The 144,179-nt window shown below is 35.6% G+C and overlaps 6 protein-coding genes and 1 long non-coding RNA gene across 15 annotated transcripts in view; 2 read left to right on the top strand and 5 right to left on the bottom strand.

Annotated features, from left to right (window-relative positions):
• The window catches only part of jing (AE binding protein 2 jing), a 94,211-nt gene extending 19,142 nt beyond the window's left edge, over window positions 1-75,069 (bottom strand). Inside the window, exon 1 of the mRNA XM_011052879.2 lies at window positions 73,485-75,069. Within this exon, the coding sequence (XP_011051181.2) occupies window positions 73,485-74,695 (1,211 nt within the window). The 5' untranslated portion in view covers window positions 74,696-75,069. The remainder of the gene's footprint in view (window positions 1-73,484) is intronic.
• Window positions 75,070-81,138: 6,069 nt separating this feature from the next.
• On the bottom strand, window positions 81,139-90,278 carry LOC105144158 (bestrophin-4). Of its 5 annotated transcripts, none has more exons than XM_087413120.1 (11): window positions 89,597-90,278; window positions 86,884-88,104; window positions 85,968-86,434; window positions 85,721-85,862; window positions 84,780-85,113; window positions 84,340-84,561; window positions 83,966-84,264; window positions 83,845-83,877; window positions 83,375-83,592; window positions 82,886-83,159; window positions 81,139-82,643 (listed from the first exon to the last, which is right to left on the bottom strand). In XM_087413120.1, exons 4-11 carry the CDS (start codon window positions 85,840-85,842, stop codon window positions 82,328-82,330), a joined length of 1,818 nt encoding a protein of 605 aa, XP_087269246.1. In that variant the 5' UTR covers window positions 85,843-85,862; window positions 85,968-86,434; window positions 86,884-88,104; window positions 89,597-90,278; the 3' UTR covers window positions 81,139-82,327. The 5 variants fall into 5 exon arrangements, with proteins under 5 accessions (XP_087269246.1, XP_011051184.1, XP_011051182.1 ...); XM_011052882.2 differs by having other exon boundaries at window positions 85,968-86,041; XM_011052880.2 differs by having other exon boundaries at window positions 85,721-86,041.
• Window positions 90,279-90,391: 113 nt separating this feature from the next.
• Window positions 90,392-116,158, bottom strand: LOC105144159 (phospholipid-transporting ATPase VD). 5 transcript variants are annotated; one of them, XM_087413044.1, is made up of 19 exons: window positions 116,023-116,138; window positions 115,699-115,919; window positions 108,262-108,906; window positions 107,335-107,514; window positions 106,496-106,756; window positions 98,105-98,380; window positions 97,694-97,862; window positions 96,787-97,140; window positions 96,125-96,420; window positions 95,772-95,930; window positions 95,429-95,708; window positions 94,903-95,335; window positions 94,162-94,556; window positions 93,408-93,695; window positions 93,031-93,282; window positions 92,620-92,724; window positions 92,342-92,529; window positions 91,810-91,983; window positions 90,392-91,703 (listed from the first exon to the last, which is right to left on the bottom strand). In XM_087413044.1, exons 3-19 carry the CDS (start codon window positions 108,894-108,896, stop codon window positions 91,652-91,654), a joined length of 4,497 nt encoding a protein of 1,498 aa, XP_087269170.1. In that variant the 5' UTR covers window positions 108,897-108,906; window positions 115,699-115,919; window positions 116,023-116,138; the 3' UTR covers window positions 90,392-91,651. The 5 variants fall into 5 exon arrangements, with proteins under 5 accessions (XP_087269170.1, XP_087269182.1, XP_011051186.2 ...); XM_087413056.1 differs by having other exon boundaries at window positions 90,392-91,729; window positions 115,699-116,158; XM_011052884.2 differs by having other exon boundaries at window positions 115,699-116,158.
• Window positions 116,159-117,769: 1,611 nt separating this feature from the next.
• On the top strand, window positions 117,770-126,305 carry Gdi (GDP dissociation inhibitor). The gene is made up of 5 exons (XM_011052887.2): window positions 117,770-118,370; window positions 122,988-123,401; window positions 123,561-123,774; window positions 123,846-124,028; window positions 124,248-126,305. The coding sequence occupies exons 1-5, from the start codon at window positions 118,210-118,212 to the stop codon at window positions 124,602-124,604; spliced, it is 1,329 nt and encodes a 442-aa protein (XP_011051189.1). The 5' UTR covers window positions 117,770-118,209; the 3' UTR covers window positions 124,605-126,305.
• On the top strand, window positions 118,378-122,175 carry LOC147911095 (uncharacterized). The gene is made up of 2 exons (XR_015547396.1): window positions 118,378-119,480; window positions 119,573-122,175. It is a non-coding gene; the product is annotated as an uncharacterized LOC147911095 (long non-coding RNA).
• Window positions 126,306-126,376: 71 nt separating the features above from the next.
• Window positions 126,377-130,635, bottom strand: Aasdh (Aminoadipate-semialdehyde dehydrogenase). The gene is made up of 10 exons (XM_011052886.2): window positions 130,449-130,635; window positions 130,026-130,281; window positions 129,489-129,941; window positions 129,024-129,397; window positions 128,848-128,933; window positions 127,752-128,656; window positions 127,485-127,630; window positions 127,252-127,415; window positions 126,850-127,113; window positions 126,377-126,793 (listed from the first exon to the last, which is right to left on the bottom strand). The coding sequence occupies exons 1-10, from the start codon at window positions 130,459-130,461 to the stop codon at window positions 126,404-126,406; spliced, it is 3,051 nt and encodes a 1,016-aa protein (XP_011051188.2). The 5' UTR covers window positions 130,462-130,635; the 3' UTR covers window positions 126,377-126,403.
• Window positions 130,636-131,394: 759 nt separating this feature from the next.
• Window positions 131,395-133,829, bottom strand: SkpA (S-phase kinase associated protein 1 SKP1-related A). The gene is made up of 2 exons (XM_087403968.1): window positions 131,928-133,829; window positions 131,395-131,846 (listed from the first exon to the last, which is right to left on the bottom strand). Exons 1-2 carry the CDS (start codon window positions 132,087-132,089, stop codon window positions 131,595-131,597), a joined length of 414 nt encoding a protein of 137 aa, XP_087260094.1. The 5' UTR covers window positions 132,090-133,829; the 3' UTR covers window positions 131,395-131,594.
• Between the last annotated feature and the right edge of the window lie 10,350 nt (window positions 133,830-144,179).

Raw genomic sequence — 144,179 nt, 5'->3', positions numbered from 1 at the left:
GTACATAGTTTTCAGAATTTTCCATAATACGAAAGCGAACTTTTTTATCGGCGACATTAAAAACACGGTGAAAGCGTAAATTCGAAATAAAAGTGGAGGACTCGACATAAAAGCGACGATATCGACAATAGAAAACGTGTTCTGAAAGATTCTAAATATTGTACATTTCTAAATATGTATTTATATGTACAAAGTACACGAGTATAGCTCTTGTATTTCTTTCAAATACTAGCAATTCAGAATGTTCTTTCTCTATATTTCTTTCGGATATATCACTAACATATTGACGATTCATTTCATTATTTGTTATACGAAATCTCTTCATTTTGTGATATATAATATCCGAAACGAATCACGAACAATCGGTGAATACGAAAAATAATCGGTAAATTCTCATGCGACACGCTTGAGGAGAGTCGTGGAGGCGTCAGTGGTGGAAGAAAGGACAGTAACTCGGAAGACACAAGAGACTCACTTTCGACGAATAACCGTTATGTCGATCTCATACCACTTCGCATGTAACACGCATATACGTGTGAACACCCACGCTTATACGTATCCCGTACAAAAGAAGTGGACGTACAAGCTAAAATAGTCATACGCTTTCCTTAAATTAGAAATAGAACGTTATCAAAGCGCCGATTGCTTTACAATCAAGCATCAAAGAAATATATTGAGCAAAAAAAATTATTTAATCAAATCTTATGCTTGATTAATTTTAGATTTACTTCACGAAGATTTTATTCTTGCTTTTTTGTTACACATGTTTTTTTTTCGTCGGTGTTATCGTTCGTCGTTATCATTTAATTCGTAATGCATATGATATAGAAATTCGATTACCGCTACTAATCGTATAGTATTTAAGTTGCAGGTAGATCAACGCAGGATGTGCAACGTAAACGAGGAAAGAGAGAAGGAAAAAAAGAGAGAAGGAGGAGAGAGGCGCGAGAATGCACCTTCAAAGCATTGGCGAATATATTCACCAATGCTTTGGATCATCCGAGGTCGCTATATATAGTACATCGTGAGAGGCTCATGGACTTTCAAAATACGAGAATCTATAACCAGTTATAACGGATGGAGACACGTTTTTTAGGAGAGGTCTACGTACCCACGCGATTTCGCGTCTTCTCTCACGAGTGTCTCTCTCTACGAATGCACGAAGACTCGAGTCGAGGTATTAAATCTGCGACCTGCTTATAGAATACGCTACGGTTTAATTTCCATCTGATTCGAAAAGGCGATTTAAACGATTCCGCTTCGAACCTTAATTAAACAAGATCTCAATTCGCGGCTTAATTTGTCGCTAATCAAATCTGAATCGCTGCAATTTCAAGGAATTTTATTCAGGTCGCCACGTCATGAAGCGATAGAGCGTAAAGTTGCAGACGCCCTGGGGGAATTACAAATGCATCGTTGCACTTTTGGGACTTCCTGTTCTCTCTGCGACTACATCCGCACGTCGCTTCCAATTTCCATCGCGGAATTCGGATTCGCATGGCAATCGCGACTATTTCGCGAAGCCTCGTGTCGGAATTCGCGTGGGTGGAGTTTCCGTAGTTTCGCGAGAGACCATCGCGTGATCGGACGTCGTTAAGATCCGATTTGAATATCCTTGGAAAGGATGAGAGAGAGAGAGAGAGAGAGAGAGAGAGAGAGAGAGAGATGGGCGGGGGTGACGAAATGACCTCGAGAACCTTCTCATTTAAATCGTTTAATCGCCGTGCCTATTATCGATTCCTCTTTTTCCCTCTTTTATCCTTTTTATTGATTCCTTTCTGCCGCCTCTTATCTTCGTCTCAGAAAGCATCGATATTTAGGTATTTCTTTCCCGTCGTTTTTCTGCAGGAATCAGATCTGCGAATTGGCTAAGCTTTCGCGGAACAAATTTTCCAGTCATTTATCAGATTGATTACTTTCATAGAGAGTTATTAATCAATTCCACTCGCGCATTTTTATCCGCGTGCTATTCATAAAGAACCGAATGGCAATCCGAAGAGAAATTACGGCCATCGGTGTAAAGTTTATATTAAGAGAGAATGTTTTATGTGTTATGAAAGTACTGGATATTGCACAAGATCTTTTATAAAAGAATTTTCGCAGCAAACTACACGGATGTATTAGATACGTAATTGCGTAATATATTATTTATCATATACATCATGAAATGTCTGAGATTTGGCCTCCTTACGTTCGCACGAATAATAAGCTGCTTGGACTTAAAAAATATAGATTGCATTTTCATCGAAGCGTTGCATGTGTCGCACTTGACGATCGTCGTATTTACACGAAGCTCAATCAAGCAAGCGTAACGAATCTTCATGGCAAATGTTATGCTTGTCGCGATGTGATAGTCGTGCTAAAGTGAAGTTGTCGAGCTAAAGTGAGAAGTTTTGCAGAGACACAATTTAGCGAGGGATGATCCTACGATAGCCAATTATCGTGCGCAAATTATCGTGCCATATCGCGCGAACAATTACTACTCCATAAAACGCTATCTCGATATTTTAGAAACGTAAGTCGTAAATATTTCAGAAACGCCGGACGCGCGCGAGCGAGGTATGGCACCGAAGGGGAAAAAGATTGCCGGTATTAACTCGCACGCACGTACTATGTGTGTATAAAGTAATAATAACGAAAAGGCCGAGAAAGTTGTACAATCGTTGTGTGGACGTGTGAAAATGCATGCGAGAGCCATGCAAACACGGTAGCTTCGGGACGGGGAGAAATACGAAAAAAAAAAGTGAACGAATACAAGATGGTGCAAGGAAGAATAAAAATTCTTCCTTGAAAGAAGAAATTTAAATGAATTTTCTGAAATAATTCGATTTGTTGATCGTAATTGAATATTACATATCGTGATTTCTTGTTACGTTAATACTTATATATATAAATTGTTATATTTCGACAGGACTCTCTGATCGCTGATTAATTATTATATTTATTAGAAACATGTGTATATATTTATCATGAATAATAAGTGCTAATCAGATGTTTGTCACATGTTGATTAATGATAGAAACGAGCAAAGATAAGCAACGCGATATTGACTATAAATACTACAAACTATAAATATTTATATCGTACTACATGAATCTTTATCATATTGATATTCTAAATATATCGCAAGCTGGATGCGATAGGCGTTCGCGATTTGCACACTCGATTTCGTGCATAAAAGCAACACGTGCGACAAAGACTATTTTCAGAATATATGTGTATATGCACCATGATTAAGTATTCATCGCGTTAATTATACTTCGACTATTATATATTAACGTTATTCATAAACTAGCTGTATTTTTTTCGCGCCATCCGATTTTTCACGTATATAGAAAGAGGGAAGAAAAAAATATGCAGGTGCAACGTGTCGAGAGAGAAACGAAAGAAATCTACCCCTTTCGTCGAGGTTGAGGTAGAAGTTATTCTCGCTGCTTCCCTCGGGGAAAAGAAGAATAACTTCGTTCGCTTGGAAATTGACCTCGCTGTCTCGCAAGTTCCCTCGGGCCTTCGTGAAACATACTGTCCATAATTAATGCCACGCGAACGCGTAATGCAGTAGTGCGTTTACTGAAGTGAAGTTACCCCTGTTGTTGCACGTACGGTAAAAATTTGCGGTTTAGAAAAGCATCCCTTTACTTCGATCGATATGCAATATCGTGGGAGGTCTGTCTAAATATGAAGGCAATCGAAAAAAAATAAGATTTCTTTTTGTATCTAAAATTAGTTCGAAATTGTAGAGAATTGTTTCAGTTTCGCTCACACAGCTTCATTAGTTTTACTAAAAAGTAAATATACATTCGGTGGACGTTGAATGAAGTAACGCATCACCGGCTAGACAGACGGTTATCGGATTCCGGAATCAATCCAGCATTGAAACGTGCCGATTGGTGAAAAATCGAGCTGCAGGGCCAATTTCGAGAATACAATCCTCCTTCGTGAGGCGTTTGTCGTTTCGTGCTGCACGTTCGTTTATTTTTATCCCGTTCGTTTATCTTTATCTCTTTTTCTTCCGCCATCCCTTTGGTCGCCACCCTCATGGCCTGCCAAATCCCACAGTGCACTCGAGTACGACACACTAACCTTGTCTCGAACTCGACACACTGGTGCGCGAAGAAACGAAAAGACAAGGGGAGAAGCAGAAGAACAGAATATGGGAGGATAGGGTCTCTCTTTTTCCCTCTCGGTTTCGTTACTGAGATGCTCGGACTTCTCCGACTCCCTTGGAACCTCTCGTTCTTGTCGAAGCTTCGAAACTTTCGCGCAAGTTCATTATCGAAAAGAAACCTTGCCGTCGGCTCGAACTTGTCTACTTTACTATGGTCAGGTGAGAAACTAAGATAAAAGGTATACTAAAAGTATAAGCTAAGGATGATTTTTAGAAAAAACTTGTGTGCGTGTATATTTTATAATTCAGATTCCTCGCGTTAAAAACATTTTCGTTAAAAAAATTTTTTATTGAGCAATTTGTTAAATAATTTGCAAAATGCGATGGATTATCCTTATACATATATCTACACTGAGAAAAAAAAATTGTTAACTTGACTAAATGCGTTTAGTTAGTAATGATTTAGTTCAAACATTTATACATATATTTAGATTAACAAAATATTGTTGTAATATAAAATATGTTATTTGAATTAGCAAATATTTGGTTGAATTAACACATATTTGCTCGACACCTCGTGATCGCTACATTTAGTTGAATCAATTAATATTTTTTTGAAACAGCAACTTTTTTTTCTCAGTATAAATATCTGCTTGTAAAAATATAGTATAAACTCAACTTTATAAGTGCAATTATAAATGGATTTATAAGCAGGTTAAGATCAATATCTGTTCCGCCTGTAAAATCTAACTTTTCAAATTTGCATTTGAATGATATTATTACGATAGCATACATCCTTTCCGCAATAAACGCATAATTAAGTGGCAGATAATTAATCTACGATAAAATAAAGATAAATATAAAAGAATAATTAATTCAGGATGCGGGCATATTATAGTAATTGCAATATCGATTTTATATAATTATATGGTAGGGACACTTGTGTACTTAGATATTTTTCAAAATTTGTGCAAATGCAGCTGTTCAGAATGCCGCTGTTTCATGCGGGATTCACGAAAAAAAATTCTAACTGGAGACTGTTTGATGTGTAATTTCGTTAACAATTTTAGAAAAGATAAAACGCGACCGCCGTTGGTGCACGTCGTCCTCCGCGGCTTGTACGCATTTCAAATTCGAAATTACACTGAGGTCGAGACCCAGAAGATCGTAGATATTAGTCCCCGAGAGATTCTCAAATATCCTAAATGCCGAACGACAATCTCGCCTGGCTGCTCCAGAAAATAGAATTCGAAGTTGGGTACACGTTTTCTCATCGCAAGAAACGGTATTATTTTTCACATGAAAAAAAGGAAGAACAAGAAAGGAAAAAAAATCAAATTAGTAAGAATGTAATCCGTCGCGTTAGGTCTTAAACTGATAACTTCGCAATAAAATGATAAATCATGATAAAGTTTCTCTGCCGAGTAATTTTTATGATCTCCGACTTGGGAATATTTCGCTCGACACGCTATTTACCTAGCGGCTATACTGAGAATTTCGTGTAAATAACTTCTAGTTCTGTTTCTCTAATTTACAAACACTTATCTAAATGTACTCTAAAGTAGAGCAAAATTTATTGCACGTGTGGTATTCGATTGACTTTCATAAGATTTCAATTTCAAGTTCAATTATTGAAACATTCAACGTTGAGATAAAAATATACTTTTTTCTTATAATAAACATAATGTGTTATAAAATCTTTATTATTACTACGATGATGGTAGTTAGTACAAGCTCGTCAGACTATGGTTAATGATTGACTTTTGATTGGAATTTGGCCAATCAAAGTGAACTTTAGTTTACCGTAAATTTGATATTGGTTTTCTCTCTATCTTTTGATTAATTAAATTCCAATCCAATCTCAATTCTAAGCTGTAGTCTATTCATTTAAAGGTTCGCTTCACAATTTTTCACAATACAATTTGGTGATTCCCAATGAAACGCGAATGTTGACGCATTTTCTTCGGTAATACGATGAAGTTCGGAAGAAGCTACTGGAAAAAAAGGCTGAAATCTTTGTTGAAGCTAATGCTGGTAGAAGCAGAAAATGGTCGGGCCAGGCAGAAACAGCTGCACTCTCTTAAGACCGAACAGAAAGAGGGGGTGGCTTTTATTGGTTTAGGGTAGCTGGAAAAGCCGCGGCCATGGCAGTATTTCGATTCTTCACCGGTTCAAGCAGCGTAGTATAAAATTATAAACCGGTAGGTAGACAAGACGGTAACTCGTCGACTATTATGATCAACACGACGACAAACGAGTGATTTTACTGCGCCAAAATAACAATAACCCAAATTTTTCGTCAACTTTCTATTCCTATAGGTTGAATTTATTTATTATTTATATTAGTAATCGCTTTTATCCTCGCTTTTCCTTTTATTTTTGCAGTAGAATTATTTAATTATTAATACACAGGCAAATACGACGAATCAATATCCTGGCGTAAATATTTTACGATTTTAAAGAAAATATTTAAATTTTACATAGTTTTCCTAAAAATATTTCTATCTGTAGAGTCGATATTTTAATAGAAATTAAATTAATAAAGTTTCATCACGCGTATGCTATAAATAAATATTACAGTTGATCACACTGAATACCGGTAAAGGAATGCTTTTCAAAATGTCAATCGCTCCTGCAAGCCAAATAAAATAAAAAACCGCTTACTTTTGCACCATGCCACAGACGGCTCGAAGGAGACGAGTTCTTCGGCTTTGTACACCCTTTATGGCGTGCAATCGATCGAGGAAATAGCTTGCGACGACCTTTCGAAACGGCTCACCCTTCTCGGAAACAGCTGGCTCTCATCATCCATCAATGCAGGGTGGAAAACGCGAAAAAGTTCACGGGAAAACGATATTCGAGCACCTCGGAATTTCACGAACGTCACAAACGACAGTCGCGGGCTTCCAAATCGAAAGCTGCTCGAAACCCTAAATATCTGTCTCGACATCAAGCGAGTCATTCCAGAAACTTTAACACTGTACATTCGGGGGTCTTTCGCCACTGATTTTAATTGTCAATAGCGAATCTCTCGCGAGAGCACTTTCGAAAATCACAAGTTTCCGGTGCAATTCAATCGCACAATCACGGATTGGACGGGCATCAACCAGGAAGCAATCACGTTGAAATTAGTTTACAGCGACAGTTGTTGTGCGTTACTACGGTGCGTTACTACTAAGAGCATAGAATATAACTTCCTATGTTGTACTATACAACTATACACTCACGCATAGGATAACTTCCAAGGAAACTTTGCACGACGCATGTACAATAATATAAAATATACTTTATCAGGCTGTAGTTCGCCTATGTATGATCGAAGCGTGTTTGAACGCTATAGAACGAGGGCCGGGTGGCCGTAAAGAGGGAGAGAAAGAGAGCTCGTAGACTCGAGCATGATGCTATATCTATCCCATGGCCCGGCACGGAGAAGACTGGAATGAAAACCGAATTGTAGGGGTCTCTATACGATGCATATACGTGTAGGGTGAGAGAGAGAGAGAGAGAGAGAGAGAGAGAGAAAACGAAAGAGAGAAAGCGGAAGGTTTAGGCTCGAGGGAGGCGGAGAAAAGGGAGTTACTCGACAGGGATGGCGATGACCGGAGGGTCGGTTTATCCTGCCGGAGATCCCATAGGATGGAATGGCTCCCTTCTCCCTTCTGCCACTTGGTCGCGTCACATCACCGACCGACAGTCTGGTTCACGTTGAGTCACTGTGTATGCATGCGCACAGCTCAGGTAGAGTATGCGCCCATACGCGTCCGACGGGCGAACGAACTCGTCTCTCCCAACCTCGGCCTCGTTGAAAATATGGGTTCGGGACTCGGGTGCAAGAATGCGCGACTTACACGTGGGTCGTTCACTTTATGCGAGAATGTTGTCGCGGTCATTGTTAATCTTCATGTTGACACACGATCCAAAGGGAATTAATTCCGCATTTCGCAAAGTTCTTTTTTTTCCAAGTTTATTAAAATATAAGAAACAACTGTTTATGCAGCCAGTTGTTTGTACAACGTTATAATCGTGTTTCTACATAATGCACAAAAGGATAAAATAAAAACTTATTATTAGACGTTCAAGAGAGCTACATGACAAGGAATAATTACTTGGAAATAAGTAAAATTTTCTTTATATGATTACACCAACTAATAATCAAAGTTGTATATTTCTTGAATGTTGAAAAAGAAGGAATCAGTTATTTACGGTAATTATTTTAAAAGTTGTTATACGAGTAATTGTTTAACAAGCAAGCAAATGAAAAAAGACAATTAAGTGAAAACAAGAAAGTGGTGTGGAAGAGGAGAGGTTTGCGATATGATGAAAAAGACAGGCAGAGAGAGAGAGAAGAAAAAGAAGAACAGACGAAAACAGATGGAAGCTGACAGAAAAATACGAAGAAGTAGACAGGAATGAATAAACGGATAAAGGAAAAAAGTGAGAGATTAATTTTCCTCAAATTTCCATAAAGATACGATTAAATAACTTGCTTGTTAGTACATAGATAAATGTATATGCGGATAAGGTGCATCAGGCGCGTTCAATTCGGAGTTAGCGCGATGTAGCACGCTTTCCGGAAGTACTCAGAGACGAAGTAGGTACACGGTATCGTTATACGTAGCTTGTAACAAGTGACATATTGCCGCACATACGTACACGACACGCACAGCGCACGCGTGCACGGATCGTCGGACGCGGCGTTCGTTTACGCTACGTGACGTAACGCAAGGGCGTTTCCGTCCTGTTACGGTCACTTCCGCTTTCAGACGGGCAGCTCGCCCTTTCCTCACCTTTTTTCCTATAATTATCGCTCGCGCTCACGTCCTTCGGAAATTACGATGCCAAGGTACGGGTCAATTAATGGCAGGGAGGCAAGGAAGAGAAAAAAAGGTAGAACACGTGATCGAGCAATGTAATTGCCGGACAAGATTTATGCTCGGTAAATATGAGCCTCCCGCTCAGGAATTTTTTTCACAATCGCAGGAATAGCACGGAAAATGCGAGTGTTCACATAGTTGGAAAGATCCTCGAGATAATCTAGCGAGCCTCAAACTTGTATTTGTCGAGCGTTAATTATTCTTCCTGACAAAACGCCGTCGTTAAAATAGCGACACTTAATTCCGCTAGCATGGTAATAAATTGACACGAGACTTTTTAACAAAATTTCAATATTTTATGGATTATTTTCTATTTATTATTAGTGTTTCTTATTATTATCATATTATCATTAATGTCTATTGGGTTAAAAAATTTCTAGCGCTATGAATTTCAAAATTCAAGCAGCTGTAACTTTGTCAAGAATAAACAAAATTTAAATTAAAAAAAAAAAAAGAGTTTTAATGCTTAAAATCTCTACTTTCGAAAGATCATTATGAGTTTCTGTGAATATGGCAATTTTTATATTAGATGTTGGAATTAATTCGTAGCGTTTTACAAGTGATGGGAAGTACTTTCATTAATGTATTTTTTAATGCTCATGTGAAATAAATAACATTCTTTCATTAAAAAACGCTACGAATTAATTCCAACACCTAATATTTTTTAATGCTCATGTGAAATAAATAACATTCTTTCATTAAAAACGCTACGAATTAATTCCAACACCTAATATATAAAAACTGGGCAAAATGGAAAATTTTCTTCTCACTTTGTGTGCCTGTCACGTGCCTAAAAAAAACTTGCGAAAATCTTCAACTTTCTAATGTGAAAGCTTAGTTTTCTCTATAAAATCGTTTTCTAAAAACATTCTCCAGATTTTTTGTCACTAAAATATCGCGGATTAAATAAAAGGAACATTTTGATTTTGATTGCTCATAACTCAGTTAAGAATCGTCGTACCGCAATTTAAAAAAATAGATTCTTAAAGCTGAAATTTTGCTCTATCGCGAATGGTATAATCGCCAAATTCTCTTTTTAAATGATGCAAATGAAGTTATGGATTTTTGCACCAATCCAATACTTTTCTTTGCGCGGTACATGACGATGATATGAGATAAGAGAGCGCTGAGAGCGATGTGTAAGGAGACAGGAAAAAGGAACGACGAGAACGTCTTGCGGGACAACAACAGAGAGGAATCGCACGGACGGACATAACGAGACAGGAAATCACACCGATGTAATAGGAGATGCCACGAAAGCGACATAAAGTGACACGCGAGACATGCGAAGTATCGCGAAGTGGCACAGCATTGATACTAAACAATGCGTGACGTGATGCGCGACGTAGGAATAACACAGGAGAAACGAGGCGATGCAGCAAGGATAGCGATGACACAAAATATCGCGATGCAGTAGTATGAGTGACACGAGAGCGACGCGAGATGATACAACGATGACACAAAGCGCGGCTTATTTTGCAGCGTGATAATTGTGTCATGGAGCAAATTAAAAAAAAAAAAAGAAATTTTGACACGGTTTCTTGTGCGTAATTATTAGAATTATTAAGGATTATATTGAGATTATATCTCAGAGCCACTGACTATTTCGAACTTTGAGTACTTACAGTAAGTAAATATTTCAATAAAAAAAAATGATTGTTGAATCAAATTAACATTTCTTGTATCAAATAAATAATATCTTTATATTTAATAAATATTTAGTTGGCAGTATTTTCAACGAAATATTTATTAAAATTAACAATATTTTTTTTCAGTGTACACAAACAAAAGTGCAAACGGACATTCGCAGGTAGATCGATGACACTTGCCGTCGAGCGATGACTGTGCGATCGATAATTACGACAGCGAGAAATGAAGTAAAGGAAGAATCCGGCAGCGGGCCGAGGAAGATACAGACACGCGTGTCTGTGAGCACGCATTAAGTCCACAGCGTCGATTTGCATACGCCACGTGTATTTGCATAGGCCGCTGGCAAAACGTAACATACAAGCAGATCGAACAATCGTACCGCTTGCATAATATTTGCATAGACGATCGCTCTTCGCGCCGTCCGTATATCCCCGATCGAGACTTGTCCATCTTTGCGCCGAAACGCGCGGCGCTTATCGTCAAATGTGCGTCTTAATAAGAGTGAGAGAGATCGATGCTACTAATTCACGCTAACGCTCGATTCTATCTTTGCCGCAGGAAGTTCGCAGGAAGTGCACGGGCATGTGTACTTGCTCTAACTCTCTGTAGGCCGCGACTCAGCAAGGAAACATCGCGTGTACGTAGATTGTGAGATTCGTAGATTCGTAGGCTTTGATACGCGTATCAAGGTCCGTAGGTTGCGGAATTCACGGATGCTTGCTGCGCTATGACTGTGTGTGTGTGTGTGTGTGTGTGTGTGTGATGTGTGGTGTGGAAAATTAATTGATTCGTGCTTCTATAAAATCGCTGTATTTATATCACGTGCAATAACGAGGTAATATTTTTTCAACTTTACTATTCGATTACTCGTATCATGCCATTTATAAACATTACGTTACACAAATAATTTTCCAGGCGTCGCACAATTAATATCTATGACGTATTTGATATATGCTAGAGAGATCAGAAAATATAATTGCCGACGAGTTTATCTTTAGCCCCACTCGTGAACCTAGATTAGATCAACGAGGCGCATCCGATTACCAGGATCGTTAACGACGCCTTTGTCGCGTCACAATAAAATATTTTGTCAGGGCGTTCCAATTTTCCGCGGTCCGCGAGACCGTTTGATTTACAAATCGAACGATAATTCGCTCGTCCTCTGGGCTTGTCCTGTCAGAGGAGGAGTACAAAGGGAGCTGAAAACCCGGGGTGCCATCCCCGTGTACCGCAACTCACCCGCCGGTAAATCCCTTTTGTACTCTCACATTGAACCGGGTTTGCCGGCTACGCGGGAAGCGATATCGACGGACTGTTTTAAACGCGCGGAATCCTTACTCTCCTCTCAACGTATACAAATGGATTGTAGATACTAATCGACCGAGGAAACTCGATGATATTGAAGGCGACGTCAACGACGTTTCTTCTCTTTACAAACACATATCGCCGACATTTTTAGTTATTTTCTACATACAGATATGTCGCTTAATATTTGCAAAAAAAAAATAGATGTTGTTAAACTCGCTCTTACCGCGAAAGTAAAATACGTGCAGAGATTAAAAATACATATTAATTATTATGTTTGCGCCACCTGTTGTGTGATTAATTATCAATAACGCGGATCATCCCGCAACATCGACAAAGATGTCGGTGAATTGATAAAAGACGCAAACAATAATATAAAACTTCCAGATTATTTACGGTGTATTGACGATCGATAATTACGGAATAAATATTTCCAAGGCATCCCACGGCTTGATAACTGCCAGCTCGTACGAGCTGATCGATCACGATTTGCCTATTGCAAAGTTAATCGGCTGCGCGTTTGATTTCTCTGGCATTAAAATTCTCGCGATCCAACACACACGTTTCCCTCAAGCCAAAGAGGAAACCACTCACCGTGGCGTGCAACTAGTTACATCCGGCTTGCGCGTGTATATGAAAAACGCGTAATGTACGCGAGAACTACCTCACGCGCGAATTGTCCCTTTGTTACAGAAACATCCCCTTATTTAATCTCTATTTAGGCAATCGATTTGTGAATAAGGACGGCCTCGCAAGAGATTAGCAAATGGAAATTATTTCGGTCACGAAAAGGGCTCGTGCGATCGAGAATATTCAGGAAATTGTGTTTTTTTGAAGAACGAGGAAGAAAAGAATTGCAGAAAAATGAAAAGCGGAATGTAGGTTGCAGAGATAAGAATTCTCTTCCTTTATCTAATCATCATATATTTTGCACATTTTCGAAAGTACAAATCAATAAATGAAAAAGTTATTTTAAAGAGAACTTCAATTCCGTCGACAGCTTGATCTAGAATTTACAACAATTACTATCTTTGTATATGTTTCATTTAATGCGTTTTCTATAAAATGACTTGGAATTATTATATTGCAATAATAAGTAGTTTATTTTCGCTTTTTATAATTCTAAATTTAATTACGTTCGTACTATTTTGAACGGATAATACATTAGCAATTTTTAAGCACCGTAGACTTAGTCTTTAGGGGGCTTAGATTCTCCTCTTGGTTTTATCGTCCCTATCAACCCTTTATCGTCGTTCTTATCGTCTTGGTGTGGTCTTTATCTCCGACCCTAGACGACGACGAATCGCGGAGAGAGAAGGCTTGTGATTAAAATTTCAGAGAAGCAAACCAAGAGAGAGAGAGAGAGAGAGAGAGAGAGAGAGAGAGAGAGACATTCGGTTGGAGGGCTAAGCTCCGAAAGAAGAAGGACCAAAAGGGTCAAAAGGGTCGGATGCTCGCACTAAGTAATTAAAGTCTCTACTGCAATTTTTGACTTTTTGAAGAAGAAAACTCGCTCTTGAGTCCCATTTGTTCCGAGGAAAAAGTTATGAAATCTAAATTTTACGCTTGACAGTTTATCTTAAAAATAATGAGCTGTTTGCAGAAATTCTTATTATCTTATAGTGTTTGGAACCAGCAGGATATTTGACCTGAGTTCACAATAGTAACCTCAAACAATGTTACGGGATAATATAAAGAAGAGAAACTAGCACAATAATAGTACCACGGCGACTTTTATCTATCCAACACACAACAAACCATAACAATCCCTCAGCAAAAGTCATTCATTATCGGAATACTTTTGTGAGTATGCGTAAATAAAATAAATTTTAAAGTGCATCTCCATGTGCATTTAACTCCAAAATATAGGAAATTGTGGCGATACACAGTGACCGGCTAAATGAAATGTTGGAGTATTTAATTTAACTTATTTCAAATTACTTTCTTCATTAGCAATGCTGCCGAGCGGAGCGAACGAAAACCTTGCTCGAATAAAAACTCGAAACTGTAAATCACAGCAATGGACGTTCTTACGGGATAACGATGCAAAACAGGAGTTGGAGAAACACGAGTAAAAGGGCTGCGAAGGGTTGAGAAAGAGTCGCCGATAAGTGCCTTTCTCCTTCTCGAGAGTTGGAACGTCTCACTCACCGCTCATTCGTTCGGCCAGGATAACGAAGAGGAAGATTCAGACTAGCTCGTATAGGTATATAGATATATCGGGAAATGCCGTGTTCTCGAGAGAAGACCGGGTCGACGCCCACAACATAGAAACTACGTGCATCTCGCCCACACTATCACGCTCTTTAGGCACGAGTGAGAAACTAACGGAGACAATGAATCTCGAAGTTATGCCCTAAGATCTTTCATGCAGCCAGGCTACTGCCGGTACCTCCGCTATATATGAGAGCTGACTAGCCCGAGGTGACTGGTGCATCGTCACGTAATGCTTATGAAGCGATTCTCTGTTACGAGACCTCCACACAGCGCTACGCCATCCATAGAAAGTACCGCATCATGAAAGCACATTTATCATAGAACAGAAAATATGTGGAACGTGATTATTCGATGTATATTGTTTTAAGATATATATATATATAATATATTTTGTCATAGACATACATATATGCGGGAGGGAGGGAAAATAAAATAGGGAAAATAAATAGACAAATAAAGCATTTATTGATATTCCAGGGCAAGTTCCCTAAGAATATAAAATACAGCAAATGACGATTAAAAAAAATGTCACAAAATATATAATAAAAAAAAAAGAGAAAAACATAACGCAGTGTAACACGAGAAGAGAATTATAGAAAAAATAAAATAAAAGAGGAAACGTGTGTATTTTGTGTGTGTTTGAAATATTTGAGCTTCAAAAATAGCTGAAGTCAAAAGATTTCGGTACGCATAAATCTAAGGACTCAAAGTTTTGGGAATTCGAGACCATACACGCAAAGATTCACAAAGGGTATATATAAGATCCTACCGAGCGGAAACTCTAACAATGCTAGAAAGGTCCAATCGAAGATAGAAATCCACTTCCAATCAATCGGCGCTATATAATTTCGATTAACCGTTGCTTCTGAGTGCCAAGTCCCTGCAATTACCACGCATAATCGACTCGAATTCCACGCGGACAGCTATAAGAACGAATATACCGTTTGATACACTAATGTCTTATCCGAATAGCAGTGCTCGTAATGGGGATACGCGTACCCAGTAAATTTACTCGTGACGGTAATAAGCTGCGGGACGTGAAGGGCGACGAGGAGAAAGAGAGAAAAAAGAGAGATGCTCGGATGCCTAGGCACGCCATAGACGTAACTCAGACAGTGGCTTTAAATGATTACGACATCGGTATCCTTTTGAATACGGTGACGCACTTTAATACCAGTACAGTCGCGCGTTGTATTTTTGCAACCACGTCAGAAGAAACGGAGTGTGCGGGACCGTGGAAAAAGTGCATCGCGCGCGGAACAATGAGAAGTCGTAACAAGCGTCGGAAAAAAAAAAGAACGTGGATGATCTTATCGATGCAACAAAATCCACCACGATTCTGGTATTACATCCTGTTTTTTCCGAAAGAGCGAATCACATTTAGGAAATCGCTTTCTACAAATTTCTGCCAGAGCGATTTTATCTGCATTTAAAATGGTGTCTACAATGAGATTCAAAGCGTAAAATTTAAGCTTTGAGCCTTAAGCCTACCCTGTTAGAAGTGTCCTTAAATTTCATTAAATTCTAAGTTACACAATTTGAACTTAATTTCATGACATTGACATCAAATTTAAAGTATTTATAGTAAAAAGTATATTTGTGTATATACATAAGATTTAATATATTTTTCATAAAAATTTATGAAATTTAATGTACACGTTCATTACATTTAAGTAATTACTGTAACTGAATTTTCAGTTAAATCATTCGTTACTTTTAATTTCGTTCATAACCACGAACTTCATTTTTTACATGTAAAGGTTACATTTCTATCAGTGTAAGTAAATTGAATCACAGTATCACAGTATCGAACGTAAGAAGAACGCTCGACTATGATTAGGTAAATTTCTTACGGCTTAAAGTTTAAGTTTTGCTCCTTAAAATCTTCTTGTAAAGAGCTTAATGGTTGCAATATTATTTTGTAAGCGAAATATTATTACGAGCATAGGATTTTGGAATATTAAGAAGTGTTGGATGACTGTAGCCGGGCAGAAATTGCAGGTGCAGGAGCGGCGATTCCGCATCGTGAGACCGACAGGAAACCCGGACGAACCGCTTCGCTTCCGACACGCTTCGCCGCAAGGCGAGGAACCTCGTGCGTTAGACCGACTCGTGTTAACCCTTTCGTGCCGGAAAACCTGACTTAATCGCGAATTAAAAATAATTTCCTTTGTAAGACAACACTTTCTTCGTTCCCTTCATAAAATTTTTATGAAGAGATTAGTTGCTAGATTGTTATTATAATAAAAATCAGCCTTTGCAATTCATGATAGGTTTTCGTTACGCTCTTGCGATTCCCGTCATACCGACTGACATTGCAATATTAAATTAGTGATTAAAAAAACGACAATCTTGAAGATACTTTTTATTTTTTTAGCTGCAGGCGCGCGTCGTTTGCTACCGACTCCCGACGTTTTCCAAGGCATGCGATCGATACGCGAAGTCGTCCGCAGATTTGGGGACGACGAAGAGGAAGTGACATGGATCGAGATGTTGAAGAACCGGAGAGAAGGGACGCGCATGTGTCGCGTGTGCAAATCAAGCACTCGCTGACCTGGGTTAACAGCCCGTCAAGGACTACAATGCAACATTGTTTCGTCCCGCGCCACCGACGGGAACGACACGTCGTGTTTGTTCCGTTCTCTCTTCCCCGTAGCTTATTCATGTAGACTGTGTAGAGAAACAGGTCCTCCCGGCTTTCTCGTGTCGCTTCTTTTCACTCTTCGTCGTTTCCTTTTCCACCTGGTCGGCGCCCTCGTTGAACGAGTTTTCATCTGGACAACCGACAAGTAATCCGAGGACTCGAAAGGGACAAGTATGGGCCGTCACGTATTTCACGAACGATTCCATACTTAACAAAATCAGTCGAGAATGTATGCGGAATTATCCTTAGAAATTTACGCAAACGAAAATATATTTTATAGAACATGGAAAACTCTTTATGGTTAAATTCCACAGGTCTGTGATATTCGATTTAATCCTCACATACATTAAATACATTTTACGCGTGTTTCTACATAAAAAAAAAAAATAATGGCGTGTAAGGTAAAATATTTTCAAAGGGTTATAGAATTTGTCGAATATGCCTGCATTCCACTAGGAATTTCTCAATTAAAATATTTTCGCCTCGCAACTTCGCGTCTTCGGTATGCCGGTCCGTTTGTATGCCCGTTGAAAAAAATTCTGATACTTGCCGTTAACGACGCTTTCGGCTGGAAAACTACGTGCGTGATAAGTGACAGAACGCGCTATAATTTCATGAAATGTCCCGTGAAGCAACGAATAATGAGTCGTCGCGGCGCCGCCGACGCATTTCAGGAGGCCACGTTAATAATCGCCAACAATTAGCGCGCGAACTTTAACGTGCTCCTTGAAAAATATGGAAGTCATTCGTTTCCGCCAGTGACTCGTAAATTCGATGCGTGCTTCTCCAGGCAAGAGGAGCTAACGCATTGTCGGCGACAACGAAATTCCCGCGACCGTCCCTTGGACGATGCTATCACCGGAAGCGAAGCAATATACTGTAGCAATATAGGCGAAAAATTTACACGCGATAAAAACAAGATTGTTTGATTAAAATAACGCGGTAACTTTTTGCTTTTAACATTCTTGAAAAGATCCCTTGATCTAATATTTGAAAAATTGATGAATATAGAGTATCTAAATTATTTTTGTAGATTGAGAAATTGAATTCTATAAATATTAATAGGCATCTGTATAAAATTCTGCTTGTTGATTAACCAACGAAAAAGATTTTATTTTAACAGATATTTGATTACAGACTGTAACGAAGAATATCTTCATTCAATGATAAAGAACTTTGTTCCATCGATCAATTTCAAATATGACGAGGACTATTATCGATTAATGCCACGATTGCGGTCTTCTCGCCCGCGACGAGCTCGTTTTTTACTCGCGTCATCCATCGCATCTCTACATGGAAGTAAGAGTCTTGTAGCGAAGAACGCTCGCTCGCAAGTCGCAGCACAGCGCGAGTCGTGACACAATGTGAAACGAGCTTGTCCCTGGCCCATATAACGTAGGTAAGCTCCATCCGCGATTGCGTAACCGCGGCCGATAGTAGAACGCGCAACCGCGGCATTTTCCAGCGTACTGTATGCTTTGCGAGTGTAGTTTACTGTAATTGCGACTTTGCGACACGGAGAAAATTGAGGAACGAGAGAGAGAGAGGGAGAGGGAATGTACCAAAAATGTTTTATCAAATTACTTTACAAAACGCGACGTTAATGCATAGCGAGAACCGAGATGTAAATACAGAAAGTATGAAAACAAGTTGTACGACTATTACCTTGTTAAGAAAGTCCAATGTTATTCGGTTATTAGTGATATTTCAACATTCTGTTTGTGCACGTAATATTTCCTTATTTCTACTTGCACGCTGGTTATCGTTGTTTCAAGGTATCAGCTTGTTATGGCATCTCGTGTAGGTTGGTTGAAATACGAAGGACGAAGAATATATGCGTTACACACCGTGCTTTCGCAAGGTTTTTCTATAAACACTCGCGAATAAAGGATATAAACGTTACCGCTCGTGATTTGATGGAGACGAAGACTCGATGTCTTCTTCGATGCATTCGACTCTCGGTAGGCCGTAACTAATGCGATATTAGAAAGTTCACGTGGCCACTTTTAAAGCTCGCGATATTATTTACAACGCGAGCGGCTATACTTGGCTGCCTTCGTCGTTAAACACTTAACCATCGCGGATTCAACGTGTTCTCGAATACATCGGTGAAACGGCGATTCGCGGAATTATTATACTCGCGGAGAAATTTTACACCGCTAGGTAGATCGTGAAATTCGCGAGTTACTCCTTTTGGACGGACGCCACGACGACAAGCCAAGAACACGAAATGCTAAAACTCCCAGATATTACATGAACGTTATTTCTTGTTAAAAGCGTACGTTAAAAGCTGATAATTATACGTTCATGTTTACTTACAAGTTTACTGAAAAGAATTCAATTTATTTGACTGAAAACGCCTTAGACTTCGGTAAAACAATTATTGCTTTTGAGGCAATTATACATAAATAACGAAAATTATTTATACGAAAATTTATATGAACATCAATTTGTATGTACAAATAAAGAAATACACATTGATATTACTTAAACGTTGATATTAAACATTGACGCGATATTTAATGCAAAGCTGTTTCTCAATTAACATATTTCAATCTGTATATTTCGACATTCGCAGCACCTGTTTCCTCAGGATCTTCTACATAAATCAGAATTAGAATTAGCTCATTCTGCGATCATTGCGATAATGTACGTATCGGCGATGAGCCAATCTCGTGTGAGTCACTATAATTCCATTCACTTCCATTACTGTATAAACTAATAACATGTTCTCAATTTCACTGTCATAATCGTGATTCTCTTGCAACACGGATCGCATCGGATTGACCTGTGGACGATGCAGCCTCGCGTCTTGGTTTATTATACAGAGAATCTAAAGAAATCTTTCTCATGCAAGTTATTTCACAGCCATTATATGAGCATGATGATAATTATATGCAATACATTGTTACTCGGTATGCCACTATTATCATATATATATATGTATATATATTTAACAGCAGATCATTCGAGAGATTTGAATTCAGTTAATACTGATTTTATCTCCCGTAAGGTATGCGATGCTAAACGCATGAAAAAGGCGGTAACAAATTTATCACTGAAATTCCATTCGTTAGCGAACGCAATATCCTGTATAGATGCACGATCGTTAAGCACGTGTCAGCACATCGATGGAATCGCTTCCGCGCTAATTCTCGCCGATTGTAAATAACGAGTGGTCATTTTTTGTTCGAATTTTTTTTTATCTCTCCCGCTCGTGGCAACACGCGATAACTCACGACGTTGCAGCGCGTAACCGTGACCGATCGGTCGCAAGTCGATAAATTATGTAACTTAATTCCGTTACCTCGACAGAGAATGCACGTGTAACAAAACAAATTAATAATCGACGATCCTCATTGCCGGATGCAAATATGTGCAGCCTCTCGACCGCGGAAAATTTACGGTGGCGTGGCAAGACTTGTCGCGAGTTACCGGGGTTGTGGGTAGTGCTAAGTTAGAAAGATAAAAGTTAAGTTTTTTCAACTATTTAAATTAATTTCGTTAAATTTTATCGATAACTATTAACTTTTAATTTGATTTTTTTTTTAAGTCAATCCTCAGGTACAATGCGAGAGGATAATAAGTATAGAATTTAGTGTCATTTTTAATATAAAATTGTATAATCGTTATTACTTGCGAAGAAAAATAACGTTTTCGGTTGTTTGTTCGGACCAAATTTAACTTTTAACTTTTCAATTACTTTTTTTATTAATTTAACTTTTAATTCAATCAATTTCATTATGGATTAACTTATATTTTAATTAAGTTAACATTTCAAGGCTGTTAACATTGACTTAATTTAGTTTAAAAAAAAAGTTAAATCAATCCTGCGAGTTATACCTTCCCAATTCCGATCTCGATGATTCCACCATGCGATTTGAAAGAATGTATGCGGACGCATCTTTTAAGATCTGCGAGATCACAGCATAGCTTGTTCTCGCACGGTTCGTTTTTCGTTTTGCCTCTTCTAATAGACCGGCGAGAGTTAATTGCATCGTGGAATTTCTAGTCTACCAGGTGTATGTGTGCGTGCGCGAACAGTGGAAAGACTACAATTTTAACAAGGTGTTTTAAACCCTTCTCATTCCTACACTTAACCCCGGATAATATTACGGTTCATGTCGCTTGACGCTCTGATTGGCACAACAGTAAAATTGTTTCCGAAGATGTGTTGTAGAATTTAGATTTTAATTTATAACGTGTAAATACAAATTAGAATACAATATAAATATTATTAATTACGTACGAAATATAATTCAATATTTTTAAATACGAGACAAATAATGTAACATATAATAAAATAATAAATAATATAATACAATAAAAATTAAAGATTTTTTTCTTCTTCATCTTTCTGCGATTTAAATAAATTGCGAATAAGAGAGAGATAATATCAAAATATCAATGTTATCATACTTAATTATAAATTATGGTATCGCATCATCTTCCATCGTAGCACTTAATGATGTACCGCAACATCCTCCTTGATGAGCGTATAATCCGCATTTTTATATCTCTGCTTGTTTGAATCATCGTGATTTGAATCTTTCTGCAATTTGCGAATTATCGCAAGATGACAAATATCCTTGCGAGTCATGGAAATCGGTTTCCGTTTGACTCTTCTTCTTTCGCAACATAAAACGCGAAGACCGTTCTATATAATCTATGCTGATATAATTAAGAGTGACGCATCTTTTATTCATCAAGCAGTTTACTATCTGATTTATAAAAAAAAAATCTCTTTTTAATATTAAATCTTAAAACATTCCAAACAAACAATATAATATACCATATTATTGTACGTTCCATTAAATGAAAAGATTTAAAATTTATTAAATTTGCAAATTCAACAAAAATTTTATGTAATTTTATATAATTGTTAAATTTATTTGATCTTGATTTATATACAATATAATAGGTATATTTGTTTCAGAGATATTTAATGTATCAGCAATTAAACGATCGGAAAACACATTTTCCGAGATAAACTCGCTGCCGAGTAAATCTCGTGATTATCGTTTCCGCGTCATTAATATTCACGGAAATGACGTTCACGGCGTTGTGGTACAATGCAAGTACGAGGAGCGAAGATACTCGGTTGCAAGGTGGATGCCCGTTACGTGACCACTTTCGATTTAATTCAAGTCCAAGGCGACAGGGCATTCTGCTGTTCACGGAGACAAGTTGTTCCGCGAATGTCTATAGCGCCGATCGAATATTAAGCCGCGTCTCTCTATCCCTTCGTTTCTCACTCTCACGCGGTTATCGACCTTCGAAATACACGCCAGATATCATATGCGCTATCAGCGGTAGCACGCGATTGAACAAAATATATCAGACTTCTCTTGGTTGCATGCGATATCGAACAAAATACTTTTTATCTCCTTCACAACATTAGACATTTTATTATCTGAGGTCTCTGTAGCGTTATGCGATCTATTAAATTAATTGTCAATTATATAAATTATACAATCATTTTTTATTTGTTAAACTTGTTTTTTTTTCTTTAAATAATATAAAATTTATAAGGGAATTTTTAAGCGTTTGTCATTTCTTTACGAATGAATCAATAAGTTATATTTTATTCAAAACGAGAATCATTCTATATATCGTTAGAATTTATAATATGTGTTATACGACGTGCATTCGTTATTGTACAATATTGACGTATACAACTATCAACATTTCTGAAGCACTTATCAAGTAGACAGTACCCTTACTAAAATATTAACGCTTCGATGTACGGTATCATTTAACATCTGCATCCAATGTTCAGTTTCACCGACGACAGATAAATTATTCGTGAATAAGTCTGTAAATGTTTTTTCACAAAATTATCTAATTAAAACAGTTCCACGTAAATAATATTTATAAATTTATTTTGACGGAGAGATGAGAAAATAATTTTTTTATTTTAGGGAAACCTTTAAGAAAATTAATTGCCCATTGTTGACGAACTTTGGCAAGTATAGATGTGACGAATTTTTCGCAAATACGCGTTTCGAATTAAAAACGCTTCGTCCCGATGCAAGGATTTATGCCTTCGGTATAAATCGCGTTTCCTGCCGACCGGAGGAAAGCAGAAACCATCGAGAAGAACGAGGGAGGTCCAACTTCTCCCAGCGGAGGTTTAGCCCGCTCTAAGTAGAAGTCTGGACACCATCGCGCGGCCACGACAGAAGGTCAACGCACTTCGGCCAAGGACACATTCTAGACCCATACACAGGGACCTCCCTCGTAACCACCGGCACACCGGCACACCGGCACACACGCAACTACGCAGCCACGCACTGACGTACGGGGATCGGACTCGCACACATCGATCCTCTCGTACGCGCGCACGTTGCCCTTGTTGCAGCTATGCACCGCGCGTTCCTGCGTGAGTAAAAATCCGTGCGTTCCTACGTATGCGTCGGTATGCGTGTATGAAAGAAACACCGTGATATATTTGGTTGCCGAAGCGGATACAGTGCGCTGGTGCACGATTTTTTTTCCGGTTCCGATATCGTCGCTGCTCTCTTTACTTAGCTCGCTGTTTCACAAAGTTTTTATTCGACGCAACTATTTTTTTTTTCTACGGCTCCATATTGTTGTGCCATATTTTTCTGTCTCTGTGCTTTCTGCTCCTACGCAATATTACTTTATTACAATCATTTCGTTCAAACAAACTTCGAGCTAATTATATTTATTAAAGCAGCAATGATATTAAAGCTTCGGTAATGATTAGTAATAAATTAACACTGATTTTAATAGAATTTTATATGACACGCCTTTCTAATTAAAAAGTTGCTATTTTATGTTATTTAACGGTTAACTTCCAGATCATATTTAAGACACTGAAACATTTGAAACTCTCGTATCCATCTATTCACTTCACTTGCGAGGTAAACTTTACTCCGAGTTTAATCGAGCGAATGCTATCGGGATTTACGAGACGAGTGATAAGGAGCAGATAGCAGATAAAATATAAGAATCTTCGTTTGCGGATAAGAACGGTAGATCAATCGAATTTTGATAGTTCGCACGAATCACAATGAAATGCGACGCGATTTTATAGAGTACCCACTGCGCGCCTACACGTTATAGCGCGACATTTAGTAGCTAATAAATCTGCGCTCCATAAGAACATTATAGCAATACACCGTTACGACAGTTTCTACATAAAGATTATATACGTTGTTACTCGGCGAGAGATATGACGTACGTCGCGATACGATGTACTTGTCTAAACGTAATGCAACGCCGGAATAAAGGAATACTCCGCTGAGATGAATATATCGCGAAAGTCGAAAAATTTGCACGTTTGCATATACCGCTGCAGCTAAGCGAGGTTACCGCGTGTTTTTTTTTTCTTCATTGCACGGAAGGTGCATAAATCGCGTTACAGCCATTCAAAAAATTCAACACGCCTGATACGCGGATTTTTTCCTGTATCCGGTGGAACTTTTTCTAGTACACGTACGATACAGCGTGCTGCGTTCAGTCGACCTACACCGACCGCGGGAGAAAAGCAGGGACAAAACGTGCTTCTGTCTGGATGCTGATATGAATAATGTATCGCACGGGGTCGCGGCACTAAGGGACGGGAGAGGGAAAGGAGGAATGAAAGAGGAAATTAGAGTTGGATACGCACAGGATTATGAAGGCGGCGATATACGATCGCGCGAGAACTACGGGAGGGGAAGGAAGAGCCCTCCAGAGGGAGCCGGTCGTGAAAGAACTTACACGACGAAAAATGGATATTTCACGGTGTATCGATTTTCGCATGCATTTCGAATATATCTGGATCATGTAACGTTATACGGAAAGAAAAGTTTTGCTGAAGTATCTAAAAATTATGCTAGGTACAAATCTGAAAATAACTTTGTTGGATCATCAGAATAATTTTGTAGAATGCTTAAGCGTTGATAATGCTGCAAAAATTGTAACTTTCTAGCAATTCAGCGAGTGTTTTACAGAATTAATGGTCTAGATAGAATATTATTACCAGATCTGTATCTAAATTAAATTTATAGGTACTTAAAAAAAATCGTTCTTTTAGTATTTTAGAGATTATATATATATTTTAGAGATTATGCTTGGAAAAGTTGAAAGGCAAAATTATAGTGGACTGCATTTTCGCGCTGTTAGCCGCGAATCGATAACAGAAAATAATAATTTTCACACTACAGAGATTATTGAGAGTGCCCAGAATTTATACCCTGCACGCTCAGCAGCTGGCCTAAAAAGTTACACGTAATACAAAGTCTTGACTTACGCGAGAACAAAAAAAAAATCGTTACGGTATCCACTTGCATTTATTCGCAATCGAAATTTGCATAAATTCGTTTTGAAGGATCGGCAAAAAATTGACGCGTCGATGTACTTGCAATTTATTCGTAATATCGAATTTCTCCGCCTTGTCAAAGTGAACTCGTCGAACTTGATCAAGAGACAAGAAGACGCACGTTAATGAATCGCGGAAGCTGCTAAAATTAACGATATAATGCGCCACGTAATAACGACATAAATATCCGTTTCAGCCAGTCGCGAAAAGTGCGTAAACAGGCTCTCCGACCGGACCTAACGAAGAGGTGTGTTCCGTGTAATTAGTAATTACGGCGAGCCTGCAAGCGAGCGACCAGTAAACTGGTTGCGAATGATCGATCCATCGATTCAGAGATTCGTGATACGGCGACTTGCAGACAGGATGCTTAAATTTAATAAGACAATGATATATTTCCATTCGTTCGGCATTAAATGGTACAACTACTTGATGCTTACACACTTTTAATTAGTATTATCGAGAATAATTAATAATTGTAAATAGCAACAGGAAAGACAATAGTAACATATTATCGAGAAAGTTGATGCGAACGCTTATCCACTTGGAAATATATTTTTTAATATTACAATTATTAGCAAAAGAATCATTACATCATCTACAGCGTTATGAAAAATTAAATAGTTCAAAACTGATCTCGCAAAGAGAGAGATTTATTAAAATACTTCATGACTTTATGATTTTATTTTCGCTATTATTTTTCCGAATATCGACGTATTTAGAAGTATTTCAGTATTCAAGGCGACGGATAGTCTCGTGATATCTCTCGTGAGCATCTCCGAGAGAGATTGTGGCGGGCATCTCGGGACAAGAGAGACCGGCTATCGCGCAAGAACTGCGTCTAATCTCGCCCTGAGAGAGCGAAGAGAGCGACCCTGAGAGTGAGGAACTGAAGGCCCTCCCTGCTATCGGCGCGAGGAACGCTATCGAGCGGGAATAACACGCAGGAGTTCGCTTCGTCGGATGAATTCCTGTGGCATGTCGTAACAGGCAACAGCGGACCGACGTCGTCGACCGAGCTCGCTCTCTTTCTCTTTCTACCTCCTGTTACTCCCGAGGGACTAATTTGTGCGTGCGCGAGGTAATATACGTGTATACGGGGTGTGGCGAGAAAATGTAACAGGTCCGCATTCACCGTGTTGCTTAGTGCGATTTGTCATTGTCAGACGAAGAGAGACAGAGAGAGAGAGAGAGAAAGAGATTATAAGAAGTTAATAATGAAGCGATAATTCGTATCATTATAACGTGATGATAATTGCGATGATTATTTATACTATTTTATTTAATAAATTCTTATTTAGAATTTTATTCACACACAGAATCAATTGAAATTTGTAAGCATTAAATAACGTGGAATTAAATACATTATTTAATACGAAAAATGTAAACATTTAATATTGTAATGAAACAAAAAGATGTAATTTGAGGAAGAGGACAACGCATAACAATCTCGCTAGAAAAGTGTCAGCTCCAGATTTTTTTCCAAAACAGCAGTCTGTCACCATTTGTTCTGCTATTTTAGGACAACCCCTAGTACCTGGATGCGCGCATATGGATGCGTACACGCACGGCTAGTCACCCTTGCGTGTCCAACCCTACGATAGTAGTACGGCTTACGTGTCCATGTGGGTGTCATCGTCGATGTTATCGTCGGCGGACCCAGGTATTCCTTCTCTCGACGAGAAAAATCTACACAGAGCTACAGAACGTTTCACAAGATCTAAATTTTTCCAACGAAAATCTGATAAACTTTCCTCATAATTAAGTTAAACCGCGGCTAAGCGGACTAAGACTTTTAATTAATACTTGGTCTCTGAAGCTCTCTTAACCATTTTAATTTATTGCGTAAATATTTAATTTTCTCTACTTTCTCACTTCTCTCGTAATCTTACGAGCTCTCATTTTCTTAACAATTTTGATAATCAAGGTCCAAATTAGAACTTCCTTGAAGTGAAATCCGTTGCGATAAACTAATTCAAGGTACATTTCTGTCGTTTATTTTCATTCGCAAAACTTATCTTCCGGAGAGCTCTCATTTCCATGTTGAATAGTTCTATGATTGTGACTAATTGGAAACTTTTGCGGGAAGAAGTCAATTAAAAATCCATTAAAGAATACTCTGTAGTCTTGTGAAACACCTTGTATATTCATGGAGTCAATAGATGAGAGACCAGCCAAAGCGGTTTGCACGAGCTAGCTGGGGCTACGTAGGGCAACATAGAGGCTCACTTCGTCGCCTCCATGGGTTCTTTAACCCGCGGACGCGTGTACGTGTGCGTGCACGTGCGCGTGTGCGTGTGCGTGCACGTGCGCGTGTGCGTGTGCGTGCGTCCAGGTGATCCCGTCGTGACCCCGTGCCGATCCACGGTGACGTTGGCCAAGGTTAAGAAGCGAGAACGAAATGTTGTGTTCGCGGCCAATAAAAAAGGAAGCACGCGGACCGAAAAATCTTATAAGTATAACTTCAGCAATTTGTCAGAAAATAATTACAGGGTATGATCGATTGACTTGGGAATAATAATTCGAGAAATTAAAATTGAACCGCAACTAGAATAAATTGAAAATTGACGAACTGCGTTCTTTTTCCCTTCTCTCTTTCTCTAATTCACTTTTTTTTTATTTTAAAGTAGAAAATGAATTTAACTAAACTTTAAGTTCTTATTGCTAGATAAATAAATAAAGCGAATTAGCGCTGCACTGAATCCTTTCAACTGTAACATTTATGATAACAAATTCTTGGTATCTTTCTTTTATGATTGAATTTAATTGGAGAGAGGTAAAAAGTTTTGTTATAAATAAAGTAAAACCATATCTTGGCACAACATTGCGGCGCGAGCAACTAGAGCTGCTAGAATATTATCGAAATGGTCACGGTCGACTACAACTCTTCCATCATGATCAAATAAAAACACGCGTGCAATTTATGTCGTCGTAAAATTAATTGTGTCTCGCGGAAAGACCAGCTACTGTTCGGTGTAAGTTCGATCGAAGTTTGTCGATCGGAAAATAGGAATAGGGCGTAGGCGAAAGCGTACTCAGGATAATCCGATAGTTTTAAGCGAGACGAAAAATGCGCACGCGTATCGCCCGGCCTTTCCCGTCGAATTGCATAGTTTTGCAACGTAAATCTACAAGTTAACGATCGTGGTTTTACATAACGGTAGAACCCATGCGATATCATGTAGCAATGCTGGAGTTTTTGCTAACGATGTAATTAAAGTGTCATTGAATATTACAATTGTAATATTAATGCATAGCAAGAAATAAAAAAAACATAACACGAGGAAGCAATAATTTCATTACTACGTCTTTCATTAATTATAAAGGAAATGTAATTTTCTAATATGAAGAATCGATACTGTTAAATTTCGCGAAATATTAATAAAATATTCCTCTCGGAACTGGAATAACCTGATTCCGTTCTTGAGAGCAAAAAGAAACGTACGTTTCCCAGATGTATTTACCTTTCTACTACTGAGTTACAGAATGACACCGATCGTTCCACAACTGAAAGATTGCGACAAGCCGAATGTGCTACCGATAGGAAGGTAACCGGTAACTCTTCCTCACGCAATCACCTTCCACCGCGACATCGGATGCTCCGATGCACAAACGGTGTAGAGACGAGAAGACACGGCACGGCACGGGTCGCAAAATTCCGCTGATGGAATCGCGCTCGGTAGCTTCCGTCGACTTCGCTCTATCGAGGATCGACCGCAGGAATCTAGCGTGAAAAGCACACGCTGAGAGAGTTCCTTAGCCGGCCGCGTGTATGCGCAGGAAGAGGGACAGAGAGAGAGAGGAAAGAGAAAAAGGGGGGAGCTGGGAGCGAGAGAAAAAGAGAGAGGAGAGAGAGAAAAGGATAGATAGACTAGTAGTCAGGTCCATCCTGGGTTCGAAGTCCGGCGTGGTCTCGGTATTGGAGCGTACCGTTCGTCTTCTCTCTCACTTCTTACTTCTCTCTATTTCTTCTCCCTTCCTTTCTCTCTCTTTCTCTTCTCTCCGTCGTTCCATAGTCGTTCTTCTCTTCTTCCTCTTCTTCTTCATCGTCGTCGTCGTCGTCGTCGTCGTCGTCGTCGTCGTTGCTCTTTGCCGGGGTAATTGCACCCTACCAAGGCCGACAGCTGATGCAGCTACCACCATCACACGCGCGTTTGATGCCTACGACCGTTTGCAGAACCGCGCGCGTAGGGACATAGGTGGTTGTGATAGTGGTTGTGACGATGATGATGATGGTGGTGGCGGCGGCGGCGGTGGTGGTGCTCGTAGATGTGTGAGAGGACTCCTCTTTGTGTTTACGCGCGTTTGCCGGGTCTCTACCTTCAGGTAGAAAACAACGTAAACTGCACCACCTCGACGGTAAGGTAAAACAGACGGGAAGAAGGGAAACACCCCCTCCATCATCCGGCTCATGACGCGGTAAACATCAGCTCCGCCATCTTTAAACACCCCGCGATATTCGTCGCAGTTATGTATGGGCCTCAACGGCAAACCCTAAATATTTAATCGCGACGCGGAAACTCTGGACTGTGAATTACCTCCGAATCCGTAGGGAATAGAAATTAGAGTCGATATAAATTTCGAGCTCAGATTTCGGACTAAAGGTTAAGGTCCCTTCCTACGTTCTGTTCGCGACAAACGCGCCACAGTTGTGCAAAAAGTTTATTACATATGCAATACACATCTCTATGTAAAGTTGAACATTTTTTTTTAATTTTAAGTTATACTTGATATTTATTCTATAAATTTATTTCTACATGACATTAAAGATTGAAGCAATTTATTGGCAAGACCACGATTTTAATTCCGATAATCTTAATCACTCGCATGGTTTCACTTTCCGTGAAAACTGATAACATTCCCTATTTATAGCATTATCAAAATCATCATGTAGGATGATAATAAAGCGTGGAGTGGTACGACACTACATGCGAGTTGTCAATCGACCCTCACAGTTACAATAGTCGTCGACTACCGGCTTAGCTGCAACAAACGCAGGATACAGCGATTGCAATCCGATATTAAACCAGGGGATATGCTCGCCATACTACGCGTGGCATGCACGCAATACGTGCCCGCAGTGATATCGTCAAATAGAAATAAATTAAATATACCTAACTTATATTGGCCGCATGAGATCTCGTCGATGTGATTAATATTCGACGCAATTACAAATAAAAGATATTTGCACACAAAACAGATAAATACAAAAGAGACAACATTTACAATCGCGCATTTTGCAAATGCTCATTTTAATGTCGACGCAGTTATTATGCGTAGAATATTAATATTAAGCGACATTAAGAATATTAATAAACGTCTGCAAAGCGTGATTGTAAATATTCAGTTTCTCGCGTTAACTCGTTTCGTTGCAATACCTTCGCTTAAACGGAGGGAAGTAGAAACCGACTTTCGCAGAAAAAGTAAAAATAGTAATAAAGTAAAATTATTAGCCAGCGGTACGATTTTTCTCCTTAGATGTTCTTTCCAATTTTGTAAAGGAAGTCACAACGTGGAATACGCGCGACCGCGTTAGCATGCGCAGAATCTGCGAGCGTGTTATTGACTCGACGTTGAAAGCTACGGAGAAGATAAAGAGAGAATGAAGCCGAGAAGGAAGAGCAAAATGCAATAGCAAGGTTTCGACGAACGAAACGTCGATTGCGACACTTGTCAATTCAGGAAAAAAAAACTGTTGAATTCAATCACAGAACAATAAGCACAACAGGAAATTGTAAGAAACCAAATGGTATTTTCAAATATGCGAATTGCACGATTATTCATGAGTTTGATTTTGTTACTCGTCTTATCGTTGTCATTAATTTTTAAACTGTTACAACCACTTTTTATTTGGATCTAATTTTTTATGAATAATTACATTAAACTTCTAACGTTTTTTAACTATACTTTGTTATTTTCTTTAGAAACGGATACTTTTCTTTCTTCTTCCTCTCTTTCGTATTTTTCGTACTAATTTGTTTCATCCTTTCTTTGTCCGTTTTACAACCAAAATGCATATGGCCAGTTAGTGGTCAAACGCGTTTTCTTCCGGTCCAATTTCGCGGATATCTACTGCGTTGGCGCTTGTTATTGAATGTGCCTCAGGCTTTGCAGATGCTCAACACGACCCTGAAAACAGCTGTCCATCGAAGAAGCAAATTTGGTATCAACGGCTCTCCTTTATTTACGAAAAAACGAGAGTCATAAAGTATCACGACAAATGACGCGGTCTTCGTCTTCGCAATAATCGAGTTAATCGAATTCAAGTTAAGGACAGATGTGAAAGAATAAGAAGAGACAAGATAGAAACCTTTAAAAATATCTACTGATAATAGTTGCGATTATCTACCAAATGTTAAAATATTACAAAATATTCAAAAAGAAAAATATGAGAAACAAAAACTAAGTAGGTAACGTAATCACAAAATTAATAACACAAATTAGTGGAATTTGAAATTTTAATTATTCCTATTGATAATTACAATTGTAATTGAAAAAAAAAAATGCGAAACTGGCAAAGTGAAAAGAGGTTTGAGAACGTCGAGGGATTGGACAAAAAGAGCACGAGCAGCAGCAGGAAGAAAATAAAACCGGGTACCATAGGGAGATAAACGCGACGACAAAAGAAACAAAGGGCACGAGAGAGGGATAAACAAAGCGGAAGCAAAGGGAAAGGAAGCACAAAAGAGTGACAAGAGGCGGAAGGGAAAAGAAATCGGCGGTAATGTCCGCGCGAGTAAGACGGCAGACGCGCGACCTACATTCCGGCGACAGGTGAGCCGCGCTCTTAAAAATGCAGAAAGAGACAGACGAACGGAGTAAGAGACAGAAATGATAAAATGCTGGTGTTGTTTGTGTACGTGTGCAGCACACGTCCGAAATACGCATACGAGTCAGTGAATTTAATTAAAGCGTGATATCTCGCAAGTCGCGCCGTGTTGGCCCAGGTAAGTGCTCGCCCGTTTCTGTATACATGTGTAGGAGTGTGTCGCTGTTAAATCGCATTGTCTGACACCGTCGGATGCAAATACGGATCTCTGCGACACTTTTTCTACCTTTTATTATTTTAACTTCTTTCATGAACTTATTTACGCGAAATTATCTTCGGGTTATCTCAAAGTTATCTTGTTGCACAGGTTTAAACTTATGATCTTGAGCAATTACACACGTAAAGTTCTTTTTTCCCTTCGTCATTAATAAATGCTTGATAAAAAGTCGATTATTACATAAATATATTTTTTTTTTATGGCTCGAGGCTTCTCGTAACAGCCGCGAAATTATAATATTCCGTAAATCCCCTTATTTCATGAAGTAACTCTGCAGGAAGTTATTTTCGGGCTTTTACAACGATTTAAAGTGACGGTAATTACAGTGAAGTGATACAAACGATTAATAAAAGATAGCAAAATTTCACTCAAAAATGGTAGATATTTATAATATTTCTCACAACTGCACTCGCGTGAAAATTTTTTAATGTAAAATTGTAACGTCTTAAAAGTAAAAAAAAAAAAGAAAAACTGAAAAACTTGTAGAAAGATATTTTTAACGGAATCAAAAATCATATATCATTGTTCATGAAACACGTGTCTCTCCTTCTATCTCACGGAATTGTGCACATCGCGAGATATGCAATGCTTACGCAACGCAACCACAATGATCGCACGAGTGCAGACACGGGAAAGTCCGCGATAAACTTTGTATGCTGGATGCCAGTATCAGCTTTACGTACAATTGCGGGAAAATCTCCCATTTTATCAATCACTATCACAGTTATCACAGTTATCAGGTCGAAAACATGAAAACGAAAATAAAAAATATTACTCTAATGAAATATATTTCATTCTCGGAAAAAAGTGAGAAGCATCAGATTAGTCCCTTTCAAGAATCCTTAGAAATACGAAAAGACTACAGTGAAGTTTTACGTACTTAAGTTCTATCTTTGCATACGAATTACTCATTAGCTAAATTATTCATTCATTGTTCTCCGATGAGACGGTGGATCGGCGTTCAAACGAGAGTCGGAAGGGAAGGAGCAAGAGCTGTAATTAAAGGTGAGCTCCTTCCTGCATGTCGGTGCAATGAACGTGCAACGAGCCCTTACACAATGATTAACATATCAGCGTGTTAATATCGCAATCATCAACGTCAAATCACGATATACAAGGAAAATGCAATAATGAGGCTATCGGGAAAAAATTACCCATCGTATCGCACGAGAATTCCATTTGCGCGTGAATATCATGCTTTCCTAACGTTTTATTAATCACTACGTACTTACTCAGCTTTTCGCTTCATACCGTTATTCCACCGTCATTATCCACGTCGATCGAACTCGCGATATACGGCCTCGCGATTACTCGAACTGGCAGAAGTCACCATGAGAGAGGCGGACACGAGCTCCGAGGCGGGCAATAATTAACGAGCGAGCTTTAAAGATCGACTAACGAGCTACTGCCGGAGCAGCGTGTCCCACGTGGGCCATTGCAAAGGGCGAGAAGTTTTATTTCTGTCCGCGGCCCTACACGCGGCCCCATGCGTGGCCCGACGAGCGACGAAGGTTCACGATAACGCTCTAAAAAGTTTCAGATAGCTCTCCCGCATGGGACTTTAGTTCTATCGACTAACGTAAACTTACTACGAAAGGAATTTCTCACATTTATCGGAGGGGATGAGATGGAAAAGCCTAGTCCGTTGTTTCGGAAAACACACAAAGTGGGTAGATGAAATTGACGAAAGATTATCGTAGTGTAAACAGACGTTAAAATCCTTATCGATATTAATGGCGCCGAGTATATTTATAATTCTTAAGAATTACTTAATTTTTATTATATACAATATTTATAGCTGCCGGAGTTATTATGCATTCTATATTAAATATTCAGGATATTCGATGATTTAGATATTTGATTGAAATTTAAATGCCTTTTAATGTAATAAGATTTTTTAAAATTTATAATATAGCATTATGTAATATCCTTTTATATCTGGATTTTAGTAAAGAATTTAGGTATATAATTAATGTATAAGGATAAAGTAAATATATATTTTTTATTACATTTGTTATAGTATCATTACTGTTTCTTATTCTGAGTGATTTTTTTATTATATATTTTTTAAATATCAATATTACATTTTACAAATATTATAACTTTACAAAAAAATGCTTCAATATTGTCAATTTATTAACACACACACACACACACACACACGTTATAAATAATTTATACTCATACGTGAAAACACGAATAGTTTCAACTCGAGTTCAAAGCTCTATTGGATTCCGATTGCAAATATTATATGTTTAATGTATCATATTTGATATACCTCTCACTTTTATCGTATTTTATTCGCAGACTATTTGTAAAACATAGTTTCAAACTTGCAGCAAAAAATTCTGACGTACCGAGATCAATCTTTTATTACGTGATGATGCACGAATTTGTTACGTTATACTATCGGGTTTAATCGAGATCGGGAAAGACAACGACATTGGTAGTGTTCTACGCGAAAGAAATTATTAGCGATTATCTTCGGAGCCTATCTTAATGGCTGTCGCCGTAACGATTGTTGCAGCTATGATTGAGATAATTACATTGTACCCGCATCGTGAGCTGCCGTCACGGCGCGTTGCGAAAGAAGGCAGGATGAAAGAAAATGAAAATGCAGACATCGGTCGCATCAATTGCGGAGTAAAAGATGGTGCGGAATAGATAATGGTATTAATTATAGCGATACTATTATCATTGTGATACTATTTCCGACGCACGGCGTGTACAAACAGTTTTTACATGATACATACAACGGTCTATAGCACGATCATTTCCATTGCAAGTTAGAAAAGATCCTACAGTATATATACTATTGTGGCGCTTAACCAACCGAAATGTAAAATTGTTAGAAAGTGGAAAATGTGATTTTCTGGAAAATGTGACTTTGTTGTCATAGAGCCTAAAAATTCTCAATGTATTGTGTAGGTATTTTCTAAAGTTTTTGTAAAGGTTTTCTGTTTTCTTAGAGCATCTTTTTAAAGAGATGTTGGATTTGATATTGAGAAACTTTTTGGAATAATATATTGAATTTAGAATTAAACCTAGTATTTATTATTAAACATTTTTTCTATTAAAAATCGATTCTGAAATACAGGAGATAACTGATAACGATTATAAGTTAATGATTCCGTAAGATTATCATTGAATTCAATGAAAAAGATATACGAGATGTAGATGAAATTATTCGTTTAGTTTTACCTAAACAGATTTTTCATGTAATGCAAATCAATAAAGTGCTGATAATTTCGAATAGAATTGCTTAATCTTCGTGAGACAGATAAATAGAGATAACAAAAACATATCTAAGTTTACCTAACAAGTAACGAACAACGTGATGTGTTATGCTGAATGTATTTATGAGTGTTGTAGTTATCGAGTAAGACAATTGTAATCTCAAATGTATCAATTCCGTTTCTCTCGCGTGATGAATAACACCGTAGTTTATTTTCCATTAAGAGAGTTGCGGAAACATTCTCTTGTCGAGCTAATAACTACTGGTTCCGTAACCACCACGTGGGTTTCATAACTTACATCAAGTTTATTGATGCAATAACGCGCTTGAAAAATAACTTTGATTACTTGCGTGATTAAACATATAATATATAATTTACGTATACTTGAATTTCAATTATCGTTTTTTTTTTCTAAAATTCTATTATGTGTTTGCATTTATCAATTTTATAACAATATAAATCAGTTTCTCTACTATGCGTTGTGAGATAAACGTCTTGCAGTTCATTGAGTTGCGAAAGCGATAGTTTGTATGCCTCAGCCTTTAAATAATCTTAAGTATGCTTGCAGAAAACTCGTATTAAAATTGAATCCTGATATTAACGATAAATTATGAAACAGGATTTTGAATAGTTGTAGAAAGTTGTAGAAAATATTATTAAAATTTAATTATTTATAATCTTATATGATATTTGTATTTTATTATTAGTATCAAACTCTCTTATCGACGTCAAACTCGCGTCATTTTTCTGTCTATCCTTTTCTTTAATAACCAACTGATGCAATCTCTCAGGCATGAGTTTTGGCAAGAGTTTGACTGAATATCAGAGAAATATGTTCGTAAATCTCGATAAATTAAGCGATACTAATTTGACATGCAGAAAGATCGCGGAAGATCGTAATGATTCGAGACGACCTTCTCTCTCTCTCTTTCCTTTTTTTATTCCCTCGCGAGATTCCAAGATCGATTCGAAGGATCATCTAAATGGGAAGGACTTCGAGTTCTCAACGTGCCGCCGAGGCTTTAAGACCGATTCAGCGGACGGATAAACGGTACGTATAACTCTCGTCAAATCACTGGGACGGTAGTTGGGAATTTACGAGAGAGAAGAACATGCCCGATGGTCATCATAAACGATCTATAGCAACGATAGTCATTTCCAACTCCGTTACGAATGGTCCCTTCCATCGACAAGCGAATGAATTGACCGATGTTCTTTCGTAGGTACAATGAGTGGCTTTAGACAGTTTAGATCCTACCTCCAACTGCGAATAATACAAAGGGCAAAGATATTCTGTCAGACCTTGTTCCTGAAGAACAAGTTCATCTTAATAAATACTTGAAAAATTCGAGAATGAAAGTAAAACTGACATTAAGATTAATGTAAGTTAGATATATTGTTTTGAATCTGTATCTCGTACATGATACTATAAAAGATACTATAAAAGATATATGAGTTGAAAAGAACTGAGTATATTGTACTTCGATTGCATTTGATTCATGTACCTGTTACAGAATGTTGAAATTCTTTTTGTGAAAATAGAATCCTAATGGAAAATGTCGAGGCCGTGAGAGGTAATCTTTAGTTGGAACGTAAGTACAGAAGTATCTTGGAATCGATGCCAAACGATCTGGCTGTCTATCGTACGGGTGCGCATAGCGGTGTCCATCAATCGTGCCGTGATCGAACACTTCCGCCTTTCTGTCCATGAGTCACACACGTCTGTCACACGCGTATGACAATAATGCATACCTGGATAACGCGATTCGCAGCGCGCGACATACTTAATCGATCACGCTTGCGTTGTCAAGCCGAGTCGAATCATGTTCGAAATGCAGGCAGATGCCATCTCCTCCCTTCCTCTTTGGTCTTCGCTTATCTACCATTTCTTACCTAAAACAAAAAAAGGAACTAATTGAATTACGGTTCACGGATAATCCAAGATTACAAATAATTAGAGTACACAATCATTGTATTGGGTCATTTAAAAAGTATCCGCGGTTTTTTCATTCAAAAATTGAACAAAAAGCCGCGGATACTTTTTAAATGACCTAATAATTTTACAATTGACAAATTCTAAAGTTTCAAAATTACAAAATGACCTGTTTATATTTTTAGAATTATATTTATGATTTATATATATATCAATTTGCCTTGTTTTGTTTGGACGTACATTCTGAAGAAACATCGATCTCGTTAAACTCTTGTATGAGCAAAGAATGTCGTACTGCGTTTCAAATTTGCTTTTCATCATCTAAGAATCTCGCGTATATCGTATTGCCCTTTTATCGCTTTCCTTCCCCTTCCTCATCTCTCCTCGCGATAATGTAATCGGACGTATCGTCGTACTTATGCAGTAGCACTCCGCGGAGAGAATTAGAAAATTGCATAGCTCTTGAATGGAGATACGTTGCGCCTAGGAAGCTCGGGACATTACACTTCCTGGCACTTACTGAAATTAAGGTTGCGAAACTTTTCCAGTCCACGCGAGAGATCGAAATAAACCGTCCCTGTTCCGTCTGTCTTTTTCAACGACAGTTTTTAACACCTCGCGGGAGTTTAACTTAATATTTTTCCCAACGCGAATTGAGGAATGGAGAGAGAGAGAGAGAGAGAGAGAGAGAGAGAGAGAGAGAGAGAGAGAGAAGAAAGAATAAGCAGGAAATTGTATCTCGCGAAATCGACGTTTTAATCTCTAGAGAGATTTCTTTCAATTTTCACGTAACTGATATTGATTCGCGATAACGAATATCTTTAACAGTTTTTCTCTCAGATTGATATATCAAATGACGTATTAAAATCACTTTATCATAGTGCTGTCATCATAGCAAACATATTAAACGAAGTCCAACATTATTTGTTATCACACATGTTTACTTATTATTATCTTGCATAGCTGCTCCGAGATAAATGCACTATTAATCTTAGAATATTATATTCATTTCTTCATCAAACGATTACTCATATATACTCCATTGTACTCGAGTGTCGTAGAAACGATATAAGACTCTGTTCAATTAAAAAAAAAAAAACATAAATTAATACGTAAAACTTTTGAGTAATAAATTCAACAAGGCTCGAGCTTTGTGTTGTAGTTATCGAACGTTTATAAATTCCGCAAAGATTTTATAAATTCACAGTGTGTAAGATTATATAATTTTTTAAATACAATATTTTACATTATTTCATTAAGTTAAAACAGGTTCGATAGATTGCATATATTTTTGTAAAAAGATGATTTAAATAAGGCTATGCCAGTGCAATTTGTTCTTTAATCGCTCGAAGGCTCCGATCTAATCGCGTACGGATATATCGATGATTATCGAGGCGAATCGGACGTGATGGCGAGCGAGTACAGCGAACATTGCGATAATGACAAACGTAAAAATGCAGGCAGTGCGGAATGACAGCCTTGGTTTGAAAATGCACTTTCCACTAGTTGTCCGAGGCGGCACTGTTTCTAACAAAGGTCGCGTCCTATTCCTCCTCCCCTCTTTTCCTCTTCCACTTTTATACAATCTCTCTCTCTCTCTCTCTCTCTCTCCTCTCTCTCTCGTTCTCTCATCTTTCACGGTCTTGCGAGTATCGTGCCACGCGATAATCGTCATCTAACTCAATGTCAGCTGCTTCCAGGTTGACGATACACTACATGCGAGAATGAAACGGTATCTTCTTTCTCTCTCTTTCTCTTGCTTTTCCTCTTCCCTGCCACGTGATGCACCGTCACTCCATCTCCGTTGCGCTCACCGTAGCCTTTGTGCAACAAATCGCGCGCATTCACTCTAGCCTTGTGCCTAATGACACGTCGACACAGAGGGAGAACGTTTCTTCTCACAGGCTCGATGCAATACCGAATAGCCATTCTCGAGCTGGCGCTCTCTTGTAGAAACGCGTGCTTGCTTATACATAGGTACGATCATAGCAACCCTTATCCGGGCGACCTATTTTCCAAACGCCAACTTTATTATTACCTTCTTTTTTTAAATTGGTATATAATTTTGTTGTATTATATAGTGTTATATAACTATTTGTGTGCATGTGTGTGTGTGTGTGTGTGTGTGTGTGTGTGTGTGTGTGTGTGTGTGTGTGTGTGTGTGTGTGTGTGTGTGTGTGTGACGAATAAGTTATGTAAAATTTTATGGAACTTAGAAAATTTTTCCAATTTAGCTTTTATAAAAAGTTAATAGACATCCGGGTTAAGGATAAACACTCGTTCAACTTCCATTTATATCGATTTCAATAAATATAAATTTTTTTGATAACATATTCTGCAAAAGATTTCGCGTATTATCATGACGACGATATACTCATTGTAACTATAATTTTTTATTTCATAATTTTAAATTAATAATTATGCACCCTGAGAGAAAAAAATGATTGGAATAACCATAATTTAACTAATTTAGTCATTTTTTGGTATAACCATAAAATTATAATTGTTTTGACCATGTGAATTATAGTAACCTGAACACTGAATTATGATCATAATGCCTGTAATATGTATTCATTCAACTAATTGTACGGTTATCTTATACATAAATTATATTTGCATATAGTAAATTATGCTATAAAATGTTGTAATTATGTATATAAGGTTATTGTTATTAACATTATAGCAATAATAACTACAAAAATAATACGCCTAACCATAATTATTTTATTATGCAATTATAGTCACAAATACGATATATTTTCTCTCAATGTGGTTTTTTTATTATTGATATGGATAAAAAAAAATCAAATCATAAGGATTACTAACACACGGCTTTTAAATTTGAGATTCTTATATCGACAACAGAATAAATAAAAACATTATTTTTTATAAAACAAACATATGCAATGACACAAGTTACACTGAGAGAAAGGATTTTATTAATTTAACAAAGCACCAGTACCTTTAACCGGTGATCGATAAATATGTGACAACAAATTTTGTGATTGCTGCTAATTTGCTATATCAATTATTAGTAACAGAAACAAACTATATAAAATTTAACCTGTCTTTTAAGATAGACTTTAGGCTCGTTTACATAGAATTCGTAGATGATCGTAGAATCTTAAGTCGTAGGAAAGACTTTACGACTTTTATATATATATATATATATATATATATATATATGTATATATATATATGAGCCTCTTATTTGCTAGCGATACTATTCATGATTTGTTACATTGACGAATTAATTTGCAATCGTAACAAATCGATCGTTTTTTAAACAAATATCATATTTGCTTTCCCTTGGTTTGCTCCTATAACAAAATCATTTCTCTCAATGTATACTTCTTTATTTTTGTTTTATGTTTATATTAACTCAAAGATCTTTTATTTTTACTAACTCAAAACCTTTTCGCTTTTCAACTTGCGATATATCTATATATCGTAGACTCACAGTGTTCGAAGAAAATACGAACGACTGCAAGAGCGTGCAGGGATGCAAAGATCGTGATTCGAGAGATGGTTAATCGACACCGATACGGGTCCATTACATCAGAGAGTCAAGAAGTCGAGAATTGCGATCGCGTAATATCGCCGTGACGAGAGCCGAGCCTCCCCGATCAAACCTCTGCACTCGTCCAAGGTCATTTTTACATAATACTTTAGAAGTGCGCGATGTAAAACTGCGCTCGTCGTTGCGACTGCCTTCGAAACAGAAGGTGCAAACGCGTTTGCATAACCGAGGACCTTGGACGTAGGCATTGTTTCGCCGTAGAATCAACGCTAAAGGAGGGGAGAGCGGAAGGACATGAAGAAAAAAAATGCGTGCGTGCAAAGCAAAACGACACTCGCGCGTTCATGATCGCGAACATTCGACTTGACATCGCGACAACGATGTTTAAAAGAACGAATTTTAGTTTTATGCGCTTCAGTTTCATGAAAGCTTCTTTAATTGACTATCTTAGATTATTAAAAGAACTACTATTATTTCAAAAATACAGAAGATATCTTAAATTTATATTTGTTTTACAAGCAAATTATTTTATCAATATAAATTGATATTTCTTAAATAAAAATACCAATGTTTGAACTGCAAATGATATAAATAATAAAACTTTCTTTTATTAGAATCGATAAATAACCATCTTACATTTTACTTAAGACAAATTCGTCTAATCTCATCGAAGATTTCTGACGGCGCGAAATGAAAAGTGCGAGATCTCGTGTCAATGAGAAAAACAAAAAAAAAAGTACACGTGGCGAGAGACCGGAAGTAGGGCGACGTCGTCTTGCACGAAATTAAGGGAAGAAAAATTGGTGAATTATTCAGAATACTGGCGAAGCCTCGATCCGGGAATCGCCCTAAAGAAAGGAAGAACTCGTCACTGGATAGAGGAAGATGAAGAAAAAGAAAAGGGAGGTAGTTCATCCGCTTTTTCCTCGCTATCTCCTTTTCCGCTTGTCTTCTCTTCGTTCCCGTATTATCTTACCTCTTCCCCCATCAACGCATAAATATGTAAATACGATTATATGGACGATTCACTGAGGCGTTAGGGATACATCGCGCACGTCGTCGAATAATTTATGATAATTTTCTGGACACTAATTCTTCGGAAAGCTGCAACGACGAGAGAGTCTCGCGAGTCGAGGTCAGGCGGAAGAGAAAAATTTTCGGAGGATAAAGGACACAAGCAGAAACGTAACCGAGGGTTTCGCCTAATTTAACGACGCTTTTCTCATGTAAATACTTGAAGAAGGGAAAGGAAGTTGCGAGAAAATGGGCATTATCGCGCCTGACAATGAAAGGAGAAAAAAATAGAATGAATTTCTCCTTTCGAAGGAATGACAATTCTCTAAAAGCATTACATTTATTCAGATGACAATGTGTTAGTATAACGGATAATATTTCAAAACTTATTCTAATTTATTATAAACAGGTGATAAATTATTAATAGTATCAAGTATTCTCATATTACGAGATGCGTATCGATTATAGATTCCATGATTATATTATTGGTGGCTAAAAAAATTTTATTACAAAAATATATGTGAAAACTTTTATTATGAACAAGGAATATTAAATTTTCTTTTTTTTTTCTTTTAATAAAATTTCGAGTAAAATTGTTTTTCAATGAGAGTCATTTATAACTAATGAATAAGTGTTCCAAGTCATAATTCAGGTATATTTAATGTACATGCTGTTTTACTATTTCTTTTAAATATTTCATAACAGGTATGCATAATATCTAAATATCGCTATTTGAAATGCCTTACTTAATTGGAGAATATTTCTTAACTGATATTTATGAAGGTATAATAAGTAGATTAGATATGTAGATTAGATCTAAAATGTTGTTCCAACGTTTTAAAGCACATGTTCGAATACTTCCATTTGTATACATGCACTTGTTTCACGGATAAGACTTTCTCGTGTAAGTGATGATTCATGAATAACTTAGAATGCTCATTCGTTAGCTTTAAATTGCTCTCATTTAAAAATTATGACGGACGCAATTTTGTCGAAGAAAAAAAATTACTTCTACCACGGAAAATTGCACAGTGGATTCTAGGAATAAAACTATTAAAATTATTATTATTTTAAACATTGCCATATTTATTATTCGATATTCAAATTCTGTGTCTAAGTATGTATCGTAGAACGTCGTGGGGCAGGAAAGAACTGACAATCCGCATCGCGATTGTCTTCCCTCGTGCGTACGCGGCATCATGCGTAACAGTAAAATGTCGGTGCGTGACGAACATCGACAGGATGGCGAGCTGGCCTGAAGGCAAGCATCCGAGGTACCTTCCGATCGGAAATGCCTAAAACGAGTGTTGTCGCGAATTGAAATGATGCTAACGGTAAAGTCGCCTCTTAAGTCTGAAACAACGTTTCGAAACGACAGGACGTATCGATCCAGCGAAGCAGATATCGAGACCAGCATAATTTCGGGGTCCGGATCTCCATATCGTCAACACGTGAAAATGATCTCGATCTCAGAACGAAAAATATCACGTCTTAAAAATTTTAAATTATTTATTATATATATATATATATATATATATATATATGTTCAAAGTGATCACTACATAAATGTACAATGCATAAATTCTGAGATAGCATCGAAGATTGTAATCACAGGGATTTACAATCAATCTCCGCCTCTCCGAGAATTCGCTCTTGTCGTAACGAGGCAAATTGCATCGTCATAAGCACACGAATTAATTGGATCGGCGGACCAAGTAACCGATACGCCGATTACACAGCCGCATGCGTGAGATTACGATCAACCTCGTGTAATATTATTATACGACACATGACACCTAGTTACATGATACTATTGGATTAGAACTTGGTGATATCTTGTTAGATATACGCGTCAGGTACACATAGGCATATTTCGTACGCCTAATATACACGTCTCGAGATGAGGCCGCGATCGGCAGCGTTACGTCGCGCTCGCTCATACCGGAAACGCATCAGCCCACGCACCAAAGGTGTGGCTTTCCGCCGCCTCGTCCGAAGGGACATGATGTACGCACCTAGGTGCGATTACACACAGTAATTTTTCTACACGATTCACACAACTTAAAAGAGAGAAGATTTAACTTTTTTTTTCGCAAGTAAATATATCGTTATATCGTATTTTTTACTAAAATAATAATTAAATTTGACACTATATAATGTCAAATTGACACTGTATAGCGTCAAATATAACCATTGTTTTAGTAAAAAATAATATGATTGAATAACAGCAGCGATGACTCACATTAAATTAATTTGATACTATAGATTTAACAGTGAGATGATGACTCGAGGTGATGACGAAGAGAAGTATTTCCCCGCGAATGTAGCGAGTCCCCGAATGGGAACTGTTTCGACGAAAGTGGCAAGATATTTCAAATATTATTTAGAAATTCAGAACGGGCGACCATAAATGCGGCGAAAGGGTTTAATCGCTATCGGCCACTCGTGGCCAATAATTGCAGGCGGCCGAAACCACCTGTTACTTACGACAAGTTGCAAGTTATGCCACAAGCGAGCGTGCACCCATGCGTCGCATGCCCGTCGAAAGTAGCCACGTGCGACAATTTTAATTCTTTCTAAACTGGTTTCTGATTCTTTATTAAAAAGACACGAGGAACGCGGTAGCCTCCTGTAATCCTGCAAAAACTAAAATTCACCTATCTTCCTACTTACTTTTATTTTATTATTTCTTCTTTTCAAACTATTTTTCTCATTTCGCTTAATATTCGATCGAAGATACGAATCAAAGAGAAAATAATATTAAAGACACGTCAAGGAAGAGTTGTATGGAAATTAAAAATGTTCTGATTTTTTGAAAATATGCAAAAAAATATACTAATTTTTTTCCTGATAAACCAGTCGTTTCATATATGATGTTTGTTGCGTATGACTTTTATTCTTTATCAATTACTTTGAAAAATACGCGCGCGATCTTTCCAGTCAAAAGCAGTCGAGAATCTGAAAAAATAATAATCCGCGAAAGAAAAGAAGAGAGAGACTTTCTTATGTGTTCCGGGACAAAAAGCGGAAGGCACAAGAACCAAGAAGGGTTCGAAAAGAGGCCTCTTAGCGTCTCGCTTCCGCGCCCACCCAGTCCCGAAGAAGAAGTTCCTCTCGTAACGCTGCGGGGGTAGTGGGAGGAGAAAGAAAAAGAGAAAGAGGATGTTTCTCTCTCCCTTTCCCCCCCCCCTCTCCCTCCTCGCGAGCCCTACCGTCGCCACCTTTCCCGACGAGAACCTTACCGCCCCTGGCCTGATCGATACGTCTAGCACACCTTCCCCTGCCTCCCTTTCACCCCTGCCTGCCCATCCACCTACGCATCTTTCTCATTTTCTCTCGCACCTCTCACTCGATTGCTCTCACTTTCCTCCCTTTCGCTCCTCATCTCCTCTTAGCCTCCTCTATACAGAGTCCTAATCTCGCATTCGCGCACGCGCGCTTAGACTTGCGGCCCTATTTCGCCCATTGCAGCTTTTATTAATCCTGGATATACTGAAGTGTGTCTATAAAAAAAAAAAATATACAAATCCCCCGGGGAAAAATGTTTTATGTTTAATTCTTCCCGTTGTGAAATATTCTAAGGTAACAATTAGAGGTTTAAATAAAAATATTATTATTGTCTCATGATGTACAGATTATTATAGAGAAATAGAATTAATATTAGGATTTTAATAAAAACGATTATTAAGATTTTCAAACTATCATCATTTATATAGTCAATAAATAATGATGCGGAGTTAAACTCCGAATCTAATATAATCCAATTGTTTTATTTATTCAGTGTAACATTGCTGCTAATTACCATGTAACTTGCAATAATTATTTTCTTGCTTTTATATATATATGTATATATATATATATATATATCGGGTGTGTCTTTGGCATCACGACCTGACGGAATCACTGCGGCTGAGAGGAGGGTTGGCGTCGGTTATTGCGCGCGGGGGTACGTTTTATGGGGTGTAACGACTAGAGGGATGTGCGCGAGGTACTTAGGGGCCCTGTTCGTTCCTTTTTCCAGATCTTATCTAAACCGACAGCTTCCTGCCGTGTTTCGTATCGTGCGCGAGCACGCACGCACGCACGCACGCGGGCATGCAATAAGATATCAAACGCAGATCGGATCCACGGTCGTCGAACTATCGTTCTACCATGTCCGAAAGAGAAAAAGAAAAAGAAGAGAGAGAGAGAGAGAGAGATATGCCTATCCCAATCTGTGATCACTTTCTCCCTATATCACGCTCGCAGTTTGTAGATTAATCCCGATAAAGCCCGCGTGCAAATTCTAATCAGACAGATGACACTCGAGTTTTATAGCGACGTCATGGTTTTTACATTCACGGTAATGGAAACTCCTTTCTAGAGTTTTAAAAAATTATAAAAAAATATAAAAACAGCTGTAAATATTAAATGACTGGTATATATTTAACGAGATAAAGCAGTATGTAGGATTTCGCCGTTCTACGATTTAATAATAAAAAGGATATAAATATCTCTGAATACAACGTTGAATCCATTCTACTTTCACCAACGTAGCCAAGCTCATCGTTTCCGCTTTTTAGAGAACGCTTATCTCGCTCTTTATGTCGTTCCGACATTTTACTAATTGCAAACTCTTGCAAATTCTCGTCGAGCGTTTACGACGAGCCGAGCGATAAACCGCCGACAAAGTTCCATTTACTCCGCACTCTTTCCCAGCGTTAATGAAGCTACTTATCGTGCGATGTGGGCCAATTAAATAAGCTCTCGAACCAACGATCGCGATGTCGTCGTCATCTTTATATCATCGACCACCGGCACGATTACCAGCATTTTGTGGCTGGTCGAACGCGTGCCTCGTGACACTTCCTCCAGCTGTTCTCGCTCGCCGGAGAAACACGGCAGATCCGCCATGATATTACGCGATCGTACGATCGAAGGACGATAATCGCAAGCGCGGCCAAAGAAGCGGCGAGAGCGCAGCTGCTCGCGACACATTACATCGGTATGACAATTGTGCGGGAATAATGACTGACCGGTGCCTCATTGCGGGAAGAAGACGGACGGGCTGCCTGATCGTCTCTGCACATCTTCATGCCGGTATCATTTTTCCGCGTATCTTTCTCTGCATCCGTCTACATCGTTCGCATTAAATCCCGCGGCTAAAACCCACCCGCACTACTATATGGTAATGTTATCGTCCAACAATCTATATTTCGGACTAATAAAGTTTGTTCCAAGCTACAAAAATGTATCCCCGTGTTACATTGGTATACAGAAGATAATTATTGCATTAGCATTTGCATGCTACATCGAATGTATTTGGTCGTCATGAAATATTTAGCGAAATAATACAGATTTACTTTAATCGAGATAACACGAGATTTAGGTAATGGAATTATTATTATATTATAAACGATACGAATTTTGACAGTTAAATCTTAACTGCGAGTTGACCTCTTTCAGAAAAACCTTCCAGTTGCACCAGCAGAATATTCTTACCGAGACTACCGGAATGTTGAAAATAACAGATTTTTGTGGCACATACTGAATTGAGATACAAAACGTTATAACAACGCAAAAGACTCGTGATGGCTACGAATGTACGACACGCGAACGAGAACGAATATCACATCACGAGGGGTCCTGTACGATCCGGCTGCTGCACGTGTCCTCCCTTACAAAACCTGTCCCAGAAATTACGTCGTCGACACATGGCGCAGGAAGATAAAGCCCCGCACGCGTGTCTCGTGAAAAGAACACCGCCATCGGCGAATCGGGAGCAGAAATGGGAGCCGGATGATTCTCGCGTCCGTGGGACGACGAATCCTCTGAGGATATTCGGAGATGATGAAAACACGAATAATTGAACGAGGATATTTTGACAAATATGCCTTAATGACGCAATTACACAATTACACAATTACGTCTAAATATCCAGCTTACTTGGGAACATCATGTTAAAAATATTAAAAATATACATACGTAGCTTCATGATGTAAGGATACTGTGTGAATGATATTCTCTTCTCTTATTCAATGCATTTCATCAATGTATTAAAACATATTATGAAAAATAGGAGCGATTAGTCATACATACTTCAATTGCATGAATATTGACTACGAGAATAATTGGATTTGCGTATGTTAACATCTGTCGCATTAATTTGAGTGAAGTCATTATAAGAACAAGCAAGATTATGCAAGTGGAAGAAGCGATCGAACGATAGATTTCATCGAGAAAAGGAAGATAATGGAAGATGAAAGAGAAATGACGCTGCTGTGGTGTGTGTCGAGGAATAGAGTTGCAACTGTAACCCTCGAAATTAAAATAATTCGCATGAACAGGAGAGCGAGGGAGGAAGGAAGGACGGGCGGGTATTCCCCCTCGCAACAACGCGTGGGAAATCTCGGCTTGCTAATCCCCGGCATCGCCATAATGGAAGTGCATCAAAGGTACAGTAACAACCATCAGCGTAGTGATTCCCAAAATGGTGATTGATAATAAATATACGGCTCAAATCTAATTTTTGTTAATAACAGTGGAGACTTCGCTCCTACTCAGCTAAACTAGCTGTATTGTAAAGCACGAATGATTTATGCTTCCTTATTAGAGATTAGTATTGACACAATACAGAATAATTCTAGAATTACTGTCGACCTTCCTCAATCATGAATACGTACAAATTGACTATTGAATCAAAATAATGGTGATATAACGATATAAGATTTATTGTGGAATTTCTTTGAATCAAAAAAACTTTGGTAAAAAAAGTGATTTATTTGTATATATTTAAATATCTTGGGAAATATAAATAAAATGATTCTGAATTAATTTTAACTGGACGTGTAAAGTATTAATAGATATATATCGTAACATTGATATTCTCCTATTCGTATTCAATTACTCGTATACTTATAGAATGTTTGGAAAAAAAATTCGCAATCTTAATTGAGATTCCTTAGCCAATCTGGAATCTATTTTTCCATAGAAATAACCAGGAAAAATATTATTTATTGCAATCTTTTAGTTTTGGAAGTTATACACTTTCATGATTAAATTTCCACAAAATAAAATTCTATCAAAGAAAATTTTATTTTTAAATTAAAGAATATTTTAAGAAATAGTTTTCTGTTTGTGTTTATTTCGAAAGAAAGACTTTTTTAATAATTCGGAAATTATTTTTTTGATAAGCAAAAATCAATTCCGGTTTATTAAGAAATTTATCATCGTAATAAAATTCAGATCGCAAATTATTCGACACTTATGTGTTATTATATACATTGTACATTATATACATTATATATATTATTCATTAATATTTTAAGTTATTCATTAATTTAAAAAATCATGATACGCTTATCTGCATATTTAAAAATATAGTTGACAACACTCTTAATCAAGTGATTCGTATTTTATCGTATTTTATTTTATATTTTATGATCACAAGTTTGATAATGAGTAGCCGATAAAACCGGCAAAACATATAAATATAATTATGTAAAGTATTGGCTCGTGAGACAAACTTTTATTACGTGAAAAATAACTCGCTATCAATAACTCTGCGGAAGAAATGACAACGGCTATTAATAAAAATCGATCGATAGAATTGCATAACGCGTTTGATTCTGTGTAGTACGCTTCTTCTCGGCGATTAAAGAGTACAGCTGTGAACACGTGTTACAGAAAAAAAGAAACGATAAAACGTGATGCTTTCATAACGACGCGTGCAAGAACAAAAACCCATGATGTAAACACTGCATTTTTTAAACAGTCTGTTGCCATCACTTTGTCTCATATGTACATTTCGTTTCTTTAAATAATTCATGTTACTTCCTACGTATTATTGGAAGTTATTGAATCCCGTAAACGAAAGTCCCGTTAATCTTCGACATTTTTATCAATTGTTAAACCGGATTTGGAGTACTTACGACTCCGTTGTCATTCACTGAAGCAAATTACTCATTCGCTTTGTGTACTGCTTGGCTTAATATAACAGTTGTACATATTTATATTCTTCAAATAGATCAATACATTTTGTTGAACAAATATTGCTGACAAATCTTAGATAATTGACAATACAGAATACTCGTTTTTAAATAATATTTCAACTATATATAATAATATTTCTATTACGAGTACGTCACTTCGAACTATAAAATAAACATTAAAAATTGTCAGCTTGCATTTGGTTAATTATTAGCTTCGTCATCCTAGTTTGCAAGTTTAAGGAAAAACTTCCAGATATAGTTAAATTATGATACGAAAATGTATGTATATTTAAATTTATATATGTAAATTTTTACACACGTGTGTTCCGCGAAAATCATTGATTAATTTGCAATCAGCAGGGAAATTTCTTATATTAATTCATAGATTAATAAAATTACCAATGACTCACTATATTATATCGATTTAAGCAATACTCAGTATGTAAAGCCAAAAAGATTGCAATCAGTATCGTTTTAATGTTTTAGATAAGCGGTGATATATAATCATGCATAATAAATATGTGCAGCGATATCGTTTGATTATTAGCACAGGTGTAATATAAATGTATTACGAATACGCTATACATTATACATACTAGGACATAAATGCGGAAGCCATGAATGAATCATTATAACACTTTCCTCTACTAAGAGGAATAATACCACTACTCTGACATAATGCGCTGACATTTTCCCGGTACAGATAATAGAATACGAACTTCCCGGCTACTTTATAATCGTTATAAATATAATGCACAACGTTTGCATAACAAAATATAAAAGCTATGAGGTTACTGTGTTTCTAGAATAAATTCAGATATTTCAGATATACGCTTTGTATAAAAATTTCATAAAGAGAGAAAACGAGTATATAAGATATACTCGTATAATGCAGTTCGCTTAAAACTAGTTCTCCCAGATTATGTTATAGAAATCGACCAAGAGTCGACCAAGAGTCGACCAAGAGTAAAGCTTTTACGAATTATTCCTGCAAGAATATTCTATGATAAAATGCAGATATTTCAGCTGTACAATTTTTATACAAATTTCATACAGCAGAGTATAGATATATATATAATGCAGAGTTCTCATTTCAAACTAAGTTTTCCTAGATTACAATCTAAAAATGCCAATTAAAAGTGAAGGTCTTAGAAATTACTCCTACAATAGGTTAAAGCTTCGTCATTGTTCACCCACGTGCAAGCTGCAAACAAGGAATCCCGACATTATCGATGCAAGTGTGCGCACGCCCACGCATATACGCACGCAATATGCACACAGAAAGACCATACGCGTGAATAAACGGACGTCCACCCATCTGCGTGTTCTATGCATAGCCAATCGGCAGTCATTAAATTAGCCACCCCCTGCGGTGATCTCCCCTTGCCTGTGCATCATTTTCCTCACAGCATCGTGTCTAAATTCTCCCTTTTTCCTCTCTGCCTTTTTACCCCCTCTGTGTTCCTTTCACTCTCTTTCTCTCTTTTTCTCTCTCTTTTCTCCATAGTTACAAATCCCACTGACAAATCTCTCCCTTGTGCTACCCCTGCCTGCAACCCTTTTGTTGCGAAGGTCTCTAGGGATGGTCGAGATGCACCGGGCGATACTCTCTTCGTTTGTGCCAGACCTTGCATATTCTGCACGTTCATTCGAAATGGCAATCCGTAAAAATAGGCATCCTCATACTTTATATAACAAGTGCGTTTTGCTTAAATATTTGTATATTTAATATTTTAACTCGTAAATATTTTAAATTAATAAAATATGAGAAAAATTATCCTATTCTATCTGTTTCGCATTTAATAAAAATTTATCTACTTTAACATAAAATATCTTCCTTCCATCTTTAAATTAATCGTATAGATATATTTCTACTTTTCAAGATATGCACTGTACAATTCATAACATCAAATTATACAATTAAAATTTATTTTTAATATAAGTCGCCACTGATCAATACATCGTGTGTTAATTTAATTAAAATAATAGAATTAAACAATTTATCTCGGGAAATATATTAAATGTAATTCTCAAATTGAATTTATTATTTAATGCATACTGAAGAATAAACCGGTGAGCACATTGAGGGGTGTACACATTACTTAAGACAGTTGTGTATTATAATAAGCGGAATGAGATTATGAATTATTATGATATTAATGAGCATTACTAGGGCATTATTAGGGCATTAGTGAGCATAAAAATTGGGTATCATTGGGCAGTAGGAAGTATTAATGTACACAATTTTAGTCAGTAGTGCATACGTTAGTGCGAATGTTGTTTGAAACTAAGCAATCACAGAAATGGACGGATTTACATTTTGACACATATAGAAGTTAAAATAATAAATTATAACTCAAAGAATTAGATTATCATTGCTCCTTTGTTAGTTAACAGTAGGTATAGAATCGTTTTCATTTCATAAAATTACAGTACTTGAAGAAAGGGAATAGAAGAGGCCACATTTAATTTTATCAACAGTGCAACGATACGTTCGATCGTAGGGCGAAACCGTGACGGTCAGAAAGGGGCTATCCTCTCTCATGTGCATTTGCGCACGTCACGTATGACTCACATAGCGCATTGTACTTAAAGCCCCCCCTTAAATCCATCGCCTCTGGACCGAATCTCATGGCGCAGCCAACGATGAGTGACGATAGCCAGGCAGCAACTCGAAATCCCATTTGGGACGTCCTGCGGCGCTTGTGTATGTTCTAGTCACGGAATCATGAACTAGAAAAATCTTTGCTCAACTGAAACATTCTACAAATACGAATAGGATACGAGATAAACGAGATATTGAAGTAACGTGTGCATTCAATCCTAAATCATTGCTACGTTTTTAAAAAAGTTATGAGAAAATTTTTAATTCTCAAAGTTACAACTATTACTAAATCTCGAAGTCTCAAAACGAATGGATTTAAGTCAAGTCTAGCAAGGTATTCCATCGGATGTACTTTATAAAGTAACAGTATTAATCTCATCTGAGATTTGACAGGTTTGCATTTAAGAAAAATCACGAAGAAACTACAAGAATCATACTCGAGGAAGGACGAAATGAAGGCAGGAAGATATTACACGTGCAGAAGGAAGCACGAATTCGGAACGTGTGGCTTACTCGTCGTACGTTGTTCGCCATAAGACACCGAATTATATGTGCGATCATTTTTTAGGATTTGCGTGACGCCCGCAGGATACGGCCTCGTAATAGAGTTCCAGACGAGTGTGCGTGAACGTATACGTGCGCAACACGCCGAAAATTCGACGATGCAGGTATCCTCTCGGAAATCATCTGGTGCGAGTTGCGACATACGGGATTATGAAGGTGCGCACAAAACGAAGTAAGGAGCTAGGCGAGTGCGAGAAGGGGCTCAGAAGGGAGACAAAGAGGGGGGGGAGGGGAGAAGAGAATGGAAGGAACCGGGCTTGCAAGGTGCGGCGCGAGACCAGGTGTCGGCTTAATATCACGATGTTTCCTTCTCTTTCCTTCTCACCTATTCGCCTACTCGCTATTACTTGATACCTGCAATTTGATTGTCAGTGATCTCACTTTCGACGCGAGTAAACAGCCGTTGCTCTTCGAAGATCGCGGGATCATGGCGTTAATAAAAGATAACATCGTAACTTCAACTTCGATGCGATCCCACTGCACCGTTGAAGACCGCGCAAGTTTGATACAACTCGTACAATACGATGAAGGAGGCAAACCACGGTGCATAAAATAGAAATACAAAGCATTTAAGTACAAAAAATAAAATAATTTTTAGAATGAATTGTCATTCTGAAGAAAATTTGACTTTATTCTTTTTTAAGAACGGCTCAATTTTCACTTTTTAGAGTGATATTCCATTGTAAAAATTCTAGAGAGTAACTTTAATTTTGAAAAAAATATAGGCATTCTAAAGAAATGTGATAAGAGACAACGATTAGATCTTCATACTCTTCAAATTTACATTTTCTGAACTTGTAGCACTAAATAGATAAGTGTATTAATTTGTTCTGTCTGACAAAGAAATAAGGATATCTAAGAACCGTGATTTTGTCAGTGACAAACGGCACAAAGCTGTTGAAACAACTTCGCGATGGCCGACTTCGATATTGCACGACAACGATGGTATCGAGAAACTGGGGGCTGAGAGAACTTTTGCGTTTGGCTGTACTATGGCGAGGTCCATATCGAACGGCCTATATCGATTAGTGTCCAAAGGCCAGCCTCCTAGGGCAGAATACTTTTCAGATGAGAGGGTGCCCCTTTTCTCTGTTGCACGTCCGTTCCGCTCGCCTTACACAAGCACGAGCGAAAAAAAACGAAAAGGTGACATGAGAGGGAGAAAGAAGGAGAGCAGGGGACAAGAGTGTCGAGATATCCTATACACCCCAGACACGATGGATCGTTCTAGTGTGACGTAATTTTTTATGCTTCCCGAACACTATCTTGAACATCAAATGTGCTCTCGTCTGGTTTTAACGTTAAATAAATGCTCCAATGATTTCGATATACGTTAATGTACAAAGTACACAAAAGAGTTCGTTATATGAAAAATAATAAAGAGCGTAATTATAATTGTTGATACAGAAATATTATTTTTTTTTTAACTCTTATTAACAAAAACAATGTTTTATGAATTTATTTTTTTTTATGATACGATATTTCAGTTACATTCTCTTTAATATGATTAACATTTATTTATGGATAAAAATTTTACTTAAAAATAAGATTTTTTTTATATGAAAAAGTTTCTTTGCGTATTGTTATATTATAAATAAAATAGAAATCAGAATTAATGCCTCGTAATTTTACTCTTTGCAATTGTAAATTAAATATTCTTCAGTTTAGTTCTTCATTGAAATGGGATTAAAGCATTAATTTCTTTTGTTTTCTAGAATAATATTAATCAATGAGATAATGTTAATCAGAATGTTACTTTACACGATACAATAAACATTTGGAAATTCTTGCCGCAGAAATAATAATTATTAAATTAAGATTCGTGCTCAATGAAATTTGCAAGATCACCGTGTTTCCCAGTGGCATGCGGTTTATTAAATTCCTGCGGAAGCATGTTTTGAGATAAAAGGGAGAGAATAAGGCAGCGAGAGATAGAAAATGTTTAACGCGATCGTGGTTACGAAAGAATTATAATCGGCTGATGAACCGAAGCTGCTGCCAAAAGAAAGATAGAGTTAAAATGGAATTTCAAATAGAGAATTCTTTCTTATTAATTAAAATAATTTAAAGAAGAGTAAATCTATTAAAAGGAGAGTAAAAATGAAATTGACGCGCTGACTTCCATTATCCTATTTTTATTTTTCTTTTAATTTGAACACTGAGAGTCCTTATTTGTCTTATTTATTATTAATTTATCAAGTTTGCGTATATAAAAATTTACAATTTACAATAATAGTATACACTAAATAATTTTGAATATTTAATGATTACATTTCGTTGTTAGAGTTGCAGCGAATTAAAGCCGAGTATGACATTTTCGTAGCTATCAATGAGAAAAAGACTTTCTTCCGCATTTTACGCTTTCAATGAGTAACCGGCCAGTAAACTCGCGTTGTCGTTCATTCGCCGCCTGTTCGGATCTTTCGCCGGATGCTGCGCTTTTGTGGAGATCAGCCAACTGGCACGGTCAACAGAAGATAATAGTTCAGAAAAGAAACCGACAGGTTGTTGGGTTTGCGGTCGAAAAAGCGGATATCGCAAGTGCTTGTTGCGAAATAATATTTAGAATACTCACGCCCAATTACTCGCGGATGACAGGTGTTTTCTTTCTCCTGTCAAAGTGATAAAAAGGATTTGAAAACGATAGGCAACTAGCGGTTGTGCTCAAATGTATCACTTAAAATAATTATATATATCATCTCTGACCCATTTACTGAATCGACATTCATTGCGTAATTAACAAGAGACGACAAATTGTGTCTTAAAACTATGCATAAATCTAAAGATAAGTGAGTGATTTCTCATCGAATTGTTTGTCATTACTTGAATCGTGTAATTATAGACCTATAATTATGAGAATAAAGAAATCATCAGTAAAGCAAATACTGATATAAAACATTAAATATTTGCGAATATGCTACTATACTCTTGATCGTATTTCTTTATGCGAGTGACAGTGAGAAAATAAAATTTCTTGATGACAAAAAGATGATATACTGACGTATAAAATGAAACTAAGTGGTACTTGGCGATACGAAAACTTCGTTGGCGAGCATGTACGCGAATGGACACAGAAAAAACACATAATAAACACACGCACACACATACAAATATGCAAAGACGTGGCACACATATGCATAATGATAATTTAGACCTGACGAGCCGCAGGCACGAATTGAGATAAGTGTATACGATAAGAGGCACTTGTGTTGTATGCCGAAAGGAGGACTACCTCACGAAACGACGAGATGCCAGCGAGGTCGCAACGGCGTGAAAGAAAAAAGCGAGAGTGCTGGGAGTTTTACGACGTGTGCCGTTGATAACGAATTTGTCAAGGGCTACGACCGCGCGCGTTCGTCGCCTCCGGCCTCCGTTTGGTCATTCGCGAAAAAAAGTTGCGACGACGACGACGACAACGTATTGCAGTGAACGCATACCGATACCGCGAACGAACATCCTTCGCACGAACATTTCAAAACACGCACGCGCACACACTCGGCTTGTTTGTCCGAATCGAAAAGTGAAGTTCAATCACTCAGGAACGATGCGCCGATCTCTCTCAGCTTTCCTCTTAAATCTGCTCGTGTTTCATGCTTGTCATAATTATCTCAGTCTTTCAAGACGAAATCTTTTCAAGCTATATAAAGCTACGAAATTGCTTTTTTGTAATTATTATATTTTTATTTTTTTATTTTATTGATATTATTTATATATAGATTTGTAAATGTTTTCTCGTAAAAATATTGAAATAAATATTCTATAATCACTTGTTGTAAAATATAAATGATCCAAAATATTTTACGCATTAAGAATGTGAAAAATAAGATTAAAATGTTGCGAGACATTAAATATTGAATAAATAACAAAGTTAAGGTAATCGTGTGTGAAAAAAATTTATATATGTCGTAATTAATATAATGAAGAAGAAGAAAAAGATTTCAACACTGTCAAATTATCATAAATTAAATTGACTCGAGTTTCATTTATCAGTATTAAACGAGGAGAAGGTAAACACTTAATGTAATCGTGAGACAGAGTCCTCGAAATCATTATAAAATTCATATGAAATCTCTATGTATAATCCGATAATTACATACCTGCAACCATGGGAGAGAAATCATTGTATAATTAGTACAATATTAAATAAAATCGTATATTTTTCCAAATGACTTCATATGTAGTGAAAAGAATTATTTATAATCAGATGAAATCGTATGAAATCACGTAATCTGTGGGACAATATTTCAGCTAGTGATTGCCTCCTCGGTATTAAAAAAAATAGCTAAATGGCAATGCTTAATTTATGATACATTATATCAGTACGTATCATTAATGAGCGAAACGAGAATCATTTTAACAATGGATATCGACTGTGCGATATAGAATCGATAATTAATGCAACGCCCAAATCTACAAATTTTAATAACTTGATATCTTGGCACATTACGAATGATACATTACACCGTGAAATGACGGTTTAAGAACAAAACAGTTCGGAAAGCAACTCTTGTCTTTCGTAGGGTATTTAAAGTATCCTTCCTGTTGTCGGTCTCTCAGACCGCCGAAGGAAACAGCCGGATGAAGGCAAAAGGACTCGCGAAAGGGGCGGGTCTAAATGACGAAACCAGTTTTAGGGAGCGTAAGAGTGGTAGTGTCGGGGAACCTGATCCAGTGCGATTCACTGGTGATATCCTTTTGGTATATGAACCATCGCCATGAGTTACCGAACCGCAACACTTAAACCGCCCAAGTATACTGCCCGAAGAAAGATACAAAGTAAGGAACGAGGCTGGCAGAGAAAGATAGCGAGGAAAGAAAAAAGGGAAAGAAACGGGAAAGGAGAAGGAAAACAGGCAAGTAAAGAGACTCGTCCGATTTATTATGCCTCGTGACAAAATTCCTTTATACATGCGATATTAATGACACGCGTATAAATCTGTCCCGAAAAAAATAATTACAAGAAAGTGCAAACGTATGTCGGTATTTTATTTACGTAAAAATAAAAGAACTTGTAGGATGACGAAAGATGAGAAACGAAATAAATAAATGATATGAAAAGAAAAGGAAAGGCGATGTAAAATTAAAACTTACAAGCGTTATCTCTAAAATGCATTATATACGCACGCACACATCTTTACACATGCGATAGATAATTTTTTATCGTGACCATTTTGGCCTTGTTATTTTTATTATTGGAGGTAACTTTATCCCACGAGTAACTCCGTGATGTGATAATAGCATTTTCATGAGAATAATTGTTACATAATAATATTAATTGTTACATGTTTGCAAAATAACGAGGCATGAATTACAATTTTTATGAATTTGTGAAAACGGTTTTTCAGATTTCAATTAAGTCTATTGACTAATTAAACTATCTTATTTTCCCAATTAAATAAAAAATATGCTTTCCTCGATAATAATAATTTCCAAATAAATGATATAAACATTAATATTAATATATTAATTCTGATATAGGTAACTAACACGCATTTACTAATAATGAGAGAAAATGATAATATTTCATGATATTGATCTAGTTTAAATATTAAACATTCAATTAGCTGTTTGAAAAAAAAAATGTATCTAAAACGAAATGTTAAGAAGCGCGCACGCAGGAAGGAGCTTAAGATGTTTTATAATTCATAAAATTCCTACGTGGATGTGACTTGGCGATCGCGAAAAATTCTTATACGAAACGCGTGCGGCTTTCAGAGGACTCGTCTCCAGCGCGTTCGAAGGAGTTGAGTCCTGTCGGCGGACTTAAAATCCCGGAGAGCGGGTTTGCTGCGATCCGCTGCCGCCCCCCGATCCCGGTGGATCCTTTTTGCAATTAAAAAACCGGATGGACGGGTTTCAGCCACGGACATTCCGCAAATTCTGACCGCGAAATCGAGCGTAGAGACCGGACCGGGTGAAGAGATGCGGAGACTCTCGGAGAATAAATAGCGGTGTTAGAGATCCCCCTTTTTTCCCCCATCTCGCACACCCCATCCCTACCGGTCCTCCCACCATTTTCTCAGAGTCTTCTTGCCTCTTCGTCCTGCCATTCCCGATTCACGAGAGCGGAGATCAAGCTCCTCCTCGACAACGTTCGCAGTCTCCATCTATAAGCCCTTCGGTTTGGATTATCGGGACGCTTCCGACCTCGCGCATCACAGGAAGCAAGAGAAAGAAGAAAGAGCGAGAGCGAGAGCGAGAGCGAGAGCGAGAGCGAGAGCGAGAGAGAGAGAGAGACAGAGCAGACGAGCAGAAAATGGGGAAGTGATATCGAATTATCCCGCGAGGGATATACCTGTGCTTTGAATGTCTTCAGCGATTTTCAGAACTCGATATTGCTGCTCAATGTATAAGAGCGACTGAAGAGAAGAAATTCGTAATAATGTTAGACGTGAAATTTGAAGTGCAAGATAGTGATGCACTTAGAAATATTACATATTATTTCAAACCGTAGAACGTACCTGTCGAATTTCGAGTGTGCATTAAACATGTCGAACGAATTAAACGGCGAGTTTGACTCGCGTGATTATTACTTACGGTGTCCATGACTCTCGTAAGTTTCACTTACCTGAAACAAAAAAGAAAAATCGAACGTTATATTGTATGATTCACGTAATAGAGAGTAAAAATTGTAACTACAGCCACTTTTTCCAATTACTTGGAACAAACGAGGGGGATAAAGTTTCCATCGCTATCGCATATATCCCGCGTATTCGATGCGCATCAGGTCAGCGCAACGAGCCCGAGGCGCACCATCGCATCGAGAAGCAGAGAAGACGGAGCAGAAGGAAACAGAGGGGGATGGCGGGAGGGACACAGTTAATTGGATCGGAGATTTCAGCCGCGGCCGACATTCCCGAAGCGAGAGGCCGGATCCCTTTGTCTAGTTAGTAGCGGCTTGCAAAGCGTTCACCCACATTTTTCCTGTCAGTGCAGCGCGCACTGCACTTACGATCTGCCGCGTCTGCTCCCATTTCCGATTGTTACGCAACGGCAGCGCAATGCCGATCTACCGCTCGCGTAACGCTTACAACGCGCGTTCGTGAATCGTGCTAAGGAAAGGATTTCACGATCAAATTCAGCGGACGCGAATCTCGAGTGTTTCAATGATCGAGCGATCTTCGAACGGCAGCGCATTGCTAAAAATGTACATCATATATATTACCATATATATTAGAATTATGTAATCATTGGAAAAAGGAAAGATTAACATTTCTTAAAAATTACTTTACATGAACCCAAGTAAAAATTCTACCAATTGTATTATAACACTGAGAAAAAAATAGCTTAAATTTAAATAAATATTTATTTGAATACTGCTAACTCAACATTTACAATATACAATAAACAAATATTTATTTAATAAAAAGAAGTGATTGTTAAATCAAATTAATGTTTCTTCTATCAAATAAATATATATTTTTACATTTAATAAATATTTAGTTGGTACTATTCAAACAAATATTTATTGAAATTTAAGATATATATTAGGTGTTGGAATTAATTCGTAGCGTTTTTAATGAAAGAATGTTATTTATTTCACATGAGCATTAAAAAATACATTAATGAAAGTACTTCCCATCACTTGTAAAACGCTACGAATTAATTCCAACACCTAATATTTTTTTCTCGGTGAAGAGATGCAAAATTACATAAACATATTTAGCGTTAAACATTCATTGGAAGTATTTCCTTTATCTATTTCTAGCACCTATACATACAGGTTGAAGATAAAACGCTTCCACATTATTAATCACAGGAGGAGTAACGGGACGCGTGGGTGGGTGGATAACATACGCGAGGCGATGCATAATCAGCATGTCCGTCGCGTAAACATTTCTGCGGTAACGGTGAAAGTTCAATTCCGTCGATCGCAAAGTGTATTCATCTCATTCCTAGAGAGTGAAATCGTTCGGGCAATTCTCGCGCGGCGTAGTACACTATACTGGGTCATTCCCGTTGAGAGCGGTGTTACATCGCATGGGCGTCGCGATGAACTACACTTACGCCTGTTTACTCTCTGGGACAAGCAATAAGCTTTAAACGAAGTGCGTTGCCTCCTAGACTGAGACTTTATGGAAGAAAGTTGTTGATAACCTCGTATATCTACAACAATAAACTTGAACTAAGCAAAAAGATTTTAATAGACACTAACTTCAAATAGTAGTCTAATAACATCGTACATTAATTACAATGCATTAATTATCATTAGCCAATCGATAATATATATTGGAAAATTGAGAATTTTTCTCGCTGAAGATAATAGATAAAGAAGAAGGTAAAATAATAAGAAATTTTTACGTCTCCGCTCTAGTAAAAAAAGTTACATGATCGTTGATATGTGGAAAATTCTCTCTCCTAAATTTCGTAATCTACAATAATAACCGTATATGAATTTATAGAGAATATTTTCGTCGGAATGTATTTTCTCTAACAAGAAAAATTTTATCGGCGCCCATGTACATATATATGCACGAGAGAAGTAGGCGAACGAACTAGGAGCGAGCTGGACGACGTCCGTGAAAGAGAGTCGATTGCGAAAACGAGCGTCTTGCAAAATGCAAGCGCGGACTTAAGCGCGCGAGCCTAGGCCTAGGTTGCAGCTGGGTAACGCGATAATACGTACGTACATATAGTACGTACATATAGACCCCATAGTACGTGCGCACGTGTAAGACACATTAATCGTGACGTTCGAAGCGAGATAGGGATCTAGAAGCGAACCGTTCTACACACAATCCCTCTCGTGGGAGAGAAAGAGAAACGGAGTATCCGTAATGTGCTTCGTCTCTTTTCCTCTAACTGTCTTTTTCCCTCCAACTATTATATATTTTCCTCTAACAAGCTGCTGTAAAACGAACGACTAACGAAACCGCACCAGCGTGCAACTGCGCAACGGGATAGGTAGTTGTAGAGTTCGGTATCGATGACAGCGGTCGTGTTCCAAGCCGCAATGTTTAGCCACTAAATGCCGTCGTCTAAGTCTCATCTTACATTAACATTGACATTCAATATTAGGCGAATAGGAATAAGCGGAGACTAATACTTTGTTCGTTGGAGATGTCACGTATCTCTAATGTTACCCATGTTTTGATTCCCAACATACGAAGGGAAATTTAAATATTGTATAAATAAACAATATAACATAGGACAACATAATATCTTATGTAAATAATTTTTCCAATTGAATAGTACAGAAAAACTTTCAGTATTATCGAATTTTATTATATTTTCATTACATATGTTTATTGATGTTTAAAGAAAGAACACATGTTTATATTTTAAAAAGCAGACCTGTGAACAATTTTCTCCTGAATTTGTTAAATCATATATTTCAAATTTTTTCCTCCTAAATTTTTTATTATAATTTTACGCTGCATAGCTCAGTTCTCTTAACGTGCGTTCTGAAAACGATAATTAAAAGCGAGAAATAATATCAAGTTACGCATGAAAAAATTCATGATATGTGATAGTATATCGCAAGATAAGTGCAGGTGGTTCTCCGCATTTTTCGCATTCTCTTACATTTCGATAGAATCTACACAGCGAAATCGCATCGACGTTCCGGGTTATGCAAGAGAGCATTAATCATCGGCCATTCCTTCCTTGCAGATTGCAGTTACGTCTGCACATACCTACGCAACGAAAGAAAGATTCGGTTAAAGATTAGCACTAACCAGGCCGATGCAACCGAGCAGCAAAAGCAATCGCTACTCGGAGGATCGGTAGCGATTTCCATTTCTGCCCCCGTTTCCGCCTCGTTGCCCTCGCGTGCCCCGCGAGATCGACCGGGCCTCGGTCGGGGGTATGCCCTCTTCAAGATTGCATACACGACGATGCGGTAGTTCATGAGCGACCACACTATTTTCTAATCGAGATCCCGCGAGAGAGTGAGAGAACGTCGTCGCGCCCACGCGCATGCACGCACATGTAATCCATAGTTTGCCGAGCGCACGCGTACGCGTGTGCGTGCGTGTATGTGCATTTCGTATGCGGGTGCGCCGATACACATGGTCTTTCTCGTACGTGAAGATAGGAGGGAGAGAGAGAAAGAGAGAGAGAGGGGCGTATATTGCGTGTATGGCGTGTTTGCGCCTTGTCACAATTAATCACTACCCACGTGGCTGCCACCCAGGTTACAGCTTTTCTACGCGACGCTTGTTCCCAGACGATACCGCGAAAGCGTGTTTTGTCGTAAATGTCGAAGATCCATCACAGCGTGAAAGACAGGCAGTCCTTCGACCCCGACGACGTGTCGAGAGGAGTAGCGAAATAATTTCCTATTAAATACCAACGAAAGATACTTTCGCAAAATCCCTGTTAATGTCGACATCTCATTACTTGGTAGTTTTCAACGTTTTGACAAACGAGATGTAATTAATTAATTACATTATGAATAATTAATCGAATAGAAAGAATCAATAACCATGATAAAAGAATAAATTATGATAAGTATTGCAACTGTATTGTATTTTCTTATTGATTTGAGATATTATGTACATTAGTAATTTTCGCTTAATTTTTTTATAATACAATTAATCGCTATAAGAGGAATATTAAATTCTACATGCATTAGTATGAATTTAAATAATTAAAAATATAAAAATTCAAGTATACGATAAATCATAAAATATAATTCAACTTTGTAATAATTGTAAAAGCCTCTCCTCTTTTCCTTTCACGTTTATCACAATTGCAGTTAATAGCAGGGCGGTGCGAACACGCACGACATACATGTAGTCCGCCGGCGCTTCCGGCCGGCGTTAAGTTGCCCTTAATTGCAATTAATGCGCGATCGTTTTAATTAGATGGAGACAAGAGAGAAGAGATCCTTTCGTCTCGCAACGCGCGAGGGGTGTCGTTCGCCGCGAATAGAACGAACCTTAATTGGGAGTCGGAAGGGTGCGATCGTTTCGTCATCGTAAGGGTGAGACCACCCGTTATAAGCCCGGAGAACTTGTTGCTGCACAGATGGAGGGTCAAACGCAGCAGTAAGCACGATGGCTTAGGCGCGTATTGATCCAACAACACGACCGATGCATATACGTGCATCGTTGCTGTGCTGGCTATGCCAACAACGAGCATCTATCTATCCATCGCGCATATCCATCACGAAGAAAGCCGAATTTTTTTCCATCAAGTTTGGAGGGCGGTACGAACTACGTATTGTTGATAAAAAAATTGTTGGTGGATTTTTTAGAACAGCAATTTTAGAAAAAAATTACTTGTACCAGTAAAGTAATAACAACTATTTTATATATATATATATATATATTAGTTGTTATTACTTAATTTACTGGTACACAAGTCATTTTTTTCTAAAATTATATATATATATATATATATATATATATATATAAAATGAAAAACAACTTTTTATAGTTGTTCAAAAATATTCACTTAAATATATGTTATAAATGTACGACTCCACTAATTTTGTTCTTTTTGTGAAAAAGGAAGAGAAAAAAGTTTAGCCTTTGAATTCTATTGAATTTTTTTACTAGATAAAATAAATCCTTTATTTAAAGAATATTTCAGAAAGTATTGCATTATTTTATAATATTAGAATATATTTTTTTTCTGGATTTACTTATCACTATTTTATCTTTTGTAAGCTTGTTTTGAATCATTGAGTGTTTGATTATTAACGTATTCAAGAAATACAAAGAATTATCCGGGAAATTATCGATACTTTAGTATAATTATTTTCCTTAATGGCGAATTACAAGAAAAATAATATTAAAAATATCATTCGTATCTTGAATCGGAATAACGTCAACATAATTGGAAACGAGCTAATTTTATCTGTCCCGCAAAGAACGGAAATCTTATTCTCCCGAGACAAACATTTGAGACAAACACTAAAAGTTCGTCTCTAGAGACGATACTGATTTATTGTACTCTCTCCGGTCTCGGTAAATAAACTGGTGGAGTTACCCTAAGTACCTTCAACAGGATGTTTGTTTGCCCGTGAATTGAAAACCACGAAGGGTATTTAAATTTGACTCTGTTACTTTAATCCTGGAATATATACATATTTAGATCGCGGCGGCGGCGGCGGCGGCGGCCGTTGTGTATTCGGATACCGAAGTTTTCTCATAGGAAAAACGATGATAGGCGGACCGCGTACACGGAGAGGAAAATCAATACGCGCGCGGCGCACGCGAGGCGTATTGTACGTTTACGTTACAAAATTGTCGTGATAGGAGTTTGGTTTGCACAGTGATTCAAACTTCAAGACCGATGCTTCTGCACATCGCTATTTAATTCGCAATTGTAATGTACTTGTACAGGTCAGTAATAAACAGCGCTGCAGTTTTATGCCGGAGTTGTGAGTTAGTGACTTTTAATCTCATTATACATGGAAAAAGTGGTCTATTATAAAATATACATTATTTTCAAAGTTAATTATTTTGATATAATATCTAATAAATTAGTTCAAATATGAATTCTTTATATATTCCTAATATGTTCATATTCAAAATAATTTTATATATGAATTATATATATATATATATATATATATATATATGTATGTATGTATATATGCTTTTATCTCAATAGACGAATATAGTGTTAAAGTTTAATGCAGAATGATCCCAAATATGAGTACGAAAGAATCGTTTAAAAATTTGCCCCGACTGACCTGAAGAGATCAAAGCGCGCGTTGTCTTGTGTTTTGTGCGTGGAAAATATTTATAGCGTTCAAACAGCGTGACAAATGTCAATGTTCGTGCTTAACATTTCGGCACATTCGCTGCGTGAGACTCGAAGCGAATGCGAGAACGTCGTCGCACGGCCATGGCCGTGAAAGTGAAATTCGTGAATGGAACGTGCAGAACAACCCGGGCGACGGACTGAAGTGAAGGTAAAGGTTGTTGCCGATTCGGCTTCGCTTACGCATCCCACGATTCTCTGTTCTCTCACGATTCGTTCGGTCATCGCCACCGCCTCCTCCGTATTAAAGTCAATCCAAAAGTCAAAACAAAAGAGATATTTCCAATCGAGCATCCATCAATGTAACAAAAAATTTACATGAAATTAACAAATATCTTAACAGATTCTTTAAATTGATGAGACTAAGAACGGAATAATAAGAGTATAGCGCAGAAAGCAAGATAGCTGATTTAACAAATGTAAAATTAATACATAAATGTTGAATAATTCATAAAATTCTCTCTCGAATCAACTCATTTTGGAGTTTTCATCAGCTATAAATAGAAAGAGAGATAAATTTGAAATGTCGAAAATGACATGCTACTTGACACAATTGATGAGTAGACAAAAAATAAAATTCATTTAATTAAATTCCTTCTAAAATATTGAAAAAATATAGCGATAAAAAATCGGACAATTAGTAAAGTCTGTCGGAATTTGTCTGATTAAATTTCAGTTTAGTGAAAAGTACTACTTTAGCGCTAGACAATCATAAAAATATATCTGATGTTTTAATATTTTTAATCTTATTATAGCACGACGATGACGATGAGCCGAAGTGTCATTTTCACTCTCCGATTCAACAATGAAGTCTGGCTGTAACCGAACACCGGCATTTTTGTCCAGCTTTAGCCGCGCTTTACGATGTCTCGTGTGGGCGAGTAAAAATAGGCAAGTCCCGAACGATGCATAAAATGACGGGAGTTTAAAGGGAGAGAAAGAGCGAGAGAGGAGACACAGACATGCCACGCGGAGGCGGCGTTAAGGTTTCTTGCGAGCGAACGTTGCTTAGCTGCCTTGCGGTCTTCACGAAGGATGTCGTAATCGGCGATTAGAAAGCTTGAGACCATTAGTTCCATTTTCTCGGCCGCCGCATCGTTAAGTCATACACGAACGACGACGTGTTACGACCGTATGTACGCACAAAATTGGACTGGACAAACTTTCCGCCATAAACCAAGGGTACGTCGAGATGATTCGTTGAGACGTGAGAAAGCCGTTTTTGTGAACACATTTTCTGTAGAAATTTTCTAAACAAAATTGAGGTTTCTCTCTAATTTTCAAAGAATTTCCAAAGAAAACAGCAAATCAATTACTATATTGAAAAAAAATGACGCATCAACAGCATTATTAGTTTAATTGAAAATAATCTTGTTGATTTGTGTAGGACTTTTCAATTCGGTACTGACTCGTTATCTTAATATGACTTTGCAAAATAACAGAGATATTTATTTGGGAAATGTAAAATATAATCACACAATGTTTGTTGTTTTCGTTTAAATCTAATAAATCAATAAAGACCTCATCGCAAAGATCTTTCGCTCGCACCTACTTTCATTACGTACATTATTATCCAACGCAAACTGTTCCTTTTCTACATTTTCTACAACACCTACATTTACAATAATATTAATGAAAGAAATAAATTTTATTAAAACAAGAACGTTATTTGTTTCATTAATAGTGTGAATTAATAAAATTATTTTCAATTAAAATATTATTGTTAACATATAACATCATTTTTTTCAGTGTACCTATAATTTTTCAAAGAGATATAAAGTACACATATCACAAAATTTTTTATCAAATTTATTTTATATATTTTAACAAATAATCTGTAATAATATTAATCCATAAAACATTTTAATTTTGTTGCTCCGCATAATTTATTTACAACTTTCCCTATTTCCATACTTCCTCGGTAAAAATATCGCACGTGTATATATATATATATATATATATATATATATATATATAAATATAAATCGTCTTTGAACTATTGATTCAAGTATTTGTACAGGAAGTACGGAAATAGAGAAAATTGCGATTAGCGCGAAGCAATAAATTAAAATGTTTTCTGAATCAATTATCACAGATTATTATAGATTCCTGAATACTGACATATCGCACTGATAAAACCACTCTGCATCAATTAGTATAAAACGCATGTAATAGAATTATGAAACTCGCCTGGTATGTTTCGCGTAACACTGTGTATTTGCGCACGATGTGTTCACGAAAGCAGAAGTTACGAAAAAAAAAACGAAGATTTTTGATGCAAATTACTTCGCGAAGTGGACCGTAAAAGCGATGTACGGTCAGCGTAGAAGAAGAAAGAATAAATTAACGTCGTATTTTTAAACGAAGAATAAAACCTGATACAAAACATTTGTACTGTAGGCAAGTAGTAAGCAATACACGTCGCCGTCGAAAGCTCGAAGCGCGCGGGCTTAGCAGATGGCAGGAAAATGATTATGAATTATGGTAGCGCAACCGACGCGGCTCGCTCAAACTCGCTTCCTACATTTGCGGCATTTGTGGCGTAGTAATTAATGACGCTTATTACAGGCGATGTGTTTATAAGCTCCGCCGGATTTAAGGGGGGAATAGGTCAGCTTATTTGGAACGGCCGCATACGAGCCAAGAATTGATCGAGCCAACGTCTAATACCCCAAGAGCATTAAAACAACGACACAACGAAAACGAGGAGGAAATTGAATTAAACATACAACGAGGATCGATTTGACCTCGTTGCGTTATACAGAATTAAACACTTTGTACTATCGCGCCATTGCTAATTACAATTAATTTTCAATTCAAGAAAATCGCGAAGCACTGAATATTTAAATACGAATGTATTCGTAGTCGTACGTTACCAATGAAATGAAATGAAATTCTTGAAGAATTCTCAGGTATTTCTTTCCGAAACTCTACCTTCTCAGTTGCATAATAAATATTCCTAGCAAAGAACTTTATTAGCTTTTCTTTAAGATAGTCGTAAATATTTCATTTTCTTTCAATTTTTACTTACGAAAGTTTTTTTTTTTTTGAAAACATTCATATTTCATATCTAACAAAGAAATGTCACAATCAAGATGAATAATCAGGTATCCTGGTGTACGGAAGCGTTCGCAGAGCATGCCTAATTTAGAACTAAAGTGAAACTAAAAGATATCTTCACGGAAAAAAACGATTTTGCTGAAGTAACTAAAAATTTAAGTAGATGCAGATCAGAAAATAATTTTGTTGGACCATCAAAATAATTATGTAGAAAACTAGAGCATGACAAGCAATGTTGTAAAAAGTCGAGTGTCCTACTTAATTATTTTTTGATCAACAAAATTTATTTAAGCTCTCTGCATCTAGATTTAAATTTTTAAATACTTTAGGAAAACTTTGTCATGTCACAATCTTTGAAGGTGAGAGAGAGAGAACTCGAAGTGAAACGAAACTCGTAGGAAGAGGCTCCAACCGGTATTCCATCATTGAGTTATGGGTACAGGTGAAGTCGAGGGAGCGACGCGTAATCGACGACGCGTAAACCCGGCAGAGGAACCGACCGACCGACCGATGCGGACTTGGATTCTTCTAAAAATAATATCCGTCGCGCGCGCGCGCGCGCGCCTGAAGCCTGAACGAGAGAATGCGAACGCTGCTCCACTGCCGACTAAACATCATGCTGAATAAATGAACGAAGGAACGAAGGAATAAATGAACAAATGAATGCACGTGAACCTTTCGAACCTTGCGGATAGAATTCAGAGACGAATTTATTATGCGAATTAGTTTCCTCGAGGTGAAAGTATCACGAGTCTGATAGTCTGCTTTTTTAGTAGGCTGCACTTTATTAAGTTTCCTGCATGCAAAATGAAATCAATATATATTCAAGCTTTGAATGGAAAACGAGCAAAAAGCAAACGTTGCGGAACGAGATGCGGTAAAAGTATAGTTGAAAATACAGATTTATTTGTAAATGTCTCTCGTTTTATGTGCAAAGAAGTATATCGGATTCTATGGCAATAAATCGGAAATAGAGGAAAGTGCGTATGTAAAAAAGAACAAAGAAAAAGAGGGAAGGAAGGAGGGAAACGAGAGAAATCTATTTATTGTAAGGGAAAAGATGTGAGTAAACACTGTTGCGCACCTTAGGAATGTAAAATATGGGCAACTTGACTCAACCGTTATTTTTAAATGTAAATACTATGTCGACTGCTTTATCTGAATGAGCTCGCTTATCAGTCCGCAAACTTGTATATAAAATAAGACGAAAACGTGCGACGATATCTCACGAGAGAAAAATGTATCTTAATGCGGCTTCTTCTTATGTTACGCAAATCGTTTTAACCTAAAAATACAAAACGGATATACTAATCTGGATATGGTGGACTAACAATAAGCAATATACCTAATAATTAAAATGAAAACTTTGACATTGTGTTATACAGTATATGGCATTTTCGTTAATTTATCTCTCTCTCTCTCTCCCCCCCCCCCCTTTCTGCAAAAATCTCTTCGCTCCAGAATTCCTTCTTATTTTAATACTTAACAAAAAAAACTTGTGAAGCAGAAAATGATAAATCAAAGCTCAGGACAATTGGTAAAAAAATGAACTGAAATAAGAATAAATGAGTTTAAATTCGGAATGAAACTACATTTATGAACTTAAAGTATGCTATGTCGATTTATGCAATGATTTGCTGAAGTATCTAAATATTTAGCTACATACTAGTCTAAAAATAAATTTTGTTGATCTATTAAAATAGTTATTAAATAGGAATTCTAATTGAGATAACCGGAATTCTGACTGATACAATCAGAATCTTCTGATTCATACATTTTTCTCAATGTGATTGTTCAAAACTTTTTGCAGCGTTGTTTATTGTGTCGAGCTTAAGTTGTTTTTTTACATAATTATTATGATAGATGGATGGATCCAGCAAAACTTTTTTCAGATCTGTAGCTACCTAAAATTCAGATACTTCAGCAAAATCGTTTTTTTTTCCGTGTGTAGTATGTACGTGAAATCAATCATCGCACAGGGTTACGAAGATCGCGAAAAATGTGTCAACCTACAAGTGTGTCGTCGAGCGATCGTGAGATTTCGCATGAAGACAGATACGCGGAAGCTGACGCGTGGCGTCGCACCGGAAGACATTGCTACCGTCGGTTTCGTGTCGGCGCCTATCGAGGGACAATAACGCGGTTATTCGAGGAGGGAGTCCAGGACTTTCTACGTAGATACAGCGGTCGAGAGTTTAGTATACCACGGCGGAGCACCGTTAGGACACTAAACTTTTATTACGACCCGTTTTCCCTCACGTTGCTGGTAGATAGGATAGATATCGGCATCACCTTAACCCGCGAGACCAACAACGGCACGCCGTTAATCGGAAACTCTCGAGAGACGCGGCTCCTTCGCCGTTTAATCACGATTTTTTTTTTACGATTAGAAGATTTTCGAATAAAGTGAAAAAGGAACGAGAAAGTCGCGGCAGATGTTAACTCTTCGCAGAGTAGTATGACTTCAGGAAAATAGCGTTTTCTTTTATTCAATTTCTTTATTTCACATTTTTAGAAGTTATGAAGAAACTCGCGAATGGAGTTTATCATATTTGAATCACAAGAAAAGAGTAAATACATTCGTATTGTACATGTAAATACCCTCGTTTTAAAAAAAGATAATCTTGAAGCGGAAGGAAGAAGTATAATTTTTTTGTATGCGGTAAATGTAGATGCTCTTAATGAAATAAAATTTGTCGAACATAATATTCATTAAATTCCCACTAATATAATTTTATAAATATAAAATTTTAATTAATGACCAGAAGTTTTACGATCTCAAAAAGAGTACATGTACTTTTAAAAGAGGTTAGTAACTCTGATCACAAATTATGTTTGAAAGTATTAAACATTAGGCAATCTACATTATTCCATGACTGTGAAAAAGGAAAAAGAAATATTTAACGTAAAATGTAATTCTCAGAACATATTTGATATGTTCACTCTAAAATATCAAGAAATTCTTTTTAAATGTTTCATTTTGATAAATGCTAATATTGTCTAATGCCCATTTCCAATATAAATTAGAACTTTAATCTCGGTTCAATTCAGGTACTCTCTATCTTGTTCTAAAGTTTTAAAAATTAGAAAAAGATGAAAAACTCATAAATTCAGTTAGGGATTTACAATTTATTAGCTACATTTAACATGGTCAGTTTTAGGTGATAATGTTTATCAAAAAAAGAACCCTGTTGATATTTTAGAGCCTATCAAATGTGTTAAAGATAATATCTCACGTTAGATATTTCCTTTTTTCCATTTCTAAACCATGAAATGACTTTTCTAGTAGTTTCTCGACTCTATATCGTATGTTAAATAATCTTCATTGGTGCGTAAACGAGCGTAAATCGTATAACACATGGAAAAAAAGATTTTGCTGATCTAAAAATTTAAGTAAGATATATTTTGTTGAATTATCAAAATAATTATAGGTCATTCCTCTCATTCCTCATCTTAAAATTCTATATAACTTTACCTTTTGCTTATCATGCTTGAGTTTTCTACGTAAATGTTCAAATCTGTATCAGTTAAATTTGAAGATATTTCAGCAAAATCATTCTTTCCGTGCATATTACTTAATACAATTCAAGATGTAAGCCCAAGATTACTTCATAGGGAATGTGAGGAAGTCGGTGTTATTCGATCGTATTCTCGGCATATTGCAAAGGCACGCTAATGTTTATACTTGGCAACGCGTTAATCAGCGAACGGCTGAAAACAGTGGGCGACGCGCTCGATATACGCGCGCGATGCACCAAAATAATCAGTCGCTCGGCCGACGGAAGCGTCGAAGAAGAGGACAAGTGAGAGAAATGGGAGAGACGGGAGAAAGAGAGACGAAAGATAGCAGGCATCTATGTTACCTATAAACACACGCGGAACACGCACACATAAGCGAAGAAGTGGAGAGAGAGAGAGAGAGAGAGAGAGAGAGAGAGAGAGAGATCGAACGAACGGCTAACAACAGCAGCAGCAGCAGCAGCAGACACGGCCGTCGGTCGCGTAACCGCGGTACAACGACCCCCGTTGAAGCTCTCCTCTACTCGTCTGCTCTCTTCGGCTTCGCGCCAATTATGACGCTCTCCTCGGGGCGGGAAATGCCATCGCGAAGCGGACCGCTAACGAAATCGAGTCGCGGCGAGAGGTTTGGATCGAGAGCGAGCTCTACGACTTGATTTTATACCGACGCTCGTGTTCACGACGAGGACGAGTGCAAGTGCGGGGAAGGTCTGCTTCCCGGAACGTGTCGAGAGAAAAAAAAAAGCCACTCGTTCGCGGAACGCGGTCTATGCGTAGGTATTGTTACTGCGATCGTTTCACGCGGCGCTTTGTTTACAAATCTTCCTAGTCTCGGGTTATTATAGCTCTCTCTTTTTTTCTCGAGGCGAAATTCGTCGCGCGTTCCTGTATGGAGATCACGGAGCTCCGAGTTCCGGAGTACGCGGGAAATACATTATTCATTGGTTTCTCGTACGATCGAGCGATTCAGAATCGCGGATTTGTACGTTCCCGATTCGTGAGAATCTATTAGACCTACCGTACCCTCCCTCTTGCTTCTCTCTCCCTCTCGCGCCCTCTCTCTCTCTCTCTCTCTCATTCTCTCCTTTCTCCCCTCACGCCGACTGTCTCTTTCTCTCTCTCTTTCATTCTCCCATTCCATTCGCCTCTCTTCTTTCTATCGTCTCGCTCACTCACCTGTCAGAGCTCTCGGAGCTGTCGTATCGATCCGCGCACCGCTTCTTGCCGCAGGGCCCGACGAGGGTATCCTCGGCCATCCTAACCTGTCCCTTGAACGGGCTGCCCTGATGCCTGGCTACGGCGACGCCGGCGTTGTCTGTCTTCGCAGACGCCGACACCGACGCGCTCTCCTCGGTCGTTCTCGTCGTCTCCTCCTCTCTCGTCGCGACGGCGATGATCACTGTCCGCCTGCCCGCGTCGCGATCCTCACGGTCATTCACTTCCGGTGCACTGTCCGCGCTCGGTGCCGAGCGTCGCGTCGACAACGACGACGACGTGCCGTCGGCATCTTCGACACCGACGCGCGTCCCCGCGTTGTTATTATTATTATTATTATTATTACCACCGGTCATGATTTCCGCGGCAACACCACCAGCACCACTTTTACTACTTTTAATACTATTATTACTACTGCCAGCACTGCCAGCACTATCACCGTCGCAGTCACTATCAACGCCGCCGACGCTGACGCCGTTGCCGCCGTCCCCGTGGTCGTCCTCCGCCGTCCTTCCGTCGTCCTTCCGGACTACCTCGATTCTAACATCACCGTGGTACAGGCCGACACTATCACTGCCATTGCCGCCGTCGCCGCCACTGCCACCGCCACCGCCGCCGTCGTCGTCGTCGTCGTCGTCGCCGTCGGCGCCGACGCCGACGCCGACGCCACCGCAAGACGCTCCGAGACCGATGCCGTCGCCGTTCTCTTCCTCGCCGTCGCTCGTGGTTGGCCCAGTCGCGTCGACGGGCGACGAAGAATCACCACTAACGCGATCGTTGTCGCAATGATTAGCAAGGTGATGGCGATGAGGATTAAAGTGGTGATGATTACAATGATGAGACGATGAATGATGGTGGTAAGAATGACGAGGATGAGGATGATGATGCTGATGCTGATACTGATGACGATGATGAAGACGACGCTCGTGGTGAGATTGATGAGAACGATGATGATCGTCGAGCTCGCACGGAGACGCGCTGCTCGAGGCGTCCTCGTGTCCACCGACGCGCTCCACGAAGGATGCGGAGGCGTCCTGGCCCGATGTGACGATCGGCGTGGTGGCGTCCGCGCGTTTGTGCCGCTCCCTTGTCACGCGAGAATCACCGTCCCCCAGTCCCGTTGCCACCGCCGCGGTCGCGTCCTCCGCCGCAGACGGACCGTCGTCTGCCATCTTGTAAACGAACGCGAACGCGCGCTACTGTGTGATCGTGTCGTGTCCGTGTCGTGTCCGGCAGTGGCCCCCTATGGCACACACGAGCAACATACGACCGCACCGCGGCTGCTCGGAGACTCGGGACTCGGAGCTGCTCCTCGCTGCTCCTCGCGCTCGGCGCTATGATCCGGCAGCGCACTCCGCTGACTCCGCTGACTCCGCACACAGACAGACAGTCGGCACTCGGCTCCGCTCGGCTCGGCTCGGCTCGCCAAGCGAGCCCCTCTCGATTTACCCACTCCACACGTAACAATCCAACAACACGGCGGCCACGACGCCGATTGCCGAACGGCGAACGTCGACGCACTGCTGATGCACTCTGTGTCTGCCCTGCCGTACCGGCCGCCCCACCTCATTCTCATTCGAGCCGAACGTGCTCCGACGCCTCCGATCATCTCCGACGCGGCCCGAAGTCCGCGTCCGCGCGCTGCACCAAGCTGCGCTTCAACCAGTCTTGACGAGTCTCCATATCACGTGATCAGGCTGATCACGTACAGGCCGCTCTTGTCCATTTCCACCAATGTAGATTGGATGTTAATGGGCTTTCCACAAGGGCAGGAACACAGGATCTTGCATAACACATTACGCATAATACGTAAAAAAATGAATCAGTTATAGTCCTTCATTTCTTTTCTTTCGATGAAACAATAGATTAATTTATTTTTGAAAGGTCCGTGTTCCGACGTATGTACTTTTAGGATGAGAACACAGATTCTGGCAAAAGGCGTAAGAAAATCAACCAATCAGAGTCTTTTATTTCATGGAAAAGAAATGAAGGACTTTGATTGGTTCTTTTTCTTATGCATTATGCGTTATGCTAAGGTCTGTGCTCCTTGCTTTAAAGCTGATAGTGTAGAGTCTTACGTAATGCATAATGCATAAGAAAATATATTAAGGTATATCCATCATATATATAAACTCGCAAACTCGCACATAAACATATGCATAAAGAAAATCATCCAATCTCATTTCTCTTATAAAATCGTGCGTAAAATGTGATTGGATTATTTTCTTTATGCGTACGTTTATGTCTCTATGCAAGTTCGTGTAAATATATCCTTAGGCTTTCTACAATAAGTCATTACTTTAAGTGTTAAAGCTATAAAAAATTGACCAATCGTAATCAATTATTCTTTTTACATTCGACTGTGATTGGTTAATGCCTTATGACTGAGATTTATAACTTTTATAAGATTTAAAATTTAGGTGATTTAGTTTGTTAGAAAGACCATCAAATTCATTTTTACTCTTTCCATAATAAAACATTCTGATTGATTAATTTTTTTAATGCGTTATGCAAAGATCTAAGCTTTATAATAATTTATTGTGTGTCATTTTTCCTAATTTTTAAAACTATAAAAAAAATTTAAAATAAGTTAAATCGAGATTAAAATTAATCTATGGCACAAAATACTAAAAGATAACGAAAAGAGATCTTTTTTTAATTTGTCTTTCCGACAAAGCGAAAAGCTGACGAAAAGACATTGTTTGTAGATTGTTTTTTCAGCAAGACTAAAAGATGTTTATAAGACATATTAATTTTGTCGAAAAGACAACTTAAAAAAAGACATCTTTCCGTCATCTTTCTATGATGTCATTTTCGCAAAGCAAAAGGTTGACTAAAAGATATCTTTTTGTATTGCTGAAAGACAACATGAAAAAGATATCTTTTCGATATTATTAAACGTTATATTGTATCAAGATATAAAAACTAAAAGAAGTATTAAAGATGACTAAAAGATATTTAAAGAAGTCATCCTTTAGTTATTATATGGATAAGACTATAAAATGACTAGAAGTGCGATATCTGTCGTCTTTTAATCATCTTTTCGTCGACTATATTCTTTCACTAAAAGATCTTTGTAATAACAATTTAGTCGTTTTTTAATCATCTTTTAGACAACTTTGTGCTTTCTAGGGAGGGGGGGAGGGACCTCTTAGCTGTAATTTTTCATGAGTAATAAGCGTGTTATTGAACTGCTATCACGTACGCATTTCTCGCGTGCATTTCATTTATATTATCTTGATATCGATTTAAGATACGATTAATGTGATAACTTTAGAAATAGTTCATGATACGATTATCGGGTTCCAATTCGTTCTTCGAATCTCAACGCAGCTTAAAACGATTTAATGTGCAAATATTGACATCTAGCGGTACTGCTAAGAACTACTTTTCATTATTTGAACTTGTCTCTCGCAATTAAATTCATTATTTTATTATTATATTGCTCGGCATTTCGATCATATGAAGCATCTATTACATTTCGGAATTAATTTCTATGTGATTTGGATAGTATTACCATGAGATACTATTAAGAACCGTCAATCCTGGGAAAATTTTCGGCGGTATAAAAAGAGCTCTAAGGATCCGAAAGTAATTGAAGAACTCTAACATTATCAACAATTGATATAAATTTGCTATTATCATAATGAAATATTATTTGATTAATATATTATTAAATTCATGATTTTTTATTTACATAAATGCATGTGTATACTATAAATAAATATACATACTTGTAAAGTTATAATATTTTATATATCAATTACCGAAAAATTACAATTTTTTCTTTGCAGTTATCATCTCTGTTGATAATCAAATTTTGATGATAACACTAAAATCACAATTTTAAAGAAAAATCGAGTATTATTGAGTTTGAAATCCATATACACACTGATAAACACGACTACTAAACTAATAAATTATAACAAAACTACTGCCCCCCCTGACAAAATGGATGTAAACTACATAGCAAGGTCCACTTTTCTGAGAGTACATACGTCTACTTTTCAAAGCTGCAGATGATAAATCAATATTTGGTTCGTATAATCGTGCTACCAGAGAGAAATCTGAGAGAGGACATGACAGTCCAAAACTTGTAAAGGGCTCCGCACAATAAAAAGAACAGGGAACAGAAAACAGAATAAAAATTTTAACCTATCAGAAATCATGTATTGTGGAATACACAATTTCTGATAGGTTTAAATTCCTCAAAATGCTGCCCTCTGACAAAGTAGATGTAACCTACATAGCAACGTTCACTTTTCTTAGGATACATCGTCCATTTTTCAAAGCTGGAAATGATAAATCGGTATTTCGTTCATATAATCGTGCTCCACCTTTAGAAACTTATTGATCTTCTTTCGCGATCGTTTGTGCTTATGATTGTGGTGACTCATGATTTATTTATATCTGTGGACAACTGTGTACTATACAGTGTATTATATACAACATCGTCTCGCGATGAATTAAATTCAGAAAAATGACACTCCTATTTACGTATTTCTACGAAGGAACATTACGATAATGAGTGATCGTTATCAATTTGGCTGATAAAGAAATTGCTGCAACTAATAAATGTCGTAAGTTTCTTAGAATTTGTTTAAAATGAATATTTTTATTTTCTCATAACTATATTGTAAGAAATAAACGATAACACGAAAAAAATATCAAAGCGCTTTGAGATTCGACCGGAAGCCTGGTCTTCTGCAAAATACTTCCGTCCTGAGCCACACATTCCTTTTTTCGTTAAGAATTTATTTTTACATAAATATGAAAATAAGAGGTATACAACCTCCAATGACTTTGACATTGGCTTCTTGACACATATTATCCAGGACATGATCCTGAACAATATTCAAGAAGTTTTAGCCGTTGGTCAGATACGTTGCGTAATGCTAATGCCAGCGGTAACTTTTAAGCTTTATAATTCGAAAAATACTTAATGAAAAAATATTTTATTATAGTGTTTTGAAAAACTCTCTTGAAAGAAGCTAGAAAAAGGCGGGATCCTATTTAAAAAATTCAATTTGACCTTCATATAACCTTGAAGATCAATCTTTCCACCCTTGAAGGTTAACCTCTCATCATCAGTTAGATAGATTTTTTAAGTCCTACAACTTTGCTTATATTTTTCGCTAAAGTTGATCGTTTTCGAGATATTTTAGCGTTTCCAGACTTTTTGCAGATCTTATATATATATATATATATATATATATATATATATATATATATATAATGTTTTTTTAATGCAGATTGTCCCGTTTTCCCTACAGAAATTAACTATATATTCTCAATTTAAAATAAAATTTCAAATAAGCAAAAACCGATTGTAATCGTCGGAGGTAATGGAAGGGCTTTACAGATTGGTCATTTTTACCGAAGATCTTGATAATTTCAATTTGAAAGTATATATTTTATTGAGAAAATTTTCGAGTTTTTATTTATAGCTTCTCTAATAGCAAGTATATCCAGTAAAAACTGAACAATCTGCACTTAACATTTATTCAATCTTTGTATATTTTGAATCTTTTTATGTTATTATATGTGAAAAAAATATTGTGAATGTATGCTGAATAATTAAATTATATGATTTTATCAAATTTTGAAAAAAATTAATAAAATGAATTGTATAATAAATAATGCTTAAGAAAAAATAAAAAATGAAGCCTGCACAACACACTTTATCAAGGGATGTCCTTAAGATGTAAGACATCGTTTGGTCGTCTTTAGAACGTTCCTTCAAGGGACGTTCTACGCTGTACGGGAAGTCAATTATAATCGCCGGAGATGATGGAGGGTCTCTATAAATTGGTTCGTTTTTTTGCTTTTTTGAAATTCTACTTCAAATAGAGTAATAACTAATAATTTCTGTAGAGAAAACGGAACAATTTGCATTAAAAAAGAATCGTTATTTTTATACACATGTATTGCATATAACTTCATATAATACAAAATTTACTAAAGTAATGTTTGATTAATATTCATTTTCAGATTTAGCAATTTCCATTTTCAATAAGAGAAAATAAGAAGAAAATAAATCACATTTTCGTGTAATTAAATTTTACTTATTTTATTTATTAAAATAAAAGCTAAAGCTTATTCTTGATTTATTGATGTCATATGAATTTATACTTATTAATTTAATTACTTATTATTTTATTTATTTATTTTTATATTTTTATATATTTGTTTACAGTATATAATATAATTTTTGCTTTATCTTTTGTCATAACAAAAATCGATTTCCTACAAGCTTCTCTCCACTTTAATATTAATGCTTTCTCTCTTGAGAAGCGATAGAAGTATGTATTTTTGAATTTTTCTTTTCGATGATTATTTTTATTTGATAAGAATTCATTTTAATTTCTCTTGAGCTGTCACTTTGGCTGTGTTTCCAAAATTGACTGCCAGTACTGAAAATCTATAGTGCACGTAACGTAAACTGTATTCATTTTCAGTGGTAGCAATAAATTTGGAACATAGCCTTTAAAATTATCGAGGTGCGAATGTTTAAATGACTGCACTTGGAATCTGCGCAGAACCGTTGTTCGAAATTCGTCTGGAGAACGAGTACACTGCGTTTCTTTTTCATGGACTGGCACTGGCCGCTAAAATTTGAATCGCGATCAACGCGATCAATTACGAACGTGACATGGCGGATTTGCGTTCGAACCGTTTCGTGTTTCTTGTGAGAACTTTCGTCTAAAAATAAACTGTGCGAAAGATTATCGCGAGTGTCGTAAAATATATCAGAGCTTCAGTTTCATGCATGTTTGGTGATATTTGGTGTCGATCGTCGTCACCACATCTATCTCTCGTCGGACTACATCGAAATTGCAAACGATGCATGACAGCAGCCATTGCTAAGTACATCCATTTTAAAATCTTTATATTTATAGTGTCAGTTCTTATAATCAGTTTTTAAATCTTAAGATGCCAATCACGGGTATATTAGCATCTTAAGAAAATACCCTTAAAACAAAATTGAACTATGAATATAGTCAATATTTATTTCATAACTTAAGAAGTTAGTACGACTTTGTGATTGGTTTATAGAATTAACTATGAATCACAATTATGAATTGGCCGAAGAGTTGTGTATATTAGCTCTTTCTACCAAAGATTCAGATTTAAGTTTATCCAGACATATTGCACAGTACAACACACATTCCCTCCTATGAAAAAAATCAAAAAGATTCTGAAAGTAGATATCATACAAAAAAAAACTGAGAATTTTTTTTTCATATATTTTCTTTGTGTAATAATAATAATTATTATTATACAAAAATTTGAAAATATATGAAAAAAAATGTTTTTTTTGTATTCATCGCATAATTTCACATACAAAAACGTCAATTATTTATTTTAAAAAATTATTATATAATTTAAAACAATTGTAAAAAGCCAATATGAAGCAAATACGATAAATGATTGCATAAAAAACGTTAACGACTTGATCTGGTAAAACCTCGAGACACGGTATTTTTTTTTTACATCACTTTTAGAATCTCTGATTTTTTTCATAGGAGAAAAAAAATCGATTTTTATCGTACTTTGTTGTAAAACAAAAGTAATAGGTGCCTGTAATATTTTGCTAAAATAAAAATCAATCGTATCATATTGAAAATACTTTATTTCAATAATACTGCAAAACAAATGGCTCATAACACCGTAACAAATCATACACATCGTGGAATGTTAATCGAAAATGACCAGCGATAGTCAAGTCGTTTAAGCGTACAATAAAATACCGTGTACAATATATTATAAGATGAAACGCGAAAATTAAATTTTTATTTTAAAAAATACAAAATTTTAAGTTACATATTTCTTTAAAAAATCTTTTTGTTTGATTAAATTTCAAGTTCTCTATCCTTGTGAATAATTTCCGAAGACTAAATTTCCTTTTTTAAAATTGCGATAAATATAGATTTTTAACCGAACATTTTGATTGAGCATTAACAAGTTTTCAATAGCATCAATTTCATTAATAGCATTTTTACTTTTATCTTATGTTTCTTTGCTTTCATTACAGAAATCAAATTTAATAACTTAATACGGAAAATTACTTATTTTTAATATTAAGAGCAACAAAATAAGCAATTAACCAACTATCTTCCAATATTAAATTTAGATTTTTTCTCAGTGCATGGATGTCTTTCAAGCGACCCAATATATAACACAGTGATCACCTCATCCTTATTTAACATTGGTAAACAAAGATATAATGATGCACAATGTGTCACATCGTGTATCTCTTGGAAAGCACCCTATATAATTATCATATGCTTTTATACTCACTTTTACTTAAAAAACACTTTGCATTTATTAATTTATAAATAAACGAAAACACTGAAATTTCTTCAGCTGGCTTTCGCGAAAAACTTTCGCACGATGATACTACTGCGTTATACATGCTCGTGTAAAAAATATTTTTAACTCTTTACAAACTTGTCGTTGTTAAAGCAGATTTCATAAGAATGCTAAAAAAATTGCTAACTGCAAAATTTCACAATTGATTTATATTACATATTATATATATTATTATATATATAATATATATTATATATATAATAGATATATATCATTATAGATAATATATTACATATGGATTACTCGTATGTAATATAAAATCCATATGTACGTGAAACATTACATTATTGTTTGATGATAAACTTATCTCATAAGTACATCGCAGACACATAACAAATCTGTCATTGTATGTATGTCACGTTATTTTCTTACTTCGATCGAATTTGTTATTCAGGCCTATTAGATTAACGTCGAAAATCAACGTATTTTTTCTAAATTTCATCGTTTTCATCGCGTTCTTTCATACTTCGTTGCGACATATCTGCTAATTCCGTCAGCAGAAGAGTTTCCGAATCGGGAGGGCTTCTCGATTCATTTTCATTTAAGCCAGTAGCACTTTGAGTGAGTTTTCGATTACGCCTTCGAGTCTTTCTCTCGGTTTTCAATTTCGTAAATTCGCTTGTGCCATTGTCAGAAGAGGAGATGCTTGATGTACTGAGCAAGTCGTCATTTATCCCACTACCGGTGTAACTAAACGCTGGTTCATAAATGGCACTCGACCTTATTGATGGTGCGGATTCTTGTGTCCTGAGATAAAAATAAATTTTAAATTAAAATGCCTTAATTGAAACGTCAAATTTAATTCTCAAGTTTCTAATCAAATTTAATACTAAAAAAATGCTAGTGAAATTTAATTCTAACAAAATTTAAGGCTATAAAACCGATAAATTTCCAGACGATTCATACACGCAGTTGCGAATTTTCTGATATACATTTACAAATATTGGAAATCGGAATTGATTTTTTGAACTTATCATTAAATTATTAACCTTAAAATGTTCCGCCTTTCGACCGCGGATTCTGCACTGGCGGATTCGGCTATTATTAAAGCTCCTGCACGTGCGGGTGCACTCCTGGAGAATATCTCACGACTGTAAGATTGTGCGACACCAGGAACGTCGACGGGATCACTTGGCGGTGGCGGACCTTGCGTAAATATATTTTGTACGTGAGGCCTGCTTTCGTTCGATTGTCTTAACGATGTCAATGTCATCTGCTCGTCCACTTCCTCAATGACGCCTATTCTCATGGAGCCACCTGCACCTATGACATTATTACTTTATCCTTAATCAGTCGTTTTAATGTAATACTTAAGTAATGTAATTCCTAATCTGTAACTCTTAACGCGACAGTGTCGGTATTGATTATATTGTCGTTGTCTTTTTACTTACACAACTTGTGCAATGATAATATAACGACATCGATGCTGTCGTTAAGAGTTATAAAATAGGGATCCTTGCGTTAAACAAAATACGTACCAGGTGGTCGTGGTTGTAATGAAGTTGTTGAACCCATGCTCGGCATCTTTCCCGTGGCTTTGGCGGCACTCGTGGTACCCCCGTCCGTCCTGTCATCTTTACTAAACAGTCGCTTAAGTGCATTGGTGACGCTGGCTACCCTCGTGAGTGACTCACCCAAATTGCTAGTCGAGTCGCCACTGATATTGCGATCTCGATTGCTCACTCTACTGGTGCTTCTAATAAAAAATTAACAGAACTTTAGAATCGTAAAGATAAGTTATCATTTTCACATCAATATTATAATACTATATTACGCTATAAATTGTAGTGTTTTTTTAAAAGTATAACTTTATTATCTAATGTTATTACCTTTATGTTTAATATATGTATTATTAAAATGAAATTATAATTATTATATGTATTTGGAATTCCAACAAGTTTTATTCTTCATTAATTTTTTATCACAAGATGAAGATATAAATAGCTACCTTATTAATCTCTCGGTACTGTCTGTATTGCTTCTGCATTAAAAATATGAAATGTGAATAGACCTGCTTCACGTTAAATTTAAATTAAAAACTATTCAAATGTGAAGTAATTTGTAGTTACCGGGACATCTTTCCTGCGGTAAAACATATTCCTGATGCAGCATCGTCAGCGATGTCGGAGTGGAATTTCTGATCATCCATTTGATCATTTATCTCGTCAATTTTAACCGACGATGGTTGCAATTCCTGTTGCGCAGCAGACAATTGTATGCCAGCTGTTGAAGGTTTAGGATGTTCTTCGCGAAAGGGTTGTGCTGCGGCGGTGTAGGGGAGTTCCGCGGGGAATATCTGATCCCAATATTGATCACGTATGAGTTCAGGATGTTCGTTATGCATCTCGTCAACGATTAGATAACTTACCTTAAAAACAAAAAAATAGCATTATTTTAGAATTTCAAGAGAGAAAAAAGTAAACGACGAGAAGGTAGTTCTTACTTGCAAATTGCGATCGATTAACCAGTTTACTTCAAAATCATCGTCGTCCTCGCCGAATGGATTGATTAACGTTTCGGCTACTTTTAACCAGCCCATATAGAAAAAGAATTGCAATGTCGCAAATACTGGGAAGTACAGATCTATGGTTGAGTCCGACTTTTGAATCCACTGTCGACCCATTACAGTAGTTAAAAAATATGTATAGACGGCTAATGTTACGACCTACGGTAAAAATAGAATTTAGAATTCGATGTGGCAAACTGATAAACTATGCGACTCTATTTATTAAATATTTAATTATTATTTTTATAAAAATTATTATTAATTATTAATTTTATTTTTATAAATATTTAATAATTATTATTTTCGACTTCTCAAAATTTCTTACACCTATTGCTTTGCCTTCCGGAATTATTAATTTAAGTAGTCTCTATGTCTACCTGAGTATACACTAATGGGATGCTGATTGTGTCATAGTGCGATATACTGCCGCACATCCCGCGGAACCTATTAAGTTCATCAATTAGAGTTTTCACTGCGAAATCGTCACGTATTCGACCTTCATATCGGGCTCGGGTCACGATACTGGAAGCCCAAACTATCGGCAGCCAATGTTTACTTGGCTTCGGGAATTTCTCATTTAGACTTTGAAATATCGCTAACTCATTGTCCAGCAACAAACCGCTCTCCACGAAATGCTCTAGAGTAGGAAATCTCTTCTTTACACGCGGCGCGACGTTTGTTAGGATTATAGTCAGACAAACACACACGTATCTGAAAAAAAGGAATTTTGTTTTTATTAAAGAAACTAAACTCTTGTATATAGAACTGGCTAAAGTAAAACTCGCTACACAATATATAAAAAAAAAAATGTGTACGAAATATTTTTTTTATCTTGTTTAATATAACATGTGTTAAATACTTAATGATAATATTTTAACTGATTTATTTAACAGACTATTATATATTTTGACATTTTTAGAAAATATTATATACCTTGGAATATTTAACTCTCCAACGGCAAATATTGTGTCTATGTCATTTCTTATTTCTCTACACTTATGTAATTTTTATAACTTTTCTAAACTTTTTTTCCAATGTCTACGTAGCAGAATAATTTAGTAGAAACTTTAAAGAACATGTATGAATTTTTATAGAATTTTTCGAGCATTTTTCGAGAACTTTAAGAGCCTCAAAATCGAATTGGATATAAATGACTTATGTGTGCTGTTCTAAAATACTGAAAATAAGTGTGCCGTTGCAGAGTTAATCGATCTTTTTTTTCTATCGTTTAAAGAAAAATCGAGACATGTCTTTCTTTAAATTGAATGCAACTTTAGTTGTGCTTTATGAATGCTATACTTTACATTGCACAAGGTACCTAACGATCGTTCGACGCATTAGACGACCACGGTCGTCGTTCCCATGTATAGTGGCTGATACGAAGACTGCGATGGAATCAGGCCATGGTATCGTCATGTATTGATTCCACCATCTGGTCATGACGATACTGACATAGAAACCTAGGACGAATGACAGTGGTATCAGTTCGTTGTACTCGTTGCAGTATGACACCACAGATTCGAATATTTTCTTTTGCTCCTCGTTCAATAATAATCGGTAAATACCGGAGAGGGAGTAATAGATGGAGAGGAAGAGTGTCAGATCGATCCAGACAAGTTTGTAAATGCTCGCTCGCCATCTGAAACAAAATTACGCGACTTGTAAATTAGATGCAGACGCGAAACATCTGTCAAAGTGTTATCATTGTCTCATAATGAGCAATCTCATCTACTTGCTAAGAAAATCTCAATAGCAATAATGCATTTAAAATTTGACGATTATTTATTAAATCACAAAGTGACAAAACGCGATAACGTAACTTGTGTGCTGTCATCGAGCCGAAAGTCAATAATCCTGCTTCGTATCTTGATTTATTTTATGCCTCGCTACTAGTAGCGACATTGCTTGAGGTGTATCAACTTTGAACGACGAAGTGTTATATTTTTATGCAAATACGTTGGAAATGTTCGCTACCCGTTACTTGCAATTGGAAGTACTCCAACATAATTCGTATTATTCTCAAGAATGCGACCTACGTGAATTGTCATTGACATTTACAAACCCACGCGTTAACTTTTTAATGAAACGATTAGTAAAATGAGAAAGCATACAAATCGTATTTATGTAAATTATAATTGCTATTTTAATCATAGGAGAAAAATAAAAAAAGAATGCAAAACAGGAAATAAATGTAGAAAAATAAATATGAACAGCTGCAAAATTAATATAAGACATTGAATGATAATAACAGCATCACATTGAGAAATAAAAAATAAAAATTCAGAAGTTAAAATATAAACATAAATCAGGCATTAAAATATCAAAAAATAGAGATATTATGAATAAAAAAAAAATTAATCGAATGATAAAAAATAGCTAAAAATAGCTAAAAATTTTTAAAAAAATTTTTAAATATAATGTATTCCAGTTGACTGGAACAGATTAATCAATCTCTCAAATGCTAAAAATTCAAAATCTTACCTGAGTAATAACTTGAGGAAGCAACCGAGGCCCTTGCAAGTGGCTACCTCGGCAGTGTAGGAGACAGTCATCTTTTATCGAGCACGTGAATCGTGTCTCACGTGGTTACTCTCTTTCTTATTTAACTTTAACTTTCAACTCTAAGTGCTATGCTTGCTCTTTCGCCAATAAAAAGATTGTGACATTCCCCAAGAGTTTCGTCCTCTCGTCAAAATGAGATAACCAAGTGCGACAACTAATGTCAGCTCCTCTTCGGCATCATCTCCGGCTTCGTTTCCTCGAAACAGACAGGCTGACGGTCCACCGGTAAGAAGTCCCCAAGGTCATCGTTTATATGATTGAACCGCCTGACGCGATTATATAATGTAATGTTATACTGACAGAAACGGCACAAACTTATTAGCTCTAATATACGCACTTTTCGCGTTTCGCAAGAATCATTTCTGTCAATAGGACTATTGTTTAAAAAGTCTATTTTCGTTTTGCCTCGCTTCCTTCGTTCGAAAGAAATGTGTTTGGTATATTCACCTTCTATAGCAATACGAAATAAACTTGACGCAGTCTCACGTGTATTCTTTGTCACGTTAAAATTTTTATTTTCTACATGCTGTTATAGTGTTTTTTATCATACATTATATAGAACTTGACAGGTTCGTAAATTTATAATAAAAGTTTCTTTTGATAATAGGTGAATTCTCAAGAGTTATGAATTTAACTCGTTCGCGTGAGAATTTATTATCTCAGAGATAACTTTGAAGTTCTATGGATTATCAGCCTCTCCGTTACCTCGTTGATACGATAGTTTCTTTCAAAACATAGACATAATTTTTATTGTAGGATTGAGATTATATTTCTTAAGATTCTTCCGATATTTCACAATAGCTCATAATATTAAATTTAATTAATTTTCTAATTATCAGATTTCCTTTTTGTCAGGAATTAAACATCTCTTCATTATAATTTGTCGTTGTCATGATAATATCTTTGAAGTCTCCTCAAGATTAAAGTTAATTTGACGAGGCTAACATAGAAATGTATTTGATATTTCTTGATAAACGGATGGTTCATGTAATATTAAAGATCATCTGAAAGCATCAAATGCGTGTATCAATTTATCTGCAATTGAGCTTCTCTAATTTTCCTCATTAAAAGATCAATGTTTCTTCGTTTATCTATCAAGCGTAAAGATTTCGATTTTTCGATTGCTTGAGAATTCCTAATCTGTAAAAAACAGAAAAAATAGATAAATTATATATAACAGAATAAAAAAATATTCTACGAAAAATTGAATATTTTTCGAAATTAATTTTGTTTTTTAAATTATTAATCCTTCTGTCAATGTATTGCCATTTTTTAGCTTTTTATTATCGTATTTCTCAAGCTTTCAAAATTGTAAAAGTGAAAACGAGATAAAATCTGCAAAACTATTCATTGTTACTCGAAGGCTGGGATTTTTAAAGTCTTATTCAATAAAATTCATATAAAAATACAAAAACTTTTTACCGTTTAAAATTCGATAAATAATAAATTCGATATAAATAATAAAAAGAGAATAAAATTTTGAAAAATTTTAGTCGTTTTTTAGCAAGAATTAAAATACAAAATGAGTACATTTTCAGTTAACATTTAGCTGCATTGGTACTGTTACTTCGTGACCGGCCAAGATCAATACAAATGATTCAATAGAAATATAGTAGCATACTCGGGGAATGCAGACATTTTTAACACAATTTTGTATTTTGCCATTCAAGCAATTCGATTCTTGTAATTAAATAATTCGATTATTTTTAATCCATCTACATTTTTCGGAGAATTTCCGCATTTATCGCTCCAAGTTTTACAATGCCCATCTTTATGCGCATCAAAAGGATATGTTTTACACCATGCAAGGTGCAGTCGGCATCGCGTTACTGGCGGCCGTCATTTCTTGATCGATCTTCGGAAGTATGACGAGTTTCTGATTGACGTCATTGTAAAATAATGATAACATCACATAATCGCGTCTGATTAGTAATCAGTAGTTTAAACTACTACTACACTCCCAGCGTAATACAATTTCGCCGGTTAACACGTGGTCGTGTTAAAAGCATGAATCGCAAAACGAGAAAAAAAAGTGGCAATTACAACGTTATTTACATTTGACGAAGGAAAATTGCCAAGATAATTGCAGAGTTGATTCCAAGTTTCATAAAACGAGGTATATCTTATCGTACACTTTAAATGTTGAGTTAGGTATATGCAGAGTCGTTCCCCACAAGTTATTTTAAATATCGACATTTTCTGTAATTGCGAAATAAAATAAAAATTGTACTTTGCGAGAAATTATTTTATGCCGAAAAACGGAATGCACGTTACCCAGTTGTAAATGTACGTAACAATTGCAAATATTGTCAGGCCTTTTTTTTGACCTTGGACCTCGTGTGTAATGATAGCTATCACAGACGCGATCATAAGATTCATTATTCGCGACATATGAGTGCTACTTACTCAAGTCAGCTGTTGCATTACATTCCCAGAGAAAATTACATTAATTATAAAATTAATTAGAAATGTATCGCAAACATTCTAATAAACTATTGTAGATATCCGCTGTAGTTTGTCTACACAAATGATATATAGAAATTTCGGGAAACAAAGAAAAGGAAAGAGAGCAGGTTGTAGAGCATAGGTGCAGATGAAAACGTTTCAAACTCAAACACTCTTGTCTACTTGCCTTCCGGATTCGACAGATTGTCACTCTCAATTTGTGAAGATTAGTTCATGGAATGACAAGCGCGATTTCAGATCGGGATAAACGCGAGTTCGCGAGGGAACTTGCACAGTTGTGTCGTCACACGAACGGTATCCAACACTAGCAGTACTGAAGTAATAGCCACCACAGACGGCACAGACCACAGCAGTACAGCACGCCAACCGAACGGCATTCCCTACTCTCCTCCTCGGGTCCATCCCCTCCGTTATGCCGTTGCCGTATTTCCGCATGAGTCAGTGGTGCTCATAGTTCATAGGCGTATTTGCTGCCTTTGTGCAATGCTGCTGCATCGGCTGCATACCAATCGCTCGACGGTCTGCACAACTTCATTTACCGTTATCGATTATTATCCCATGAACGATCACGCAAACCCAGAATAAAATCAATTCCGCGTAAACAATCATCGTATTCGTATTCTCTTAGAATTTCTAAAACTGCAAATGTTAAAGCCGAATATATATTTTAAAATTACTCTTTTCAAATATTTAAAATCGATTATTGATAGTGTTTTTTCATCTTTCATCTGTTTTCATTTAAAAAATAGCTCTGTATATGTGAGAACTGTAAGCATGGCATACAAATGCAAAGAAATCTTCTTGTTTGTTTTAGCTTAGCTTGCCAAATTTACTGATGGATGGATACTCTATGAGTAGATGTTTATACTTATGTGCATTAGTTATGATAACAGATAATTAAATATTTATACAGAGATGACAGGATAAAATAGCGATGGGTTAGCAAAAACGTAATGCGGAGTTGATGGTTGATTCTTTTTTTTGTTTTAATACTCTCCTTACATCGGTAAACGCACACAACAATAATTCGATCATTATCAAAATATTACAGATAGCACGAGCACCGTGTTATCAATATAACATTCAATATGCATTATCCAAATTAAAATTTCTATATCTCACAATATTTTCTGTGGTATTACAATAGATAGTAACACAACAGTAGGTAAAGCTCGTGTGTATCATTACGTCATAATTTATATGAGGCGTTTCGTGTTAATCTCGCGAATCGACCGGAAATAGGAAAAACTCAGCGCGGTCACGCTTCTTTAAGCATCCGCGCCCGCATCCTGCTATTCACGAATGACACGACGTTTAAAACGATAATTAAAAACTTACTTAAAAAATAAATCGATTCAATATATAAAATCTATTTCTCTCAACGATTATAAAATACATCTCGCGGAATATCTTGTATATACAGATTTGCATACTTTGCATTCTTTTTACAACATCTTTGTACATTTATTTTTGACATGAATAAACTAGAACTTAGGATATATATGTCCGTCTGTCTTTAACGTTGGTCATCTCGAATACGGTCTGCTCGAAAGTAGAAGTCGCAGATGCGTGTTCGAGTGAAGTTCTAGATTGAAAAAAAAAAATAAAGAGGAAACACTTAAAGTAGCGTAATATAGACTTTCACTCGAATCCGGTCTGCTTGATTCAATGCAATTACAACGTACAGTCTTGGTCCCTAGAAATCACAGCCATTAAATGCAACGAACGATCTGAGATTTAAGGCCACTCGATTTTAAATCAGCCGCTATAACTTGAATTCGAAAATGGCAATGTAATGTTAGCGTTATCGCAATATCGGCAACGAGAATGTCCCTGGGCAAGCGATGACGCGTATTGCATCTCGAACGAAGTTTTGATGCTTTTTAATAATCTGTATTGCATGACGAACGTGCATTTTCACGTTCAACAGCACCATGGTTAACTAGCTTTCCTCTCTACAGCTATCTACAGCATTAAAACTATAATTTACAGAAAGCTAGGAAATCGTTAATCAGAAATAATTAAATATAGTTAGTTATTAGACAAGATTGTCAATGCAAAAGGCTTTCGGAGGTCAGAAGATTCTCCTCTAATCGATGAAGGAATACACAACTTTTGAGGAGAATTGGGACAGTGAAAAAGTCATTCCTTCTTTTTCGGCGATTGATTGGTTTTTCCGATTAATGAGATGGACACGTTTCATCTATCTCGATCTGACTTGTCACGCGACAATAGTCGTGAGAGCGTTGCTTTTGCTTCCATAGCTACTGGGTCTGCAATGAATAATTAATACATGACACTCGAGAGAGAGAGAGAACAATATAAAACTTGTAAATATTACTTAGAGTAATTAAGTAACGATAAGTGTAAATGATATACCTGATAGTAGCGTGTTGTGAGGAACGCGACCATCCAGCAATAAAATTGATGTCGCCTCTTTGATTGCTAATACGCTGCCGACGAACTTGACTGTCGCTTTTCGCGACGATTTGCCGCGAGACAATGTGCATAGCATCTGGTGCGATAGTGGACTGTATCGCTTTATACATTAACCTTTTTTTCATAAAAAAAAAGAATGCCATTGAATTTCCTATTTATTACAATTAACCGAATCATTAATTATTGATAAATTAATTTATTGATAAAGAAATAATAAAGAAATAGCAAAAGTTACATGAAATCATAATTTAATTCTTAAAAAATTATACAGATATATTATATAGATATTATTCAATATGATGTTATAATTCAATCTAATTCAATCGTATAAATGAAGTTTAAACTGATTAAAGCAAAAGAAAATTTCAAATTGATTGAAATTCAAAAAACTATAAATCCAGGAGTTTTATTTTTGTAGATTTGCGTGAACTGATATTGCTCATACAATTACTATAATATAAAACAAGCTTACCTAGGCATTAAGGCAAGAACAGAAGTAAGTGCCACTGTCAGCCAGTATGTGATATGTGTAAAAGCCTGTTCCATTATCCAAAAGGATCCAGGTAGACCCATGCAATTGACGCAAACAGCATTGTAAAATAAGCAAAATCCGAAGAAAATGCCTAAGGACCCGAAGATGGCACCAATGTGGATTATAGTCTGAAATAAATATTACAATGCGACATGGAACGTCTGTGACATTTTGTATGCTCTGTTACATAGTTTATATTTTCATTTTTTCTTACTTACCCAAGACCTAGTTTCTATAGCAGCATGAGCCAACATGACGACGATACACGCTGACATAATAGTCGTCCCAAATTCCCATATGTCAATAATCGAATCGTCATAAACCTGAAATAAACGTGCGCATATCATATAAAGCAGGCCTGTCTAATTTGAGCTCCGAAGCTAAAACAAAAAGCTAAAACACAACAATATCGACGCAAAAAAATTCAAAAAAATTTCATGTTTGTAAGATTTCGGGAACTGTCAAGTGTTGATACGCATCTAAGTGACGCTTATCAACACTTTATAGTGTTCTCCTAAAATCTTAGTCACATTGAATTTTTTTACGTCGATGACTTTGCGTTTTGGTTCAAATTGGACAGGCCTGATATAAAGTGATGATTACTTCCAGCTAGTTTAAAATGTACTAACCTCTTTGGTAATAAAAAATATAACGACACTTTGGTAAAGAGCGTCCATAATCGTGAGCCAAAATGAATGCGACTGATACACTAGTCCTAGACGTCCCCTTGTGTATAATTCCGGCGATGTAAGTAATGTGCGAGCTTTGGCGACTCGATCGTAAATGCCTAAGGCGAGAGGTGGCAGCGAAGTAAATAACAAATTATACAGCATTAAATATATTTGGTCTATCATTACAGCACCGGAAAAGCCGCAAAATATCTGCAAGAAAAGAGAAAAAAACACAATTATAAGATATATAATAATTATTATAAAGATATATAATTATAAACATTTATTTTTCATTTATTTTTACGTTTTTCTTTTTACGTTCATTCGATACTTGCTTGAAACCAGAATATAAGGAAGACAAAAGTAGCGTTCTTGTAAAAGAAGTATAAAATCATTCTAGCGAGACGGTCGTAACACCAGTGACCGTGTAGAAGGAGGAGTCGGCTCAGCATAGAAAATCGGGAAATCGCGAAATCGGCTGCCATTACTGCTTGCGTGCCTTCTTGCCCTGAGATACCGACGCCCACGTCAGCGGTCTGTATCATGCTAACGTCGTTCGCGCCATCGCCAATTGCTAATGTCCTCATTCCCAATTGTTTTTTAACAATACGGACTATGTATGCCTGCAACATAAAATGAATTATATTATTCTAAATTCTTCATCATTATCATTTTAGTTATTAATTCGCAACTAGAGGTTGTTCAATCGGTATTCATAGTCGGTTTTTATTTTGTGATTATTTTATAAGTAATGTATCTTAAGATGCTAATAGTTATGCTTGATTTATGACATCTTAAACTGTACTTAAAATTATCTTATATATAAGAATTGACTATGAATATCGAACTAATTGATTTTTATATTTGAAACCATCTTGAATAAGACCATCAGTGTTAAGATGTCATAAACTCATCACAGGTATAGTTAGTCCTTATATTTAAAATGGTCTTAAGTACAGACTTGAAATATTATAAGCCACTGTATTATAGAAAATATGAGCATCTTAAAACATTACTTAAGATAGTCTTGAAATAAAGACAGACTATAAATATTATATCCTTAATATTTCGTTATCGTCAACGGATTACCTTTTGCAATGGCGTGGCGCGACAGGCTAAGACGCTAGAACACATTTTCGTGAGCTCGAGAAACGGACCGATCAAACCCGATCGCGGATCTAGGATCACGGTCAACGTTTTGCCGTCCACAACAAGCGCGCGTTGTCGTGGCCACGGGCTGCCGATTCTATGCGCGTCTCTCTCGATGATATCGCGGTTGTATATGCCGGCGGGATCCGCGATGCCCATCATACCCGGCTGCGAATGACTGTTGTTTATGCGCTCTTTGCGTGCCGACTCCAGGTAACCGTGTATAAGCGTCTCAGCTACGGATTTCGATCTCGCTTGCAGCTGCAGCAACTGCATGGCCGGCGTGAAGAGCTGCGCTGAGTATGCCACGTTTACTGCGGTCTCTGGTTTGTCCCCTGAAACGGAAAACGAGACCGTGCTGACGTGGAACTCGCATTAACGCGCGCTAATTGCGTTCAAGAACACGTACTGGTTCCGAGGGATGTTCCGTTTATTTTTCATTGGCTTTCGATACATACGCCTCTGTAATTTTTTTTATCTATCATCTTTATATAATAGTATTTATGCAATAATGGATACGTGCAATGTTAGCTGTGTGGGGGAAAATGCATTTACGATTCAATGCGAAACGCCTTATGTATCTCTCTCGAAGATGTTCGCACTAAAAATAGTGCTCGCCGATGTTAAAACCGGTTTGTCGCGATTGTTCGCTGGCTCGCGGGTGAGTGATTTTCCACGAACCTGTCAGAACCCACACGACGATCCCGGCGGCGACTAGAGCGGCCATTGTTTCGGGCACACCAGCCTGGAGTTTATCCTCGATACCAGTCGCACCCAATAAAGTCAAGTGCGACTCCAATATCGCGTACGAGTCGCGTATGCGATGCTCGCGATTCTCCGTCGCCAACTCCACCTCGTTGTGTTTCTGTCTCCACGTCTCGTACTCTTGCGCCGTCAGTGTTCTCTTCGCTATCACCAACGTACGTAGACCTTGACGCGCGTACGATTGCAGGTACTGTTGGATACTCGTCGAGGCGACGGTGTTCTCGTCGCTCGACGAAAGCGCCGGCAGTATCGTCGTGTCGGCACCTTTACTGTATAACACTATCTTGCCGGTATGAGGATGTCTGAGCAACACCGACATGCATTTCCTGTTCGAATCAAACGGCAGCACCTACAAACGTTCAAAGAATGACAACGGTGAACTACTTACATTCTGCTAGTACCTCGCTGTTTACATTCTCACGAGTGACTTGTAACGACCTACGTGAAGTATTTCGAACGCGACCGTTGACTTATCTGGGAAGGATATAATCGCGCTGCGGGGCGTCCGTTTCACTAGCTTGATGTCGTAAGCGCGTGCTGCGTGAACCAGTGCCAACTCGTCCGGGCTCTCTGCCTCGTAGATCGCTGGACTCTGTAGCAATTCATCGCCGTTTTTCGCGTCAGGACTGCGTCCTGAAACCTTTTGTCCCTCCGGCGAAAATTTCCGTCCCAGCAATCCGATGCTCAGACTCGGTATCGATGTTACGTTCAGCAACTTTGGCCTACAAAGATATTGCACCATTAAACACCATTGTATCTTGAGCATCTCCGAGCATTATACTAACCTGGAAATTTTAAACGGGAATTTCGAAGTCTCGTCGAACGTATTTGCCGTGTTAATTACTGGTGAGCCTGCAGATAAGGTGTGAATAGCTCTGTTGCTCGGAGATAGTACCGGTGGAGAATTTATGGTCGGAAATGAGCTCGCGTCTGCTTGCATTATTCTGTTGAATATCCCGATGTTAAGTTCGTGAAAAATAATTCGTGATAATAATTCGTGAAAATAAATGCGGTGATAGATCTGATCTCTCTATTGTAGTTGCAAAAATAATCATATTTAATTATTTTCTTTTTTTCAAAAATGAAATTAATCTGTCAGTTGTTTGCATTCCTTTCATTTAATCTAACATGTACAAACCTCGTAGGGCCACTTCCGTTTTTTTGAGGTTCCTCGATGACTCCGCTAGAGTTCATACTATCGTGATGCGGTTGAGAATTTACGACTACCGTGTTACATGTGGCTAAGACAATAAGAAACTCCTGTAAGCGATGTCGAAATGTACCTATAAGCAAGTCCTCCTTAAGTCGCGAGCACGGAAGCAGATTCTCGTTGTCACCCATATGCGAGTAATCTTGACCGCCTACTGCGCATCTCCTAAATAGCATTTTGTTCTCCGTAAGAGTGCCAGTCTTGTCGGAAAAGACATACTGCACCTGTCATTCAATAATAATATTCCAAGTATAATATTTATACCTTGCATATTATCTGCAAAATTTTTATGTTCCAAAAAAACAATACAAAGAAGTGTTGAGAATTATACAGAACGATTATATCATTCAAATATTAAATTAATTGAGTTTATACTAATATAAAAAAACATTAAAATATAAAAAAAGAATTTTTATATTTAATAGTTTTTATATTAGTTTTTTATATTAGAAGTGTACTGTAATGTCAGGATATAAATGTCCAATTTTCATTTTTGTTCTCAAGAGATAAAATTTTCATAATATTGATAAATTAATATCGTAAAACATTCGCTCCGCGCGCATTCATTTAACATAAATTGCCACACTCACTTGGCCTAGTTCCTCCGTGATATTCAGCGCGCGGCATTCCGCCTTACGGCCGGTTTCCGTGTCGTGGAGGGCCAGGTCGTGGCCGATGTGGTACACCTGTCCCACCTTAGCCATCTCGATCGTCACGTACAGGCTCAGCGGTATCATTACTTGAAATATTATGACGAATGTCAGGAACGTCAGTAAGCTCTCGTAAATCGGTTCCTGCAGCACCGGTAAAAACGGCACCATCGACAGACCCGTGTACGCGGACAGCCAGAATCGACAACCGAAAGCGCCGATCACACACAGTACCATCAATATCACCACACACCATTTCACGTCCCTGTTCATGTATCTCTCCAAACGAGAACGCTGAAATCATGTGCACGTTGCGTCTCAAAAAAGGCATTTCTTCAATGTACTTATTTATTCAATCACTTTGATTATTCTAAAATTATCCCTGATAGAAATATGTGCAGTTTTCCTAGACAGTGATTGAATTACTGTTTAATATTACTGTATTTTCACTATGTAATAATACACTTGTAATAATACTGTATAGGAAATGAGCAAGAATTTGATAGAGGTTTATTCAGTAGCTGAAGCAGGTTTTCTATTAAAAATTAATATAATTTGTAGACACTTGCCCAATTATTGTTTTGTATTAATAATTATTATTATTAATTAGATTCATTGTATTAGTTAAATACTTATACGTAATCTTTATTGTCCTGTTTTTGCTCAATAAATGGATTCAGATTTTGCTCAACAATTACAAGAAAATTACATCTTGATTGGGATACTAAATAATTTTACTTTTCAATTACTGAACAGAGTTAATATAAATACAAATTAAAAATGCACAAAAAATGCATGACATTTCTACCAAGGAGATATTTGTTTCCATTGGAATTTTTTTATTTACCTTGTATCTAGGACCACCGTTATTTAGCAACGCTTTGGTCTCATGACCAGCGTATATGACTATACCCTCGACGAAGTCCGTATTTTTTAAGACGCATTCCCTGAGTAAAAGATTTTCCGTGGATACAGGCACTCTGCCGCCGTTTGGGTGTACCACGGCGCCATGAAACCTAATAGACACATCAGTGGGATCACTCTGATAATCTAGTTAATTCTGTCTAAATTCTGTTATCACGGCAATAAACGACATTGTGATGAGCGTGTTTCTCAGATAAATTGCAAAAATCTCGAGTTAAAGATTTACGGTAAAAGACAATTGATAATTTGTCTAAAAAAAGCTCTTCGAAGTTTAAAAATAATAGATATAATTTTTAATTTTTTTTAACACACAATAAATACTGTCGATATTTACCTATATATTCTGGTACTTGGTTGATCGACCTCGACTACTGATCGGAACTTGGAAGGTTGGAAGGTATCCTGCAGATCGAGAAAACCCCGGACAACCTGGCGCTGCTTCAGATTCGACTCGCCATCGAGGTTGCATGTATCGAGGTAAGCTAATCCCTGAGGATCACTGCTTCGCAGAAGCAAGAGATCGGCCGGTACTAGTTCGTTGTTTGAAAGGTGAACCAGGTCACCCACCTTGACATCCTTCCATGTTACCTTCATGTATCTGTCACCTTCCCTACAATGAAATCATGAGAAATTTCGTCAAGATATATTATCGCACTAGTTTTAAGCATTACTTAAACAACACTGGAAATGTAATTGCATAAACGTGACGTATAATTAAGTAATAATATAATTAAAAGGATCGCGCAATGAATAAATTAGGTACTCCTACATCTGCGATGTTTTTTAATTTCACCGTCTGCAATTACGCAAATTGCATTTAGCGACTTTGTAATAGAGATCTGATTGTACGCTCAATGAAGAGACTGTGAATATTTTTCTAATAAAGCTAGTCTTTTTTTTTTAATAAACTGGATTTTTTATCATGTATGAAATATGCGTATCATGTCAATATGTTCCATACGCAAAATTAATCAAATAATTATATATTGTTATTTTATTATTAAATAGCATCAAATAAAAGTTAAATATTTATTTCTCCTTCTTCAAAGTTGAATCGGCGAATGAAATTTTATTTAAAATTGATTTTACATAAATATCTTACTTAAGTTGACGAAAGCAATCAACAAATCCTATATTGCATAAAAGAATTCAGACTACTCTGCTGTCGTCATCGCAAAAAAACATTTTACATAGCTTCGAACGCAAATATTTGTTAAAATAACGAAACGAACTCCGTCTGTGCAGCGAAACATATGCATTCAGCAATAGTATTATAATTATTATTTGTCTACCGAAACAGAAAATTAATGAACCATCATGAATATTATCGTGCATAATAAACACGATAAATAATTACGATAAAAAATGAAATAGTACAGTAACGATAAGTTCTTTGCCATGTTTTGCTCCTTCGCTCTTTTTTTTCATTTTAATTAAATATTTAATTAAATATGGAAAACTTTTTTAACGTTATGAGTCAAATATTAAACACATCACTCACAAAAACATACCTCTAGGAAACATATTATTAATTTACTTTCTATATCTAACAACCAAGTCAAGAATATTGATATACGAAATATTGATATGTCATATAAGTTGTGGAAGAGTTTCATGAAAATATAATTTTCTATTACTCTCCGATTCTTCTCGGCGTAGAATTGTAATGGATAGGCCTACAGACGACCTTGCTTGGTTAATTCAAGAAAGATTCATCTCTCTCGAGTTAGGAGTCTTAGGATGAAATAGCCGATTGACGATATTTCTTTAATTGAAGCATATAGAATGGCGGCATCCAAGGTTGTACGACCTTGAACGCCATCGTTACAGCCATTCTCGTGGATCATTTGATCGGAATGAAATTGAGACGACGGGACAGTCATTGGAGATGATCATCGAAATAAAATTGAGACGACCTTTGAGAACTGTAGGTCCTCTCATAAATGATATTGTTTCGACATTTGGACGCGGTAGATTCGTAACATATTAGTAAATAGGAGGAATTTATTTTGAGAACAAGAGAATATCATATGTCTTTACAAGGTCATCTTATTAGACGAGACTAAATGATGCAAATTCTTTTGTGTTCGCCTTGAAAGGTAATAGAAAGAAAGATACCATTCTTGTCTCTTTGTATCGCTCGTTTTTTCACCACGTTAGTATGTCATAAATCATTGTAAATGCATGCATTATGCATCCGCGTATCGTATTGGTGTCACGATTAAATGATGTTTCCTTTTTCGTGAATTTGTATCGTTATGGACCTTGAAGAAGCAACGTGAATATATGTATATATCATAAATAAATGAGCTAATTATGCAATTATATACGTAACATCTGCCTGATATCATAATCATCTCCATATAATATAGCGAGAAATCTAATGAATTCTATATAATCCATTCGCGAATATAACACAATATTGCAAAAACAATGTTTAAGTGGACACAGATAAAATATAGATAAAATACATAACAGGTTTTTCTGCGGTATATTACGTAAGCAACATAACTGCGTTCTCAGTATATCATATTAAAGCAGGACTATTACAATTCGTCGTAATCATTTGTTTAATAATTCCTGAAATAAATTTTTTTAAATGAATATTTTTTTTTTTTTAGTTGCACGTATTCAAACAATCAAACATATTCCGTACACTATTATCGTGTACGTTATCGCCGGATGCATAATTTTAGGATAACAATTTTTAACTGTACTATAATTGCGAGAGATAACAAGTCAAGGATAACTTAGCGGTAACTTATATTACCGTTATCAAAATTCACAGAACTTCTATATATTTGCAGGCAAAAATTTTAAATTTTTCAACTTAATATTTTCTTGGCATTCTTGTAACATTTGTTTCAACTTGAATTTCAAACGGTTACGATCCTAATACTTATAAAATTTTATGGTTTATCTACAATTAGTAAACATCAGTTGCAAGTTCATTAATTTATTTGAAATTAATTTTTATTAAGCAATTTTACCATTTTTAAATCTAAATATAACAATGGACTCCCGAAATTAAAACAAAAATAATTCAATAAACAGGCAAGTGAGAGTTTAACCTTTAATCGCGCAGTTTACTTTCATTTGTTTATTGAATTATTTTTGTTTTACCATTTTTGATGATACTTGAACATTTTTGCAAAAACTCTTCCAAATTAAAAGAACATTAAATTACAATTCTTTTAAAATTAAATAAAAACCAAAAACATATTTACTTTATTAATTTAAAACTAAATAATCTTTCTCTCTCTCTCTCTCTAAAATAAGGAAAATAAGATACTTTTGTAAAAAATAATCATTCCGATTATTAAATGAAAGAAATCGTGGGAAATCTGCGTATCGTTTCATTAAATATGTTAGAAAACGAAGTACAAATTATTTGCAGTTTAACATTTATATAGTTATGTTTTTTACACTGAATTGTTCGTAGAAAAAGTTTCTTAGAATGTCTCTATATTTGAATCTATTGATTACTCGTCGATATTTCAAGATCTTAAGCGCATTTCGGAGAAACGATATAGTTATAGAATACGCAAACGTACATGCATTACATACGTTTACACCCGCATTGCGTGACGCAACTGATGACATCATTTACCGTTTTTACAGTTTAACGGCATTCAAAAAGCTCCGAAAAAAGAAAAAAATGGACTGAATATCTGCCTTCCAGTCTCGAGTTTATTCCAAATTTGATTAAAGTGAAATTCTTTTTATAATGTCATAATTTCCTTCTTATACTTTTTTATACCTCTATGTAATTTACACCGCCAAAATAAAAAATTCTCAATTTTTTTATGAAACAATAAAAAAATTCTCTGAAATTGAAAATGATATTAAATCTTTTTTCTATTTTTGATTCCTCCTCTTCCCCCCTCTTTATCTCTAAATTGACTAAGCATGCTAATTTTACTACTTATTCTTCCCACCCAATTTTGATTCCCTCGTTCACGCATTACTTTTATTTATTATTTTTATTTATCACCTTTATTTATTTATATATTATCATAACGTGTCATAACGGAAAAACATTGTATATTGGATGATATTTAGAAGTTTGCGAATGATACGTTGGTTTCGTTGGCGAGTTTCGTGGGAAAGGAGGCTTCTAAAGTGACATACTGAGTAGGTGGTCTTATGGCTTTGGATTTAGGATAAGTTTTAATGCAAGAGCATGTCCAGTGGCTACCACAATAACGAAACTATCGACGAAGGTCAATAGCTGTACGTTTCACAATTGATGTCAAACAGGCGAGGCAAATACGATGATCAACAGCTCGTATACACGAAACTTGCGACATTTTTTCCGTATAATCTGAGAAACTTTTGTTTTACTTGCAATCTTAACAGTGTTGCAAAATAAGTTTAATTATAAATCAAAAGAAGACAGTTTTTTTTTTCGAATTATTATAGATGCTAGTGAAATCGAAACAAAAATTGATTCTGTTCCTCAATTCATTTGAAACATTTATAAAATAGGACAGAATAAAGCGTTCATCCAGAGAAAGGTTTCTTTGATTTGAACATAATTTCTTTAAATCAAATAAATTTTTTTATTTAATTTCAAAAAATAATGTTTAAATCAAAGAAATGACATTCAAAGAAATTTTTTCTTTAACCATATAGCAAAGAAACATTTCTTTAAATCGAAGAAACTTTTCTCTGGGTGTTTATTGAGATCTGACAAATCTTATAAGGCTACATAAAACGGAGTTGAATTTTAATTAAATATAGATAGACAGATAAGTAATACTTTCGCTTAGCTGCCGCGCCTTGGTAATTAACGATACAATCTGTTGCTAAAAATTTAGAAGAACAAGCTACGTGAACGAAGGAAGGAATTAAATTCCATATTAAATTATTTAAGCCTGCAATTAATTAAACAAACTGAGATAAGAAAAGATTAATTTCGTGACTTAAAAAAGTTCTATGGTTCCATCATAGTTGTACGCATATATATATACATGTGCATTCCCGAAAAATGTGTGACACATGTCTCTCAGAGCTTTGAAAGAGGAGGCGCGTAATTGCAATAAAAATATGTCGCGGTAGACTTTAACAAGCGGAATCGAAAGATTGTAAGGTTCGCGCTATGTGAGACGAGATAAAAAGGGGTAATAGCAGTAAATGCGAATGTCAAGGCCTTCGGCGCACGAGATCAGAATCGACCTGGCCATGAGTGTAACAGGAAAAGAGAGCGAGTTGCTCGCACTATTATGCGGATACGTTGCGTTCAGAAAACGATAGAGTTGAATGATTAGCGAGCGCGTATAGTCACGACTGAAAGAATCGCCACCGCCGAGAGTCGCCAATGTAATTTTGAATCGATCGTTCTTTCCGATAGAGAACACGCAAATGCATCGGCAGGTAGTGCGCCTGCATCAAAAATCTATATAATATTCGCATCAAGTAATTAGAATATTTTCTTCTGTGGTAACACAGGTAAACATGTAAATATTTTATCTCACTGTCATGATAACATGGTCTTTTTTATCGTAGCGATAAAAGAAGAGATTTTTAATCAAACCTACCATATGAATTATTAGAACGATGGATTTTGTATGAGCGTGATCAGGAATGTGAATTAATATTGAAAAGAAATTGACGTGTATAGGATATATGATGAGACACATCGAAGGGCAAGGTCGCCTGGCGAAATCCAGGGAGACGTATCGGAATTGCCAGGTCATCGATCAATTTTCCGATTACGTTGCATTATGAACGAGGGTTCGTGACGATCACGGAACTGCCCACGTTCGCAAGAACGATCAAAACGACGAGCGAACGATTAGGTAGACCAACGGCAATTGAATCACAATTGTAATTATATGAAATTGTAACCAAATGAAAATCTATTGATTTTCATATAGATGTAAAAATTAAGAATAATATTTTTGGGTCATGAAGTAATTATCTTTATTTATTTTCACACACAATTGTTTTCGAGGATCTCAATTTTTCTTCAATTTACATCGCGCGACATAAAGTAGAGTAAAGAATCCCGCTCTAATTGTATGAGTCTCGATGAAATGAGTTATATACTGAACGAAAAGATTGGCTGAATATGGCATTTTAATTGGTTGTAGCAGTCAATTTTTGGTTAGCCTATCGAAATTCTATACTGATTGTTCATATTTTACTATCTAATTTGCTGCAGTAGCCAATATTTTCTTTCAGTGTAGCAAATTCGATTCGAAATCAGGCACACAAGTGCATATTAAAATTATCGTTGTATACTAATTTCATTTTAATGTAAAAGTAAAAAATATTTCGAATTATAAAAATACACATTTTTCCTAACAACGCAATAAAATGAATAGAAAATTTCGCTGTTTCTATATATATTTATTTTAAATAATAATGAGATTGGAAATAATTTCTGAAATGAATTCATTAAATGAATATATATAATATTCATTCAATTCAGACTGTAGTAGTGCTTCGTATTTAAAGTAATTTATTTTAAATACACATTTTTATGGCAACCTGTGTACGGCTTTAATATGCACCAATGCATACTGAGTGCGTCCAATTGAATTCGCTATCAGTTTTCACATATAATGTAGCTTCTAATGTAATGAAAATATTATATATACGTAAGGTTCAGTAATGATTAGTTTTTAGGCTATCATCATGTATCAAAGAGAATGGATTAGAGCGATGTGATCTAAAGTGGTAAAGCGCAGACTTGTAATGCGGAGAACCCACGTTCAAGCCCACCTGATTACTGGGAACTTTATCCTAAGCTGCGCTTCCCATATATTGAGTAAAGAACGAGGACTCATGTATGGAAAACTGGGCTCCGTCTTCTTGGAAGAGACATTAAACTTGTGTTAGAAACGCAGATGCAAGACAACAGGATGTTGACTGTGCGAGAATCAATGTGTTGGTCATTATCGATTCCATTGATATGTTATGCACTCGGGACAAGAATTGATGTCAAAAGGGGGAATTCGAAAGCTCATCCGACAAGCCTATCGAAGAGGTGATGCTATTCAAACGTTAGATTCTTGTATATAGTTTCTTACTGCAAGTTCGTGCCACTAAAAACCCACCGTTTGCTTGCTATAAGTTCACAAACGGCTTCAAACGTTTGATTCTTATAGTTTCTTACAGAATGAGCTTCATCGAGTATTATCCTTTCTTAACTGAGAAACGTTCAAAGCAGTTTGTGAACTTATAGCAAACAAACTATGGGCTCTTATTGGCACAAACTCATGCAGTAAGAACCTACAAGAATAATATATCATCTCCTTAACGGACTTGTTAGATAAGCTTTTAAACTCTTCCTTCGATATCAATTCTTGTTCCGAGCATCAATAGAGATCTATGAGAGGATAATATCCAATGTAAAGCTCATGCAGTAAGAAACTACAAGAGTCTAGCGTTTGGAGCAGCTTGTATACTTGTAGCAAGCAAAGTTCTTTGTAAGCCATCAATTTTTTTCTTTTATCTCAAGCGTCTTCTTAATTAATCGAAGTGCAGATCGTAATAACAATAATCTATACGTCTAATTACTCACATCTAATTAAATTGCCTCTTTTGTAAGAAACATAAATCGCGAGACTTTACCTCGATGGAAGAGGATTCAAATTAATGTTAATAGACCTACAGTTATCATCCTCAAAATTGTTGCAAGTCACGATATTTCGGAGTTCGTTCCCCCCTGATTTCGGCTATGTAATCCAAGCCGTCCTCGCGTTGCGCTGCAACCAACCACGTGGCATGCGTACATACGCGTTTATCGGCGCAAGCGTATCGGTCAGCTGTGGTTAGAGAAAAGAGAACTCTAGCCGTGGCGAATTTATCATATTCGATCGTCCGTGCAACAACCTCTGTTTTCGTTTATCAAGCATTTTCGAATGCATAAGCGAGACGAGCGGCACGCGTTCGGATGAGGAATAACGAATGTTAACGCGCGTTAACGCATGATAACGCGTTATTCGAACTGTCTCCGTAATCGTTGTTCGTGTCGATAATAATCCCGTTGTAGTCATTGCGAGACACGTCGATCAGAGTTAGACGTAAACAACGTTGACGTTGGTGAACGAATTAGAACATCGTATCATATGTTGCGTACGCGGACGTGTGTTGCGGGAAAAGAACGGTACGGGACACTTTCTTCACCATGTTCGACCGCAATGTACGGCAACCGCTCGCTCGCGCGCATTCGCGTTCACATGTACGTGACCTACATATCTGGAATTGTCGGTCTTATTGGAATCGATCTATTGGATTCCGTTGCCGCAAGGATTCTAACTGAAGCGACGGCTCGTACGGCAATACGAGTAAGGATAAATGAGCGCAAGGCCGATATCAATTGAAAAATTAAATGTCCTTGTTCAACTTTTTATATTCAACGTGAAGCTTCCCTGTACATAGAATAGTAAATTCATTATTAGAAATAAAACTCAAGTTTTTTTTCCGTGTTCGGTTATTATTACTTCATTATATGTATTCAGATTTCCACACTCTTCGAATATCCCAATAGATGTATTAACATTCTATGTATTTCATCGACATTCGTTAATGTTTCTTATCGAACTTCATATATAGTTTGCAAATAGACACGTAACGTTATATCGGCTCTTTTTATTTGTAAAACTTGAGTTATCTCTACACGCTTTTCTACGGAAGTTCTGGGGGCAAGGGAAGAAGGGGCTTATACAATCCGTACATTATACTTTGCTGTGTACAACTACAATGTTGCACTCACCTAACGTAGACACGGCAGGTGGAATTGTTCACACGCCGGTCACTAGCGAGTCGTCGGTGATCTTCGAAGAAGTCCTTAAGCGCCGTGACGCCCAGAACGAATACTACGGGGATCATCGCAATCTCCTTGCCAAACGCGTTTATAGCCGGCACCCAATTAAGCAGCACGATGAAAATGAAGTACAGATTAGCCACACGGTGGAATTGCTCTAGTAAATTACGAGGTAGGAAGCTCAGCGCCGTGTACTTCGTTGTGCGTACCCTGAAGAAGAAACGAGTACGCGGAAAACGCGTGTGAGACAATGGACCATCCGCGTCTGATTCAGAGATTCTGGCCATGAGACGACAAACTTTTGATTAGCCCATCGAATTAGTCCGTTTGTTAATAAATCAATCAAAAATTCAGAGAAATAAACCTATTTTTAATCAAAGTGGATCTTTTAGTGCTTGATTATTTCAGAGTGAATTTATATACAAGTCTGTAAACTAACCAAAATCTTTTTCGATTTTGAAACGCAATCATGAACAGAAGTAGAGTAATAATATCACGTATTACATTGACAAACAATTAAATAATTTTTTATGCTGATAAGCAATTACAGAAGGATGTTAATAATTTGTCAACTACAATAAGTTAGAATGAGTATAAGTTAGAATAAGATACATGTATAAAAAGAAAAGTGTGTGTGTGTGTGTGTGTGTGTGTGTGTGTACACACACACACACACACACACACCCCCCTTTTTAAAACTCTTGTTTTGACAAAATTGCTCGTGGCCAGTACTGTTATAGACTCTAGTCCGAATGGACTATACACATCTTTCTCATCGTTATTCTCACCTATTGTCCATTCTATCTCCATTGGGATGCTGTCTTTTCGGAGTCTTCGGGGGGACTAAATGATTCGGCACTATTGTTCTTAAACGGGGTTCTTCTGGTAGCGGACCAAAACAATGGGCCCATAGTCTTCTCCACCATGGAGGCGCAACACTACGTCTTATCGTATAGATAGACTCCGATCTGTAAACAATTGCAACGAAATTTATCTTTAGCACTTTATTTTCTATGAACTATGCTACGATATATACAATATATCACCTTCTGTAAAAAAGATATTATAATTTTTGGTAATTTAAAAATATTCTCAGTTTCGCGCGTTCATCGAATTTGTAGTTTTGATCGATATTTTATGACAAAGCACTCATTGTCAGTATTAATATTATCGATGAAAAATATAAATTACGAATATATATTTTTATCAAATGATCATACAATATACAAAATTTTAATTATAATTCAAAGAAAGTTATATTTTTTTTATTACTTTTTCCATAATTAAAATATCTCTAGTTACATTAAATTATAAGTCAAATTGTTTGTGTCTTTTATAATATGAAGCGTCTTTCAGTTTTTTAGGAATTAATATATTTATTATTGATTATACTTATTTTGTATATACCGACTATTTATCGAGAAAGTATAAAGATTTATAGAGAATATATTGTAAATATTGTAGATAAAGACTCTACAGACCCCTTTACAGAATAATATAACAGTTACATAACATTTCAAGATAAGGCCGAAAATGGATCTTAATTTTAAATCTCTTTAAATTTTATGTGTAATTATAATACGAATTTTATAATTTACTATTTATCTATTACTATCTATTTATCTTATTAACGCACTGTTACTTTGTTAGCTGATAATTAATCTTTATCTTATCACTCAGAACAATGATAAATCATATTTTCTTTTATTTCGTACCTGGACGCTTGACGGGAATGTCCGCGAAAGGAAGGCATCCTGCCGGCAGTAGGCGGTCTGCCATCCTCCCTGTGGCCTGGTGGTAGGATAAAATCTGTTCTGGAGCCAACACGATGGTGTCCCGTTACGGCTGGTTGGTTCTGCGTTACATCCGCCACCTGACCCTGACTGAAGGCTCTCTGGTGGCCCGGCTTCTTTAATGCCGACGGTCGACCCGCGGATGTGGCGCTTCCCACCGTCGTCAATGGACCCAGGAAGGACCCGTAGGTCTGCCATTCGGTTGTACCATCCACCAGGACACCACCGTGACTCGCCGATCTCGCATGCGTTTTCGGGAAGACTTTCCTCCTGGCCGGAGAGCTGACTTCCTCTACTGCGTCCTCGTCCTCGTCGCCGTTGCTGTTTTTCGATGTGTTTGTCGTCGTCGTGATACTGGTCGTCATTGTCGTGCTCGCCGTGGTCGAACCACCGTGGAGGAACGATAGAGGAGGTGGCTGGAGAGATGCCGAGATCGACGATGAAGACGACGATGACGTCGTCGTGCAGCTGGGGCGACCTGCACCCGGAAATACGTAGAGAGATCCCTGTCTCTCGATCTCCTCGGTGGCTGCTTCCTGCGCGTCGTCCTCGGACATGCTGGCACATCTATGCATACGCGATGTATGATGCGATGAAAAAAAATTCCGTGTAAACCGTGTGAAACAATAAGTGCAGAGTAAACTTTGCAAGAACCGGTTAAGTCTTTCAAAACTTTCAACAATGTCCTCGAACATTCTTATAATTTACTTTCATATATTTAGCTATAATTATTAACGAAAGAAATATAAAAGAGGGGACTTTTCAATGGAGACAATGATTTTCAAATATAGATAATACTTTTTTTGTGTATTAAAAATTACAAAGATTTTTCATATTTGCAATTTTATACAGCTTCTATAAACTATAATGTATATCTTATTTTTTAGAACTTTATAAATCGATTTTATATATATGTATATATATATATATATATATGTATATATGTATATATTATTGATGAGAATAAAATATTCTTGAGGATTATTTGTGTTCTGAAGTATTTTGCAATATTTAGAATTTAGGACTTGCATAGTTTCTAAACTCTGTTGTTGAATTATTGATAAATGATAGAATACTATTGACATCAAATAGAATGTTAGACTTTCACATGAAGAATTATCGTAAGTAATCGATTGTAGGGTCTAAACTGGGATGTAATTCCTGGATGACATTCGCCACACCTTTATCCACAACTATAGATGAAATTGTATCATAATTAGAATTTGCGGAATCGATTCGAAAACAGGTATTCAATCTTCTTCGATCGCACTAGGAAGATAATTTGTCTTCACATTCTTGCTCCGATAATAAATCGCTTTTTCGCAATTCGTTTGATTTGAAATTCGTTCGTTGATATTATTCTTCTCGCGTTTGCTTATTTCCGTGACTGACGAATCATTCGCGCTTGTAGGTATGTATCCGGAAAAACATGGAATAACAATTGTACGTGCATCACCGCGTGTGCCTTCCAAACAGAAAACGCAAATACAATTGTGAACTTGACGCAATCGTGCAGTTATACTGATTGTTATACCGCGGCACGTTGCTGTAAATAAAAAAAATTGACATTTTAAATATATTAAAAATATCGAAATTAATTAAGTCATTTTTTTCATATATTTTTTAATATTGATATATAATTCGTAATTTATTTTTATACATATACATTCTATATTTTTATAAAGAAGGAATATATATTATTTCAGATGACATTTCGATATCTGGTTTAATATGAAAATGATAACAAAATTATCTCTAAGCTTTCTATCAGCGTGAGCATGGAAATATTGATAGCCAATTGCTTTGTCAAAAATAAACGTGAAAAATTGGCATATTATAATATTTGTTCGAAAATATATGTCATTGTTTCCAGTACCTTTCTCACGTACCTATATACAGAGTTGATAAAAAACATATTTTAAAAAGCATGTTTTGAACATGTTTCTTTTAATACTATTTAAAACATATTCAAAACATTAAAAATATATTAAAAAAAACAAAACATACAATATTATTATATATTAAGAAAAAATATTTCCTTTTACCAATCCTGCTCATATATCATATAATCAGATGTTATGTATCTATGTGTCTCGCACGTTCATCAAACTTGTGTTAATAATTATTTAATTAAATCGATTTTATAATTGGGGAAGGGGGGTAAATGTTCCTGTATAAGTTATATTTGTTATAGATTACATTAATTATTCATCGACTTCTGCTTGATTTATTATCTAGTTAATCTAGTAAATGTAATGTAGTACGATAATATCTGACAGTTTCCAAATAATTGACAACTGTATGTACAAGACTACGTGACAATATTGCAGTATAATCAAAAACAAGTATTCTAAAATTTCGTTTATTCGTTCTAAAATAGAAATCCGAAACTGGATATCGAGTTATGATTTGCCAGCGTTACGATATTAAACATAATTTCGTATCTTTCTTATCGGATAAAAAAAGATAGGGGATTCTTCGATAAAACGCGAATCATAGAAAGTGTCATGTGTATGTAACGTTTATCGGATATCCTGTGTACTCCGTGTAGATAGCCAAAGTAAACTACTTTTGCAAAAAAAACGCAGTGCATGAATGCATTAGTCTGAGGGAAAATTCTTTGCGCCAAACAGGAAACAGGAATTTAGGACGCTCTCAGAAATACCGCGTTATTTTCAGATCTACTATTTCAAAATCCCAGTACGTCATTCAGAGATTAATCTTAATAGCCTCTCACTCAAAAATCGAAGTATAGTACCCTTTGAAGGACATATTCGAAGCTCGCGTGCAGCATTTGCCATTAAAATAAAATAAAATTAATCAGACCGACATGCTGTATATGAAAAAAAGTATTGCCAAAGAATCGTTATCGTCCACTTGCACTGATATAAAAATACACCTTTCGTCTGACATATTTGTCAATAATTCTGATAAGTATTCGATATACTGTGATTTTAAAACAAAGAACAGACTATATATTTCTTTCTTATTTCTTATTAACGTTAAAGATCTTGAATAACTCTTTGATATCGAACAACTGCAGCGCGATAATAGCATTTAAATTAATGCGACTGATGAGCTTAGATATATAATAGATACCTAGATAAAAATATAGAACGAGTTTCAATTAATAATACGGACATTGCTTACTTTGATCTTAGATATTTTTATTAATGTTGATTTTTATCTTGATCATCTACCTTTCAAGCTGCAACTGGCAAGGTATTTTTCAAGGTATTAACGTACCAACATATATGTGTGTAAATACACTTAATATGATAGGTTAGTCAAGTATAAGTAACCTTAATTTTGCCCTCAACGATCAAGGTGATAAAAATTAAGGTTACTTATTGATTCATCTATGTATATAATACAATATATGTATATAGTAATATATAGAAAGCTAAAAATTTTCCACAATTAAAAATACATTACCTAATACGATAGACTATTATAATAAAAACTTACAATTTTCCATGATTAAAACATTACGTAATCTTGCAGATGTATCTAACAATATACTTCAGGGAAACTGGATAATTTATCGTTTCGATGATGCAGCTTCTGCATCATCTAACTTGCATTATTTTTATTATGTTTACCGGGGGCTTTAATTCGCGCTCGGACGCGTGTGGTATCTAATTCGAGTTCGAAGAAGCGCGGGGGGCGGAATGCGTGTCACGGGTCGTTCCATCGTGCGTACACGCGTACACGCGCACATACACGCGTGCATGCGCTAATGAGTGCAATCGCGTGTGCGTGCAATGCGATGTACGAGATTCCGGTATACTTACGATCGATGGCGCGTAGATTACCCTTCTCTTTGCGCGTGAATCGCTACCGGCCGAATGTAAACGAAGTATCAAGGGTAGAAAAAAATCGAGCGACTACTAAATTGGGTCACCCGTTTACTCACGAGCGCCTCCTTTAATCACGCTTTATCGCGTCATTTGCTGTCGTTAGGACGATTGAAATAATCGTTAAAGAAAATTGCGATATCGCCTCCTATTGATCATCGAGACTCTTCTGGATTCTTCGAGATTAATCTTTCGAAATCCTGTCCAAGAAATAACAGTTTAATACACTTATTGTTGGTAATATCAACGCATCGATCAAAATTCTCCGCAGTATATAAACCTATTCGAGAAAAAATATTTCATTTTTTTTTTCTGATAATTCCGAACGCTTTAAAAGAGGCATTAATAATTAACAACACTTTTTAGATAATCTAAATTTCTTTAGAGAAAAAAAACTTGTTTAAAGATTCTTCTTCAAAAAAAAAACTTCAAAAAGTTATCTTCTCAGAAAAAAAAAACAAATTATTAAAGAATTTAGATGGAACTTGATAAAGTTATTTCGAAAAGGAGATTTCAGATCAAAGATCAGAGACGACTCACAGTTTGTTTATTTTTCGCGACTTTGATATCGCGATGTTTAACGTGATAATATGAGGAAATTTATCCGTGCTTTTTTCCCAGTTAATGCAAGAATGGCTTTTTTGATCGGCGTCGAAATAAACGCAACGAATGTAATAGAATCTCTCTCTCTCTCTCTCTCTCTCTCTCTCTCTCTCTCTCTCTCTCTCTCTTTCTTTCTTATTCTTGTAAAGCATAACGGAAACCAGATGGGATCCCTACATATATCCCGTAATACTCCAGAATAATGTATTTTACTTAAATTGCGTTTGCGCTTTGGCGTGAAATATTACTATCACAAACTCGATGAATTATATAACACATTCGGACTACCTAAATAAAATGACTTTTGAGAAGTTTGAACTAATATATAATCGTTAAGTTTAGACCAAACCCATAATTCTTACTTTGTACTTTATTAATCCGTAACTTATGGATCTTAGAGACCCTCGGACATATTCCTAATTTTTAAATAATGATTTGTAATGAGTTGTAAGGAATCATTTTATGTTTCACAATCTTATTTTTCACATTATTCTATTCATACAGACTAATTATTGTATTATATTTATGCTAAATTCAAGTATATAAGTTATAATTCAAGTTATAATTTTTTCATATATTAATTGAAAATATAATTAATTAATATATATAATTAATATATATAATTAATTGAAAATTTTGAAACTTCTAATAACAAAAACTTGAAGAGATCCTAAAACGATTTTGTTGATGTATCTAAAAATTTAGCTAGATACAGATTTAAATATTAGGTGTTGGAATTAATTCGTAGCGTTTTTAATGAAAGAATGTTATTTATTTCACATGAGCATTAAAAAATACATTAATGAAAGTACTTCCCATCACTTGTAAAACGCTACGAATTAATTCCAACACCTAATATAATTTTATTTTTTATCATCAAAAATCTAGAAATGTCAAGCATGATGAGCATATAGATATAGATCTAAATACAATTTTGTTTTTTATCATCAAAAATCTAGAAATGTCAAGCATGATGAGCAATGCTGCCAAAAGTTTTAACGTTCTAGTAATCAATTTAAACCGTTGTACATAATTATCGCCATTACTTTGATAGTTCAACAAATTTATTTTTAAATTTGTGTCTAGCTGAATTTTTAGATACTTTAGCAAAATTTTCCTTTCTGTGCATATGTTTCTTAGCGTCACAAAAAATATGTGTTCCTGTTTTTAATCTCTGGATTAATTTCGAATGAGTTTATAGCTAGAGATAAGCATAAATGTTCAATATGGTTCAGATAATATCGCAATTTTTGACACTCATTTCAATCAGGTGACTGATAGCGAGCGCGTGATAAGCGCTCGATCATTAGCCGAACCATCGAAACGCATATATAATATATACGTATCTACCTGTACAACGTGAATAAATAATGAAGTGACGTTTTCAACATTCGCTAGAATTCCACTACAGACTCGATTTTTTTTCGACCGAAGTCGTGTAATATTATCGCGCGGAATCGAATTCCGTCAGCGAAATAAATCGACAGCTCAACGTATTTTGAGAAATAATAAAACTGACAATTTTATATCATGAAGCGAAAAGCAAATCGAAATAAAAGGTGAAAAAACTAAACGAATATCCTCCAATGACAATAAGGAAAATAATCTGTATCATCTTTATATTGTGTGCGTGACGTTTTTTTATTACATCATATATTGTTTTATTGCATTTTTCTTAATATGCGATTATTACATGATAGTTTCTTATTATACGATAGTCTTCCGTGTTCCATACTGTGAATAATATTACGTCATATTATGTGCGCGTTTAAATTGCGTTTAATAGCAAGTTACAAAATTGTCGAAAAATATTTTTGGGGGTTAATTATACGTAATATGTAGAATCATCCTAATCGTCGGTCGAAAAACAATTTATGCGAAAGAATGTCTTCTTGCTGAGAGGCAATTTTACGCGATTGCATTCAGGCGAATTAACCGTTACTTTACGACGTTGCAAACTGTAAGCTTTTCCCTACTGCATTTATGCCTTTTCAGTTCCATCGTAACTGATTCATCCCAAGTGTAATAAATGCAACAAAATTTAAAGGGAACGAAATGAGGCTCAAAATCGCTTCGACAGTCTTCCTTAACATATTTTTGTTTTTTCATTACAAAATCTAATTATTTGGCATATTATACTCTAATTAATCATATTATTCTCACTAAAAATTTTACAACTTGTGCTTTTTATGCACGGAAAAATTTTGGTTGAAATATTATAAAAATTTAGCTAGATATTTTGCTAGATCTGAAAATTATTTTGTTGAATTAATCGAAATAATTATGTAAGGATCTAAATGAACAATTAAATTATTGTATCATTGTTATTATAATTATAATATTATTCTAGTAATTAGTTTAAGGCCTAGTTCCACAACTCACGGTTAACTCTTAACCAAGGTTCAACATGTTTCTCATTTTTTTTCAATTCTAGAATTGAAAGGAGACAATGAATAAGTTGAATCTCGGTTAAGAGTTAACCATGAGTTGTGAAACTGGGCCTAAATGTCCTACATAATTATTTTAATGATCCAACAAAATTACTCTCAGATCTAAGTTTTTATAAATACACGAGTAAAAAACCGTCCTTTTTTCGTATATATACTTGCATAAAAACCGCATGCTCGCATCTTTAATTTTTTCAAAACCGGAGTAAATCTACCTGTTCGAATTCTCACTTTGGTGACAAAATCGCGCGACAAATCCTAGGAAAAATAGTTGAAAACCGATGGTTCTATAACGTGGCAGACTTTCTCTGAAGAATTTTCACGGAGGGAACGAGGAAAAAGGTTTTACTCGCGTTTGCGTTTGCGATTGGGCGCGTAACGCTCGGAAGGGTCGAAAGGAAAGAAAGAGACAAAGAGGAAGGGAGAGAGGGAGAGAAAGAGAGAGAGCTCACATTTTTTCCTGCCTCCCGACGTGGTCCACGTGGCCCCGTTGAAAGCGGATGGCGGCTCGTCCCGAATTCGTCGGAGGGAGGGCACGTCTCGAAGCTCACATTTTCCCGTGCGCGCGTCGTGAAAGAAAGTCCGCGTCGAGGAGGATGAATCACGTATGATAAACACCTGGTGCAAAAATCGATCTGGCGTATCCGTGATCTCCTCTCCGCGGAGCTAAGATCTGCGAGCGCATCAGGTCAGGTACGCGTATACGCGCGAGAGCAGTGTGGATTTTTTTTTTTTTTTTTCGATCGCTTTCAAAATTCGCGCATCAACGAACTCACCTCGATGTTTCGCGAACGCGTTATCGCGGCCGATTCACCGCGACTGATAAGTGCAATCGCGTTGCCAGACGTTGCTCCGATACGCTCGACGGCTCCGATGACCGACGAAACATCCACTCCACTCTGTCGTCGTGAACGTACTGACGTTTTACACTGATCAACATGCTGGCTGCTCGGCTGCTGCGAAATCGACGACATCTGGTGACGCGAGATCGCGTAATAAGAAATATGACAGACGACAAGTTCCTAGGACTGATATAAACATGAAATGTTACTATAAGACGTAAGCCGCGTTCTACAAAAGCGACAATCAGTTCGAAACCGTAATTGGTTGAAATCGATGAGTGATCTGCCTTTTATTCTCGAGAAACATCAATCGCTTGTTTCTATAATTAAAAATTATAATTCTACACATAATAATACTAATTAATTTATATTTATCATTGGATTAGAAAATTCTACAAACGTCTCTTTTCGTAAATAATTGTTTTAAATCGTATTTGGTTTTATCAATATATAAGATTTCTGGATGTATTTTTGTCACTGATGAATAAATATTGGTAAATAAAAAATATAATTATAATACAATTAGCATACAATACATGTTTGCTTTGAAAAAAATAATTATTGTATGATTAAATAAATTAACAATCCGCTATATACATATAATACCAATCTAAGAGATAAGCATTGTAAATCTTCACATGATAAGCTCATAAACCTTCTTTTTCTGTCCCACTTTTTCGCATCATAAACCGAGAAATATATTTCGTTATCTTGACAGTTGATTGCGGAGTTCACAACTGATGCTCAGAAATGTTCGGTTCTATGTTCTTATGTGATTCTATTTTTCAACTTATAATACGAATCGAAATTTATTGTGTGTCTTGAGATAAAAATTACAAAAGTGAGCGAATTTACTGAAATATTTATCATTTTATTGATCAACATATTTATCATTTTATTGATGAACAATTAATTTGTTACATTTATAATTTTCATCTGTTTCAAGACAAGAAAGTCATTGTAATTAATCCCTTATCTCACATGTGATTAAATAATGAATTCATATGCGCATAAAGTAAGAACTCGCTTCTCTTTAAAGTAAGATAACCAATCTTTAAAAAAAAAGCAGGCCATTAAAAAAAAATTAATGTTAATTGTCGTAGTGAAATTTTAATCGATATTTTTTATAATTTTTAACAAAATACACGAACAATATTGTATTATATTTGACATTTATTGTTTATATTATATTTGTAAATGACTATAGTAACATACAATAGTAACATAATATACAATATATAATATACAATATATAATAATATACTAACATAACTTAATATACAATAACATCATGTGAAATCAGAACAAATATTACATCAAATTACGACATCACATTTTATTTTTTTAAATTGTGTTTTTCTACTAAATGTTTTTTTATGAATACAAATATCTAAGTTTTGAGTAAAAAAAATCATATTTTTTAAACGTTAAAAATTATTACATTTATAAATGTACGTTATAAATTTTACATTTATTATTTTCACTTATTATTCCACACTTATTGTGTACAAATTTAAAGGGAAAATTCATAATAATTATGTCATTAATTTAAGATAAAAGATTAGACTGTCCTTAATTTTGGACGATTGGTCACCTTACTTTAAAGCCGCTTCGCAACGTGTCGGCGTGACACGCGGATCTAGGGGAAAGTTAGATATCACCCATCGCCACCGCTAGTCGCTACTGGCCGCTATTCGGCTACTGCCGTCGTCGTCGCCGCTGCCGCCGCCGCCGCTGCCGTCGCCGTCGTCGCTGCCGTCATCGTCGACAGAGCAAAGCGAACGAAAGAGCTGGTCTTCCTTCCGTTCCGCGCCACGCCGTGTCGTGTCGTGCCGTGTCGTGCTGTGCCGTGCAGTATCGTGTCACGTAGTAATCGCGATAGGCAGCGTTTTTTTAATCGCACGACGTCGTAGGACACGCGGCAGGCGAGAGAGAACGAGAGAGCGAGAGAGAGAGAGAGAGAGAGAGAGAGTCTTCGTTCCGTGACTGCTGTGAGGAAGAGAAACGCGAGAGAGCTCGCGAGCAGTACATTCGGCGTTCAAGCACCGCGATAATTCGCAAGTCTCGGACCACCGCTTTTCTCTTCGGCTTCCCTCGGTCCACATTTCGCCCGGCGCGAACATGAATGAGGAATACGACGCGATTGTCCTCGGCACCGGCCTGAAGGAATGCATCCTCTCGGGCATGCTCTCCGTCAGCGGCAAACGGGTGCTGCACATCGACCGCAACAAGTACTACGGCGGCGAGTCGGCCTCCATCACGCCCCTCGAGGATCTGTTCAGGTGGGTACTCGTCAGTCATCTTCCTCGACTTCGTACTACGGTTCGATTCTTTTTTTTTCTCTTTTGTGCTTTCGGAAGAACGAAAGTCCATAGAACGCCCATTTTGAGGGAAATTCCTTAAGCGTCGAATCATACAAGATTCTTTGAGCCATTCGACAATATCTGACCGTGTCTCCGGACGTTTACGTTACATGAACCCGCCCCTCGTTCCCTCTCCCTTCTTCCTCCTCTCCCCTCCCCCTCCCCCCACCCAGAGAGAACTGTCGTCGTCGACAGCTGGAGTGACGTGACACGATGCGATCGCGGATATCGATCCCCTTTCCTTTCACGATCGAAACCTTGCTAATAGATATGCAGGAAACGAAAAACGGTGAATGAACGAGGAGAGAAGAAAGGAGCGGGCGAAGGAAGAGATACGTTCCCGCTGGGGAAGTGGGAACGTACCGTATCGTCGGAACTGCGCCGCATACGGGTGAGGGGCAAAGCGTATCGATTCTCGAGCCCGCATTCTCGCCGCGCGCGCGAATCGTCCGAACGCGGTCGCGCTTTTGGATTCTCGTCCTTCTCTCCACGATTAACCATTTTCGGCATCGGGACGCCAGCCCTCTCGCTTAATCTCTACGGTTTTATTTCTGCACGAAAGTCTATACAATAAGAAAGATTATTTACGACGCAATTGTTTACGAATCTCGCATTCTGCGCAAAGATTATCCACGAAATAAATTCTCATTCTGACGTCGGCGAGATTAGTCGATCTCTCTGTTCTCTGCGTATTGCATTGCATTACACTTTCTGCAAACTTTCTCGAAACAGATTAAAGCTATGATACATAGAAAGAACGTAAGCAACTTAAAATTGAAATGTAACAATTATACAGACTCAAATTTGAAATTTTTTTCTTTGCTTATAATTGTGTTAAATAACATAAGCATATATCAATATTTGCTGTTGCTTACGTTATTATTAATACTTTTTACTATGTTGACCAATTTACTTATTGCCTACGCCTTAACGTCTTATGTCTTTTGTGTGCCATAATCTTAATTGGAATTCTTTGGAAGAGAAGAGATGGAAAGAACAAAAACTTCAGCTGTGAAGGACAAGATTAAGGTGGACTTTATTTTTGTTTTCTGTATTTGGAATAAAACAAAATGTACAAAAATACAAAATGGGCTAAATGGGCGTTTTTAAAACGTTTCCAGGAAAATTCTCTGCACATTCTTAGAATACCTTGGAGATTTATTCTGTATTGGAGATCTGGAGTAAAAACTAAATGGATTTATTTATTTATATTGAAATTTTGGAGCGGAAACGAAACTAACGTTTAGTTAACTCCGAAGACGTTCAACGCTAATTATGAATTCCAGTCACTACTGATCACTCGAATAAAGAACGGAAAGTTCGGTACTATCGGCCTTCGCAATGATTATACTCGAGTAGACAGGAGGGGAGAAAAAAAAGAGTACCGCCCTCCCCTCCGAAAGAACCGCTCGATCGAACGTTGCGAAATCGTTAGCGGAGCTGCCGTTTAATAATTTGACTCCGCATTAAATTCTAAATTCTTCTCAGCGACTTTCTTTGTCGCAATTTCGCTTACGGTTCTGAGACATCATTCTCTATTCCGATAATTCGATTCACTGCGATATTCCACACTGGCGTTTCTTAACTATATTCTCTGTATCCTTTTAATCTTTCTCTCTTCTTCGACCAACATACATTTTGATTTTGTAAATATAAAAAGGAGAATATTTTTTATTACTTCTTTGTAATAAAAACTTATATTGATATTGTAAAGAATATTTGATCAAAGTGTGAATTAAAATTATTATAGCAAAAGAAGAAAATTTTATTAATTAAATTGATTTTATATCTCTATTTTCGAACAATTAATTTTTTATTTAATATACTTCTTTGTAATTACATTTATTTTTATCTTCGTTTTTTTTTTCAAAATTTCTTTAGTTTTGCTCTTACTTTTTTCACCTTTCCTTCAAATTTTTTATCCTTGTTTGCCTTCTTTCGCAATTTTTGTTTGTTTCTGTGATTATTTTACAGTTTTGCAAATTATTTTTCAACGATACATATAACGCGAATGCACTTGTCAATATCCATTTATTGAAAATACTCGAGATAGGCGAGAGTGTACAAAAACCGATATGATATTCGGTACATTTCAATACACATATACATATATACAAAGATATAAGATATCCACACGTGTCACGTGTGCGAGTCAATTTACGCGCGTATCAATTTACTGCTTATCATACGAGAGGCGATTTTTCCATAATTCTCAACGACTTTATGCGAAATACTGTTCTCGCATTTATTGCGTTACGGCAATAATTACGATTACGCAGGAAATACGATCGAACTTCAAATCACCACCGCAATTACCTTCTCTTTTCTCCTCCGATTATACGTACAATTTCTTTCGCAAGATTTCCGTATTACGCTGAATATCTAGCTTCCATCGCATTGATCTTTTAAGCCTGAATTTCATAGTAAAAACCATTTATCATTGTTTTTTAAGCCTCCTGAGTAGTCAACACAGTCATATTGAATCATGATGTCAGAAACAAGAAATGACGCGTAAATTTTTATTATGTATTTATAAATAAAGATAATTTGGATAAAAAACAAAATGATGAGATTGCTTTAAAATATTTGTAAAAATGGACAAAAACTATGCTTATCCTCCCTGACAGTAAATAATCGTAAAAAGTGATAAAAGTCACGTATAAGTGCCACGTGTAAATAAGTTATGCATACGCATTAAATAAAAATATTATTATTATAATATTAGGTGTTGGAATTAATTCGTAGCGTTTTTTAATGAAAGAATGTTATTTATTTCACATGAGCATTAAAAAATACATTAATGAAAGTACTTCCCATCACTTGTAAAACGCTACGAATTAATTCCAACACCTAATAATATAAATATTTTATAGCAATCTCATTATTTTGTTTTATCCAAATTGTCTTCATTTATAAATGGCACGTAATAAAAATTAATGTGTCATTTCTCGCTTCTGATGTCATGATTCAATATGGCTGTGATGACTGCTCAGGAGGCTTAAATATACTTTAAGTTATATTTCTACATAGAGAAAAAATATTTTCATGTTAAATATTACATTTGGATAATTAGCAATTTTATTGAATATTCGCTAATTCTAATTTTTATTTATTTATTTATGGAATTTTCCTGACGTTACAGTGGTAGCTGAACAATCTGAGCTAAACGAAAACGCGACTGTACGCAATGGATAAGAGAGGAAAGAGATAATGCTTGAGATAACATTGTTTTACGTTGTTTTTCACATTCCTCTTACTGTGATTTCACCGCGGCACTCTCTTGACCGCATGATAATCGCATAAAAAAAAAAGCGCGATGAAATGTCAAAAGTTCGCGATTAAGGTCTTGTACTTCTCGACTTTCCTCTACTTTCCGTCCTTTCGCCTAGGGTTTGTATTCTGTTGAGAAGTACGGTGTCACCTGAAAAGCACGGATATCCTGTTGCCGACACTTGATACCCGTTATGTTCCCTCGTACAGCATCGCGCAAACATGAAAGTCTGTCGAGGAAAAGGACTTTACTACTCATCCGAATGTAGATGGAAAGCGGAACGACGGCCGTTCCGAAGATTGCACGTAATTACGTGTTTCGTGTAAAAAAACGCGAGAAATGTACGTTGAATGCCGCTGATTTTGATGGACCTTTCATCTATCTATTATTCGTCTCACAACTGCGAATATGAATCCGTATAAGTAAAAGAATGAATACGTATAAGTAAAAGAAGTAATTAAGATGCGAATAAATCGCTGTTGCTGCGCAATGGTCGTTCTTGTTAAGAACAACGAAATTTAAATGAGATTCAAGATGAATCTGGACGAAAATAAAATTAATCGATATGGATGATCGTAAAGAATAGTCGGATAAATTACGGATAGAACGGATATTTACGTAGAAACGCTTCTACGGTGTCGCACCTTACGTCATTGCGACAAAGAAGTCAATAACGAAAAGCGACTAACACGAACTCTAAATTATATGTCGCACATGGTAATTTGTCTATCACTGTCAATAAATTATTGTCCTTGGAGTCACATCGCGTTCGCGTATCGTTCAATTATTATTTACGAACAAATTGTCAACGTATACGACGATTGCAGGTTCATAAACAATATAACACCTCGTGTCGACGCAGCAACCTCGTACAAAAATAATTTTCTCTGATAATCCTCAGTCGCGGTTTCTGATCGCAGATAAAGACTACGGAAGCGGAAGTCCGACTCAAATCTTTTAATTACGAATGATGGAAATCATCGACTGGTCTTCGTAGTTTTATTTTTCTACATATATATTTATATGTGATTCTATATATCATTCAAAATTTCTTCGTGACATATTCCATAAGAAAATTAAAAAACAGGGAGAGACATTTAACATCCCTAATTATTTTAAAAAGCAATTACTTTAATTAAATATAATTGTACTTAATTTCACGTTATCTTTGTTGCCAATACTTTTAAAAAAATGTAGTACATACGATTGGATAGATTAATTATTGTAGATATTCGTTTTTAATTATCTTGCATTACGTTGTTTAGTAAATTCAAGGCTCCATCGCCGGACGAGAGCTATGGCCGCGGTCGGGATTGGAATGTTGACTTGATACCCAAATTCTTGATGGCAAATGGTCTTCTCGTCAAGCTACTCATTCACACGGGAGTGACGCGTTACTTGGAGTTCAAGTCAGTGGAGGGCTCGTATGTATACAAGTCGGGCAAGATCTCAAAGGTACCAATCGACCAGCAAGAGGCCCTGTCCAGCGACCTGATGGGTCTGTTCGAGAAACGGCGTTTCCGCAGCTTCCTCATGTGGGTGCAGAGCATGCAGGAGGACGATCCTAAGACGTGGGATAATTTTGACCCCTTCAACAACAGTATGAGCGCATTGTATAGCAAGTTTAGTCTTGATAAGAATACGCAGGACTTTACTGGACATGCGTTAGCATTATACAGGTAATAATTAACATGAATGATTTGTGAAAATTAAAAGAATTTGTGTAACAAATAACATCTTTTTTTTCATTATCTTAAAGTGTGTTTTATAGAAATATACATTTGCCAAATATTTATACATCTATTTTTAAAGAGTAATAATATCTATATTTTAATTAGGGATGACGACTATATAGGCCAAACTGCGATAACCACTATCAGAAGGATTAAACTATACAGTGACAGTTTAGCGCGGTATGGAAAATCACCATATCTCTATCCGATGTATGGTCTGGGTGAACTTCCTCAGGGATTCGCTCGTCTTAGCGCTATTTATGGTGGCACATACATGCTGGACAAGCCGATTGACGAAATCGTCATCAAGGATGGCAAGGTAACTTTTGCGTTTACCATATCTTTGCAAACTTGCACTCAATCATTGAAATTAATTGTTGTTTCACGCAGGTGGTCGGCGTCCGTTCCGGCGATGAGGTAGCTCAATGCAAACAAGTTTTTTGTGATCCTACATACGTATCTGATCGCGTGAAGAAGGTCGGTCAAGTGATAAGATGCATATGCTTAATGGATCATCCTATACCTAGCACAGCTGACGCATTATCCACACAAATTATCATTCCTCAGAAGCAGGTAATTGACGATAAATTTTATTTCGCGTATAAATGAAATTATATCATTTGAACTCTTGCAATTTCGTTTTTAACTTTATAATATTCTAAAAATCTTTCTCAATTAAGATCTAACAAAATCTTTAAGTCATTTATTCGCGTATGTAGATATAAATTTGTTAATATAATATTTGAAAGCTTTGTTCTGCATATATTTTTAATCAAATACTTTTTTCTTTAGGTCGGTCGTAATTCCGACATATATGTGTCTCTCGTATCGCATACTCATCAAGTTGCAGCAAAAGGCTGGTTTATTGCCATGGTTTCGACCACGGTGGAGACGAAAAATCCTGAAACTGAGATTAAGCCTGGTTTGGACTTGCTCGGTCCGGTTAAGCAGAAATTTATTAGCATTTCCGATTACATGGTGCCGGTGGACGATGGTCTCAACAGCCAAATATTTATATCCACCAGCTATGATGCTACCACGCACTTTGAGACTACTTGCTTAGACGTGCTCGACATATTCAAGCGCGCCACCGGTGAGGAGTTTGACTTTAACAAGGTCAAGCACGAACTCGGCGACGAGGATCAGTAACCGTAATCATGGAATGCGCGCGAGCATATACACTCGACATTATGGGAAAATCAAAGCGCCCAGTGTATTTGCGTATTCGAGTAAAAGGGAAACATCGCTCGATTGCCGACTGCGTCGGCATGCGACAGTGTCTCAAGGCAGATACCATGGAACAAGTCACGCTGCGAGCAGACCTGTGCCTAATTATGTAGATTCTTTTTGATAGAGGATGAAAAACGGAAACAAAAAAAGTTGACTAAATTCTCTCTATCAAATTTCTCTCTCCGTTTCACTACCTTCCTAATCTCGTTCTGCTGTTCCTGCGACACAGTCCTATCCGAAGCGCATAAATTTTCCACACTCACACGGAAAAGAATTCTCGGACTCTATTTCTACGATTTCGAACACCGAATTATATAAGGTTAGATTCAATTATAAATTTATATTTTACACGAAACATAAATCCAATCTGCCAATATACATTCGAAAGGAGAATAATAATAAAAAAGCAAATAAAGATATTGAAACGTCCGTCATAACGTGTATACAATACCTATGTACCATATTTTAATATATCGAAATAACTGAAACGTTTATCGGCAGATTAAATTGTACAGAAAATGTCTACAGGTATTGTAACAACATGATAATGTTGCTACAAAGGCTACAATACATTGTTAACTGATAATTGAACTTTACAATGTAAATCTCATATCTCTGTTTAGATTAGCTCCGATAATTTCTAGATGTAGAAATATTTCTGACAAGACTCGGTTGTTGTGGAAAAATTTACCTATATTTGGATGTTAATTTTAGGTTGTCTAAGTTGCATTTATCGTTTCGAACAAAATAATCGAACAATAATATAGTTTTATACGAATTGCTAAATGACAAGCATATAGATATTCGTTGACTTTCCCTTGCTTATTAACCGTGTAGCAAAATTATAGAAGTAACAATATATAATGCGTTATTCGATGTATATTCGCGTATATGATTGTAACTATGTTTCATCTTCCATATCCGTTTTTCTCATTAAAGAAACGCTCGTTTAGGAAATAAATCATAACTATCGATAGCACGATTAGACGTCTTCAACTTCAACGTACGTACAGAAACAAAATTAGGAATAGGGAAGTCGCATGCTCATGTACGCTTGAGACAAAATTGATGGTAAATGGGGAGAAAAAAAATGAAAAAAGAACGAAGGTCGATACCGAAATGTTGAAACAAAAAATATCCGGAGCGGCCAAGCATTTCATTATAGATATATTATAGATCTATATAGTATATATATTATATATTACAAAAAAGTATATGTATACATATATATATATAAATATGAGAAAATGGAGTCGTTGAAATATTGTTGTTTCGTGTGAGCTTGAGATCCGGATTATTTCATTTGCATTATAAATCATTGTATCGTTACCTGACAAGGAAAGGACAAGTGATCGCGAACATGTACATCGATCAATTCATTAACGATATATGTGCGTCAGAGAAGAAATGAATCGACCGTTTTTCTAGATTCACATTTTGTTTGCACTCTCGCATGGGTTACGACGGGCACACGCAATTTCACATTACATAAGAAAATCTGGTGGGAAACTGGTATACTCAAATAATGTGGACACTTGTCTCAACTGCAACAGATACGTCATTATCCATCAATTTGTAACACGAGAGCTGAATGGAATAAACAATATTGTATTAACCGTGTACCTTTGCAATTCCGACTAATCTCTTTTTAAACATCGAAGGATACGAGGAATCTAATATGAATAGTCACATTCAATGCATATTTCCATATATTATATTTAACTAAGTTTCAAAACATATAAATGATTGTCTCTACATCCCAAGATTGCAAGATCGTTATGAATAATTGGCGAAGAAAATGTTTCGCCGGGAAGTTGCTTGGTCGCTAACAATTTGCCTTCTAGAAGATCAAATACTTTAAAGATGCCGTCTGTACATGCTACAAACATATATCCATCTTCGCACCAAGAAGTCGCGAAAATCGGTGATTGCAATTGTAATGTATATTTCAATTTTGGCTCATTTTCTTCAATTGTTCTTTGTGGCATTTCTAGACAATATAGATTTTTATTATGACTAGCTAATATGATGTACTCATCACTCGTAGAGTCGGCAGTCCATATCACAGGGTACGAAAATACATTACCGTATATCACATATCGCCACATCTACAACAATAAAAGTCGATTGAACACGTCGAGCAACAAAAGGAAGATGTATTTACCTGGCAATTGGTTTCGATGTCGAAACAACACAGGGTTCCATCTACAGAACAAAATAAAGCGTATCCAGTTCGAAGCACAACAGGCGCAACAAATATCGGATTCTGCAATTTACGTTTCCATATAATCCGTCCTGAAGATTGATGTAAAGCCAGGCATGAGCCATCTAATGATCCGAATAGAACCGAAGTCGATTGTTGATGCAAACAACCGGTAGCACAAATTCCACCTTGACTCGCTTTAGTTTTCCAAATTTGAATACCATTCTGTGAATGATTTGTCTCTTGATACTTTATATTTTACTTAGTAAAGCACACATTATTTATCGTATAATTTTAATTAATTTATTATTAATGATATCGAGGTGTAGTAATAATAATACTTGATTTAAAAATGTCGCCTACCTCCGTCGAGAGGCAATATACATTAAAGTCATAAGACCCTACAAATATCTTGCTCCCTTGCGTACACATTATCGCCGTGCATTTAACCATGTCCTGTGTTTGGAATTTCCATATTATATCACCAGTTTTTAAATGGATACAATAAATGTATCCATCGTAACAGCCTGCAATTAAAAACATATAATTTGTTAAATATTAATTGTTAAAAATTGTAATATCAATACGGGGCTTACCTACAATTCCATGAAAATCAGCTAGAATTAAAACAGAGGCTTCTATTCTGTTTGGTAGTTTTATTTCATATGACACATCGGTTTTTAGCAAATTAATAGTACATATAATGCCGGAATGTGAAGCGACTGTTGCGTACAGTTCTGTTCTAAAAATTAACGATAGTTTTATATTAGTATTATTTTGGATTTTACTTCCTGAAGTATTGATAAAGAATTATCTTTGTATATATTTTATTAAAAAATAATTTTCTTTAAAATCATTCTTACACGGAATAACGATATATAGTTGGTGAGGCATCGACGCATTTCTGCAAATTGTAAGTTTTTAATATCTCAATGTTTGATATATTTTCTAAAAAGGATTTGATATTTTCTTCTTTTTTTAATGTATCGTTATAAGTTTTTCCCCTGCATTTGTACCAATGATAAGAATGCTTCTCATTTGATACTAGTGGAAAATTCTTTTGCGATTGTTTTATTACATACTCTTCTGTATTAAGTATCTTCTTAATATCTTTATTAAATGTCTTATCATTAACAGATATATCGATGGGATCAGTAATAGCTTTGTCGCAATCTCGGCTAATTAAAATACTCCTGATATAACTGATGCACTGGTCGAATGTAAAATCTTTCAACAACATTCCAATTAATTCAGGAAATTCTGTATTAAAGGCTTGAGTAACAGCGCTTGAGATCTGAAGCGCTACTATTGATGTACCTCCTGACATTAAAAAACCAGCGTTTCTAAATTTTATGTGATTATTCCACAAGTTTTCAAATATTTCATTAATGTGTAAGTTATTTACACTATCAATTTCTATTTCGGAATTCCTACATATTTCTCTCAATGATATCTGGCAAATCTTTCCACTGGTAGTAAAGTTAAAGCGTTCTACTATGATTATCTTATCAGGCTTATAGATCGCAGGTAATAACTTTAAATGCGACATTATATCATCTCTCAATTCAGAAAATTCTTTTTTCGTGTCTGTAATAGATAAACATAGATATAATTTGTGGCACTCTGCGTCCCAAAATGCAACACAATTTCGTACAAAACTTAATTCCGTCGTAACTCTCTCAAGCTCTCGTAAGTTCACCTTGTTTCCAAATCTTTTTACAATATTATTTCGTCTTCCTCTATAAAATATTCTACGTTGATCATCTACCTACAAAACCAGAAATAACAAATATGAATAGATTCATCTTTATTATTGAAAACAGTCTTGGACAAATTAAATTATGAAACTAATACCTAAATTCTAAGCAAAACCATAACATATTTTCGTTATTCATGTTATGATTCTGCTTAGAATTGATCCATTAATCTCTAAATAATTAATTTACAAACAGAACTTACGGAAACAACGTCACCAGTATTGCGAAAAACTGGTTTATTCAGATCTTCAGATTCATTTCCAACAATACAAATCCTAGTGGTACTTCCTATATTGAAAAACGTGTGAAATAATAGTTTATATAAAAATAAGTTTTACAAAAATATTTCACATATTTATAAACATATTCAAAACTAACCAATATAAAGAGTGCCATCGCCGCTAATTGCTATTTCATTATTTTCATTTCTGATTTGAAATATAGTTTCTGATAAAGGTTCACCTAAGCAAGGCTCATCTACATTGTCTTTGACAATTTCATTAATACTAGACCAACACGATACTTCGGTTATTCCATAAATATTAAACAATCGTGTTGTATTTTGTGGATGACTAGCTTCCGAAAGCAATTTCATGCTAGGGAACGATTCTCCACCCAAAAGAAGAATTCTTAGCTTAGAATCTTTGTCCAAAATTGTTGTTTTCAAGCGTTCAGTAGACCATTGATGGAAGAGAAGTGATGGAGTAATTTGAAGAACTGTTACACGAGCATGGAATATTTTTTCTAAGAGCCTAAAACATATTTATATTTTTTATTGTTAATTCTATTATTTTTTGGCATTTATTTATTAACATGGATTTATTAATATTTAAAAATATTCACCTGACAGTTTCATTCTTTAATGTTTTCGAAACCATAAATAGAGTTGCAGCATAACAAAGGTTTAAGAAAATTTCAATGATACTAGGATCAAAAGTAAAATTTGTTAGTTGTGCTATTTTATCGGAGCTTGTTATATCCAGAATTTTCTTCAAATCCATAATATTAGGCAATATACATGAATGGGGTACTTTGACGACTTTTGGTGTTCCAGTCGATCCTGAAGTGGCAATTGCATATGCAAAATGATACCATCTTCTATTATAATTTTCTTGGACATCTATTAATTTTATTAAATATATCGACTGTCCATGAATATTAAAGAGATGTATAATGTTTCTGTTGGATGTTACAGATGTTGTAAAAATGTATTTTACATTTAAAGAAGTAAATATCTCTGTATATGTCAATGGATCTGTAGGTACATTGAAGAAAGCATGTCCGCTATTAAGGATTCTGTCAAAATATGAATTCAACATAAATATCCAGAATAATGACTTATCCAATTAAATATATCAGATAAAAATAATGATATTTTACCCAAGCATTAAAGAAGGCACACAATACTCCAAAATATCGAAGTCGATACCAATAAATTCGGAACATACTATATGTTTTAAATGATTAGAAATTAGTTCTTTTGCTGCTTTTAGTTCTCTGTAACTTATAATCTTAACGTTTTCTAAATCGTGATATTCTATAACTGATTTGTCAAGATGAAGCCAATTGCATTCATTGTATAAAGTTTGTGGACCACTTCTATCATTTTGTGTCTTTAATCTTTCAATACAATTAGCTAAAAAAGAAAAAAACGTGAGAAACTCGGTGACTACATCGTTTAAATACAATACTCGTATTCATTTAGAAACAATACTTGTATTCATTTAGAAACAAATGATTTATATCACAAATAAAAATCTATACAATTATTACGTACAAATAGTTGCTTATATCAATACTCACTTGTTTGGCTCATAGTACAGATTTTACATATCCATTAGCATTATATTTAAAAAATGTATGTCCTCTAACAATTAATGTTAGTAAAAAATTTTTTTTCGTATAATACGATTAAAATAAGGAAATATTAAACATTTATTTAAATTGAGCCCATTATAGGTTATGTTTTGACATTGAGGTTAGGAGACATGGGTTCTCAACTTGTAATCTTACAAATTGCATGTAAATGCGAAAGTTATAAGAAAAGAATCGTGACTAGCAAAATTTAATATTGGCTAAGTTTTTATATTTAAAAATTTAGTTTTTATATTTAAATATTTATATTTAATAATTATCTTGTTTTTCTAAGAATTTGAAAGATGTAACAGAAAGTAAATAATTAAAAGTATAAATAACTACGTTTAAGTTTATTTTTAATACTATTAAACACACTTGTATATAATACGTTCTTAAATATAAATTTATAACATTATATTATATAAAATCATTAGCGTTGTCTAAAGTCATATGCTAGAAGCTTGTAAATAAGATTCAAAGTATGTTGTCCTCTGATATCGTTAATTCAAGGACTCTATTAAATTTTAAGAACGAAGTATAAACAGTATATCCCATAAAGTACAAAAAAATTTTTCATGCATGAATATATATAAATATGTATAAACATACATAAATATTCATAAATATGCATAAGATATTTGCGGCGTAATGCATAAGAAATAAAGATAGAATCAAATAATTTAGGTTTTTTTTTATCTGCGGCGTAGAAGGATAAATGTATTTAAAAGATTTATTGTAAACCAAATCTCTTCTTGGCAATTTTAAGCTGAAGTAATAAAGTTTTATTCATAAACATGCATAATCATATATGAAATATGTATATGATTTGAGGTGGGAGAGGGTTATTTTAAATAATTATCAAAAATAATAAAAAGATTAATTTTCACACTATTTATTTTAGAAAAAATCAAATTTGAAAAAATATAAAAAAAGTGTTCATACAAAATTATGCATAATATAATTATACATAAGGAATGTTTGATTTTTGACTTTAGTTAATTAGGATTTTGTCCATTTTCATAAAAATTTTCACATAAAAATTTTTTAAAGTAATGAAGCTCCAGTTAAGTTCGACATCTAGTAACGCAATAATTATTTAACATTCAAAAATTTTTTGCGATCATAAAAAATTTTATTTATTTTTTTCTCGCACCATCCATTTTCCTTGCGCACTTGTTCCTCTTCAGAAGCTGTAAAGTCGTTCTCGATATTGAATGTTTTGCGAATCTCTTCAGGTGTTTTGCTTTTGATCATATTAGCAACAGTGCACATGATCTTCTCTAGTGTTGCAGAGTTTATATTAGGTGTTGGAATTAATTCGTAGCGTTTTTTAATGAAAGAATGTTATTTATTTCACATGAGCATTAAAAAATACATTAATGAAAGTACTTCCCATCACTTGTAAAACGCTACGAATTAATTCCAACACCTAATATTTGGTAACGGTCTTATATTTGGTACAATCTTTTCCTCAACTTCATTCAAATCGAAATCTTCCAACATAGTCTTCATATTCGAATGCTTTGCTATTTTTAAATCAACCTCGAATATTTCGCCATCAGAGCTTTGTAACTTTATGTAAGACATCTATACAAAAAGATTTAGTTATAGACAATACAGACTAAACAAAATAATACTTCGAATAAGGGGATTTTCTACAATAGTTTTGAAGATTCTTTCATAAACTGAGAGTAGTATCCTGAGTACCCTGAATACCTTTTTGATCGCAGAGAATGAATTAACGTCGATTCAGGCTTAAACGTTTATTAATTCATTGTTCGTCGCTGTTCGTACGAATGCATTTTCCCCTTTATCGCGTATTTGCTATATTTTCTTTTTTTCTGATCTTTTCATGATCTTTTCATTCACGATAATCCTCGACTAACATAACAGGTACGTTCCTCGCTACTTGTTCGGCTTATTCCCGCTTTTTTTAAAAGCCTGTTTTTTCTAATTGAATTCTGCTGAACTTCTTACACGGTACATCTCTTTTCTTTGTTTTTCTTTGTGGAGAAAAAAGGAAAAAATATGAACTGATATTAAAAGTTAAAGACAAAAAGAATAGCCCTTAAATCCGGATCTACAATAGATGTTTTAAATCTTAAGCCATAAGAAACTGACCAATTACAGTTGAAGAATAATCGACTGTATTTCTATGACTATGAAAAGAATAATCGACTGTAATTCGTCCATTCTTTATTACTTAAGGCTTAAAAATCTATTATAGATCCGGGCTTAGGATATTCTAAAGTGAATCTGTGTTAATTTTTCCAAACAAGTATTCTTCTAACTGTCTTTACAGATTAAAAAATCTTCCATGATTAAAATATAAACGATAATGTAGTCCAAACTGGTCGACTTTATGCCAAAAACGAAAAAAAGTAAATAACAGTTTTGTCACTGACTTTTAACGTCGACTTGTAATAATGTTTGCTTTATATATGAGTTTTATACTTCGTATATATATATATATATATATAAAATTTTGGTTTGGACCAACTAGAGATTACATGAACAATTAATGTTGAATACTTACTTAGACAGCACACGATATTTATAAAATATTTACAAAATATTTATAAATATTTATAAGATTTATTTTAAATATTTTGTAAATATTTTTGTGGTCTTAGATTACACAGTCATAAACATTTATTATAAATATTATGAAATATTTATTGTAAATACTATGAAAATATTTGATGCGTTCAGTATTACAATCGTTCACTGAGTTTAGTGAGCTCTTGTACCTGTTTGGTTTATATTTTTGGATCTATTGGAAAGTGCCAATTAGATGCAAGATCTCACTGAGCGCTCAATGAGCGGTTGTAATACAGAATGCTCATTATAATCCAAGTAAAAAATATTTATTAGAAATATTTATTTATATTTATTATAAATATTACATAAAAGAATTAGTCTAAATTTTCATAATATTTCGAATAAAGCTTTACATAAAATATAAAATATATATGAAATATCTATATAACATTTCAAAAAAATGAATATTAATAAATATTCTGTGCTGTCTGGGTAGAATTAGGTTTAGATACTTAATACGAAAGATTAGTTAGTAAAAAATTTACGTATGTGTAAGTGCGATATTGATATTGAGTATTGTAGTATATAAAATAAAGATGTCGATGTGTCGCATTTTATCGGTAAAACAGCGATCTCGTTGAAGTTCGAGCTTTACTTTACTTAGGATCTGATGACCATTGTAGACGAAGACGAATCACGAAAGTAAACAAAAAAAAATAAACACCGCGAGATGTCGCGGTTTGCAGAACGGTTGTTTTGTTTTTCAGTTGATGCATCTATACTATTTATAGTCATTCGGAAAAACTAAAATTGATATGCGAGTTGGTCGTCACTATGATAGATGACATTAGCAAATACTTTTCTCTTTATTACATACAAAGCACTCGGTGGAGTGACCAGGTAATTGTCATTTAGGTTTAGCGAATTCATGGATCCGAGTTTTGCAGATACTCATTTATATTTTAATAATCATGTAATCGTCGCACAGAATTTTAAAAATAATTTTTAATGGATGTTGAGAGAAATGTTTGAGGAAAATTGAAATAAGATGCGATTTAGCTTAGAAACAATTAGAGTAATGAGAATAAAAATAATAAGAATAATTGTCATGCTTCTTGATAAACATTTTTTTATATAAAAATATATATAAATATGTATATAATTATATAATTATATACACTGCTCAAAAAAATTATGGCATAGAAAAATATGGGCAAAAATTGGCCAACTTTGATGACTAACGATAACTTTGCGAAAAATTATCATAGGATAATATTTTTTTTTTTTAAATTAAAGCTTGAAATCTTTACTTTAAGACGCTATATAGCCAAATTTTAAGTTTGATGTATCCCTGCTACTATAACTCTCAAAAATATAAAATGAACGGGGAGGGGGGGGGGGAAATAGTAGACTAAACACAGCTTGGGATTGTATGACTCATTTAGTGACGACTCTTATAGTACTTACACAAAATTTTATTCCTTTAAAGAGATTTTATTCCTTTTACCTCAGTGGGAAATGTTATAAGTTTAGTTTTCTTATGTCCAATCTCTCGAAAACTAGGCTCATTCGATGTGTTTTTTTTACGAAATGAACAAATTTTGCAAAAAGAAGCATTGTTCGAATGTTTGTGTTTAAAATATATTTTTATAATAGTTTTATTAATATGTAGCCAAAAATGTAGCTTAAAATACATTAATCTTTATTTTAATAATCTTAGTCGAATTATCCTGATCCCGGGGCTAGTTAAATCAGATGGAATGCATTAGAAAAATGCATTTTTTTCATATTAGCTATCAGTTTCCTCTTATTATTAAAATGTTATTAGATAATTAAATGTATGTAGTAATTAGTATAGAATTCATATTTTCAATAAGTCTCTTAATTTCGTCTGTAAAAATTTGAAACTGAAAAATGAGTATATTAGCCTCGGTCTTCTCTACTCGCTGCATATCAATTTCGATATCTTTACTAGGTCCTCTTGTTCGAAGTTGATGGAACATATACGACATTTTTTCATTAAGAAGCAGATATAAAATTATTAATATATTATATATTTATATATTGTAATTATATCATTTATTTTAGGCACCCTGATCAGTATCGTCATAGGCCGCTCTATTTTAGTCACATACTCTTAAAAGTGCGTTCGACACGTTTCTCGTAATGTTCAAAGATCCGAAAACAAATCAGATCATTTATTTATCTAATCGAAAAGGTAAATAATACTTTATTGTTAAAACGAATATCATCATTAGACGATCTTATCATATAGAAGAATCAAGTAATACATGTACTTATGATCTCTTATATTATAGGATATAATACGAATATCTTATTTTGCTTGATTGGAACATGTTGAGTCAAAACGTGCTAGAAAAAGAGAAAGGTAGATAAGTAAAATTAAAACTAGATTTAAAAAGCGAAGTGTGTATAAGGAAATAATCAGATTGAAGAAAATTTCTCTCGATAGAATAATTTTCCAGGTGATATGCTAAAGAAGCATAAAACATTCATTTGGAGAACAATTGCTGCAAGTTACATCAAAAATTCCTTTGAACCAAACTAAAAGACATTGGATTATCATCTTCAATTCGTAAATTCTCATGGTTCGTTGCTTCTCGAAAGTCCCTTAATAAAAGATAGCGATGCGAAATAAGGTCGTAAATTTCGCGGTCGAGGAGAATCCGTCGTTACCGCGATTATGAGTATCGAAGTCACCGACCTTTACCACCCGCACGATCGTAATCATTCTTTTCTTAGTCCCCCTCGGTAGTTAGTGGAGCTGAAGGAGGATTGAATGTGACTCCGCAATTTTTTGGAGGCCACAGAAATCGCTCCGGCTCCGAGAATCTATAAAGTTCGCGATGCACGCGGAATGAACGACCGGCGCCAGCACCCACGCAAAATTCACAGAGCCGTAAACATGCGATACACATATTAAGCTATTCGTCAGAAACTTGCGGATTGATCCTCCATCGGCCCCTCAATAGAAAAAAATCCATCTCTTCGTTTTTCAATTTTTATTTATTCGATTAGGAATGGGAAGAAAGTCAAAGAAAGCAGATCTTTTGTGTACAATGACATAAATTTATTTCAAATTTCTGAGAGATATAATACGGAATAAAAATGAAAATGAAAAAACTTGAAAAGTTTAGTGAATGGAGCAAATGCGAATAAAATATGTCATTCATACAAAAACGTAGCAATAGTTATAAAAATGACAATTATATGGTAAGTTTCGTATGTAAAATTAATATACATAGTTAAATAAACTAATTTATGGTTGTAATAATTACAAAAATAGCTTATTTAATTATATACATTAATTCTATAACGTCTACCTATATAGTTATCACTTTTACAATTGTTACTACTAGGGTAACTCTGATATATACGCCGTATTTAACAAAAACTTAATTTATTAAGAATCATTTACTATTTTTAAGGTAATTATATCAGTAAAAACTTTGTATTATCTATTATGAAAAACATATTAAAAATCTGAAGCACTTATTTTTTGTATCAAAAAAAGAATTTTTTGAAACCCTTGCATTTTTCCCATATATTTCATAGGGATGGATTTACGGCTCATAGATGAAGGGGATGTATAGCTCATGAAAAATTTACAAGTAAGAAACTGAAATCATAACACAATACTAATATAACATAAATAACATGTAACAGAATAGTTGCGGGAAAATTATTCTTACTCTTTCTGTTTTTCCTGACTTCTACGGCGTAAATCCCGGATTAGCACAATATATTTGCCGGAGTTATTTTATGTCTTTTTCTTTAAATATATTGGGATTTTCTCTAGTTTGAAATTTTATTAATTTTTCGAAAAATTGAATCTAGTAGTTGATGTAAGGGCAAAAGCACACGACAGACAAAATATCAGCCGTTATGTCGTTTATGAAAAACAATAAATTGTACTTATGTGAGTAGTTACATAAATTGTCAAGATCTTTCTATGAACGACACAACAATCGGCTGTTCCATTGCACGTGTTGTATTTGACAGTCATTCAGCGATCGATTGTCGACCAGCCGATTTGCTGAAAGTTGCATAAGCGTTTAGATCAACTGCTAGATTTACAGTTTTCGAGAAAGTCGGGCGTGTGTTACAAATGCGCTAGCTTGTTGACGAAGCTACGAAAGTCCGGAGCACGCGAAATCATATATTGTCTATCGTGCACTCTTGTCTTAAGTCAATTAACTGTTCACACACACAAACGATCACCTAATAAGTGCTAACATTAATTATCGTATTAAATCGACTTTTACTTAAATATTATGCTTTCATTTGACACTCGAATTCTATTATTTAATATCGATATTTCTCAACTGTGATTTTCTATGTTCAAAAATTTTGAAATTTCTCAATTACGAAAGAGAAAAAAAAACTGATTAAAAGCTTGAAGGGAAAAATGTTCTAAAGGGCAAATTCCCTTCTCTTTGATTCAGATGATTAATTTATATTATTAGGTGTTGGAATTAATTCGTAGCGTTTTACAAGTGATGGGAAGTACTTTCATTAATGTATTTTTTAATGCTCATGTGAAATAAATAACATTCTTTCATTAAAAAACGCTACGAATTAATTCCAACACCTAATACATTCCGTTACATAATAATTAAGTTGAGCAGCGAGTTACATTGCCGGTAGCAAAATAAAGGCAAAGATTCGCGGTCGATGCGTTTCCATTGCACGTGCTGTACTTGACAATCATTCAGCGATCGATTGTCGACCAGTCGATTTGCTGAAAGTTGCATAAGCATTTAGATCAACTGCTAGATTTACAGTCTTCGAGAAAGTCGGGCGTATGTTACAAATGCTCAAGCTTATTGAAGAAGCTACGAAAGTTCGGAGCGAAATCATACCGCGATTGCACAGTCACGGAAACACATTTCTAAAGTTCATCGCTGTGATCGAACTTTAGCTATTTTGATTCGATAATCCTGTTATTGCGATTAATTTTGTTCCTATGCTATTCTTACTCCACTTTATAAATTTTATGGACAAAATGTTGATATTTATTTATATACACGAGAATAATTTTTTAGAAAAATTTATAACGTTTGCCGCAATTTAAGGATTTGAAGATGATAGCTAAAATGATATCTGAAAAGAATATTAAATAAAAGAATTATAAACAATAAGAGTCGTAACAAGGAGTATATAAGCCTATTGGATGTCTTTGCTTAATTCCTTTATTTCAAAAATAATATATATTTGTAATGTTTTCGACCATTTATCTGGTCATTTTCAGTATTTTATAAAATGACTTGTCATCAATAATTTAACATTCACCGTAATTAATTAATTCAAATTCTCCGCAATACATACTATAATTTCTCACATGTCGTCAATGATTCGTTTAGTCGTTCTATGATTATAAAATCACTTTCTCCGTAATTTTCATCGGTTCTTATATTAGAAGATCTCTTGTTTACAATTAAAGCTGTTGTTGATTGTATTGTAAAAGAATTATAATTTTACAGAATTTTTAATAACTTATGAAATGAAATTTCTAAAATTTGTATGAATTTTTTCGTATGAACTTTTTTTAGAAAATTATTTAAAAAATCGACTCCGAAAATACTGAAAAGTATTTATTTCTTATACATTAAATATGAATTTTATCAATTTTATCGTTCATTGATAATCTGCGATGATTGCCATAAGCGGACTTCAAGGGAAGACATTCACATAAAAATCAACTATCTAGTAATTTTTCATTAAAAATTTTGAAAATATGTACTTTTATGTTATTCTTAATGCTGAATTTAATAGTGTAAAAATAAATTAATAAAAAAATTTGACACACATACACAAAATAATTTGGTCGTAAAATCCATACCTTTATTTGTTGGATATCCCTCATATAATATGTACGAAAAAAAATGAATCAAAAAGTCAAACTTTTCTCGCTGTTATAAAGTTTCCCTTGAAAAATAAATTTTTATTTTTTCAATTTCTGTGTAACATTGTATTTCGCTGATATTATCTTCACATAATATAAATATAATAATATAAATAATCCTTGGTCGCGGTCCGATTTACACTTCATCTTACGTGAGCACCTTTTGTTGTATAAGTATTGTTGTATAAATATTGATAAGGATGAAATGCTATAAACAATATACTCATATCGATTAATCGTCTAACTGTAATCAATTGGCTCACTCTGAGTAACTAAAATTTGAAGTTGTTCCTGTGTTACTCTTGTGATTGTGTATTACAAATATTATAATTATATGTACAATAGATATGTTTATTATTTATCAGTCGAAGTATAATCGACTTTTAATAAGATAATTGAATTTATTCAGTTGTTCAGTCACGTAATATTATTTTATGTACATTTATAATTAGTTATATACAATATTTTTAGTTCCGTGTCTGAAATTCTGGAAATATCACAATCATACAAATATTTTTTGTTCCAAATTTTTATATATACATTCCAAAGTTATGTTTCGTCACAAATCACAAGTGTTAAATACACGGATATTGAAAAAATAAAAATTTATTTTTCGAGAAAAACTTTATAACAGTGAGAAAAGTTTAACTTTTTGACTTATTTTTTCTTTACATATTATATGAGGGATATCCAACAAATAAAGATATGGATTTTACGATCTAATTATTTTTTGTCAAATTTGAAAAAAATAGAAAAAGAATTTTTTTATTAATTTATTTTTACACCATTCAATTCAGCATTAAAAATAGCATAAAAGTACATATTTTCAAAATTTTTAATGAAAGATTACTGATAATTAATTTTTGAATGCCTTCCTTTAAGTCAAATATCTTTTAATTTAAAAAAATAATTTGCCTTTAAAATTAATGAACGTGGGGAATCCATGCGACTAATTGAACGTTTAAAGGATTGCTTTTAAGGCATCGAAATATTCTCTCTTTTTCTCTTTATCTCTGGTAAGAGAAAGCAGTATAGCTTTGCGTCATTTTAATGACGTTTTTTAAATTTCTTTCATGAAATAAATCGCGCTTGCGACGAGGTGCTTTCACTGCAACGTATTTAAAAAAAAATTCAACATTGTTGCATGAATTTAGTAGAAATTATAAAAACATTTACTTAAACAAACAAATTACTTTCTCTTGGAGAGGAAAACTCTTCACATTACACGTATTTGCAGAAATATGTGTGGAAATTCAGAAACAAGATAACAATATTTCCAAAATTTTTTATTTACGTCGATATTTCTAAATCTATCTTCTTCATTAAGAAGTTGGAATAAAATATAATATGAATAAGTTGCAAAAAACAGAAAAACATTTTTATTTATTTTGTAAAATAGATATTTCATTCCAAACAGATTTTTTATTAATGACATTCACAAATCAAAGTAGAATTAAAAATTAAAAATAGGATTATAAAAAATAAAGGCAAATCAACAATGCATAAATTATTCACATTACGTTTTAATTAGACATTATAATTAGAATAAAAAATATTGTCGCGATACCTTTCATTGTAATTATTTAAAGACTTACTATTATCGCAACACTTAAAGATTGACAAAAGAGTTAAATTGATATATCTATAAATAACTGTACAATATATCTAATAATTTAGATGCGAATTAAATCTTCGTTTTATAGAGTCACTAATTGGATATAAATTTATTTCATTTTATACAACCATTAAAAATAAATTTATGACTGAATTTATTTTAAAATGCAATTATGCAGCTCGGTTGATAAGCGATGCAATATGTAGCAGCAAAGTTCTCTTTGAACGTGCATCTTCTTAATAACTACGATAAAAACTGCATAAAACGGTGTTAATCGGATCGTAAGCTGCTGGAATGCCTGCTGGCGATTGTGACGAATAGAAAATGATAAAGGATACAAGCGCTTTGAGAAGACATTATATTATACTTATTGTCTCGAGAATATGTCTCTAAGTAACAATTCCGATTATGAATACCGAATTATATATAGATCCTTCGAAGGAATTAGAAACGAAGGCGCCATGAAGTCTGTTTCCTGTCTACCGATGACTCGCACAATTCACCATTAGTGATCGTCTTTGTTCGTTATTAACTTTTTATGAAAAAAGAGAGAAACTTATTATGACAACTGAAAATGTTAGATAGCGGAATTGAGATTGAAGTTAGTAAATGATGAAAAAATATATAAAATCAATTTTTGTTTTATTAATTATGATACGTTATAAATTTCAAAAATAAGAATGTCATGGAAAGTTTTATGTGCTTTTCTTAACGATAATTTTATAAAATAAGTTCTATTATTATTAGTCGAATAAAAATTATGAATGTTATATCTGCGAATTTAGAAAAAGACGCTTCTTGTAACATTTATCTTTTAATGGTAACTCACACAGAATTATTCCATTGACAATAAAGACAGTTTGTAAATATAATAGACAGTTTCATTTAATATCCAGCGAATTATGCTGTTTATTCAGTGAATTATTTCTTAACTCTTATACTATATATATCTATAACTTCTATATCGTCGTAAATGTGAATTATTTTACGTTTTTCAATTAATAATGCATTTTATCGCAGTGTCTTATCAGCAATTCATTGCACTGAAATTGTGATACAATTTTTATATGGATACGCCTCGCATTCTCAATTATTCACCTGCACTTTATCGCTTTGATATGATTTTTATGACTATCAAATTAATTAGAATGTACTGCGATTTTATTATTCATGATTGCTGTTCTGATCGAATTGCAATTATGACATGTGCTTATTTTAGGTATTGGGACCTTGAAACATTAATGTGTTAAATATCGTAACCTGCATATAGCAAGTAGAAATGTCGCTTATCTTAATTAACATTAGCAGATATTGGAAAATGAACTATATTGTGTTATAATTTGTCAAATCAATATGACGATCGTAAAAGAAAGAAAAGTATATAATATGCAGATATAATTTTATGGCATCAATTGAATCGATATATTTCAAATATGTATGTTAAAGCGCGATTGCCATGAACTTTCAATCCCAAATCATTTTTATTAATTAAGAAAACGAAATTAGAAATGCAGCACAATAATAAGAAAATATTCGGATAAAAACGTATCAGCAATAAGGGTTTCCAGAGTTTCGAGATTCTTTATTTTTATTTTATTTGTTTTTCTGTATAATGTAAATCTGCTACAAAATGTAACATAAAATATAATGAATATAAAATTCCAAAATACAATAAATTTGTGTATATATAATTTTTCCGCAATTTGCAATGTCATTTATCCTATATGATATCTTGTCGGCGTATACATTTGTTCATACTACTTGATATTACGAGAGGAACGAACGCAAGCATAATCGCGAAAATAAATTTACTTTCGCGTTATATTGACACTTGACTAGTCTCGTTTATAGCTTTTCACTGAGATCTACATAAATATTAATTATTCCTAATTGATTGATCGGATTCTTATGGTTGTTACATGGATTTTTTTCAAGAACATCGAAGAGAAATCCGAATCTGTAATAATAAATAAATATAATTATAACATTTGTAGAGATCGCACTTTAATACAAAATATCACAAGAAGTCTTATCTTATTATACTTTGTTAAATTCCTAGATTTTTATGTAAATCGCATAACGATAAAAATTTTAAAAAAGGAAATGGGAACGTGAACGTTCTTTCTTTGGAAATGAGTTTGTAGGATGTTCTAGTATTGCGGTGAATGGAATTGTTACGTTATAGATTGTGAAATCAACGTTTGCTTGTATGTATAAATTCCGCGTAAGCAATAGCGATTCTCGTCAGAGAGATTACGATTCATAAGAATAACCTTTCGTGCTCCGCGGATTGCATTGATATCTCATAGTATTTCTGCGTGTGCATGGCTGCTCCTCATTCGCCGTAATTGTACTAAATGTGCTTTACATCACGCATGTCTTGGCAATGAAATATATAGTTTGTCTCAAATAAATCCATGATCTATCTTAATCTTGCCTGCAATTACTATGATTAAATCTCAGCAATGCGATCATTAGGTTGGCGTCAGTGTGACCCCGATAAGTAAAGGGTATCGCAATTTTATGACAACAAAAATTCGAAAATAATTGTATTTATTGAGATAGAGAAAGAGCGAGAGAGATGTTTCCTTTGATGAAAAAATGTGGTGAAAATGTCTACATAAAGTCTACGAAGATATCAGAAAAGGTTAAAATAAATTTTTATTTTTTTCTGATACTTTGTGACATATTTATGAGATAAAGAGAAAAAAATTCAAAAATGCTTTTGATAAAAGGCTAAGATCTTATTACCTCATATAATAGTTAAAAAATGATTATATCTACACTGACAAAAAAATATCCTAAATTTAACAAATATTTATTTATATAGTACCAACTAAATATTTGTTAAATATAAAAATATATATTTATTTGATACAAGAAACATTAATTTGATTTGACAATCACTTCTTCTTATTAAGTAAATATTTATTTATTGTAAATAAATGTTCAATTCGCAGTATTCAAATAAATATTTATTTAAATTTAGACTATTATAGACTATTTTTTCTTAGTGTAGATACAATCATTTTTGTATCTACATTGTTTACACAATTATGTATATGTTTAAAGAAAGGGCGTATCTATATATATATATATATATATGTACAGTTTCCCAAATTTATTAAAAACTTCAAAATACGCAGAGTATAAGACTTTTTGCGATGAGTTGAAAGATCTCCCTTTATATTTCATAAAAAAGCTAAATAATGGAACCACTGTAATTTTTGACAGCGTGCATTCGGTATATTTTACTCATAAAAACCAAGCAGAAATGTCAAAGTTAAAAATAAAAAAGAATTCCCGACAATAAGATAATATCTCATGGCTCTAAAATATCTAGTAATTTTTTATAAAAACTAAGAAAATAGACGAGCCTCAGGCTATCGATAGAAGCGCATTCGGAGGAAATCTACTGCAATTGTATCTTCCATCCTTACGGTCACCCTTCACGCTACAATAATGAAAATCTCCTTGTACTTTTGTGAGAATGTAATTTATGAGCCATTTGTATCCCAAGCATGTGCGTCCGCTCTTGCAGTTGCAACAAAGCTGACGTCTCTATCTCTTAGTCGCGACTTTTCATTTCAGCTTT

This window comes from Acromyrmex echinatior, chromosome 1 (assembly GCF_024713525.1).
Source record: "Acromyrmex echinatior isolate Ae372 chromosome 1, ASM2471352v2, whole genome shotgun sequence".
Lineage (NCBI taxonomy): Eukaryota > Metazoa > Arthropoda > Insecta > Hymenoptera > Formicidae > Acromyrmex > Acromyrmex echinatior.
The sequence above is the reverse complement of the archived record's forward strand: the minus strand, read 5'-3'. Positions and strand labels throughout refer to the sequence as shown.

Bases quoted from the DNA above. Each gene is read 5' to 3' on its own strand.
- LOC105144158 (XM_011052880.2), bottom strand. From the start codon at position 86,954: ATGACTGTCTCCTACACTGCCGAGGTAGCCACTTGCAAGGGCCTCGGT. The intron at 86,042-86,883 runs GTAAGATTTTGA...ATTTTGTTTCAG, and splicing joins TTCCTCAAGTTATTACTCAG to ATGGCGAGCGAGCATTTACA. The intron at 83,593-83,844 runs GTAGCTATTTAT...ATTTTTTATTAG, and splicing joins AGTACCGAGAGATTAATAAG to AAGCACCAGTAGAGTGAGCA.
- LOC105144159 (XM_011052884.2), bottom strand. From the start codon at position 108,896: ATGTCCGAGGACGACGCGCAGGAAGCAGCCACCGAGGAGATCGAGAGA. The intron at 106,757-107,334 runs GTGAGAATAACG...TTTCTTCTTCAG, and splicing joins GGAGATAGAATGGACAATAG to GGTACGCACAACGAAGTACA. The intron at 93,696-94,161 runs GTAATCCGTTGA...TTTATGTTGCAG, and splicing joins GCGCCACGCCATTGCAAAAG to GCATACATAGTCCGTATTGT.
- Gdi (XM_011052887.2), top strand. From the start codon at position 118,210: ATGAATGAGGAATACGACGCGATTGTCCTCGGCACCGGCCTGAAGGAA. The intron at 123,775-123,845 runs GTAACTTTTGCG...TGTTTCACGCAG, and splicing joins TCGTCATCAAGGATGGCAAG to GTGGTCGGCGTCCGTTCCGG. The intron at 124,029-124,247 runs GTAATTGACGAT...TTTTTTCTTTAG, and splicing joins TTATCATTCCTCAGAAGCAG to GTCGGTCGTAATTCCGACAT.
- Aasdh (XM_011052886.2), bottom strand. The intron at 129,942-130,025 runs GTAAAATATCAT...ATATTTTGACAG, and splicing joins GTGCCTTCTTTAATGCTTGG to AATCCTTAATAGCGGACATG. The intron at 127,631-127,751 runs GTAAGAATGATT...GTTAATTTTTAG, and splicing joins ACTATATATCGTTATTCCGT to AACAGAACTGTACGCAACAG.
- SkpA (XM_087403968.1), bottom strand. From the start codon at position 132,089: ATGTCTTACATAAAGTTACAAAGCTCTGATGGCGAAATATTCGAGGTT. The intron at 131,847-131,927 runs TGGAATTAATTC...TGAAATAAATAA, and splicing joins CGTTACCAAATATTAGGTGT to CATTCTTTCATTAAAAAACG.